The 144,179-nt window shown below is 40.3% G+C and overlaps 5 protein-coding genes, 1 long non-coding RNA gene and 1 other non-coding gene across 12 annotated transcripts; 3 read left to right on the top strand and 4 right to left on the bottom strand.

The window, feature by feature from the left end:
• The first annotated feature begins 1,778 nt into the window (after positions 1-1,778).
• Positions 1,779-14,894, top strand: PTGER4 (prostaglandin E receptor 4). The gene is made up of 3 exons (XM_052659137.1): positions 1,779-2,315; positions 2,774-3,701; positions 13,015-14,894. The coding sequence occupies exons 2-3, from the start codon at positions 2,817-2,819 to the stop codon at positions 13,606-13,608; spliced, it is 1,479 nt and encodes a 492-aa protein (XP_052515097.1). The 5' UTR covers positions 1,779-2,315; positions 2,774-2,816; the 3' UTR covers positions 13,609-14,894.
• A 15,801-nt stretch (positions 14,895-30,695) lies between these two features.
• Positions 30,696-55,188, bottom strand: TTC33 (tetratricopeptide repeat domain 33). Of its 4 annotated transcripts, none has more exons than XM_052659265.1 (5): positions 55,089-55,188; positions 51,710-51,940; positions 36,204-36,285; positions 34,417-34,548; positions 30,696-31,434 (listed from the first exon to the last, which is right to left on the bottom strand). In XM_052659265.1, the coding sequence occupies exons 2-5, from the start codon at positions 51,928-51,930 to the stop codon at positions 31,081-31,083; spliced, it is 789 nt and encodes a 262-aa protein (XP_052515225.1). In that variant the 5' UTR covers positions 51,931-51,940; positions 55,089-55,188; the 3' UTR covers positions 30,696-31,080. The 4 variants fall into 4 exon arrangements, with proteins under 4 accessions (XP_052515225.1, XP_052515228.1, XP_052515224.1 ...); XM_052659268.1 differs by lacking the exon at positions 55,089-55,188 and adding an exon at positions 54,995-55,020; XM_052659264.1 differs by lacking the exon at positions 55,089-55,188 and adding an exon at positions 54,868-54,998.
• Positions 55,189-55,368: 180 nt separating this feature from the next.
• Positions 55,369-62,237, top strand: LOC128065927 (uncharacterized). The gene is made up of 3 exons (XR_008201177.1): positions 55,369-55,442; positions 59,187-59,238; positions 62,188-62,237. It is a non-coding gene; the product is annotated as an uncharacterized LOC128065927 (long non-coding RNA).
• PRKAA1 (protein kinase AMP-activated catalytic subunit alpha 1) lies at positions 59,195-87,625 on the bottom strand. 3 transcript variants are annotated; one of them, XM_052658966.1, is made up of 10 exons: positions 87,499-87,596; positions 86,157-86,288; positions 76,811-76,952; positions 75,041-75,134; positions 71,080-71,224; positions 68,800-68,887; positions 66,546-66,770; positions 64,138-64,624; positions 63,901-64,027; positions 59,195-62,367 (listed from the first exon to the last, which is right to left on the bottom strand). In XM_052658966.1, the coding sequence occupies exons 4-10, from the start codon at positions 75,098-75,100 to the stop codon at positions 62,123-62,125; spliced, it is 1,377 nt and encodes a 458-aa protein (XP_052514926.1). In that variant the 5' UTR covers positions 75,101-75,134; positions 76,811-76,952; positions 86,157-86,288; positions 87,499-87,596; the 3' UTR covers positions 59,195-62,122. The 3 variants fall into 3 exon arrangements, with proteins under 3 accessions (XP_052514926.1, XP_052514925.1, XP_052514924.1); XM_052658965.1 differs by having other exon boundaries at positions 86,165-86,288; XM_052658964.1 differs by lacking the exon at positions 86,157-86,288 and having other exon boundaries at positions 87,499-87,625.
• A 17,675-nt stretch (positions 87,626-105,300) lies between these two features.
• RPL37 (ribosomal protein L37) lies at positions 105,301-107,956 on the bottom strand. The gene is made up of 4 exons (XM_052659182.1): positions 107,874-107,956; positions 107,114-107,249; positions 106,503-106,587; positions 105,301-105,418 (listed from the first exon to the last, which is right to left on the bottom strand). Exons 1-4 carry the CDS (start codon positions 107,874-107,876, stop codon positions 105,349-105,351), a joined length of 294 nt encoding a protein of 97 aa, XP_052515142.1. The 5' UTR covers positions 107,877-107,956; the 3' UTR covers positions 105,301-105,348.
• On the bottom strand, positions 105,501-105,580 carry LOC128066310 (small nucleolar RNA SNORD72). The gene has a single exon (XR_008201211.1). It is a non-coding gene; the product is annotated as a small nucleolar RNA SNORD72 (small nucleolar RNA).
• A 17,492-nt stretch (positions 107,957-125,448) lies between the features above and the next one.
• On the top strand, positions 125,449-138,438 carry CARD6 (caspase recruitment domain family member 6). Its single transcript, XM_052659317.1, has 3 exons — positions 125,449-125,731; positions 127,316-127,864; positions 136,163-138,438. The coding sequence occupies exons 1-3, from the start codon at positions 125,449-125,451 to the stop codon at positions 138,436-138,438; spliced, it is 3,108 nt and encodes a 1,035-aa protein (XP_052515277.1).
• Positions 138,439-144,179: the final 5,741 nt, after the last annotated feature.

Below are 144,179 nucleotides of genomic sequence, written 5' to 3'. Positions count from 1 at the left end.
GATTGGGGGTAGAACGTGCAGTTTCCTTTTTCAAAGCTGACACAATCCTAGAGCTTACTACTTAACAGGAAGCACAGACAACAGGAGTGGTTATAGTGGATTAGGGCTCCGAGAAACTGACAGATCTCCATCAGTTCTTTTTACATCTGCTACCAAATGTGTGTTTCTTTCCGAACCCCTGATATTCATGTGGAAACAATACAAACAACAGATTGATGTTATATCAATATATCCACATGGTGCCTTATACAATTATGTCCTGTAATTAGCTGAAAACTGGAATGCTTTGTTTCTCCTATTACTCGTTTGTTACTGTGTCACTTGAGAATAACTAGAGCACCAGATAAATTCTTAGGTTTGTACATTCACGAAATAATAAAGGCATGAGTGCCTGCTTTAGCATATAAAAGGATCAAGTTATTTATCTATCCTGTGAGGAGATGCATTATGTTAAAATGCATGTATCCGACCTCTGGAAAGAGATCCTAGGAACTGAAATTATGAAGGCTCACACAATCTCACTCTACGGTTTAAAAAAAAATGGTGAAGCGGTTATAATTATGCCATAAAGTTTTACAATCTTTTTTTTTCATTTTTCAGTTCTGACTCTAGCAAGTAGAATATTAATAGAACAGTTCTGACTGTAGCAAGTAAAAGAGAAAGGAATAACGAGAAGCCACATTGTAATTCAAAGATTAAAAGGTAGAGCAAATAGGCTTTTCCAAGAGTTGACTAGAGAGGTAGTGATTGGACAATTCCTTTACTTAAAAACAATCCCAGTCTCTCTGTATCAGCCTTTCCAAGAATGCATGGTGAAGGTGTCTGAATCTGACTGCTAACCGAGCCCAGACATGAAACTCAGTCTAGCCGTTCTCACGGGCCGGAGAAGTTCCCCGAAGGAGGACAAAGGTCTCCTCGGTTCGACAGACAGCCCTCCGCAGTCACTGTCGGTCCCCTGGAGGGCCGCGCGCCGGCTCTCCGCAGCCGCAGGTCTCTGCCACTTGCGACGGGAGAGGTTGCTGTCCCGGCTTCTCCCCACCCCCCTCACCTTTTTGTTGCCTCGGCACTGCCAACGAACTCCTTTCGTGGTGAGAGGATGGATTCCTCGTCGTTTCCCCGCCCAACCCTGGTGCCCACTCTCCCACCCAGCCACCACCACAGTCACGCGCATCCTTACTTCTGATCCGGGGCCACTCGCGCACGCACCCTATTTCTCCTCCCCGAGCCACGCGCGCGCGCACACACACACACCTCGACAGCTCCCAGGTAGAATCCTAAGCCGCTGACCTCCCTTCCCAGCACCCAGATGTTGCAACTCGGCTGAAGAAGGTGCGAGAAATAGCCCACTTGGAGAAGGAGGCAGCGAGGAAGATGCCGGTTTCAGAGCTGTCTGCCCTGGATACCGAGTTCAAAGTAGCTAAGAGGGTGCACAGGAGAATACCGGGACTCCCCCAGAGTCCCCGCGGACCGCGGCCTTTCCGCACCACCTGCCTGGAGCAGGGAGGCCAAGCCTCCACCATCCCAGCCCCGCGGTGGGCTGGAAAGCCGCAGGCAAGCAGCGGGCAGAGGCGCGGTGGGACCCGCGCCGCCCGGGGCCCCGCCCTCCGGCCCGCAGCGCTTCCTCTCTGCGCACAGGAGCGAGCGAGCGCCCCGCCCACTTCACATCTGGCCAATGGGCGCCCAGGCCGCGCGCTGTGTGGCCCCGCCCCCGCCAGGGAAACTTGAAGCTGCAGAAAAGTTTGTACAGAGGCTGGACTGGCAAGAGCGGAGCTGGAAACCCGGCAGCCTGAGAGGAAGATGAACCGCCCCAGGTCAGAGCCTCGGGCCGAGAGGACCTCAAGCCGCCCCCAGGGCGTCAGAAGCGCCCTCAGCTCTAGCCGCCAGCCCCGGTAGCCGCCCGCGCTGCCCTGGGCTGGGGAGGAGGGCGGCCCGAGCCGGGTACCCAGGCTCGGTGCCACCAGCGCGGTGCCGCCGCACACCTGAGAGCTGTCCGCCCACGGACGATCCCTGCGGGCTCCGCAAAACTTCGATCGTCTTTGAAGAAACGAAGAAAAAGACGAAGGAATAAAGCAATCCATGATCGGGCTTCACTGACCCATTTCGCTGCCCTTCTGTTTCTCCAAGTTTTTGAAAGCTGACCACTGACCCCAGTTCCGGAAAACTGGCAGCCACCGAGAGCAGGCTCTGAGAAGGCAGAGGCTTGGCAAGCTCCACACTGAGCAGGGCACGGCTGAGGGCAGGTTGAAGGCTTGTCCAGGACATCTGAGGCTTGACCCTGGGGGCTTACGTAACTGCAACCTCCGCGGCTGCCACAGGTGAGACAGGGTTGGGGGCACTGGGCAGAGAGCGGTGCGGGCGCCCCTTGAGCGTAGCCAGGAAATGAAGAATGCTCTCTTCAAATTATCTGCCATAACTTGTTTTCAGCGAGACTTTTATTGACTCAGAATCTGTCGGGAAAACGAGCAAGCCAGTTTTCCCTTGAGATAGGTCTTGTTCATCTTGGCAGTGGAGTGAGTTGGGTTGGGGAGAGGAGAGAAAGACAGTATCAACGTATAAATATTAATGCCCGTAGAGTGGTGCTGCCGGCAGGACTTATCCGGAGCGTGGAGATTTAGGTTGCTGCAGTTGGTAAGTGACTACAGTCCACAATGTTGGATCGAGTTGCTCCCCCGATCTCTCATCAGCATATTGTTTCTCGGGAGCGGGTCTGACACCTTTTTGCAGGTGGTAATTTCTGCTCATCGCTACTTCGTCTCTCTCCTATTCTCCACAGACCCAGCCTCGCACTCCAAGGCAGTGTACCGTCAGCCACCACCATGACCGCCCCTGGGACCAATGCATCATCCTCCCAGGGCTCCAACCCACTGAACAGCCCAGTGACCATCCCGGCGGTGATGTTCATCTTCGGGGTGGTGGGCAACCTGGTGGCCATCGTGGTGCTCTGTAAGTCGCGCAAAGAGCAGAAGGAGACCACTTTCTACACACTGGTATGCGGGCTGGCGGTCACCGACCTGCTGGGCACGTTGTTGGTGAGCCCGGTGACCATCGCCACCTACTTGAAGGGCCAGTGGCCCGGGGGCCACGCGCTGTGCGAGTACAGCACCTTCATCCTGCTCTTCTTTGGCCTGTCGGGGCTCAGCATCATCTGTGCGATGAGTATCGAGCGCTACCTGGCCATCAACCACGCCTACTTCTACAGCCACTACGTGGACAAGCGGCTGGCGGGGCTCACGCTCTTCGCGGTCTACGCGTCCAACGTGCTCTTCTGCGCGCTGCCCAGCATGGGCCTGGGCAGTTCGCGGCTGCAGTACCCGGCCACCTGGTGCTTCATCGACTGGACCACCAACGTGACAGCGCACGCCGCCTTCTCCTACATGTATGCGGGCTTCAGTTCCTTCCTCATCCTCGCCACCGTGCTCTGCAACGTGCTCGTGTGCGGCGCGCTGCTCCGCATGCACCGACAGTTCATGCGCCGCACCTCGCTGGGCACCGAGCAGCAGCACCACGCGGCCGCCGCCGCCGTTGCCTTGGCCCCGACCGCCTGCCGGGCTCCCCCGGCCGCCTCCTCCCCCGCCCTGCCGCGCCTCAGCGACTTTCGCCGCCGCCGGAGCTTCCGCCGCATCGCAGGCGCGGAGATCCAGATGGTCATCTTACTCATCGCCACCTCCCTGGTGGTGCTCATCTGCTCCATTCCACTTGTGGTGAGTGGCAGGGGTCAGGGCCCTACTCGGCCCTTTTCCTGCGTTCACCTCCCTCCTCCATCTCCCGCTCCCTGCTCTCCCTCTCCTCGGCCACCGGCCACCGACGTGTCTCCTCCAGGTCGGGACTGGGGTCCCCACGCCCAGGCTCTTTTTAGGCCCCATCGCTAGCGAGGTGCAGCAGGTGCTTTTCCCCTACATCGCCGAGTTTCTTTCCCCGAAAGCCTGGTTTCCTCTCCCTCCCGGGACAGCCCCTACCTCTGGCTGCCTGACAGTGGCCTTGAGCCTTCCGAGAACGCGCGCCGCTCTCGGTCAGATGTAGAGAGGAAACCGCTGTAGTAGTGTGACTGAGCCCCATCCTCAGGCGGAATCCGAACCGTCGGGGCCGGTGATTTCTTTGGTGTCCACTCCTTACAGTAGTAGCGTTTTTAGTGTTCTGATTTATGTCCTTTTAAAAAAAATTTTCTTTTGGTATCTTATGTCGAATTTTAGAGCTTGAAGGAATATTGGATGCATTTTGGTCTAACTCCTTCACTTTACACTGGGAATTACTTGCTTAAAATAATCCCGCAGAACTAGACTGTCAAGCTAAATTCCTTGCTCTTTGCCATGCAGTGAGTCCCCCGGGAAAACATCTCGGTGCACAGGTGGTCCTCCACGGGCAAGGCCCAGAGCTTCATTCTTTCTAGGGGCCAGGAAAGCAAGGTGTTTCAGGGGACCTGTTGAGGGTAGGCTGATGCATCTGGGGTATTGAATTCACATTCTCAACTGTGAGAGGTAGAGTGCCTTTCTAGAGAGATGGGGCTTTAGAGATGGTCACCTTATTTATTGCCAAGCCAAAGCTTTGCAACTTGAGATGAACCTCAGACCAATCTAACCCCAACGCTGCTTCTGTAATATGACGTCATGTCTCCCTCCTAGAACACTTCTAATTTTGGCCTTCGAAACAGTGTGTCTGAGTCTGGGTTTTGGTACCTTTAAGGACACCATCTTCTTTAAAATTGCCTGTGCATTAACTTTTAAAATGTTTTAAAATGTTACAAGCAGGAAGTTTGAAAGTCTGCCTAGCTCTCCTCTCTTTGCACTAGAAACCCATGGGCAGATGCACATAATAAATACTTCATCTAGAGTTTCTCATGAAAGCAACTAGTCCTGAGTTTTTCTATATCTCAAAACACCGCATTCCTGGAAATTCTAAACTATCAACTTGAAAAAGTTGGGTTTTTTTTGAACGCTGATTGGGAGCGTGAGAAAATAAATGTTATAGGGTATTATTCCATCTTTTCCCTTACTAATACTGTTCAGAGATTTTAAGATAAAAATATATCATAAAATTGATGTTATATCTAATAAAATATTTTAATATAAAATATTATATAAAATTACAGATGGATAAAATTCCTTCCATCTGTAAATGGAACTGCAAGGTGGCCAGTGATTGGCCAAAAGGGCCTTTAAACCGTCCCAGGGCCCAGGATAATTTACAGAGTTATTGAGGCACATAAACATATTTTACTGTCTGTAATGGCACCTTTAGAATAGAGGGAGATTTTAGAAGAAACAACTCTCTCGCTGGGGCCTCTTTCTGTGGCCTCTGCCTTATGTTTTACAGAACAGTAAATGCCAGAGTGAGTGGTTGTTATTTACAGAACATCCACTTTAAGGAACTGAGGAATCAGAGCTAGAGGTTTAGCAACACACACAGAACTTTTAAACTGTGTTTTGGTTGGAGGCAAGCATGCGAAGCTGTTGATGACCACACAGTCAAAGATGAACTGTTCTCTTCAAAGCCTCTTATGGGCTGAAATGGTAGACCTGATGGCAAAGCCACTTATCACAAAGACTTTGACATTATTTGAGGAATAAGAGGCAAGAAATTATAGGAGTTATATTTGTGGTTTGCAGACTGACCACATTTAAACTAACAAGGACTGTCTACTCTTTGTAAAGTCAGTGTTGTGTAGTGATATTAAGTCTTTTTACCCTGCAAATTGAAAATGGCTCAGCTGAGAAATAATCGCATAGACATACCTTTGGAAGTAATAAGAAATCATACAAGTAATGGTAGCTTCAGAATAGATTTAATTGTAAATTAATGATAAGAATGATGTCATTATATTACTCACCCACACACAGTTTAGCAATGACTGAAAGAATTAAAAGGGAAGCATCCACAACTGTAGCCTTTCTTGGATCACTTTTACAACTTTCTTGGCTTTTTTTTCACATTTCTCACATTCATGTTGTAATTTGAGTTGAAAAATTCTGAACTCTGACTTTTAAAAGTCAGATCTATCTTCAGTTTCAAGGAAACTAATGAAGAATCTCTTTTAACTTTATCAAATCAAGTTGGTTGGTAATCCTATTTGAGGCAAATCAAACCCTTCCAAACATTTAAAGTGCTTTGGAAATAATAGAGCAAATACAGTTTATGTGCAGTTTCACAAATCTTGACTTACAGTACATAAGGAAAACAAGCATCACTGAAAAGCGGCCACATTTGTGTCTTTCGGATACCAGAGAGAGAAAAACGACAGTGGCTCTTAGAAGGCAGTTGATATTGAATTTAGTATAAAAGTCAATTTTAATTTGTTCTCCAAAATATAAATATCTCATAAAATAGATTTTGGAATGGAAATTTGAGAAAGGTTAGAAAAATTAATTGCAGTTATATAAGGAACTGTGCTGAAGTTGCAAAATTTTCTAAAGTGAGTCACAAGCAATGAAGAGAAAAGATGTAAATACAGTCAACAGGGAACATTGCATGACAAGGTTTAGTGGGACAAGGTTAATGTCATTTTGTCTGTTCTGTTTATAAGCAGTCTCTGGTTTTTGAAATACAAGAGAAGCTAAAGAAGTGAAAGCGTTTATGCTCAAAATAAATAAAAGGGAATGAATTCTTTAGAAATATGCAAGTGAGACAGCCTAAGGTCCTGGTGTTAAATGCTGCAGCTGGATCAATGTCTGGTACCTAATTTTGTTACTAATGTTAGACATTATTGTAATCCAGTCTTTGGCCTAGGGCTAAATGGTTACACTACAGGATTTGAAAGGCATTCTCCCCCACGCACAGGCATGCTATGGCAGTATTTATTGCTTACTTGTTTCTTTTATTTTCTTTCTTCTTACTCTGAATTAGGAAGCCTTCACCTCTATTAAGAGTAGAAGGGCCAGTTTGATTCATCTTCTGCCTGGGAGGAGTGAAACTTAGAAAATAGCTTCCTTTAAGTGTTTATTTGGTTCCTTAGTATAGTTGTCTATATAAGCCTTCATCAGCATTTGATCGCCAAAGGTTTATTAGAGCAGAGGAAAACTGTGTAAATAGATACACTTTTGTTCACTGCAGGCAGACTGGAAGTGGAAACTAAAAGAAACTGATGGGGTCCCAGATGAGTTAAAAAATCACATCTAGAGGTACATGAAGAATGCCATAAATCCAGGCACTATTACAGCAGAACCTGAAGGATTTGATTATTTTTCAAATAAATTTGGCTAAATTTTTTTTAAAAAGTACCAATTCCCAAAAGCAGAATTTTAACCAGAACATAAAATTGCAGACCCAGGAGTAGTACCTTGAAGACTGTGGAGTAGCACATAAAAGTAAGGTTGTTTTCCCTGCTTTTCCTCTGAGTCTTTAAAAAAGCTCTTGGAAGACAGGAGGGCTGACCAACATTTTCACTGTCTCTGCACCTCAGATTCCTCAACTGCAGATAATGACTTTATTTCATGCTATTTCCTGGGTGAGTGAGTCCTAGTCTAAGGCTCTTTTCACCATGCTTTGCTCACCTGTCAAGGCTTGATTTTATGGAACATCTGCTAACAAGATCTCTTCCCCCCAGAGCTGAAGTAATTCTTGAAGGTTCTTGTTAGAATGTTGAAAATTAAGGGTTCAAAGAAACTAAACACTTCAGAAGTAAATTTTCAGTGTACACACTGACCTGTAGAGGGGAAGCAGTTGGTCTGCAGTTAAATGGCCGGTCAGTGATGCAGAGGGAAGGAGAACTGAGCTCTCGTTCCACCACCCACCCAAGAACTCTCTCCACTCTCCTTTACTTAGAGATTTTTGTCACTAAATTAAAAAAAAAAAAAAAAAAAGGAGGTGGGAAGAATTTCTAGTAACAGCTGTGTCAATTTTAGACCCTTCACAGGGCAGTTAGATAACTGATCACACATAGATCATTGCTTGCATGTTTTCGGAACAGAACAAGGAGCACATACAAATCCAATCACTGGTTATCGTCATTTATTGGAAAGCATTTCTGTTTCGACCGTCAACTACCAAATCAGTCTAATCAAAATTTCAACATTCCTCTTCAATTAGACATTCCCTGCCAACAGGTTAATTCATTAAACAGGAAGTATGTGTTTTAGATACCATGAGCGTCATTAACTATACCCCAAAGCGACTCTAAGCTGTGGTTTTCATATTATTGATGTACTCCACAGTAGCCAAGCTTCCACATATTTGTACTAAGCCCTTTCATGTTTTTGCTCATAAATTATATGGAGCAGAGAGCCAGGATTTGAACAGAACTGGGCATTTATCTTTACAACATGCAGCCTTCCTTATAACTTTCCCATCATCACATTTAATTTTGGGTTTATCATGTTTTTTCCAAGTTATGATCCTGAATCCTAATCTCTAGCCGTCCTCAACAAGTTTGGAATATTGTCATGTATGCCAGTTCTAACAATAAGCCACATGTGCAAATCTGCAGCTAATAGACTGCAGACTATAGCTGAAATGGACTAATTGCAAGAGACTACATACATTGTTTGTATTCAGTGAATTCTTTTAAGGTGTTCCCCCACCTGCCTCCCACTCAGAGGTTCGGTTTTCTCAGCAGCACACTCTTCCAACACTGAAAACTGCCTGAACGCGTTTATTTGTGTAACATACAGAGCCTGTTGGACAAGAATTGCAGAAAAGTGTTCTCTCCTCCCTTCGTGACGCTGGAGTCCTGCTGTGGATGGTCCCATCTTAATCTGGGGTCTACCCCTTTGGGGAAGCAAATCAAGTAAAGCCTTTAAAGTGAGGCAGAGATGGCTGTGGTTTTTTTGAAATCTAAGTGAAGTGCGTGGAGCTTTTGCTCACTTTTGTCTTCTTTCTCTCTATTCAAGTCAGTCTCCATTGAGATCACGCTGCAAAGGAAAGCTCCGTCTTCATTTTTTTCAAATCATTTTACCAGCTTTTGAGAGTGTTTTCATATAAATTTGGAATGTTGCTTTTCATACTCATCTTTGTTGCTACCCCATGAGCTCTGCTTTCCTGAGAAGACATGAAATGACCAGGTTCACTAGCTTATATTAATTGTAAGTCCCCTGCCCACCGCCCCCCCTCCCCCCGACACACACCATGGAACACTGAAATAAGGCTCCTTTTCATGCCCTTATAGTTTCAATTAATTACTACTGAGCATGAAGTGAGCCACAAAATAATTCTTTGCTTGCCTCTTGTCACCTTGATTATGAAAGTTCACTATTAATTTTTTTTACAACACTGACTTTTCTGAAGGGTCATAGGAATTTTAAAAAATAAATAGTAACTCCTAGTTTATTCCCTTAAATAGCTACAAATTTCATTCCTTCTATAGCCATTTCAGGTGTTAAAAAAATTTCCTCCTTTCAGTAGTAAATGTGTTTCCCTCAAGGAACCGGTGGGAGACACAACTACCAATGAAGTATTTCAATGTTAAAATTTTAAGAAATGCAAACTTTAGACCTAAAATTCTGTTCTGAAAGAGGGTCTTGAAGCAGCTGGGCAAACCTCTTAGGAATGGCTGTGGGACCAACTCCCAAGTAGAGCAACACTGCCACCTACTGGCTAAAAGTCTCAAATTCACCCAAATCCCGCCTCGGGTTTTTTCTAGGGGCTTCACTCAGAGGGGAGAAGGAAATGGCAACCCACTCCAGTGTTCTTGCCTGGAGAGTCCCAGGGACGGAGGAGCCTGGTGGGCTGCCGTCTGTGGGGTCGCACAGAGTCGGACACGACTGAAGCGACTTAGCAGCAGCAGCAGCACACTCAGAAGAGGGCCTGATACTAAATCCAGATTTAAATCCATCATTTCTTTTACCCTTAACAACCTACTGTGTGATGTGAGTAAAATATAGACCTCATGCTTTGTATTTTACCAATAATTCCATTGTCAGGAGATAATTCTTAAGCAGAAAGCTAGCTAGCCTGGTAAAACAGAAAAAGCAACATGAAAGTAATTTGGAGACCTGAGGCCCAGGCCAGAATCAGCCACCAACAGAGTGGGGGATCTAAGTAAGGTTCTCAAAACTTCCTGGTTTCAGTAACACTTCATCTGAGAAAAGGCCCATAGACCTGAGGGAATCTCTGTGCCCAGGCAGAGCTGAGAACCTCAATGAAGAGTATGGTAGGAAGAAACCAAGATGCTTTGTTCCGTTGGTTTTTGAAAGGACAGAAAGTCAGTCATCCTTTGTCTTGGTTGAATCATTTATACAAACATAGTTTCTAAAAATATTTTAAGAGTTGTCATCATAGGAACTTCACTGCAGGGGAGTATGAGTTCTTTCCCTAGTCAGGGAACTTAAGATCTCACATGCTGTGTAGTCATCATATACTGTTGTTCATTCTAGTACACTTTTTATTTGGCTGTCTTCCAGAGATCAAGGGAATAATTTCATCTTACAGCCATTTTACCATTTTATTCTATGAGAGTTACAGGGCTGTATGTAATTGCTTATCCAAAATATTTAGGACCAAGTGTGTTTTAAATTCAGAATTTCTTGGCTTTTAGAAAAGTAATTTAGTAATCTACATATATGTAATATCCCCATCAGAAACTGGAATGGGACCTCTGAAGCAAAACATGGGAATATTCACATCAAGTGGAATAAATAAAATTGTAAATAGCATCTTGGTCTAGTCAGTTCAGGTTTTGCAACTGAAAACAAAACAAATGAATATCAAAATAACAGCAACTTCTTGATAAAGGATTATAGACCTGTAGTTGATTGAGGTCTAAATTCCAATATAGGAAGAAGTAGAAAAATAGTTACACCCCACTGATCTAGTATCATTTAGAAATGTTTCATTTAAGTTGACTTTTGCAGATTAATGAGAATTATTTACATGTTTTAGGCTTCTTTTTATCCCGTTTGTTATAATTCTAAAATATCCCTATTCTTTCTTAGTGATTCATACACCATAAATATTATCATACTGTATGACCAAGTGGCAGTGTCATCAACTCTTCTTAATGGTAGACATATTTGCCCTTGGTTAAATGGCTCCAGCTATGCTTTTATAGTTCTTTCTTCTTTTTATGGTTTTTAATGCATCCTTCTTGGCTGTGAGACTCACCTCTTACTTCTCCCTGACCTAAAATAGTTACTAATGGCAAGTAATAATTATCAAATAATTATATTACCTTAAAAACCACTAATTTTATATGAATTAGTGTGAGATTTTTATATAATGATCCTGGTGGAATTAGAAGTAAGACTCAGATAGCATCATCATCCTTTAACAGTAAAATTTTGGGTTTTTTGGTGTGTGTCTTGTGTGTGTGTGTATTTATATACACATATTTATTTAGATATAATTGACATATAACATTATATCATTTCAAGTGTATAGCATAATGATTCGATATTTGTATATATTGCAAAATAATCACTATGATAAGTCTAATTAACATCCATCCCCACACTTAGTTACAAGATGTTTTTCTCATGATGAGAGCTTTTAAGATCTACTCTTTAGGAGTAAACATGGAAGTGTATATAGACAACAAACTAGTGGTTCCCAGTGGGGAGAGAGAGGGGGATACAATATAGAGGTAGGGAATTAAGAGGTAAAATTATTAGGTATTAAATAAGATACAAGGATATATTGTACAACACAGACAATATAGCCAGTACTGACTATATTTATATAATAGCCAGTACTCCATTTATATAATAACTATAAATGGAGTATTACCTTTAATAATTGTGAACCACTATACTGTACACCTGTCATTTACATAATATTGTACTTTAATTTTTAAAAAGAGAGAGAAAATAAGAAGTGCCTTTTCCACTAAGGAATAAAATGATAGTTTTCCTCAAATTTACAAATTTATACTCTCTTCATTGAGTCTGGTCTCTCCAGAGTGCTCCCGGCTATTTATTCTAAAATGCTCCAGAGATACAAAGGAGGGGTGGATTCCAGTGGAGGCTTCAGGATGGATTCAAGAGTGACAGATGTTGAACAGAAATATAGTTCCCAAGTAGCAGGGAGCCATTGAAGGTTTAGCAGCCGAGTAGCATAATCAAATCGGCATTTGAGAAATAATCTTCTGGTGGCAGTTTGGAGGATGGTTTGGAGAGAACAGGAAGTGGAGATGGGAAAGCCAGTTTGGTGGTTGATGCAATCATCTAGGTGAGGAATGCAGTTAGAGGAAGAAAAAAAAACCTAACTGGGAAAGATTTTTTTTCTTTTATTATTTATTGACACATAATTGGTTTATGGAAAAGGTTTTTGAAATAAGAGTTGATAACACGAGATTATTATTATAACTAGGGAACAGCTTCATAGAGAGAAAACAAAAACTATTCTCTGCCCATTCTAGATGATAACAGATTCAAATATTGGTTTAAAATTTCCAAGTTTAAAAGTTTCTCACTATTCTGTGAGAAAGCACAGAAATGAAGTTAATAAAATTCTTCTCCAGGAACCTTTATGCCTATGTTACCTGTACACACATTGCATTCTTTTATCCATCTTTGACCTAGAGAAGCTATTCATAAGGTAGTTACTGATATATTAAAGTTATACTAACTTGATAAATGGTAATCGGTGGTCTTCCTGGTTCTATATATGCTGCTCTTTTCTCGGCAATTTTTTTAAGTTAAAAAATTTTTTTTGACCATGCTCCAAGGCATGTGGGATCTTAGTTCCCCTATCCAAGGATTGAACCCAGGTTCACTCCATTGTAAGTACCAGTCTTAACCACTGAACCACCAGGGAAGTCCCTCTTGGCACTTATTAACAGAAAAGAGGGCAGCTAATGTTACTAATGGTTCAGTCGGTAAAGAACCCACCCGCAATGCGGGAGACCTGGGTTAGATCCCTGCGGCGGGAAGACCCCCCGGAGGAGGTCGTGGCAACCCACTCCAGTATTCCTGTCGGGAGAATCCCATGGACAGAGGAGCCTGGCGGGCTACCGTCCATGGGGTCGCAAAGAGTCGGACAGACTGAACAACTAAGCACTCTCAAGGCTACTAAGTTAGACGTTGCATGCAAATATTTTCGCAGTTGATGAATGAATGCTAAACACTAAACATGGGCATCTCCTTTCCGCAGGTGCGGGTGTTCGTCAACCAGTTATATCGGCCACACCTGGAGCCAGTCATCAGCAAAAACCCGGATTTGCAGGCTATCCGAATTGCTTCTGTGAACCCCATCCTGGACCCCTGGATATACATCCTCCTGCGGAAGACAGTGCTCAGTAAAGCCATAGAGAAGATCAAATGCCTCTTCTGCCGCATCGGCGGGTCGCGCAGGGAGCGTTCGGGGCCGCACTGCTCAGACAGCAGAAGGACGTCCTCCGCCGTGTCCGGCCACTCCCGCTCCTTCCTCTCCCGGGAGCTCAAGGAGATCAGCAGCACGTCGCAGACCCTCCTGTACACGCCAGAACTCAGTGAAAACGGCTTCGGGGGAGGTAGGAATCTGCTGCCAGGTGTGCCCGGCGTGGGCCTGACCCAAATAGACAGCACGTCGCTTAGGACTCTGCGGATATCGGAGACCTCAGACTCCTCACAGGGGCAGGACTCGGAGAGCTTCTTACTGGTGGACGAGGTTGGAGGGAGCTGCAGAGCTGGGCCTGCCCCCAAGGGGAGCTCCCTGCAAGTCACGTTTCCCAGTGAAACGCTGAACTTATCAGAAAAATGTATATAGTAGTGAAGGGAAGACATACAGCACTATTTCTGGAAGCTTCGAAGATCCCGTGCAATAGACACATCAGTGAGCTGTTTGGCCAGTGCTGAGAGGGCTCTTTTCATCCTATCACGCACATTAGAGAACACCCGGGCTTCTGAGCACTTTGCAGACAGACGAGTTGCTCCTTCTGGGTCCTGAGGTCCGAAGCCTTGGCTGCCACCTCGCTGTGATAATAGCGTTTCGGTGACAACTTGATGGCTGGGAAGATGTACCCTCGGTTTTTCTACTTGACAGGAGGACAGCATAAGTTTTGCTATTTTCATAAAATCAAGAGCTTTATATGTGGCACACAGCAGAAGTCCATGTACAGAAGGGCTCTATTCCAATAAACCATAAAGGACTGCTTGTGGATGATTTAAGAGTCTCACTAAAGCATGAAATGTGAATTTTATTGTTGTAAATATGATTTAAGGTATTTAAAGTATTTTCTTCTCTGTGAGAAGGTTTATTGTTAATACGAGGTATAATAAAGTTGTGGTAATCCCTCTCCCCATAGTATAACCAGCTGAAGTTGCAGATGTTAAGATATTTTTCATAACCAAGGTGAGGCCATGGTGTTGAAAATTCAGTGAGTCAGATCTATAAAATAAGTACAATTTTTTAAAAGAGTTTAGCACTATTAAAGAAATAAAGCAAAATGCTATTTAAGACATGGACATTACAGGCCAAAATATTAAAATTCTTTCCAAGCTATGTGTAATACATAGTGAAAAACGTTTAGTGATGCTGCATGTACCTATCCAGGAAACTGTGATTTCAGGAGAACCTAACATGCTGTTAAATATTTTTTACTTTTGTCTTCATTAGCTGGTACTTTTTAAAATGTAACAAAGCTTTTAAAAAGTGTTAGTAACCCATAATTGAAGTGTATAATATAAAAAGTAAGCAGCTTGTTTTCCCCCTTGGAAATGTGTATAGTTTTACTTTCCTAAGGAATGACTTAGAATATTCTTTAAAATTTAAGAGAAAGGCAGATTGCACCATGAAGGGTTTTATGGGAGGTGTGGAAGGATTAGTCTTTCACAGATGTCACAACAGAAGAGGTACCAAACTTGGGCATGTAAGAATCATCTTCTAAAAGTTTTGTGTAATGCCCAATCATGCTGTGCACATATCTGAAGCACCTTTCTCAAAGAAATATTGAGCATGTTTTGTTGCTTACAATGTCTTCGTGAATTGCTTGGTTGTAATTAAATTGAGCCTGATTGTAATGTGGTTTTAAGAAGCAGTTGTGCCAACTGAAATTATTTTGGAGATTATAATAAATAAATACACTCAATTGGAGTTCCATATCATCAGTTTTGGAAACTTGTGTGATTTTTGTGTGTTTGTTTCAGGTCATCTTCCATCTTTTTAAATTGAAATATTTTAACTTCTTTATTTTACAAATAATGTCCAATGTAAAGTTGCAAGAATAGCACAAAGCTTGGAGCCATTTAATAAAGAATGGCATTTAGAAACCAAGATCTGGGTGCAAAGTGTACTCAAAATTACCAGTTTGTATGGATGGTGGCGGAGACAATATTATTCTTAACCTGCTACATGTAAAGAATCTAAATATTTATTATTAAAACATTAGCATAGACTTGTGGCCTTTCCTACTTGTAAATTCTCTAGATCTCTGCTTTTCAAACTTTAGCATGCATACATCAGTCATGCTAAACAAAGTCTTATTCAGAAGTTAGCAATACTAGTCAAGGTATACCCTCGTCCCTTACTTCAGGTTCACCACCCAGAACGCTGATTCTAGCTGATTCTTTTTTTTTCTAATTCAAATAAATCTCAAATATAATAAAATTTTCCTTGTATTGTAGCATTTGCACAGAGTGCAACCATCATTCCTAATTCCAGAATAAGAGAAACCACATACCCATTTGCAGTCACTCCCAATGCATCTTTCCCCCTAGACCAGGGCAACCTGGTCTACATCTCTGGATTTGCCTATTCTGAACATACATGAAATCATACAATATGTGGCCTTTACTGTCTGCATAATATTTTCAAGTTTCACTCACATAGCATGAATCAGTACTTTCTGATTTATAGCTGTAAACTCTGGGAGTTGGTGACGGACAGGGAGGCCTGGCATGCTGTGGTTCATGGGGTCGCAAAGAGTCAGACATGACTGAGTGACTGAACTGAATATTTCATTTGTGTGAATATACCACATTTTGTTTATCCATGCATCAGCTGATGGGCATTTGAATTAATTCCCTAATTTGGCTACTATTAATAATGCTAATAGCCACAGTTGTGTACAATTTTTTTGCGGGCGGGAGATACTGCTTTATATCTGGGAGAGATATTTCTCTATATATCTGGGAGTGAAAGTGCTGAGTCATAAACTAACTACACATTTAATTTTTTGAGGAACTGCCACATGTTTTCCCAACTGCAACATTTTATATTCCCACCAGCAATGTCAAGTTCTCGACATCCTCAATACTTGTTATTGTCTTCTAAATCATAGTCATCCTAATGGGTATGAGGAGCACAGACGGTCCATCCTGATCAGGTCAGTACCCCAGAAGGGTTTCCTTTCCCCATGATCCTGATCCATTCACTTCCTCACTCTCTCGGATTAATGAAGTATGGCTCAGCTGGGCCCTCAAGAGTCACCCCGTGCTCACACTCAGAGTTTGTGATCCGTATACTTCTGTCAGATGCATTTGATGCAAGCAAATCCACCCACCTGAATGTCACTGTCCTAGGTGGCGCAATGGTAAACAACCTGCTTGCCGAGATAGGAGACCGGCCTCTATCCCTGCATCAGGGAGAATCCCCTGGAGGAGGAAATGGCAACCCACTCCAGTATTCTTGCCTGGAAAATCCCACGGAGAGAGGAGTCTAACGAGCTACAGTCTATGGGATCGCAAGAGTCAAACATGACGATGACTGAGCACACAGTGGGTATGAAGTGGTGTCTCCCTGAGGTTTTGATTTGCATTTACTAGTGACAAATAACTGGAGAAGGAAATGGCAACACACTCCAGTGTTCTTGCCTGGAGAATCCCAGGGACGGGGGAGCCTGGTGGGCTGCCGTCTATGGGGTCACACAGAGTTGGACATGACTGAAGCAACTTAGCAGCAGCAGCAGCAGTGACAAATAATGTTGAGAATCTTTTCATATGCATACTGGCCACTTGTAGATTTTCTCTGGACAAATGGCCATTCAAATCATCTATGCATTTTTAAATTGGTTTATACGTCTGTATTAGTTCGCTAGGGCTACCATAACAAAATACCATGAACTGACTGACTTCAACAACAGAAATTTATTTTCTCACAGTTGTGGAAGTTGAAGGTCCAAGATCAAGGCACTGGCAGATGTGGTTTCTCCCAGGCCTCTCCCCTTGGCTTGCCATGGCTGCCTTTCTCCTATCTTACCACATTGGGCTTCTCCGTACACACGCATCCCCAGTGTCTCTTAAGAGGACACTGGTCACACTGGATTAAGACCCACTCTTAGGACCTCATTCAACCTTAATTACCTCCTTAGAGGCCCACCTCTAAATACAGTCACATTGGGAGTTAGGGCTTTACCATGTGAATTTCAGAGGATACGATTCATTCCAAAACAATGTCTTTTTATTGTTGAGGCTGGCTTATTCTAAAAAGAACATTCAGCATTGTTCACCATCTAGTCCATTTTTATTTATAAGCTTTACCAACTATGCTATGCAAAGACAGTTGTTTGTGGTAGACTTGTTTCTGACCATTCAGAGCCCCTAACTTTCTCTGTAGGTCAGTTCTCATCTAAACGGTTAGTATTAAATCCTATCTGGTTCCAATAGGATATAACAGACAGGAAGATAACTGCAACACCACTGGCTTCCCTGGTGGCTCCAACAGTAAAGAATCCACCTGAAGTGCAGGAGACCCAGGTTCATTACCTGGGTCAGGAAGATCCCCTAGAGAAGGGAATGGCTACCTACTCTAGTATTCTTGCCTAGAGAATTCCATGAACTGAGAAACCTGGTAAGCGGTTTCTCAGAAGCCTGGAGAATTCCATGGATTGTACAGTCCATGGGGTCACAAAGAGTCGGACATGACTGCGCGACAACTAACACTCTCCCTTTTTTTTTTTTCTTTTACTTTCATAATCTTTAAGACAATCTCATAATCTAACCAACCAGGTCAAGTCAGAAAAAACTGTGCTACTGATACAGCAGTTCAAATGGTACTCTGACCAGAAAACCATGGAATGCAAGAATCATTTCCCAAATTACAGCCACTTCTCTCCACAAGTTCCTTATTGGAGCCACAGCCACAGAGGGCCATGGAAAACTCAAGGCACAGCAGTATTCCCTGTGAGCTATGCCATTGGCCTTAGACTGAGTGCAGAATACCTGCACTACACAAAACAGTGATTTTTCCCTAAAGTGCTTCTCAGCTTCAAAATAAAACAAGCCATGAACTTTGATGCTTTCATAGTCCCCCCTTCCCACCACCCTCATAACTTCCCCCACAGCTCAGCTGGTAAAGAATCTGCCTGCAATGCAGGAGACCTGGGTTTGATCCACTGGTTGGAAGATCTCCTGGAGAAGGAAAAGGTTATCCACTCCAGTATTCTGGCCTGGAGAATTCCATGGATTGTATAGTCCATGGGATCACAAAGAGTCTAACATGACTGAGTGACTTGCACTTTCACTTTCCCACTACCACTGAACCTGAATCTAGGATGCAGCAAGTATTATCTCAAGATTGCTCTCCAGGTACACCAAAAATGAAATCAGGAAAAAAAGACTCAGAGCAAGAGAGAACATTTGACCCTACTGTCTAACCTGGAGCTGCCCTGGGTCACACATGAGGCTTTAACTCTAAGCTGGAAGGACTTTGGAAGAAAAGAGAGAAAGATAGTTGGGCTTCTTGTCCTTCTATCCATATCAGTATCTCTAACATTCATTCATAACCTTGTATTTACCCTTTTAGGTCATCTACCCCATTTCACCACAGAAGAGGAGGACAGGGCACAGCAAACATACCTGCATCATAACAATTGCATCCCAGCAAGTCCCTACACTGAAATCTGAACAACTGGGTAAATATTTCTCTTTCTTGAGTTCAATACAAGGAGGAAGCAAAGAGAATTCCAAGAACAATGATGAAAGAGAACTCAAGGCAACAGATCCACAGAGGTACAAGTAAAGCTGTGTAAAAGGCACTAGGGGGGCTCCAGATGGCTCTAGATTAAAACCAAGAAAGAAAGAAAAGAAAATTAATGGATTGTTTTATATTTGGAATATTGAGGCGAGTATTCTATTTCTATTAGTCAGAGTGGATGTTTGTAATATATACTACATAGAAAACTAAGAAACATAACAACAAGGCAATTATTGACTCCATGAAAGACAAAGAGAAGTATTTGAAAAGTAAAATGAAAATAATAGACCCGGTGAGATCAACTATGTGTAATAATTACATAGTCATATTAATAATGAATATAGATTGAGGCCAAAATTACAATCAACTGTATTGGAAATGGGTGCAGGAGTTGTAAGTAAATATATCAAGGAAATGAAAGACAGCCAAATCATATTCCTCCATAATAAAAAATCAATACTTAATGTTGCAAATTTTAAAAATGAATTAAGCACTGAAATCACAATTACTGTAATTTCACTGAATGTATATATATATATATATATATTATATCCTTATATACAAATCATATTCATAAAAATTTTACAGCCTGAAAATACCAAGTATGCTTTAGAAACTCTGATACAAAATTAGAACCATTGAAAAAAATGAACTTGGCACGATCTACTGCAGTTCAGGATTATATTCATCAATATAAACAATAACTGCAACAACTGAAACATAGTATATATATACCTCAATGCATGACTTCATAATGATACAAAAATAAAACAGAATACTTACTAGTCACTTTTGGAGGATACTGGACACCCAACTTATTATTCTGAAAAGTGCTAAACAAAGGGGGAGAACAAAGCCTCCAATACATAAACTGCCTGTACTACATAAATCATTTCTATGGTATAAAATAATTGATGAGAAGTTTTCCTTTAAAGATGTTTTCTAGCACCAAAATTCTAACAATTATCACCATTTTGTGGCCTCTAATGAAACAATAAATCTAGGCAATGATAATCTGATATTACAAAGAGATAGCCAGAAGTATTTAACTTTCGGTCTAAGTATCCAAAACCACCTGTAATATATTCTTACCAGAAAACTGATGTTAAAGCTGAAGCTCCAATAGCTTGGCAACCTGATGCAAACAGCTGACTCATGGAAAAGACCCTAATGCTGGGAAAGATTGAAGGCAGGAGGAAAAAGGGACTACAGTGGGCAAGATGGTTGGATGGCATCACCGACTCAACGGACATGCGTTAGAGCAAGCTCTGGGGGAGATGATGAAGGACAGGGAAGCCTGGTGTGCTCTAGTCCATGGGGTTGTTGGACATGACTGAGTGACTGAACAACAACAAATCATTTTATAAGAAATGTAGGTCAAACTACCGCACAACTGCACTCATCTCAAGTTAGTAAAGCAATGCTCAAGATTCTCCAAGCCAGGCATCAGCAATACTTAAACCGTGAACTTCCAGATGTTCAAGCTGGTTTTAGAAAAGGCAGAGGAACCACAGATCAAATTGCCAACATCTGCTGGATCATCGAAAAAGCAAGAGAGTTCCAGAAAAAAAACATCTATTTCTGCTTTATTGACTATGCCAAAGCCTTTGACTGTGTGGATCACAATAAACTGTGGAAAATTCTGAAAGAGATGGAAATACCAGACCACCTGACCTGCCTCTTGAGAAACCTGTATGAAGGTCAGGAAGCAACAGTTAGAACTGGACACGGAACAACAGACTGGTTCCAAATAGGAAAAGGAGTACGTCAAGGCTGTATATTGTCACCCTGCTTATTTAACTTCTATGCAGAGTACATCATGAGAAACGTTGGGCTGGAAGCACAAGCTGGAATCAAGATTGTGGGAAGAAATAGCAATAACCTCAGATATGCAGATGACACCACCCTTATGGCAGAAAGTGAAGAGGGACTCAAAAGCCTCTTGATGAAATTGAAAGAGGAGAGTGAAAAAGCTGGCTTAAAACTCAGCATTCAGAAAATGAAGATCATGGCATCTGGTCCCATCACTTCATGGGAAATAGATGGGGAAACAGTGGAAACAGTGTCAGACTTTATATTTGGGGCTCCAAAATCACTGCAGATGGTGATTGCAGCCATGAAATTAAAAGATGCTTACTCCTTGGAAGGAAAGTTATGACCAACCTAGATAGCATATTGAAAAGCAGAGATATTACTTTCCCAACAAAGGTCCATCTAGTCAAGGCTATGGTTTTTCCAGTGGTCATGTATGGATGTGAGAGTTGGACTGTGAAGAAAGCTGAGCGTTGAAGAATTGATGCTTTTGAAATGTGCTGGAGAAGACTCTTGAGAGTCCCTTGGACTGCAAGGACATCCAACCAGTCCATCCTAAAGGAGATCAGTCCTGGTTGTTCATTGGAAGGACTGATGCTAAACCTGAAACTCCAACACTTTGGCCACCTCATGCGAAAAGCTGACTCACTGGAAAAGACCCTGATGCTGGGAGGGATTGGGGGCAGGAGGAGAAGGGGACGACAGAGGATGAAATGGCTGGATGGCATCACCAACTCGATGGACATGAGTTTGAGTGAACTCCAAGAGTTGGTGATGGACAGGGAGGCCTGGCGTGCTGTGATTCATGGCGTCGCAAAAAGTCAGACACGACTGAGCAACGGAACTGAACTGAACTGTAGATCAAGAGGAACATTAATGACATTAGGTGGGATGCAAGAGACAGAACACAAAAAGTAGAAAATTCTAAAGGACAGGCAACTCAGTTAAAAAATAAATAAATTGCAAAGAAAAAAATGAAAGGGAACCTATAGATTATAAAAGTCTAAGACATATCAACAACGCAACAAATGGACTTTTCTTGGGGATTCTAATTTAACCAAACGATACTATCACTCAATGTGACACAATGGACCAAAGTCTATGTTCTACCTACTTTTGAAACTTAATTTGTCATTTTAAACCTTCCCACAAAGGATACTGTTAGGTCTAAGTGACAACATTTGTTAGTTCTAATAAACACTATTGAACAAGATACCAAATCTGTAAGAATTCTTTGAGAAAAGAATAGGTGGAACACACAAAAATAAACTCAAAATGGATTAAAGATCTAAACGTAAGACCAGAAACTATAAAATTCCTAGAGGAGAACATAGGCAAAACCCTCTCCGACATAAATCACAGCAGGATCCTCTATGATCCACCTCCCAGAATACTGGAAATAAAAGCAAAAATAAACAAATGGGATCTAATTAAAATTCTGCACAACAAAGGAAACTATAAGTAAGGTGAAAAGACTGCCTTCTGAATGGAAGAAAATAACAGCAAATGAAGCAACTGACAAACAACTAATCTCAAAAATATACAAGCAACTCCTGCAGCTCAACTCCAGAAAAATTAATGACCCAATCAAAAAATGGGCCAAAGAACTAAATAGGCATTTCTCCAAAGAAGACATACGTATGGCTAACAAACACATGAAAAGATGCTCAACATCACTCATTATCAGAGAAATGCAAATCAAGACCACAATGAGGTACCATTTCACACCAGTCAGAATGGCTGTGATCTGAAAGTCTACAAGCAATAAATGCTGGAGAGGGTGTGGAGAAAACGGAACCCTCTTACACTATTGGTGGGAATGCAAACTAGTACAGCCACTATGGAGAACAGTGTGGAGATTCCTTAAAAAACTGGAAATAGAACTGCCTTATGACCCAGCAATCCCACTGCTGGGCATACACACCGAGGAAACCAGAATTGAAAGAGATACGTGTACCCCAATGTTCACTGCAGCACTGTTTATAATAGCCAGGACATGGAAACAACCTAGATGTCCATCAGCAGATGAATGGATAAGAAAGCTGGGGTACATATACACAAAGGAATATTACTCAGCTATTAAAAAGAACACATTTGAGTCAGTTATGAGGTGGATGAAACTGGAGCCGATTATACAGAGTGAAGCAAGCCAGAAAGAAAAACACCAATACAGTATACTGACACATATATATGGAATTTAGAAAGATGGTAATGATGACCCTGTATGCGAGACAGCAAAAGAGACACGATGTATAGAACGGAGTTTTGGACTGTGAGGGAGAGGGAGAGGGTGGGATGATTTGGGAGAAAGGCATTGAAACATGTATACTATCATGTAAGAAACGAATCGCCAGTCTATGTTCGATACAAGATACAGGATGCTTGGGGCTGGTGCACGGGGATGATCCAGAAAGATAATATGGGGTGGGAGGTGGGAGGGGGATTCAGGATTGGGAGCTTGTATACACCCATGGCGGATTCATGTCAATGTATGGCAAAACCAATACAGTACTCTAAAGTAAAATAAAGTAAAAATAAAATTAAAAAAAGAAAAAGAAAAAGAATAGGTGGAAATACTTTTCAGCCTCTATTTTTTTTTAATTATTTATTTATTTATTTATTTTTATTTTAAAATCTTTAACTCCCACATGCGTTCCCAAACATGAACCCCCCTCCCACCGCCCTCCCCACAACATCTCTGTGGGTCATCCCCATGCACCAGCCCCAAGCATGCTACATCCCGCGCCAGACATAGACTGGCGACTCAATTCCCACATGATAGCATACATGAGAGAATGCCATTCTCCCAAATCATCCCACCCTCTCCCCCTCCCTGAGTCCAAAAGTCCGCCACACACAGCTGTGTCTTCTTTCCTGTCCCGCACACAGGGTCGTCACCGCCATCTCTCCAAATTCCACATATATGTGCTAGTATACTGTATTGGTCTCTTTCCCCCTGGCTTACTTCACTCTGTATAATCGGCTCCAGTTTCATCCATCTCATCAGAACTGAATCAAATGAACTCCTTTTAACGGCTGAGCAATACTCCATTGTGTATATGTACCACAGCTTTCCCATCCATCCATCCGCTGATGGACATCTAGGTTGCTTCCACGTCCTGGCTATTACAAACAGTGCTGCGATGAACATTGGGGCACATGTGTCTCTCTCAATTCTGGCCTCCTCGGTGTGTATGCCCAGCAGTGGGACCGCTGGGTCATAAGGTAGTTCCACCTGCAATCCTTTAAGGAATCTCCACACTGCTCTCCACAGTTCAGCCTCTATTTTTAAAGAGGTCAGCATTACTCTGACTCAAGAGCTAAAAAAAATATATATTACAAGAAAACTACAGACCAATATTTTTCATGAGCACAGTCATAAAAATCCTTATTCCAAACTGAATAAAAAAACATCGAAAAAGGATATTCCATCATAACCAAATAGGGTTTATCCCCAAAATGCAATGATTTGACATTTGAAAAATACCATGTAATTCATCATATTAAGAGAATAAAAAATAAAAATCATATGATCTTCAGATAGATGCAGGAAACACATTTATCAAATAGTTAGTAGACTAGGGAGAGAACTTTCTCAATTTAATAAAAGATGTATACAAAAACTACAGATACCACCATACTTAACAGTGAAAGACCAAAAGATTATAAATAAGGCAAGAATGCCTTATTTTCCATTCTCACAGCTTCTATTTAACACTGTATTAGAGGCTCTAGCCAGTACCTAAGGTGAGAAATGGAAATAAAAAGCATTTAGTTTGAAAAGAAGGAAAACTGTCTTCATTCACAACTTGATAAGATATAAGAACAGCCTAAAGAATCTATAAAAAAGCTAATGCAACTAATAAATGAGTTATCAAGGTTGTAGGCTATGAGGTCAGTATACAAAAATACACATTTCTATGTAATAGTGTCAAACTGGAAAATGAAACTTTAAACATACTTACAGCATTAGAAAAATGTGAAATATCTAGGGATAAACAACAAAAATATAGGCAAGACTCATTCACAGAAAACTAAAAAACATACAAAGAAATTAAAGTTCTAAAACAATGACAATTATGCCGTGACCATGGATTCAAAGATGTGACATGGTTAAGATGGCTGCTGCTGCAGCTGCTAAGTCACTTCAGTTGTGTCCGACTCTGTGCGACCCCATAGACGGCAGCCCACCAGGCTCCCCCGTCCCTGCGATTCTCAAGGGAAGAACACTGGAGTGAGTGGTATGGCCGTTCTTCCCCAACTGATTTACAGACTCAATACAATTCCAATCAAAATTCCAGCAGACTTCCATGTAGATGAAGACAAATGATTCTAAAATGTATATGGAAGAAATCAGAACAGCTCAAGAATTCTTTGGGAAATAAAGAACAGAGTTGGAAAAATCATGTTGATTTTTAAGAACAGGGAAATTTCCTGGCAGTCCAGCGATTAGGACTTGAAACTTTTTCATTACTGAGGGCCCAGGATCAATCCTTGATTGGGGAACTTTTGTACTAGAGGTTCTAGCCAGTGTAATAAGGTGAGAAATGGAAATAAAGAGCATTCAGTTTGAAAAGGAAAACTGTCTTCATTCACAACTTGATAGTATATGTAGAACAGCATAACACAAGCTACAAGACACAGCCAAAAGAAAAAAAAGAACAGTAATAGACATATAGATCGGTGTAACAGAATACAGAACTCAGACCCTCATATACATGGTGAAGGTATTTTAATTGGAAAAGGCAGTTGTCTTTTTTAAATGAATAGTACCTGAATAACTGAAAATGAAAAAAGGAACCTAGCCCTTTACCACATACCTTTCATAAAAATTAACTTGAATCAGACCTAAGTATAAAAGCTAAAACTGTAAAACTTCTATGAGAAAAGAGAAATTCTTTCTGATCTTGTAAGTACACAAAAAATACAACCGTAAGGGAAATATAATGGACTTCATCAAAATTAGAAACTTCCACTCTTCAAAAGATGTCACTGAGAAGACAAAAAAGCAGAGACTTCCTTGGTCCAGTGGTTAAGAATCCACCTTCCAATGTAGGGCACACAGGTTCGATCCCTGTTCAGGGAACTAAGATCCCACGTGTGGAGGGGCAACTAAGGCTATGCACCACAGCTACCCAGCACATGCTCTCTGTAGCCCACATGCCACAGCTAGAGAAAGCCCTGGCACTGCAAGAGAGCCTGCATGCTGCAACTAAAACTCAACACAGTTAAAATAGATAATTTTTTTAAAAATGTAAAACAAAAAAGGAAGCCACACCATGGGAACAAAGTATTCACAACACATATATCTTAAGATTTTTATCCAGAATATAGAAAAACTTTCATTACTCAAAAATAAGATAACCCAAATAAAACACAAAATATTTTGAAAGGTATTTCCTGAAAGATATACAAATATCAAATATGCATATAAAAGATGCTTAACATCATCAAGAAAATACATATTAAAACCACAGTGAGATACCATTATACATCCACTAAAGTCACTAAAGTGAAAGTGGCTCAGTCATGTCCGACTCTTTGTGACTCCATGGACTATACAGTCCATGGAATTCTTCAGGCCAAGAAATTGGAGTGGGTAGCAGATCCCTTCTCCAGCGGATCTGGCTGACCCAGGAATCAAACGGGGTCTCCTGTATTGCAGGTGGAATCTTTACCAGCTGAGCTCCCAGAGAAGCCCTAAAGTCACTAAAATGAAAACCAACAGCAATGCCAAGCATTGACATGGATATGGGAAAACAGAAAATTAATACATGGCCGGTCAGAATGCAAAACAGTACAAATACTTTAGAAGATTCAGTTTCCTCTAAAGCTATACATATACTTACCATAAAACACAGCAATTCAATCCCCAGGTAAACATATATTCACAGACTTGTGACATATGCATACAGCAACTTTATTCACAGCAGATCAAAACTTAGATGTTCATCCACAACCTAGATGTCTGTCAACAGATATGAAGAGCAAATTGTGATATATCCATACAGCATAGTAGTGCTCAGCAACAAAAGGCAATACATTACACAACAGCATGGATGAATCTCAACATGGATGGATTTCAAAAGTATTATGCTAAGTGAAGAAGATCAGAAAGAGTATATATTGTATGATCTATTTATTTGAAATTCTAGAAAAGTCAAATCAGTGTGTAGTCACAGAAAGCAAATCACTAGTTGAACAATGTTTGTGGCGTGGAAGGGAACTGATTATAAATAAACTTTAGAGAACTTTCTGGGTGATAGAAATACTCTCCATCTTGATGGTAGTGTCAAAACTCTTCAAACTTAAACTTACCATAAGTGCATTTTATCATATGCAAAATTACACTCAAGAAAGTCGACAGGATGGGCAGAGATACTGCTTCATATCCTCTCCTTCAAATTAAATATAGAATCAATATTGTGGTCTAGCACAATGCTAAGACAGTAGACCTTTTAAATATGCCAAACAAATGTTTACATATTGCCTTGTAATTAAACATTGCCCATTTTCAATAGAATTTCCATGATTTAAATAAAATCTAAAATTAGAAAGAAGTTTGGTTTCTGTCTCATGCTTATGTTGAAATAATCTACAGTAATCTTTGTTATGAAGGACTCATAAAGTAACACTCATTTTCCCTTCCTGACACTTGAGAGACAAAATGTCATGCAGAGATTTAAAAGTCAGATTTATTGCTGAAAAAGTAGAGGTTAAAGGATATGATTTAGGTTTGTGCCAACAATGGCCACCTAGTGTCAAACCCAGAATCAGACAGACCTGCTCCAAGGCATGTGCAGTCCTGAACAACTACAGGTTTCCTCTCGCAGGACAGTCTTTGCTGCACAACATACATTTCCAGCAAGAGACCACAACATAGGCTGTCTGCAGGCACGACACATTCCAAAAAACAAAGGCAGAAAGAGGCTTGCATGCCCAGTTTTCTATCTTAAACTCCCTTTACTGGGGAGATGGCAGGGAGGAACAAAGGGAGAGACCGGAATTCCTTGGTTAATGGAGGTCAAAGCACTGCGGAAAAAAAGCCATCCCCCTTCCCCATCCTTCTGCCTTCTCAATCAAGTATAGACTATCATTTCTCACCCTTTCTTCCACTCTGGCACACACAGCAAGTAAGGTTCACACATAACACTCATTAAGGCACAGTTCATGGTACACTGGCTACAGGGCCATCCCCTCTTCCACTCAGGTAGGCATATTTAATTACACGTAGGTAAAGTGACATATTTCATTTTACTTTAGTAATGAGTGAATCATTTACAAACTTGTGTATTTTTATTATTGGCTTAAAAAGCACATTATTTTCTCAATCCTAAAATGTCATCAATTACAAAACACAACATCAGTTTCATAATAATCTCTAAGGAAAAACACACTAATATACCTATTGATTTGAAGATAATTATAGAACTATGGTTCTTGTGTCAATGTACAACTCATTAAGATATACGTATGTCATGAAATCAAAGTCCAAATCAATTTTAAAAGGCTTCTGACTCATGAAGTCTGAAATTAAAGACATTATTAACAATTTCCTGCTGCTGAGAAGCTGCTGAGAAAGGCAGGGAAACGAGCTTTTGACGTCATTACACAAAGCACAATTTTCAAACTGAAAAGGCTATATTGGTCAGTTATAATCATGAAAACAACAGCTTTCTGAGCCAAAGCTTTTTTAATTTAAACTCTTCTTTATAGTTTTGACATATAACATCAATTAAAAGCTAATTTCATACTGAAGTGTACCGTAAAACATAGGCTCCAATTAAAGTAGATCTTGGTTCAAGAGAGAGGAAACGTGTATACCTGTGGCTGATTCATGTTGATGTATGGCAGAAACCATCACAATATTTGAAGCAATTATTATCCAATTTAAAAAATGTAAAAAAAAATTTTTTTAAAGAAAAAAAGAATTACAAAAAAATAAAATAGATTCAGGTTTTGTGGTCTAAACCTTGCATGTGTTTATGTAGTATTTGTTAGCACATTTAAGATAAATACTTTATAATCTAAGAACCTGTTGTCTAGAGAATAATGATTCTCAAATTATCAGACATGGTCTGGATTGTATAGTGTTCTGACTAATGAGTACCTATGCCACACACATTTTCAGATAAGAATACTACAAATTATGTTGAATATAGTATTAGTGTTTAATGTTGTTTCAGAAAGTATATTAAATATCTTTAATTATATCATTATCATGAACATCAATTATTTCCCTCAGATTGAAAGAATTTGCTATTACAGTTACCAAGCTTAGTATAAATCTATCAGTATTCATATCCTTATAAAATAATGTATGCATTTTTCCCTTCATACACAAAAGAGTGCTAACTAAGCATTTTTGGGGGCCTGAAGAAATGAGATCCCTTTCTCCTCCATAATCCACTATTTCGTTTATCTCCTCCACCTTGCATCTAAACCATCTTATGTCTTATCTCTGTGTAAGAAAGAGACTAACCTGGCCTACTGATACCAGTACAGAGGCAACAGCAGGTTCATAAACAGAATCTAGTAGCTACATGCGCTCCCATCCTGGATCTTGTTTCTTTTGGGTTGAGGTATAAACCTATACCAAGAGCATTCCCCACCTGAAAGCCAGCTGTCTGTAGTATCAGGAGTGACTTCTCACTTCCAAGTATGGAAAAAATTACAAAGAAGTTTTCCTCTTTTCTTAAAATCAGAAGAAAGTGAGGTTAAATAAAACCAATTAAAGTGCTTCATAGAAACAGCTAGCATTTACTGAGTACTTCATACACAAGACACCATACAAGGTGCCTTACATATTTTATTTTCACATAAGAAATAAATTAATCAATCTAATTTTTTCAAAAGCTAACAACACAAAGTAATAGGCAAACCTTTAAAAGCAAAAAAACCTATTTATTCACAAACTATACAATCAACATCTATTACTCAAAACAACATATGAAACAGTAAGTGCACATTTCTCTACACACCCATCCACCTGCCCTTGAAGAATATGCATTATTAAACAAAATAAAATATAACTGATGTTTTTTTTGATCTTTCTAAAACAAAATTCTCTAACCAGAGCTAACTATCTGATATAACTTTGGAGGGGAAAAATAATACTTTTCAAGGCAAATGCTGGCTTCTCCAACTCTGAAAAAAAGAAGCAAGCATTCCACTAAAAAAGAAGTTTTTCAGCCATCTCAGACTGTTACATGTACATGCTCCCAGTGGGCAAGATAAAATTCCTTAAAATAAAAAGTAACTTACTTCCTCTCTAACAAGGATAAAATACCAATACTAGCTTCCTGAGTTTCAGAAGTAACAGTACCCAGCAGTTCTATATAACTGTACTAAAATAATAATAACATTAGCAATGTCAGTATTGATTTGTGGATGTGATGGTGACCTTTCAATGAAATATATCCTTCAATATATCCTTTCTACTCATGGGATTAAACTGTAAATCACACTTCAGTTTCTGTGTATGTTGTGCCAAAAGTTATTCACTCCTTTACTTCAATAACATATCTATTTTTCCTCCTCAATTTTTAGAAAAGTATAATCGAGTCATTTAAAATTGTGATTGTTTCTCATTTCACTGAGCAGTTCCATAAAAGTTAACTAGAAAAGGAATTCTAAACCATCAGCTAGGAAATTACAGCAAGAAATAAGTTGTTTTTAATCTTTTAAAAATAAGGAAAAGAAAATACTACTTTTGACGGGGAAAACAGTAGTGCAATTTGGTATGATGTATCTATAAGAGCCACTGATTTTTTTAAAATGCACATCTTTAAAATGACTCATTTGGTCCTAAGGACTACTCTATCTGCCTTAATAATTTAAAAAATAAACCATGATTCTGACATTTGTCAGCATCTCACACATCTAAAAAATACTGAAAGTGGCAACTATCATTGTTATATTAATTATAAAGTTAAAAGCACAAATCAAAATTAAGAGAAACTTCAGAAAATGTTCAGCGTACACATTTGCATGCATTTTCAAACTTTCAAGATCCTACATAGGACCAAATGACAACTCTGAATCAAAATGAGTATCAAAAAGATTCAAGCTTTGTGACAGACTTACTCTAATGAAACAAGAGAAAAAGAAGAGTGAATAGGAACAGCAGTATATTTCTAGCAGGGAAAGAAGCCTACTTCCTTTAAACAAAAATCAACAAGTCAATATTTTAATAACACCGGCCATCAAGTTATTCACTATTTGAGAACTTACTTTTCAAGTTGTATCTTGAAAATGCATTCACTTATATATTTGGATTAAATTAAGCTTCTTAATCAAAAAATCATGTACTCAGAATTTTAATCTTGAGCTGAAAGCACGCATCAAAGCACAGTCCAAAAACTATACAATAATTCTTTCACTTAAGTTTTATATGCTTCATCTGAAAAACTATTTAACAAGCAGGAGTTTTACCCTGTTTCTCCAGACTAAATGCCCCCACACCTAAAAGTTAAGTGGTAATCAAAGATGGGTTCAAATGACTCTTGCTAAGCTTCATCGGGCTTTGATAAAAACAGAGCCATCCGGTGGTACAGCACCGTCTTCCTTCTCGGTCACAGTCTCTACAGTCCCAGAAGCTGACACAATAACCATTGTTTTATTTGCTGCAACTGTCTTCTGTTTTTCAGCAATAGCTGCACAAACAGCAACAATCTCATCACTTTCAAAGTCATAGTCAGGAATTGACTTCGGTGAGAAATGTGTTACTTCTGCTGGTACTTCACTCTTTTTAATCCTCTCTGCTACTTTCTGCTGTTCCTGGAGTGTTCTTGCCCAAGAAAGGTCTTCTTTCCATATCTCAGGGTTCATTGGATAGATGTGAAGGGCTACTTGAAAACTTCGAATTGCCTACAGGGGAGAAAAGGTCAGACTTCTTTGCTTAGTTTTAACAAGGAATGTATTTAATATAATCCACAATATGTCTCTCTCTCCCTTTTTCTCACTGTATTACAATGTAAAGATGGAAGTTAGAGCTGTGCTGGATATCATGGTTATGGTTTTAAAAAACAGTAAATGTACTGGAATGATGGTTATGGTTAAAAAAAAAAAAAAGAGTCAAAAAGTATAAAAGAAAGTAGCTGACAAAACTGTTGGTAACGACCAAAAAGTCCACTAAAATAGAGGTATTGATATGATGGGTCAAAACAAGTCAAATGCATTGTTCAGCTTCTGGAAATCAACAAACATGTAAATCTGGGGATTTCTTGGGCCAGCTCATGATCAGAAAGGCATTAGGAATGCCTGTCTTTGAAGCCAAAAGTTTAGATCATAATAATGATAACATGTCTTAAGTGTCACAAGAGGATAAAGAAGAACATTATATATAATGATAAAAGAATCAATTCACCAGAAAAATATAATAATTATAAATATATACATACCCAACATCAGAACATTTAAGAATATAAAGTAAACACTGACAGAACTGAAGGGAGAAACATATAGCAATAAAGTATTAGCAGGAGACTTCAATGTCCTACTTTCAATAATGGATAGAACATTCCAACATAAGATCAATAAGGAAACAGAAGACCTGAACAACACTACAGACCAAAGGGATGTAACAGGCAAATATAAAAAGACTCATCCAACAGCAGCAGAATACACATTATTCTCAAGAACACACAGAACGTTTTCCAGGGAGATCACATCTCAGGTCACGAAACAAGTCTTAAATTTAAGAAGACATACCAAGTGTCTTTTCTGAACTACAAGAGAATGAAATAAAGCTAGAAATCAATAGAACTGGAAAAACTCACAAATACATGGAAATTAAGTAGCACACTCTTGAATAACCAGTGAGTCAAAGAAGAACTCAAAAGAGAAATTAAAATGTATCTTGAAATGAAAATGAAACTATAACATCCTGACACTATAGGATGGTATATCTGCAAAAGCAAAACTAACTTTAAGTTTATAGTGATAAATGTTATGCTTAAAACAGAAAAGATCTCAAGCAAAAACCTAACTTTACACCTCCAAGAATTAGAAAATGAAAAACAAAGTAAGCCTGTGACCATTTTCTAACATACACACTCAGCTCCACATAAAAATCTAAATATTACTCATAGATATATATCCAACTATTGACTTTTAACTTACTGTCTGTTTAATTTACTTACATATTTTCTTACGTTTTTGTCCATATGGATATATTAAGAACTGTTAGATGTTAAAATTTTTAGCTTGTTTTCAATATATTTTTTACAGTATTCCCTTCATTATGACAATGAATAAAGTTATTTTTTCTATTCCAGTGTTTCAATATAACAGCTCAAGTTTACCTAAAAATCAAAAATTTAGATTTTTTTCAAATAGAGACCTAAAATCATCCTAAATGGGGGGAAAAAAACAGTTTTGATTCCTCCAATAATTTCACAATATAAATAAGAAAGAAATTTACCAAGGGGAAAAAAGTAACAGTTAAACCACTGGTACTCTCATTTTGAAAACTTAAAATACTGAATAATTTTACTTTCATTAGCTGATTCAAAATGGCTCTGTTGTTTCATTTGCACTTTATTTTCTTTCTTTATAGGACAATCTTTACTATACGTCCTAGAGATTTTCTCCACTACCGTAAACACTTCTATGTAAAACAGATAATGATTTCTAAGATTTTATTAAAAGAGAAATGGGTAAAATGTATTATAAGCTAGACTTCTGTTTGTTTTGCAATTAACCTGTTAGAAAACTAAATTCCTTGAATTTCTTTTTCCAACTGTGATATGATTTACGTCTTCAGACAAAAGAGAGAAAAGATGACTATGTCAAATGGCAAGGAAAAAAAACAATCTCTGGTTAAACTTGTTTCCATCGCTATGAATCTTCCTTCAGACTATAATTCTGAAATTACTTCAATCCTTTTCTCATCAAGAGTCTATATGATCTTTGAGAATTTGATAAATACCCTATTTGGTAATTAGAAATAATCATATATTTACAAGAGTACTGGAAAAATTTAAGTTATCCACAACTTACTAAAACCATTACTAGTAATGTTAAACTCAAGATTTACCAAGAATTTTAGAAGTAACTTATCTGGGATTTTTTGCTTGTTTTGTTTTCAACTATAAAAGTCTAAAAAAAGTATGAAAAATTTTAATTTACTTGATGACACAGAGGAAATCTGGCACCACTATATTAGATTTGCAAACACCTGTTAGGGAATTAGCTGTTAGGTATATATAGTTCAGTCGAAACAAAAATGAAAAGAAGACAATGCTCACAGCCAACTCTGACCTACTGAGCCTTTGCTACATACAAGGTATAGTCCAGATAAGGTGAGAACATTAAGTACCAGTTTCTAGTAAACTTTACACAATGAATACTTCAATTTCAACCCTTTTCCATTTCTCTGTTCACCAAGCTTAGCAACTTTTCAGTGTGAAGTATTTATCATTATCACCATTATTCTTCTGTATTCTACCTTCTTCCTTCTTCAACACAATCTCTTAGTGGTTTTGTCTCCAAAGTGCTACTGATATCACTTTTTAATGGGGGTAAACTGAGTGATGCAATGAACTAATCTAAAAGTTATTTTATATTTAAATAAGGTTTACCAAATGCCAACATTTATTATTTTTTTTAATTCCCATGATGCCAAATACCTGAAAAATATTCTGATCCTGATATATTGTAATTGACGTTTATAATGGAAAAAAGATGTTCAGTAATAAGTGAGCAGTGTTTATGGGTTAATACCTTTAAAAGGTTATTTGCTATTTACCTTTTGTGTAGATTTGATAAATGACTATTTACTTTTTGGTTCAACTGATCAAAAGCATGTCAAAATAAAATGTCATCACTGTAATAATCTGACTTCCTTACCAAGACTATCTCTCCTAATCCAAGCTGAGCACGCCCCAAAGTCTGCCAAGATTCCCATGAATGTGGATTTCTCTGGACAGCCATTTCTGCAGCATGAACTGCTGGGAACATTTCATGAAGAGACATTAGGACCTATGGCCCAAAAAGAAGAAACCCATCAGTAACATTCATAAATCAGCAAACTAAAAACTAGCCAGAAAAAAAAAATGTAAACAATCATATGTAAACAACTCTCCATTTTTGAAAATATATTTTTAGTCTGGAAAATATAACATTTAAGTGGTTTTAACCCCCTCCTCTGTTACTCAGGGTTAAAAGTTATATTCTTCCTATTCCTGAAATAATTATGAAAAATATATTCTCTTTGCAACTGTTGAACCCTACTGCATGCATACATGTTAAGCTGCTTCAGTTATGTCCCACTCTTTGCAACCCTATGGACTACAGCCCACCAGGCTTCTCTGTCCATGAAATTCTCCAGGCAAGAATACTGGAGAGGGTTGCCACTTCCTCCTTGAGGGGTTCTTTCCAACCCAGGGATCAAACCCATGTCTCTTATGTCTCCTGCATTCGCAGGCATGTTCTTTAACAATAGTGCCACCTGGAAAGCCCCAACTAAACCAGAGAGCCATATTCTGGCCATGATGGCTCACAGCTATTTGAACTCCAACTCCCCATCTATTTACTCAACCTACAATGTGTTTTTTAGGGAACCCCAGGTCCTTCTGTCAAACTAGGTAAATATAAATTTTGGTTCAACCACCCATCTTGTCCCACAAGTACATCTTCCTGCTATAAAAATCATTTAAACACGCCACCAGCCTGACCATAATTAGGTTCTCCAAATCATACACACCAGAAAAATCAAGGCGTTCCAGAACCTCTACTTCAATTTATGGGGAAGTGCTCGCTTCTATCTATAAAATTTTGACCATCTGCATTTCACAAGATTTATGACACTACCATTATCAGGTTCCAAATAAAATGACTCATTTCATACAGCTTGCCACAAATCCTACCTTTAATATATACATATTTAAGATTAAAAACTAAAGGCTTATCCAAATGAAGGTCAGTATAAAATAACTTATTTGGGTTTTTCCTGGATAAATTAAACTCAGATCTGGAAAAGGATGTGCCCTATGTTTTGGATCATCATCTGAAAGATATGCTAGGTGGGCAGATCAGGCTGAAGTGCAGCTATTCCGTGCCAGAAGTATGTTAGTGCTCGGTCTGAGATTTTAAAAGTCTCCTGAATAATCTAATAGAAGTACTCCAGAGGTTTTCTTTATGAACTTTCCCACAAAATATTAAAAACGTATTTATAAGTACAAATGTTATTTTTACACTATTAATAAACTGAGTCTCTTCTGACCTTTTGCTATGGACCAGGCTGTTCTAAGAGAAATAACTTCATCCAGAATCCAATTCATCCTCATTCTGAAGAGACTGAGTTACTGTCAAGTCCACTACAATTAATTTCCAAGGAAAGCTAACACATTTCATCTATTTAAGAGATCACCATAACTTTTTAAAAGATACCCATCACTCATATCTTAAGCATAGTTATGTTGAAATAAAAATTAGTTTCACTATTAAGGTAAACAAATTTCCACTTTGATGCATGAGGAAAGAGCCATAAATAATAAGGTGACATATGTTTTCCCCAAATAAACAAATTGTATTTAACAAAAGCAAATGGGAGGAAATATTCTTTTGGCTCATCACTGCTCACATCACAAACAGTGCAATTTCACAATGAAAGGGAAATTCTTCATAACCATTACCTGTGATTTCATCTCATACAGGGTAGCATCATTTGGGGTTAACTGTAGTGCTTCATCCCACTTCTGAATGGCCTCTCGGTATCTATAGTTGTCAAAGTTACATTAGTATTCTATTTTCAGTAAGTCTTTGAGAATACAAGACCAAATTTAAAAGTCAGAAAATAAGAAATAACTGTTTACCATGAAATCTCTCTATTCAATAACTGATAATGATGATGTTACAAAAGCAGAAAAATTTGAGATGAAGGGAAAGGACAGCAAATGACAAAATATTTTTTTTTAAAAAGGGTAGCAAAAGCAAAATATAAATTTAAAAAGACTGGAAATTTTCCCTGAAAATATATTTTCTGGGCTAAGAAAGCACCACAGAATTTCTTTTTTTCTCCAATCTCAGTGTCTGCATATGCTGTCACTCATTTCAAATGGATTACAAAGGACTTCTCCCAATAATTTATAATCCAGTTGCAACCCCTGACCCTACTGCAGCAATCTAGCTGACAGAGATGACAATTTAAGATGCTGCCAGGTCATTTTGTAAACATTCTTCAGTATTTAGTTTCTCTGTCTATAAGCTCCATGAGTCCAGGGATCGTGTTTTATTTATCACTATCAATATACAGTAAGTTTATAAGATACGGGTCATATGAATGAAAACCAGTACGGAGACAGTGATTTCCACCACCGTCTTTTCACTGATGTTCTCCCAGTCATGACTCTCTTCTGAGTCAACATCTCCACCTAGATTTCCTACAGACACCTCAGACTCAACATGCCCCAAACTGATCTTAGCATACTCCACACTAAATCTGCAGAAGCATATGTATATACATATATCCTTATGGCTGATTTATACTGTTGTACAGCAGAAACCAATACAATACTGTAAAACAATTATCTTTGAATTTTATAAATCTGCAGAAATACAGCAGCACTTTCTTTTTTAAATAAAATTAAGGAAAGATAAGTCCTACACATTATCCAAAGCAGTCATCCTCACATCATTGTTCCCAAGCAGTTAACTCATGTATACTTTAATATTTCTAGGAGGACAAAGTTCAAATTACCAGAATATTCTTCATTATAACAAGCTGAAACTTTCTGTACCTTTCCATCAATGCTACTCATCCTTTCTTCTAGAGCTAAACAGAAAATATATAATCCACCAGTTTTGATGGTGGATGGTGGGTGATCTAGAGAGGTTTTAGAGGAGAAAAAAATGCACGCACGCGCACACACACACACACAAAAATGCACACACACACACAAAATGCGCACACACACACACAAAAAAATGCACACACATACACAAAATGCGCGCGCGCGCGCGCGCGCGCACACACACACACACACACACACACACACACACACACACACACGTCCCTGCCTCAGATCAATGAGAAGTTTCTGGAGTAGGGCCCAAGCATTTGTATTTTTAAAAAGTTCCCTAGGTTATACTAATAAAAACCACGATTGTGAACCACTGATAATCTCTCTCTTGGTATATTAAGCCCTATCACGTGCTGTCTTCTCCTGAATCACTTCCAGCTACCCTTCATTTCCTCTACGTATGCTTGCACATAATTTCCTACCTACTACGTGAAGATCCCGGCCAACCATAACAACCAAAAATGTGGGCTGACTTGCACTGATTTAAGCAGGGAGAAGGAAACTAAAGGCAGAATTAGGTAGAAAATACAAAGTTAAATAACATTTAAAAAGTACATTCTCTGTTTTCACCATGCTATAGCATCCCTTTACTAGTAAATAATACAAATGGCAATACCATTTCCAAGGTCTCATGCCAGTGTGGCAAATCCTAGACTACATCTGCCACACAGCCAGCTCCATGCTCAGCAGCAGGGGTGAGGGTGGACAGTGTGGCAGGGAACTTTAGAAAGTCTGCCTTAACTGCCATGTGGGTTGTTATCAATGGCTACTATTACTTTGTAGCAGCAGTCTACATACAAGGATAAGCTGAAGATTCACCCCACAATGGCTGGCAGTCTTTGTTTCCAGGCAAACCATATTTCTGAATATGCAGAAATGATGATCAGAACTACTATTAATATCTCCTATACTTATACGGTCCCCTGCTGAGCTCTGAGAAGCTATCTGTTTGAAGACTGTGTTTAACTCTGGGAGAAAGACCACTCGATTTTAGGAACTACTACTGATCTGAGGACAGACCACTGTTCACCTCATTTTTTTGATGAGCCTCCACAATGCTCTGTGCCCCCTGCCTCCGCCTGCATATTTTCTCTGTAAGGCACATCACAGCCTTCTTGGACTTAACAACAAACACTACAAAGCACCTCTGCACTACACTTGGGGGCCTTTTAAAACAGCAAAATCACCAAGAGAAAAGCAAAAAATGTGGAAAACATAACACGAAAGAGATCACAGAGAGGATGCATATTTTCACTGTGAGAGCTAAAACACAAAGGCAGAAGGAGTGTTTTGACTCAGCTGAGAACTCAGCTGGGAAAGCACCTGGAAACTGATTTCGGGCTTACAAATATATTTAAAATGATTAAGTGAGCTCACAAATACAGAATCTATGAATGAAGACTGTATTTAAGAAGCAATGTTACAGCATTTTGTCAATGTCAAATAAAATGTCACTAAAAACAAATGGTAATTACTTTTCACTAAAATTATGGTAGATTTCTATCATACAATTTTATGTGCTCATGTGGAAATACCAAAACAAATATAAAAGCTATTCCTATACAGCTCTGTGCTTCATGTGTTTAGTCATGTCTGACTCTTGGCAGCCCCATGGACCTCGCCCTCCAAGCTCCTCTGCCCACAGAATTTTCCAGGCAAGAATACTGGAGTGGGGTGCCATTTCCTTCTCCAGGGGATCTTCCCAACCAGGGGTCAAACCCACACCTCTTGTGACTCTTGCATTGGCAGGCGGATTCTTGACCACTAGCGCCACCTGGGAAGTCCCTCCTATACAGACACATTTTAGTAAATCAGTAGCTAATGCAGGATTCATCACTTTATTTCCTTATAAAAACTATATTATCGAGAACATCAAAGTTTTCACCTTATTTTATATTGTGTTCCTAATATTTATAATCATTGTTTTCCCCAAATGCTTAATGATAGAAGTAACTTCTCCAGCTTAGTTTATCAGAAGTGGCTTACCACTGTTAAGTATATAATTTTTGAAATTAAGAGTTTGCTTCCTTGATTTGGGGAGAGCTTTTACAGAGAAATTATAAAGATGTTAAAAGCAGCTTTAGACAGATTTGACTGAAACTTGTGTGATTTCCAATGCAGATAGATCAGGTTTCAAGCTTTAGATAATGCTCAATACACTAAACCAAAACAAAAAAATTCCATAAATTATTTTGAGTTTTTCTGTTTAGAATTTAGAGTAACATTCTGAAGAAACCAAGGAAAAAATAATGTGTAGTTCCATATAATGAGCACTCATAGTAAGGGAACCTAACTTCCCGAAACTTCAGGAAGGCTCAGAGAGAAAGAAAAAAAAGGAGTAAAAACAATGGAAGAGAAAAAGTATACTTCCTAACTGCATATTCTCTCAAGACAGTCATACTGAAGGAGAGGGGATTTGGAACAGGAAGCAGTACTGAGATGATGCTCAGACTATAGTATATTTATACTGTATAGAGATACAATATAAATGTACTTTAAAAAGAAATACTGAGGGACTTTCCTGGTGGTCCAGTGGTTGAGAATCCACCTGCCAATGCAGGCAACACAGATTTGAGCCCTGGTCCAGGAAGAGCCACAGCCTCAGAGAACTAAGCCCATGCACCACAGCTACTGGGCCTGCGCTCTAAGGCCTCGTGCTCTGAAGTGAGCTGCAGCTCCTGAGCCCACGCACCCTGGAGTCTATGCTCTGCAGGGAGAGAAGCCCCTGCAATGCAAAGCACACCACTCAAGAACCGCCTCTACTCACTGCAACTAGAGAAGGCCCGCTTGCAGCAACAAAGACCTAGCATGGCCAAAAATAAATAACAAAGTAAAATTAAATTAAGTTAAAAACAAATTTCAAAAATTAAAAAAATATTAGAAATGCTGGGTTGGCCAAAAAGTTCCTTCCTTTTTTCCCATAAAATCTCATGGGAAAACCCAAATGGGTTGGCCAATCCAATACTAAACTGCTCTGAATCTTAGTCACCATTCTTTATTGAACCTATGTGGACAAGAATTAAGTCATAAAGTCTACTTTCAGTAATAATTTAAACTATCTACTTACACAAAAGAAGAAAAAGGTCTTTAAAAGTTTCTAATCTATTATAGACAAGAACTAACAATTTATAAAGGATCAATTCACTCTGGAAACAGGAAAGAGCTGTGAAATTACTTGGAGGTGCAAACACACTGAATAAAGATCATTTTCAAAAGCATGTAACTTCTAATTAGTAAAGGACATTTCTTAGTTATTGAACACAGTTGCTCTATTCTACCCTTTGTGACATTAGACAATGATAATTTTCTGAAAAACTTCTAAAAAGTCATAATTTTAATATAAGACTATTTCTTTAATATAAATTTTTTACTTCAGATACAAAAATCACTTAAAATATTTTACTATCTCTATTATTCCATTCATTTAGCTTACACATACATGTCATAAAATAAGATTCACTGGCAATTAACTCCAGTACAATTTGGATCCAACAAAAACATTCACAAATAAATGGGCTGGACTATAGCAAGTTTCTATACTTAAATGATGGAGAAGGCAATGACAACCCACTCCAGTAATCTTGCCTGGAAAATTCCATGGGCAAAGGAGCCTGGTAGGCTGCAGTCTATGGGGTCGCTAAGAGTTGGACACGACTGAGCGACTTCACTTTCACTTTTCATGCATTGGAGAAGGAAATGGCAACCCACTCCAGTGTTCTTGCCTGGAGAATCCCAGGGATGGGGGAGTCTGGTGAGCTGCCGTCTCTGGGGTCGCACAGAGTTGGTCACAACTGAAGCGACTTAGCAGCAGTAGCATACTTAAATGATAAATATGATAGAATCATAATAAAGGCAAAACAATAAACAGTAACTCTTCACCTGGATGAACTCAATCATTTGTCTTCTTGCTTTCTTAGAGAAGCCTTATGCTGAATACTGGCTCACCGTGTCTTTGTAAAACTATTTGAGGGGTGCTTCCCTGATGCCTCATTAGTAAAGAATCCGCCTACCAAAGCAGGAGACAAGAGTTCGATCCCTGATCTGGAAGATCTCACTGCCTTGGAGCATTTAGGTCTGTGTGCCACAACTATCAAGGCGGTTCTCTAGAACCTGCCCGTGATCCGCAGTAACAGAAGCCACCTCAATGAGAAGTCCATGCACAGCAACTAGAGTAGCCTCTGCTTGATGCAACTAGAGAAAAGCTCATCCAGCCAAAATTAAATAAATAAATAACTTTTTAAAAAACCTATTTGAAACTTTACATTTATTTCTGTGTTTATTTAAACTAAAAGCTTTACATAGACAGTGTAATAGGTATTTTGCTCACCAAAGTATATGCAGCTGTAGCAGCTAACACAGGATGAACTGGAACTCTTATGGAAGGGGCCTGACCAGAAAATATCAGCCACTGCCTAATTCAAAACTGTAAATGGCATCCTTAAGAATGTTCTATCATTTTTCTCTTCAAAGTTAAATTATTCCTTCTTAATAATTCTTATACTCATAATTTTCTAATTTATAGTATAGTAGTAAATTCCATAGGATTTAACAGTAGCAAGTTGATCTCTCCCAGTCTTAGCCTATCTGTCCAATCTTTTTTCTCCTACTGGCCACCACACCTCTGTTTCCTTTAGTTGTGTCTTTTTTTTTTTAACTATTTGGCCATGCCATGTGGCATCTTCCCAGACCAGGGATCAAACCCACACCCCCTGCAGTGGAAGTGCAAAGTCTCAACCACTGGACCACCAGGGAAGTCCCTCAGCTGCATCTCTGCCTCGTCTCTACCCACCCATCTACCCTTAGTGTACAAATGTGAGCGCTGAGGTTCCCGCTCCTCCCCCTCCTCACCTAGTCAAAGGCTCTCTGTCCTCAGAGACCAAGTAAAAATCCTCTTTTCTCATGAAGACCATGAGTACCATTTAATTGACCACAAAGTCACACTTCTAAGTACTTTATGTTTTACCAAACACTTTCCATACAATTACTTAACACAGAATTATTTTCATACAAAGTTAATTCACTTAGTGCTCACCAAGTCCTATAAGACTGGCATTATTTGTTCTCATTTTACTGAGGCCACTGACCAGAGAGTAGTTACAGAAGCAGTCCAAAGACACATGAGAAAGCAGGACTTGAGGTGAGCTCTGAGAACTACATGACCAATGCTTGCTCCAATGACCCCAATGTTGCTTTCATTTAACTTTTCTGTAATTCTTCCATGTATTTTTATCTTCTCTTTACTAATGAATTCAAGGACCAAAGGGTGCATTTGCTTATATTCTCTACAACACCCAGAACATAGCTGGGCACAGAAAAGGTCCTAATATCACTGATTCTGCCTAATTTGTCCTTTCCTTCTCCAAGAGAAGTCTTGGAAAGCAGCAGAGAGAAGCATGGAAGATATAAAGAAGGAACAGGAGCTAGCATGTTTCCAAAACATTTTAAAAAAAAAAGGAAAGAAGTAAAAAAAAAAATTCTATCCTAAGACAAAAGTAGCAAACACCTTAATTCTTATTTTGTTTCATCTCACCATTCCAGGTAAAGAAATTACACGAAATTCCCAAGACCAGGTGAATGGAAATATGGGTAGAAAGAATCAAGAGATTAGAAGTAGGGTATCTTAAGACTCTGGGATATCTGAGGTTTCAAGAGCCGCTGTAGCTTTGGGGAAGGGTCTGGAGGCCAAGGTCAGCGTAGTAACGGTCCATACAGTGAATATTCCAGGCTCTGTGAGCCACAGTCTCTGACAACTACTCAGGCTGCTATAGCACAAAATCAGTCACAGGCAATACACAAAGAAAAGTACCTGCTTGTGTCCCAATAAAACCTTATTTATAAAAGCAGATTTGGTGTGCCAACCCCTACTCTAGTTGGCCCATGCGTGCCAAGTCACTTCAGTCATGTCCAACTCTTTGCAACCCTATGGACTGCAGCCTGACAGGCTCCTCTGTCCACTGGATTCTCTCAGCAAGAATACTGGAGAGGGTTGCCATGTCTTCCCTCCAGAGGATCTTCCCACCAGGGGAAAAACCCGTGTCTCTATGTCTCCTGCATTGGCAGGTGGGTCTTTACCACAAGTGCCACCTGGAAAGCCCCAACTTGATCCAACCACTGTTAAACTCTGTCACATGTCCTTTTTACTTTCAGTCCTATTTTCTTGCTAACTCAAGCAAGGGCATTATCACCCCATGGAGGGCATTTACGGAGGACTTTTTGGTTGTCACTAAGACTTGGAGACACTAGTGGCAAGAGGATCAAGGATTAGCAGCCTGCAAAGCAAAGGCCAATCATGCACAAGAGACTGTCCTGCCCAAAATGCCAACAGCATTATTCCTAAAAAATCAGGATGGCTCTTCCCATCCACCCCTGCAAAGATGCTTATGCACTAAAGTTTAAGTCGTCCCAAAGTACAAAATAAAACAAGAAGTTTAAGATGACACTGATCATCACTAGTTCTGTTTTCTCCTTTCATTAAGGCAGGCACGCAAACATGCCCACGCACACAAAAACACACACATGCAAACACAGGCACACAGATTTGAGGCAGAAAGAAAAATGTCCTCTTCCCCAGCTGCACTGCTTTGATTTGGAAAACAGCCACTACTGTTAGCTTCCCTGGTGGCTCAGATGGTAAAGCATCTGCCTGTAATGCGGGAGACTGGGTTCGATCCCTGGGTTGGGAAGATCTCCTGGAGAAGGAAATGGCAACCCACTCCAGTATTCTGGCCTGGGAGTACCACAGATGGAGGAGCATGGTAGGCTACAGTCCATGGGGTCGCAAAGAGTTGGGCACGACTGAGTGACTTCACTTTTTCACTTCACTACTGTTAGCAGAGGCACTGCCAAATGAAATGTGCACTGTTGCTAAAGGCACACATAGGTTTAAAGGAACAACTGAGCTGCTTTCCACTGGCTAAAGAGGGCCAAGAACCGGTGGGCATTTACTTCACTACCATCAGCTTGTCAAATTCCCTCCCCTCCCTCATTTCTCATTTCTCCTTTTGCTTTTTCTCATTTCTCCCCTTCCTCTTCTCCTGGCCTATGAATAAAAGGTGGTACCATCAAGCTTCTCCATTTTTGGATCACAGGAAACTTGGCACCTAATAAATCAATGGTCACTCATAAGCTCTATGGCATATCTCTTAATTCAACTTTGGTTTGGAACAGATTGAACAGACATGGCCCTACTGCAGCTGCTGGATAGGAAGCATTAAAAGATAAAAACTTGGTTTAAAGTCACTATGGTTAATAAGTGTCCAAAGTCTGATTCAGCCAGTTTAAGGACAACCTTAACAGTATGCCACTGAACTAGCACAAAGAAGGAAGCAGAGTGAATAGTTCCAGGGACTGCCCAAGGGCTGGGTAAGATAATACCTGACACTGAGGTATAAGAACAGCTGGTGACCAAGCCAAGTCAATCAGCACACTTATTACCAGATAGAAATGTCACAGGGTTTAGCTACTTTGCTCCCAATTAGATCTGTAATTTGCTATAGCATCAGGTTTAATGAGCTATATAGTTACCAGCTTATTCATTTAATAAACATTTATCGAGCACCAGAGCAGAAAACTACTGGGCCACGTAGTATTCTAAGTACTGAGGGTGCAGCATTCCACAAAATATAAAAAGACCATCCTTCTCACGTTTACATTCTAGAATGTACGTGTGTGGGAAGACGGCACAAAAGGACAACAAATATAAATTAAAACATGGTTAAGTACCATGATGACAGACACACGGAGGGCTATGACAGGGGTGAGGAAAAGTCTCTCTGGGAAGGCATCTGAGCTGAGAGCTGAGTGACAGAAAGCAGCCAGCCAATGGAAAATCTGGAGGAGTTCATTCCAGACAAAGCAAAAGGCCAAGCAAGGCTTAAACACTCTTTTTTTTTTTTTTTTTTTTGAGGCAAGAAAAGAAAACCAGCATGGCTACAGGAGGAGGAAGAAAGGGAACTGACAGGTAAGAGAGGTTCTCTGAAGCCATGATTATGAAACTAGTAGGCCAGTTATGAGTGTATACATTTTCTTGTATGAGTGATGGGGAATCCACACAGTTTCCAAGCAATACAGTCATGAATTGCTTTGCATTTTGAAAACATCAGTTGGGCCCAGCGGAGGAAAATGAACTATAAGGGGGCAAGAATGAGCACAGGGAGCCCTGTTAGGAGACTACCAGAGTAATCTAGGTAAGAGGACAATAAATTAGACTAGGATGACAGCAATGAAGACAGAAGGGGGGAGAAAAGTGATCCAGATACGTGAAAAAGTGAAATCATCGCAACATGGACTGGCTAAGAGGAGTGAAAAAAGAGAAAGGGATCCAGGATGATATGTCAGCCTGATGATATGAAGCCTAAGCTTACAGGCTAACTCTTTGTGGCAGATAGGATCCAAGGAAACAGTGAGGAAAAAAGAGAAAAGTGAGGCAGTTTGGGAGAATAAACACAAGGCATATGTTAAGCTGACAACAGCTTCAAAAACAAACACAGATGATTGTTAACTTTGGAGAACTTCTTCAGACACAGTGTGAAACCACTTTGTACTGGAAACAGTCCAGTGGGGAATGGAGGAAAAAGAACTTATTTGCAGTCTCCCTTCCATATCCTGCCTCCCATTGATCAAAGTCAGTCCCACAAGGCTTTAACCCTTTCACACTTCTGGGTATGTGACCCTGTCCTTCTAAAGCACCCATAAGGCCCAACCTAAGCCAGCATCAAGGTGTGATGGTCTTTTCATTATCAGCACCACACATGGCGGCTCTCTAGTCTGTGCTGACAGCAGCATCTGCTGGGACCTTATGGTAATAAGAAGAGTTGTAATAACCTATTATGAAAAATAATCTGAAATATATATATATATATATATATATAACTGAATCACTTTGCTGTACACCTAAAACTGACACAAAACTGTAAATCAACTACACATCAATTTAAAAAAAACTATCAAAAAAAAAAAAGAATATCGTGAGCTTTCTGCAGGGCAGGGATCTGAGGGTGAGTGGGGCTGATTAGTTCTGGAATGGCACATCAACCAGCAGAGACAACTTCACACTTCCAGTTTGTCTGTTGTAGTTGCTAAGTCGTGTCCAACTCTGTGACCCCATGGATGATAGCCCATCAGGCTCCTCTGTCCATAGAATTTTTCAGGCCAAGAATACTGGCATGCGTTTTCATTTCCTTCTCCACGGGACCTTCCCCACCCAGGGATCGAACCCACATCTCCCACATTGCAAGTGAATTCTTTACTGTCAAAAATTGTGAATCACTATATTGTACACCTATAACTCATATAATATTATACCTCAACTGTAGTTCAATTTTTAAAAGGGTAAAAAAGAGAGAGAGAACAGATGATATCAAAACAAAAGGAGGGGAGACTACCCTAGTAGTCTAGTGGCTAAGACTCCATGCTCCCAATGCAGGGCACCTGGGTTCAAACTCTAGTCAGGGAACTAAGATCCCATACGCCATAACTAAGACCTGGCGAAGCCAAAAATTCATTAAATAGATTTAAAAAAATAATAATAACCTTTTTAAAAAATGAGGGTGGTTTTAGGAACAAGATTCCTGATAAGGCAAAAAGGGATTAGATAGGCCTCTGATAAAAGCAGGAGCACTTCATTACAACACAGTAAAAGTAAGTGGCTTGGATGTAGACACACTCAGACTGGAAGAAGTGGGGTGAGAAAATAAAAGGCATTCTACACTGACTGCATCTATTTTCTTCCACAGAATAAGAGGCAAGATCACTGTCATTAAATACAGCCAGACTGGCACTCAACAGAATGCGTTTCACACAGCCAGGTCACCCTCAAGTTCACTTTGGTAGTACGCTTTTCTAGACAAGGGACAAAATTCATGGCAAATTATAAAATATTCCAGCTTTCCAAACATACACACTAATACGAGGAAAAATGAGACCACTTAGGTACACAATTAAATATCACCATCTAGTGGCTGAAACCTTAAAAGCCAGCATATAAAAGTCTGAACCCATACTGTGATTCTTAAAAAGGTATGCACATCCCGTGCACGCGTGTGTCCTGTGCAAGTGTGTGCATGCTAAGTCATTTCTGACTTTTGTAGCCCACCAGACTCCTCTGTCCATGGAATTTTCCAGGCAAGAATACTGGAGTGGGTCGCCGTGCCCTCCTCCAGGGGATCTTCCTGACCCAAGGATTGAATCATCTCCTGCACTGCAGGCAGATTCTTCACTGCTGAACCACCCTGGAAGTCTACAGTATGTCCTGGTTAATATTAATTCCAGAAAAAGATGCTTGAACAAAATAATTGTTAAAAAAAATTTTAATACGTCATGAAATGCATCAATCACATATAAAATCTTACACTATCTAAAGTATATTCACTAGTGAGTACTAGGTGCTATGTGGCATGCTAAGTATTTATACATGGACTTGCTCTTTAATCCCCCAACAGTTTATGAGATAAATGTCACCTTCATTTTATATATAAGGAAACTATAAATTGACACTTAAAAGATTAAGAATCTGCCCAAAATTTTTACAGTAAAAATGATAAAGCTAGAATCTGAATGGAATTAAAATGACTTCAAAATCCATGCTCATAACCACTAGACTTACTAAACTCTCTCTGTAAGGCACCGAGGGCTTCCCAGGTGGCACAGTGGTAAAGAATCTGCCTGCCAGTACAGGAGATACAAGAGACGCAGGTTCAATTCCTGAGTTGGAAAGATGCCCTGGAGTGGGAAATGGCAGCCCACTCCAGTATTCTTGTCTGGAAAACTCCATAGACAGAGGGGTTGCAAAGAGTCGGACCCGACTGAGGGACTGAGCACACACAAGCATAAGGCACTAACATTATTTAAGGCTTCAGCAGAAAAGTAACCCAGTTTTCTGTCAGAAGGAATCCTGAAGACTACAAGGTAGAACTTCAACATTTAAAAGCTATGCTGTTGCAAACCACATTTTCCTAAGAGCAGCTAATAGTTTGTTACTAATGAAGTAAACTAGACACGGTAGAGTCTGTGATGCTCAAGAGCTGTGCCTCCTTTGGAGGAAGAAAGACATTAACACACTTGATCATACATTTTCAATGTACTCAGACAACTGTCTAAGTGCTAAATAAAACTAAATGAGAAAACCTGCAGGGTAAAAAAAATCTCAAGGAGGCAAAACAATGTATCCCAGGAAACTGAAGGAGCTCCCTCCTTTCCACCAACCTTCCCTCCCTCCTTTCTCTAGCAATGCCTCCAGAGGCACCCCTACTTCTCTACACTCTTAGGATTATTACTCATTCCAAGTTCAAAGCTGTTCCATATTTTGTTACTTAATCCTTACCATCATAGCTTTTGGGGAAAGGAATTGGACTCAGCAAAGAACAATAATTCTCAAGTGTCATATTCTCAGGCAGGAGGAAGACAGGAAAATTCTATTCCCAAAGGTCCTCTGTGGTTGGAATATGAAATAAAACATGTTCTCAGAATGGTGTTCCAATCTGGAGTTTAAAAATATATATTTCTAAAGGTACTGAGTTAACTCCGGGAGTTGGTGATGGACAGGGAGGCCTGGCGTACTACGATTCATGGGGTCGCAAAGAGTCAGACACGACTGAGCTGAGCGACTGAACTGAACTGATAGGTACAATGTAATATATGGTAGTTAATCCACAAAAACCTATTTAGCCACAATATAACATAACACAGCAGCCTTACAAATACTCAGTAAATATCTACTGAGTGGCCTTGTAAATGACACAAATTGTTCCAAGAGTTAGAGTACAAAAGTCTGTTTAGACAAAGTCCCTACATTCCTGGAGCTGACATTTCTATAGAAGGCAAAGAAATATAAAACTAAATAAGTGAAAAATGTAACTTCAAAAAGGGAGAAATACTAAAAGAAAATTTAAAAAGCTGATGTGATTGTGGTTTTTCTTACTTTAAGTCATAAAATTACTCTCATCATTGTTAACAAAACAATGAAAAGGGTCTTATTGTTGCATACAAAGAGATCACAACCTAGTTTTTTCTCTTCAGGAGTGTTTACTGCAAGCTTTTTTGTATTTCTTTGCTCCAGAAATACCAACTTAGTAGAATTTTCCTAAACAGGTAAAACAATTTCATGACTCTTTCTACTTCCATGTTCTGTTCCCACTTTCTTGAAATACTTCCCACCACTATTGGTTTGGCAAATACTACTCCTTCTTTGAAACCCAACTGAAGATTGAATTTATCTGTGAGAGCTTCCTTGATATACACAGGTAGAACTGGCTCTGATTTCCTGTCATTCTAAAATATTTTCTATGGACCTGTCTTACTGCACACACTACTCTAATTATTTGTATTCCTGTGCAGAAGGCAATGGCACCCCACTCCAGTACTCTTGCCTGGAAAATCCCATGGACGGAGGAGCCTGGTAGGCTGCAGTTCATGGGGTCGCTAAGAGTCGGACACGACTGAGCGACTTCACTTACACTTTTCACTTTCACCCATTGGAGAAGGAAATAGCAACCTACCCCAGTGTTCTTGCCTGGAGAATCCCAGGGATGGGGGAGCCTGGTAGGCTGTCCTCTACGGGGTCGCACAGGTTGGACACGACTCAAGCGACTCAGCAGCAGCAGCAGCATCTTATCAAAAGCTGAGCTCCTTAAAGTTTATTAATATATCTTACCTCTCTTTGAATGTTTTTTTAAAAGAAGGATGAATGGATGAATGGCTATTTGATGTTAGATTTTAATGATGACGTTACACATTTCTTAAAACTTAACACATTTTAAAGAAATTGGTACATCGATAAATGTCTAACACTGTTCCTACACCTTGGTACATCAATAAGTCTTACAGCCCTTGAAATAACTGCCACCCTAACAACTAATTCACTTTGTGATCTCTCACCATTGTAGAGGTCAATTTAATGATTTTCTCTGAAACACAGATTTAGAAACATAAGTCATGAGTAAAGAAGTTTTTCAATCTTTTGTAAGGTTTATTTGATTAGCATTCCTTTCACCTAATCACAAAATAGACATTTAAAATTCTTTAAAAAAAAAAAGCTGATGTGATGGAAAACAAGGAAGTACAGGGTGCTGAGAAGAGGACTTATGAGCAGAGATCTGAAGGACAAGACGATAAACATCAGAACACAGGAACTAACAGGTTTTCAGATAAGTCATAAGACAAAGCTGCATCAAGAACTGTCTTCAAAAACACAAGGAAGGACATTGTGGCTTAAAATGTACCGAAAATGATAGTGAAGTTGATAGGAAAACAAGGATTGAGTTCTATTCTTTTAATTTAACTTTACTATTCTTCCTTATATTATTTACTACTCCTCATACTACTTTCAATAATGTTGAATATTCTCCTAGATATTTTTAAACCATTATTTCTATTTATTTTTGGCTTAGAGTAGCCAGATGACTCATAGAACTACAGATATCTTTAATTCTGTTTAGTGATCCTTCAAAGCTGTGTATATAGTAATCCAAAAACAAATGCTAAAGAGCTAAAATACTTAATGTTCTCCATTCAAAATAAAGCATCCTATCCAGCTGATTTCAGTGAAATGACTCAATGTTTTGAAAGAAAAAAAAAAAGCTATTTGTTTATCCACAAAGTTGATATCTCTCATCTACCACAGGAAATTCGGAGGGGATCCCATGGCAATAACTGAATAGCTCTTCCCTTCTACACACTAGTGTGGTCTAGAGAAACAGATAAAAACAACAAAATTAATGCACTTTTAACAGGCATTTACAGGAATTTCTAAAGATGTTTTATGGATGTTTTCAAAATGATTTCATAAATGTGGAAAATTTATAGTTGATTTTCTTCTAAGATAGAATAGCCAATCTTGTGAAGTCCTACCAGAGAAAAATCTTTGTGCCTGAACACTACAAATGAAAATTCACAATCTAACATTAGGACATGAAGCTGGTAGTTGTCATTGACTGACTGTCTTCCCTTCACTTCCAATTTGAGGTGCTAATATTTTATAGTTTAAGCATTACTTCATTAAAATTCAATAAGATTACTCCCAGAATCAAAATAACATTCCTAGAAACAAAAAGGCTGGTTCCTCAACTTTGACTCAATTAAGACAAAAATGATAAACAAGCAATCTTTTATAATCATCCTTACCAATAGTCAAAAAAAAAAAAGAAAAAGAAGAAACAGAAGAATTTTTAAAAAGTGCTTCTTGTTAGCACTACTACTTTTAATGTCTCAAACGCTTCAGCACCACAAAGGATATACCAGTCAATGCCACACAGGCCTGACTGTAGATCTCCGGATGATCTGAAGAGCATTCCATCCTACCAAAGACCAAATCCATCCTCTAAAAGAAAACTCTAAAAACATACCTTTTATTTTCAGCCAGAGTGGCTCCTTCATCCTTCAGCTGTTTGCTTTTCTCGGCACAGCCTTCAAGGAGACTCTCTTTCCTCCGTTTAACAGCGTGGAGCCAGCTGCCTTCATCTTTCCCGGCTGCATCTTTCTCATCAGCAGCTTCAGCTTCAAACTGCTGGGATGTGACCTTTGAGACCTTCTCACCGATCTTCCTTTTCCATCCAAAGGAAGCCATTCTGGAAAAACTACAAAGAGAGAGCTTTAAATTTCATACTTGGCCCTTTATAGAAGTATTCCAACAAACAGGTAAAGAAAGGATAAAAGGATAAGGCTGTCACCATTTTCTGGCCCCTAATTAAAACAGTGGATCTAGGCAATAATCATTTATGGCTGCTAACATCCTAAAGTGAAAGTGAAAGTGTTCCTCACTCATCGTGTCTGACTCTGTGACCCCATGGCCTACAGCCTGCCAGTTTCCTCTGTCCATGGGATTCTCCAGGCAAGAATACTGGGGTGGATAGCCATTTCCTTCTCCAGGGGATCTTCCTAACTCAGGGATTGAACCCAGGTCTCCTGCATTGCAGGCAGATGCTTTACTGCCTGAGCCACCAGGGAAGCCCAACACGGTAAAGAAAGACAAGTTCACAATATGTATCTCCTGATGGAAGTGACACAGCAGCCATGAAGTATTCCTGCCAAAATTAACACTACATCACCTTATATCTCTACCGGTTTATAAGAAATAAGGGATACAGAGGCGTATGCTAAATAACATGTCTGAGACAAGACAGCAAGGAACAGAAACTAAGGAAAAATAAAACTGGTTTCTTCAAGAAAAAAGGAAAGTTAGGAGGTACCCCCTAGATTAAGAGAGACTTAAGAAACAAAACCAAACACGTGTGGATCTTGTTTAGTTACAGAATCAAACAAGCCAATGCGTAGGAAAAATTTATGAAATAATAGGGGGGATCAGAACAATGCCTTCATATTTGATGATATTAAGAAATTCCTGCTTTTTCAGGTATAAGAGTATTATGTTGACAAAAAGTATGCTCATCTTTTGGGAATACATATTAATATATTTTACATGAAATTACACAGTATCTAGGAATTGTTTCAAAGTAATGATGAATATGATATAAGATACACATATTAAAAGATTGCTATGAGTTGCTAAGTGATCAAGTTAGGTGACGAGTATATGGAATCTCTGTACTTCTCTCTTAGCATATATGTTTGAAATTTTCCATCATAAAAAGTTTCTGAAAGATTCAAAATTGGTAAATGATTTAATTCACAGAACTATATGGTTAATCAGAATGATAACAAATGTTAAACTGCTTTGTAAAACTGCAATAATAATACAAAATATAAGGGCTGAGTGAGCAAGCATAATTGATGGAACAAAGTTAAAGAAAACCCTAGAAGAATTCAACAAGTATTTATTTCGAGAAGGGATTTACTAAGGGATCAAGAACTCTTGCTAGTTACATGGATAGGTTTATAGATACTGAGAAAACTTTGGAATTGTAAATGAATTTTTATGTTTGTACCCTGCACAAGAGTCTCTATGCTTTCATTCCATTCTTAAAGAAGCCTACAACCCCAAAGAGAGTATCAACTGACTGATCAACTATTGGGATAAGGAAAAGCAATGGACCAGAGGTCTACACACAACTATCAAAGAATGGGCATCGTGGGAGTAATAATGGAAAGTAATGAAATAGTAAGTTCCAGCAGCTACCAAGCTCTTCATCACCAATGCACACTGAAATAAAGTAAAAGTAACCGCTAGGATGAAAGAGACCAAAAGAAAGTGTGGGTGGCTATGAGGTCACTAACATGGAAAGGCCCAAGGCAATGGCAGATTTTGGAGAGGTAAGAAAATGGTGGGTCATGTGCCTAAGTTCTTAATGAAGTGTCAATAAACTACAGCAATCAAGAAATGTACTGTGTGGGACTTCCCTGGGGGTCCAGTGATTGGGAATGCATGCTTCCACTGCAGGGGGCATGGGATCTATCCCTAGTTGGGGAACTAGGACCTCACCTGCTGAGAAGGGAGGCCAAAAAAACACAACCCCAAAGCAAACCAAAAAAGAACGGATAGGCTGATAGGGGTAAACCACACGCTTTCCACAGGAGCAGAGATTTTTAGAAAAGCCTGCAGGAGTAATGGATTATAAACTATACTGGGGAATGAGGACAAAGACAAATCCTCTTCCCAGACCCATGGTAATAGGGGAGAATGAGTTTCCTATGTTTGAAGATTACTGCAAGTAACATAGGGAAAGAACAACAACAACAAAAAGCCTGAAAATGTAAGTGTGTTTACTATGGAACCTAAGTCCAGAAGTACAGAAAGAGAATACAAGAATGGATCGTTAGAAAGTTCTCACAAGATATTAGAATAAGTCATGTTAAGAAGCCTTGCATTTACCACTGTCCCTAAAGGTGACAAGAATGAGGATGATTAAGTTTTCTGGCTTCAAGTTTCCAAATAGGCAATGTGAGAGACGAAACAGTGTGTGTTAGCCATTCAGTCGTGTCCGACTCTTTGCGACCCCATAGGCTGCAGCCCGCCAGGCTCCTCTGTCCATGCGGATTCTCTAAGCAAAATACTGGAGTGGGTTGCCATTCCCTTCTCCAGGGGATCTTCCTGATCCTGGGATCGAACCCTGGTCTCCTGCATTGCAGACGGATTCTTTACCACTGAGCCACCAGGGAAACCAACATAGTGTGGGAACCAGAATAACACAGACAATTTACCCTGCCACAAGCTAGAGAATGTTTCTCTTCACTGCGTCGGAAAGTGAAGCAACGAAGGCGAGGAAACTGAAGAACACAAACAAGGAAGCAAAACAGCATCCTTCTGCGTATATGGATGTATTTGGAGATGAGGGATTCCGCAAGAACGATTTACCCGAAACACGTTACCGCAAGAAAGAAACCAGTACTAGCGACTTCCCCTCATTTTGAACACACAAACACATACACAAAAAAACTGTGAAGTTGTCAAGGGCTGCCCAGGACGTCACCCGCGAGCTCAGAGTCCCGCCCCAGACACGGGCCCCATCCCCGGGGTGCAAAGTCAGCTACCTTCCGCTCCTTCCGCCAGGGGCGCGAGCACCAGGAAGGGCCTGAACCCCAAAACTGCTGGTCCCTAGAGACCAACCTTAGCGTCCTGGCTCTGCCACACCCGCGGTGGGCCTCAACTCCGACTTCTGAAGCTTCTTACTCCCGTCACCCCAAGACCCACCAGCCTCGTTTTCCCCCAACTTCCGTCGACTTCCACCACTGACCCGTAGCCTGTGTTACCCGAAGGCCACTCCCCGGGTCCCCTGTTTACATTCCGCTTGCCCTTTACCCACCGGAAACGGAAACTATCGTGCCCACCTCCTTCCCGCTTGCCGTAGATGCCGGGTCTTCCAAGATAGGGGGTTGGTCGACCTAGGGCGTCCGAACCTTCCGGAGCAGCGAGCTGGGAAGAAGCGACTCAGTGCCTTTCATCCGCAATCCTTTCCCTGGGACTACAAGTCCCAGAAGTCACGGCGGCCGCCCCCACCCCATTATTACTCTCGGAGGCTGGTAGTCCGGGCCGCTCGGACCGGGCGCGCCCTCTAGCGGCAGACGAGAGCATCGGAGCGATGGTGCCCACAGCTCGGGAGCGAGGGAAACTGCGTCTGCGCAGGCTGAGTGCGCGCGGAGAGGACTTCGCTGGTGGTATCACGAGGCCAATCCAGTCAGCAGGTAGAGGGCGGAAAACGACTTTGGGGGAAATCGAGAGCATTGATATGCGGCCCTCCCTGAAGGAATTTACAACCTAGTTGAGATCAGCCAAGTGCTGAGGACAGAGGCAAACCCAACTATAAAAGTATATGAGGGCCGTAGCTCAACTGGGGGGGAGGGGTCGGCGGGGGAGGGCGGCCGAGGGGGGCCAAAAAGTTGGATGCAGCGTCTCTAAAGAAGAAAGAACGATGACCCGAAAGTAGCTGTTTTGAAAAATAACGTGGGAACGTGTAACACAGGGAAGTGTGTAGGAAACTGAAAAATTGAGATTGTTCTCCGTGTTGTGGTTTCAGTTTTGTAAACCAAGTTTTCTCAACCTCAAGGGTGTAACGTTTCCAACTGGATCATTCTTTGAGACGGCGGGAGCGTGGGGGTGGGGGGTGACTCTCCTGGGCGCAGTAGGGTGTTCAGCAGTATCCCTGGGCACTAGATGCCATTCGGAGAAGGCAATGGCACCCCACTCCAGTACTCTTGCCTGGAAAATCTCATGGACGGAGGAGCCTGGTAGGCTGCAGTCCATGGGGTCGCTAAGAGTCAGACACGACTGAGCGACTTCACTTTCACTTTTCACTTTCATGCATTGAAGGAAATGGCAGCCCACTCCAGTGTTCTTGCCTGGAGAATCCCAGGGACGGCGGAGCCTGGTGAGCTGCCGTCTCTGGGGTCGCACAGAGTCGGACACGGTTGAAGAGACTTAGCAGCAGCAGCAGCAGATGCCATTAGCATCCACTACCACCCCACCAGTGGTGACAACCAAAAATGTCTCCAGAAGTTGCCCAAAGTCCCTGGAAGAAAGATGGGTCCCCCTCTTCCCTCTGCCTCATTGAGAACCACTGATGGGAAACAATGATTCTCCAAAGATGAGCCTCAGACCCCTGAGGATCCTCAAGATCCTTTCAGAGTCAGAAATATTTGGGGGACTTCTCTATGGGTTAGAATACGCCTTGAAATGCAGGGGACACAGGTTCCATACCTGATTGGGAAGCTAAAAATCTGTCATGGCACAGAGCAACTAAACCCGCACACCGCAGAGTCTGTGCACTGCAATCACTGAAGGCTGCCTACTCTGGAGTGCGAGCGTGACAATGACAGATACCGCATGAGGAAATGAAGATCTTCCCTGCTGCAACAGAGACCCAATGCAGCCAAATAAGTAAATTTAAAAACAAAACTATATTTTCATACAATCATGACATCATTTACCTTTTTCATAATGTTGACATTTGCAGTAAGAATGGAAAAGCAATGGTGGCTGAAACCACTGGGACCTCAGTACAAATCAAGGTGGTGATACCAAGCTTTACTAGTAGTCATTGTATTCTCTCCTTAGTACACATTCATTGTAAGAAAAAGAAGATTCCAGTCACTGAGTGCCTTAAAGAAGCAGTAAAAATCAATTTATTAACCCTGAGTATAGACATTTCTTTTTAATATTCTGTGTGACAAAAATGGGAGGTACAAAGTGCTTTTACTCTATATTGAAGTATGATGTCTCAAGATAAAAGCACTTGTGAGATTACATTATTGGAAGACAACTTTTACTTAGAAGAACTGACACACCTGCTGATTATTCAGGCTTGGGTCTGACAAACATTTTGAAAATGAAGGAAAGTCGCCTGCTACATCAAGGAAAACAATTGACAGTGTTGCCAAAAATAAAATTGAAGAATTTAAGCAAGAGATAGCTGGAGTAACAGCCAAGTTTGGCCTTAGAGTACAAAATGAAGCAGGGCAAAGGCTAACCGTTTTTTCAAGAGAGCATACTGGTCATAGCACACACCCTTTTCCAGCAGCACAAGAGATAACTCTGTGTGGACAACACCAAATGGTCAATACCGAAATCAGATTGATTATATTCTTTGCGGTGGACAATGGAGAAGCTCTATACAGTCGGCAAAAAGACCTGGAGCGGACTGTGGCTCAGACTATGAGCTCGTTATTGCAAAATTTTATCATATCCATGGAATCACAGTCGGACACAACTTAGCGACTAAACAACAACAAACCATTTTGGAATACTTGTATTTACCATAATTATCTTGCCAGCTTCCTGGTACTTCCAGACTTTTTTTTTTTTTTGGCCACACTGCAGGGCATGTGGGATCTTAGTTCCCAACCAAGGAATGCACCCACCATCCCTGCAGTGGAAGCAGTTTTTCCACCAGACTGTCAGGGAAGTCCCCAGACTTTTCTGATGAGATCAGTGGTGGTATCAAACGTGATTTTCTTTTTTGTTGGATTAGATGTTTCCAACATTTATAAGAACTATGGAAGTGAACCAGTTTTTCAAAATAATCAGTACGCAGTTGTGGTAGCCAACCTCCAAGATAGCCACCTGAGCCGTCCCCTTGCATTCACACTCTTGTGTAGTTACTTCCCACATCATACCAGGATTGTTCTCTGTTGTCTCAAGGATATAGCAAAAGTGATAGTATATCACTTGATTTGAGATACTTGATTTGAGCACTTTTCTGCATATGTTAGACCTCTATTAAAATCTTTAAAATGTATGTATCTAGGGACTCAGAGCAGGATTTATGCTTTACGGTCACATTCATAGAGCTTGGTTCATAGTAGCTATACAAGAAGATATAGTTTGCAGAGTGAATAAGTCAATGGTGCTTGAAGCGGTACACCTTTCCAGGAGTCTGTACCAAACCTCTCAAATAACTATCTTGATCCACTCTACCCTGGTCAAGGCTACCCCCACCACTTCCCTACTTACTTTGCTTTATGATAATGTACCTATTGATATATTTAATAATTTCCCATGCTGCCTATATAGACAACATGATCATCTTCCAAGTTGTTAGAAATCCTCTAAATTTGTCAGTTAACATTTATTGTCATTCACAATAAATAGAACAATCTTTTTACAATAGAACAGTTCAATAAATATTGATTTTTCAGGCAAGAGAATTTCTTGTACAATTTTGTTCAGTCAGGATAAACATCTAGAGTAATTTATAAGTCCCCTAAAAGAACAACCCATGTGTTGTTCATAACACTCTTTAGTACTGTTTTCTGTTATCAAGTACTGTTTCAATTATCAAGTTATTTTAAAGATTTGGAATAGCGACAATCTAACAAGCCAACAATGCCATATGGGATATGATTTTTTACTGATTGAATTCTAACAGTAGTGGAATTCTAACCAAATCCAATGTTGGCAGCCAAAGGTAACTGCTCTTCTGTTATCATATATAACTTAATATTTTGTTCAGGTGTTTAATTTTTAGATGAAACAAAAGCTCACTAATTTAAATGAAACAAAAATCATAACATTCAAGTGCCAAAATCTGCTCAAGCACTATACTTTATATTTAGGCACACTGTTTAAAAGGTATACAGATGGTTGGCCGTAACAAGTAACATTTTTTTTCCACATAGTTTTCTCAGAAGTTAAAGTTAACTACATTGTAAACCAATGAAAAATCATATTTTTTATTATCCATTTTCCAAGTTAAAGTATTTGAAATTGTATCCTTAAGTATACCCTGGTCAAGACAAACGTGAACAAGACTCAAAAATCTTGTACCACAAAGATTGATTTCTACCATACTACCAATTTATGTTGTATGTAGGCTTTGATTCATCTAGTGAAGAAAACTCACAATAAAAATAAGATTTCTGTTATGGATGGGGGACTTGGAAGGAGTTAAAGGGAAAAGATTTAAAGCACATTTTTTTTCTTTCATTCCAAAGGTGCATGGAGTTCTACATCCACCCATAGTCCACCAATCATTCAGTGTGAATGGTATGTATCACTGAAAAACCAAAAGGGGTGGGGGGCGGCGGCAGGGTGAGAGGTCAGGATTTTCTGTATAAAATGATTTAAAACTCTGAAAACCTACAAAGCCGTCCAAAGAAAAAATATAATCAAAGTAAAAGCAATGGCGTTTATTTCAGTGAAATTACCTTAAATTAGATATATTAAGCTCCCCAGTCCCCCAACCTGATAGAAAAGTTCCTCTCAGTGAGAAATCATTTATTTTAATGGCAAAAATTTTACATATCAGTAAAATCTGTTATTTAAAACTGTGTACAGTACATTTCTGGCAAAAGCCTTATACATCTTTCAGTTGTCAAGACAAAGTAAAAATATTGTTGCATAAAATCACAAAAAATATAAATTGCTGAAAAGATAATAAAAAAAGATTAAAAATCATTTGCATTGACTCCCTTACATCTTCAATTAGTAAGAATTTGCAAACAACAGTAAATCTGTGGAAACTGTGATGAAACCTTGACATTCTCAACCAAAAGTTGTCATTTCAGATATCCCCTCTTAAAATGAACCTACTTGCAATAGTCTGTGTATTTATCATATTATTTGTACAAGTGCAATATTTAAGTATCCAAAATAAAACTCAGTAACTTAAAGGAATCACAATAACTTAAAAAGAAGCCGTTTACAAAATTAACAATTTTTAGAAGGTCCTATTTAATTGGTTCCTCTTTTTGTTCCCCACTCCCCACAACAGGTCAGAGACATTACAACAACGTCTTAGCTCTATATACAAATCTGTAGCTTTAAAAATACAGTCTTCTGTTCTTAACACTAGGAACATAATGCTGCACTTAGAGAGCCTACATGAAGTCAGTATCTCCAAAACAGAGGGCCACATACAAGTTATAAGTACAGCTTGAACTTATATTTAAATGGAACTCCTATAATTTTATACAGCTTTCCAATGCTAAGTTGAATAGAATAAGCCCTGGACAGAGGAAGCAAGGTTTTCTCTTGAATTCAGTGCATGTTGCTAGGGATGCTGGAGTTACATCTACAACTATACAAGCTATCATGACACTGGAGAGCATTATCACCCCGTTACATAGGTGCCAAAAACAATACTACAATACCAAGAGTCTTAAAAAGCGGGGGTGGGGGGAAGAGTTCTGTTGCAATGGGAAGAGAATGCCAAAAAGATTTTCTTGAAGTTAAAATATAAGGCAATTATGAATGACACAGTATTTTATTATTAGCATACACATACACAAATTTTATCTGAAGTGGCTAAATTTTTTCTTACACCTAGTATGTAATGCATTACACTAAGAGCAAGAAAAAGAAATTATAAATCTGAGTTCTTAGGAGGATTAAGCAACTTTGGGCAGTTCCCATAATGCTATTTTAAGTAATGAATATCCAAAGCAAATGTGACTAGTTTAGAAGAACTGATTTGTTCCATATTTTATCAAAACAATAAGGTAATAGCTAAGAGATAACCAAATGCAATGTGTAAACTTTAGTTGGAGCCTGGTTTGAAATAAATTTGTATGACAATGAGGGAAATCTAAATATGCATCATTAGATGGCATTAGAGAATGGTATTATGGCTTTTTAGGAGAATGTCATTATTTTTTAGGAGATGCTTTAAGTTTTGAAGAGTGATGAGTCTATCTGCAATGTCCAAATTGTTCAGGGGAAAAAAGCATATATACACACAAACATATACACATAGATATATATAACTGTATTTACATACAGATATATAGATAAATATGGCAAAATGTTAACAAGTATTGAATCTAAGTGGTAGATAACACATGTGATCACCTTACAGCCTTTCAGTTTTTCTTCTAAAACATGGCCATAATGAAATTTAGGAGAAAAAGTCCTGTTTAAGCAGTTAACAGTTTGTAAGACATGTCCTATGCACTGAATCAATTTAAAAGGTACATGATTGAATGACCAGACATTCCTGCATACAGTTAATACTGACTGACATGATTAGGAGAGAGGACTCTGTGATATTGGCAAATGTCAAACCAACCAATGATTTATTTACAGTATATGCAACGCAGCTCTTGTGACAAAAAGAGCAATTTATATACAGAAATATAGTGGGGCAAATTGTAGAACTAAAATTAGTGCCTGGAGTATCTGAATATATAAGTTCTGTATGTTTTTGCACTTACCAAACTAAAAGAAAAAAATTTAACTTGTGTCAGGTATCTTTAATGTGACTTACCATATACTATAGAATATTAAGGAGAGGATACGGAAGAATCATCCAGACTGTCCCTAATGTTGAAAATACTTGCTAAATTAAGGAGCCCAGAAAACAAAATCACCTCTAAAAGTCTCTGGGGATTCTAGTCAAATATTTATTTCTTTATTCCTTTTTTGGCCGTACCACGCGGCATGAGGGATCTGAGTTCCCCCACCAGGGATCGAACCTGCACCCCCCCTACATTGGAAGCACAGAGTCTTAACCACTGGACTGCCAGGGAAGTCTCTAGGCAAATATTTATTGAATAAATCTTTGAAGCAAATATATAACACATCAACATGTAATTAACATATGAAGGCCTTTATGGTAAATTAATATTCTACAAAGCCCTGTATACACTAAATATAAAATAGCCAAAAAATCAAGTGAGCCTGAGAGACCTATAATTCATTGCGCATAGTATATTATTCTATATGCCTATTGAACAATGAACAAAATTGTCTTAATTCATTTTTGCACATTATGCTTTTAACTACTAATCATGTTTCAACCTCTGTGCAAACTGCATTCCAAAAGGCCAACCCTCAGTTATAATTACATATAACTTGATTATACATGGAAGCATTTGGCTATGATTTATTATGCATGCTTATTGCTATCAAAGAAATAAGCAAAGTTTTAGGTTTACTGTGCAAGAATTTTAATTAGATTCGCGCACATCTCAAAAAATTCTATTGTGTGACTTCCAGGTCTTGGAGTTAATTCAACAGGAGAAGAGTCAAGTGAGGTTACAGATGAGGTAAGAGAAGCTTCTGAGGATTTTCCTTGAGCCTCAGCATCTGAATCATTCCTTTGGCAAGCTCGATAGTTGCTAACTGAGCCCGATCTCTGTGGCGTAGCAGTCCCTGATTTGGCTTCAGTAATTTCATCTGGGTAAAAAAAAAAATTCAATTTATTCTAATCCATGACACCCTTCCCAAAATTTTAACAGTATTTAATTTGCTTCTTTAAGTGAGACCAGCTATCAAGAGCATGTTTATTTTGAATACTCCCTATAACAGAGGCAATGAATTATGCCACTTGCCTCTTTTACACACAGTAATGTAGTCAGTCCTCTGATGACTTATTAAGATTGCATACATATTTGGCTACTCATCAGTCTTGCAATCCAGGATTAAGAGCTCAAAGAACTAATAATGAGGCTTAATAAACATCATTCACTAGCAACAGAAGTCAACCTTTCTATATTATAATAAAATAAATGCACTGAAAATTTGAATCTTGGAAATCATCTCATCTAACTCCTTGCTTTATTGATAAGAAAACATAAACCCCTAGCAGTTAAGTGACTTGCTTAACAAGTGACTTAAGGTAACAAGTGAACAGAGAGGTAAATCTTGAAACTAAGTCTACTAACGCTCATCTCAGTGCTCTTACTTTGTCTTCATATTTAAGATCTTATAAAAGAGCAGCAATTCCAATGAACAAAAACAAGGAAAAACTAAAATTAAGAACACAACATAAAAACAGTAAATGGTCATTCAGTTGGTAAACCCAGGTACTAATAAACCTAAGGTTACAAATTTAATCCAAATACAATGGAAAAAAAGTTAAACCCATTCTGTATCTCAAACTGCATTGTTAATACCATCTGGACATAAACAAAACAGGTTTGGCCAACATATCATAGCTTAAAGCTGTGTCTTTTGATACTGTGTAGGTACTATCTTTGAGTTTATAAAGAAGACAAAGCCATGGGTAAATCTCATAAGTGAACAAAAGTAGCAACATATCTTAATTGACTTGGCCAATGAAGAATAGCCATTAACGCATCTACTTAAAGATTCTGTTTGTGAGAGAACATTTATATATACACAGCTGTGTGCATGCATGCTTAGTCACATCCAACTCTTTGCGACCCCACTGACTGTACCCCGGCAGGCTTCTCTGTCCATGGGATTTCCCAGGCAAGAATGCTGGAGTGGGTCGCCATTTCCTTCTCCAGGGGATCTTCCTGACCCAGGGAAATAACCCTGCATTGGCAGGTGGATTCTTTACCTCTGAGCCACCAGGGAAGCACTGTACTCTACTTAATTTTATTAAATATCAGATATTTTTTAAGTTTAATGCTATTGACTTTAACAGCAAAGTCAACATTTATTCTAAATAAACCATTTCATCTTACCAAAATGAACTACAAGAAACAAAAACGTAACAAACTATCAGTTTAGGATAAAGCTGTATAACACTTTAAGGATTTTAGAAGATAGTCTTAAAAGGACAATAAACTATTTCCTAGATTCTCAAATATTCAAATCTAAAAGGTGCTTTTATGTTCTTTTGCTGTTGAATTACGAGGTACAATTCAAGAAGCTTCAAAAGACTCAAAAGATTTACTAAAATCCCAAACTAAGTAACAAGGTCTGACATGTCGTCTACATTGTTCTGTGTGATGTACATACCATCAATACTTCGGAAATCCAATAAATATGTTCTACTATCCACTTGGTATAACTGCAGACTCATTTTGGAGTATGTACTTGTCACAGGATTCTTCCTCCGAACACGCAAATAATATGGGTTTACAACCTAGTGCATGGTATGGACAAAAACAAAGTGAAAAGGAATTCTTCTATAAAACATGATAGACTACAGGTTTGTCAAATGTGCTAATATTCAGAATGCTCTTTCTTTCTTACCTTCCATTCATAATCCAGTTGTTTAATTGCTCTACAAACTTCTGCCATGATATCATTTGGCCGACTTTGACTTCTAATTCCCAAATGCCATTTTGCTTTCCTTACACCTTGGTGTTTGGATTTCTGTGGATTTAATTCATCGAGGGTATGGCGCGCCCTGGGAGTTTCAGCAACCAAGAATGGTACTCTTTCAGGATGGGGCCGGGTCAAGTGGTGATCATCGAGAAATGAATCTGGTGGGCTTGTTGCCAAGTAAAAATCTTTGGCCTCGTTCATTATCCTCCTGTTATCTATTATGAGGTGGTAGGCAACTGCCAAAGGGTCCTGGTGATTTCTGTTATAAAGGCAGCTGAGAACCTCCTCCTCTGAGCATTCAAATTTTTCACATACTTCTTTTAAGGCTTCATCATCAATCATGGTTGAGCTATATGATGGATCCTCAGGAAAGAGATATTTTGGAAGGTCCTGTTTAAACCATTCATGTTCCCTGAGAGAAAATGGTATGTGTCAGAAGGGTTTGGAGGAGAGAGGAGACTGAAAGTAACTATTTGGGGGAATTTATACTCGTACAGTATTATCATTCATACTGTGTTATCATTTTTTTAAAACAGATTTTTCTCTCTTGGCTCACATTTCATTGTATAACAGAAATGCTCAGCCTTCCTCTGATAGTAAGAGGGAGACAACACTGCTGGAGCAACCAGGAAGAAGTGTCTACACTTTAAATTTTTGGAACAAATGGGAATGGCATGCTAATGGTAAAGACCATCTTATTTCCAGCTCAGAAAAGAACAAAATTAGTCTGTGGCTTCCTCTTGGGATATAATGTTAGTGAAAAAAATATATAAACAAAAATAGACAGCTTTCACTCATTGAATGCTTACTATGTGGTAGATTTTAAGCTGAAACTTCATATCTGTTATCTCACCTCATTTTCAAACAACTCCAATAAGATAATAATAATGTCCCCTTATTTTAATGAAGGAACTGAGATTTCCTAATTTTATATATAAAGGGATATTTTTGGACTTGAATTATATAAAAATATGCTAAAATTTAAAATAGAGGAAACACCCCAAAGAACAAAGATTATCTTCTGGATAATGGAATTAAAGATCACTTAAATTCTCTAATGTTTTTGGTGTTTTCTAAGTCTTTTCCAATTGTCACATATTTCATTTAAATTGGAAAAAAATATGTAAAACACAAGAAAAACCACCTCTACGATATTCTGAAATATAAATTTTAGAGATGAATCAGTCCTTCTCTTCTAGTAGTAAAGTCATGACCTACCATTCCTTCTCTTTTTTAGTCTGCAGAATATGGAGTAAATGGAAAGGAATTAAGCTTTTTTTTTTTTACTGGAGTATAGTTGGTTTACAATGTTGTGTTACTTTCTGCTGTACAACACAGTGAATCAGTTACACATATATCCACTCTTTCTTAGACTCTTTCCCCATACAAGTCATTACATAGTATTGAATAGGGTCCCCTGTGCTTATAAAGTAGGTCCTTATTATTTATTTATTTTAGGAATCAAACTTTAAGTTCTACATATGCTCTTTCTTTTTCATTGCCCTAATACTTTCGTTTTTACTGGTCCCAGATAACACATCTGATTTCTTTCATCCTTCTCCCTCCATCTCAGAGAAATGTTCTATATAGCCATTAGAAGACCAAAAGAGTCTTTCCATTAACGAAAAAAGGAAAGAAAAACAATGGTAGAAGAAACAAAGTTTGCAGTATTATCTTCATCGGAAATGACCTCCTCAAATTTGAGATTTGTCGTCATCACTTTTGCCTTATTTAAACTGTTAGGTTGAACCACATGAAATTGGCAATACTGGTGGACTTTTTTTACTTACAAAACAATAATTTCATATGTAACTCAATGTATACTACTACAAAAACAACATGTCATTGACTGAATTAAAATGTTCTCATTCCTTGAGATGAACAAAAGGGAAAAATACAGTAACTTGTAAGATGAGAACTCAAAAAGCAATATACAAATTTACTATGAAAAAGTATGAGAATGTGTAAAAGTCAAACATGAAGCATATTACAGAAAATCTTAAAGAATCGCTACCAAATCTAATACCCGACTAGGGTCTTTTTTATTTTTCATTACATCTTTTTCTTTAATTTAAAAAGTAATGTTCATAGTTACAATTTCAAAACAAATAAAGAAGCATAAGCAAAAAGTGAAAGCCTTTCCTCCTCCTAATCTTACTTCCTAAGGTAGCCAGTTTAGTATTTTTAAATATCAAGATAAAATAAGTTTGAGTCTATACATTATTTTTAATATAAAAATGGGATTACATTGTACAAACTATTCTGCAAATTTCTCTTTCACTTGACTTATATCACGGATACTGTTAGATCTGACAATCAGATTGCTTTATCACCTGATATCTTTGATTGTGGCTCTCTTCATGGGATCCACCTGCAGCATATGTTTCAAAAGGCTAATCACAGAAGGATTTAAATATTGAGGGGTATAAAAGATCCCATCACATATCTTCTTAAAAAGAGTTGGCACGTGATCATCATCAAATGGAAGGGTTCCACATAATAAAGCGTACAGAATAACCCCACTGCTCCATATATCTACCTCTGGGCCAGCATACAGTCTGCAACAGGAAATACCAACTGGGTTAAACAGTCATTAGTAACTTAAGAGTCAATTAATGAATCATACATTTTAAATATGGATATTTTATAAAGAATTATTAGTCAGAATATGGTTTCTATAAGTCACTGCTATGTACTACACATAGAGATCCTACACTAATTCTATCAATATTATCTTAGGAAACAAAATTTAAGAATTTTTTTAAAGTTACAGACTATAGCTAAAATTATCTCCTCGGTACCTCACAATTGTCCTATCTTGAGACATCATACTTCAATATAGAGTAAAAGCACTTTGTACCTCCAACTAATAGGGCCAAACTTTGAACAAACATATCATTACTGTATTTAAAACCACTGTTTTTTGGTTACAGATTAAGCAATCTTTCCTCAACTGGGAATGTTCTGTAGTGATGGACTATAAACCCACTCTCCCCAATTACCCAAGACCTTATAGCAAGGTAAAAGGGGCCTGAAGCTGTGGAATGAAGCCCAGCTAACTGATTTGCAGAGGACTTTAAACTCTTCTTTGCATTGTACTGTAGCCTGCTGACTTAACTGTTGTTGTTATTTAGTTGCTAAGTCGTGTCCAACTCTTTTGCGACCCAATGGACTGTAGCCCGTCAGACTCCTCTGTCCATGGAATTCCCCAGGCAAGAATACTGGACTGGGTTACCATTTCCTACTCCAAGGGATCTTCCTGACCCAAAGATTGAACTCAGGTCTCCTGCATAGCAGGTGGATTCGTTACCGCTGAGCCACTGGAGAAGCCCTACTGAGATAACTAGCTGCAGACTAATTAGATAACCCATTCAAAGTCTGGCTTCAGGGAAAGGGTTTCTTTAAATTGGTCAAATAAATTACTGAACTGACTAATAAATAGTGTTTTGAAAGTAAAGGTTTCTATACATCTAGACCACACAGAAAGACCTTATCCAAACTGGGAAAACAGACTTCGGTAACGGCCCATTATATATATACACAATTACATATCTTTTTGTTTAGTTAATTAACAACACCCCCAGTATCCAGGTCCTGAACTGTCTTCTTCCCCAAATAATCTACACAGCCCACATGAAATAATTTTAACATTTACCTGCTAATATAAAAAGATAATGATGAACCTTGATAAATCTAAAATTAGATATTTTTGCCTTACTCATATCCATGCCTTAACACAAACATAATTTCTCTGAGTAGGCTAGGCTAGCTAGCTTATGAAAATAGAAAGAAAATACTACTACATTTCTGCATTCTAAATCAGGATGTAAGTCATTCAAACAAAGAAATAAGGTTTGAATGAAAAGTTATTAAAAGTTAATTATAAAAACTAGTAAACGAACTTTAGCTTCTCTGTTTTCTATTTCAGTAGTATAACAAAGAACAATTCTCTTCAAAAAAGTAAATTTTACTGTCATCTAAACTATTCAAAAAGCTGCCTTATACTAAGATCTCATGTTCTCAATGCTGGTAGTTAGTATAAATTAACTGAGAGACTAGAATTCTTATTTCAGTCTCTAGAAGATTTAAAGAATGAAAATTAAAAATAAATGAAATCTGAAGATTTTTATCAATACTTTAGTCCAATTCCCCAAAGTACCTTATCATAAAAGCTAAAGCTAATTTGAAAAATTAAAGCTACACATTACACTTTTAATTCTTCATCTAAGTGAATAGTAAACCATTTATTACTAGATATTTCTGCATTAGTCAAGTTTTTAATGTCTCACTTTTAAACTTGCTAGTTTTTAAGCCTTCAATTTCTTCCACCAGGGGAAAAAATGAAAGTACTCTCATGTAACTAATATTATATTAACTTGCAAACCAATATCCTCCTCTATAAATGGAGTTCTTAATCCTGATTCGCTTATAATATTTTATTCTTATAATAGAACACTTTTTGGATGAGAAAAGAATAAGCTTTAAGTTTCTTTCACTAGAATTGAGTATTATACCATAGACTAACGAAGTCTAGGAGAAAAATATGATTACAAATATACTGGGCTGGGAGGAGGTGTCAAACACTACCTTCCTGAAATTACTTCTGGTGCAGCATAGTTGGGTGAGCCACAACTTGTTCTTAAAAATTCACCATCTGACATCATGTTTGAAAGACCTGAAAATGCACAAAATTCACCGCTCAAGATTTCCCAAGGACAAAAGTAAAAACAATTCCATTAAACAATAAAACTGAGTTTGCATTAAAGTGATAAATCATCATTTTGTTCATTCTTTCAACAGAATCCTACATCCTTTATTGTTTCCAAATATTCTGCCTTTATGCCATAAAACTTGTAATCTGTTTCAACAGTTAAAGTTAGTGCAAGGTCGGGAGTTCACTGAATACATATTAAGCTATTAGTTATTTTGCTTATTAGAATAAACTGGGCAAGTTTAAGATTCACAGACTTAGAGAACAAACTTATGGCTGCCAGATGGGGAAGAACAGGGGGTAGAGACAGGGGGTTTGAGATCGACATGCATGCTCTTGGTATATTTACAATGGATAACCAACAGATCCTACTGTAGCACAGGGAACTCTGCTCAGTGTCATGTGGTAGCTGGATGAGAAGGGAGTTAGGGGTAGAATGGATACATGCATATGTATGGCTGAGTCCCTTTGCTGTCCACTTGAAACCATCACAACATTGTCAATTGGCTATACTCTAATATAAAATTAAAAACTTTTAAAAAAATGGGTATGTTTTTATTAATAAAGAAATTACTAGGGAAAAAATGTAGACTGGAATTAAAATTCAAAGTTTCTATTAACCCCTGATCTGATTCTTCAAAAAAAAAAATATATAGTAATTTTTAATATCCAAGTTCCTTCATAGTTCTACTACAAAAATAAAAAACTCAGGAATTCCCTAGCAGTCCAGTGGTTAGGACTCAGTGCTTTCACTGCTATGGCTCAGGTTCAATTCCTGGTCAGGGAACTAAGATCCCACAAATCATAGTTCAGTTCAGTTCAGTCCAGTCGCTCAGTCATGTCCGACTATTTGCAACCCCATGAACCGCAGCACACCAGGCCTTTCTGTCCCCTCACCAACTCCCGGAGTTTACCCAAACTCAAGTCCATTGAGTTGGTGATGCCATCTAACCATCTCATCCTCTATCATCCCCTTCTCCTCCCTTCAATCTTTCCCAACATCAGGGTCTTTTCAAATGAGTCAGCTCTTCACATCAGGTAGCCAAAATATTAAAGAGTTTCAGCTTCAACATCAGTCCTTCCAATGAATACCCAGGACTTATTTCCTTTAGGATGGACTGGTTGGATCTCCTTGCAATCCAAGGGACTCTCAGGAGTCTTCTCCAACACCACAGTTCAAAAGCATCAACTCTTCGGCACTCAGCTTTCTCTATAGTCCAACTCTCACATCCATACATGACCACTGGAAAAACCATAGCCTTGACTAGATGGACCTTTGTTGACAAAGTAATGTCTCTGCTTTTTAATATGCTGTCTAGGTTGGTCATAACTTTCCTTCCAAGGAGTAAGTGTCTTTTAATTTCATGGCTGCAGTCACCATCTGCAGTGATTTTGGAAATCACAGGTGCAGCCAAAAGAAGAAAACTCTGCTTCCTCAAAAATACAATGATTAAAAATAATGACAACTAAAGAATAAGGAAGTCAAATAATTTAGTCAGTTATTAAAAAAAATCTCAGTAGCTCAGAGCTGTTGGGAACTATTTAGTGAATCTCTAAAATAGATCATATATACAAAACTGAAGAAAATAAAATTTATAAGCATCTCCTCTGATCTGAACTGAAACAAAGCAAGAGAGAGTTGCAGAGATTCATTTTTATCTTAGGTTTAATAATGTCAATGGCAATTTATATAGGAAAACAAACTCATTACATTTTCCCCAAGCTGAAATTATGCTTTTCTATCATTTAAATACTTTACTTTCATTTTTTAAAAATAATTTTGTTCACATGGTTTGCCTTCTGACTTTCAAAGTCTGAGTAACTTCATCCCAGTCTCTTTCCTCTTGCTCCATAGTTGATCAAAAGAACACATGGAAATAGGTTGCTGACTTCTTCACAAATAATGGTCTCTTTTCAGATGATGTCGCTAATGCTGCCAATTTAAATTGTCTGCCTAATGTAATAAAAGTCAGTTTTAAAGACATAAAGCTATGAAAAGAGAATTCCTTATTTTTACTCCTTTTCGTATGCTCCTAGACTAATAGTGAGGATATACTACTTTGGGATATTCAGTTGATTATATGCAAGTTACCTGAAGAAATCTACTGATGTTTGTCAAACATAATGAATATATGAAACTATAAAAATCTCCTTACCAAAATCAGCTATCTTTGCATTCATGTGTGCATCAAGCAGGACGTTTTCAGGTTTCAAATCTCTGTGGACCACCATATGCCTGTGACAGTAATCCACACCAGAAAGGATTTGTTGGAACAGTCGTCGACTTTCTTTTTCATCCAGCTAAGAAAAAGCAGAGAGGCAACTTAAAGGTGTATCTTTCAAAAGAAAGTAGTCTATCTATAATTCTCTAGCCTATAAAACTGTGAAAATGCAAGAACCTTACAAATGAACCCCACTCATGAATGCTTTTCAAATGGGGAGGTGGTATAGGCCGCACAAAACAGAAATGCTAACAGGATCTTAGAACTCAGAATCAGTAACTCAGTTTTCTCATATTATCACTCTCATGACTATACTCTAATAGCTTGTTCTCATCTAAATATCATGTGCTATTTCAGATAATTTCAATTTTTACTTGAAACTAGGTGTGTTTTCTCCTATAAATTACAAATACTTACTCTTTGATTCCTTTAACAAATATTTATTGAATACCTTCTATGTGCCATGCACTGTTTTAGACACTCATGATATAGCGATGATAAAAAGAGGCCCTAATCTAGTTAATAGACACATAAATAAAAAGAATAAGAGTGTTCTGAAGAAAAACAAAGCAGGACAAGGGCACAGAGAATTATGTTGGGGTGGGGAATACTGGTTTGAACCATATGAGAAAGCAACATTTAAGCATTGTTAATGAATTAGCAAGCAACCATGTTATCCTAGCTTCTAAAAAGTGTTTTAATTAAAAAAAAAAAAACCTAATTCATTTGTTTTATAAAATAGAGTGAAAGTGAAGGTTGCTCAGTGTCTGACTCTTTGCAACCCCATGGACTATGTACAGTCCCTGGAATTCTCCAGGCCAGAATAGTGGAGCGGGTAGCTGTTCCCTCTCTAGGACATCCTCCCAACCCAGGGATCAAACCCAGGTCTCCTATATCACAGGCACATTCTTTACCAGCTGAGCCACCAGGGAAGCCTTTATAAAATAAAACAGCATTTATCTTTACTCCGCTTACTGAAAAAATTATCTTATGCTGTACTACATTTTTAAAAATATTTTTTTAAAAACTTCTCTTTCCATTTATCCACATTTTCTTATTTTATGATTTTTTTCCATAAGTGAAAACCATTACTTGGATATGCCTGCTCCTAAGAAGTCATATTTAATAAATAAGCTATTAATACTCTAGGCAAAGGACGCTAACATGCAGTTCTTTAACACAGGTCACAAATTAGCATTCTGAAACCAGGTTCCTATACCTTAAATGGTAATAGATAATCTGGAAGATGAACCAGTAAATTCTTTTGAAAGCAAAACCAAAACTATCAAAGAGATAAGAGATACCCTTGCTCAAGAGCAGGTAATAATGATTAGCAATCTAATTTACTTCTAGAAGAAATATAGGTTCATTTTGTAATACAACTTCATATGTAAATATACTAAATGAAAAGAACAATGTGTTCTAAATGTGAAAGAGAAGAAAATCAACTAAGTAAACAAAATACAAGAGGTAAAATACTAGTTAGGCTACAAAAATGAAAATTATATTCAATACTAGACAAGGAGGCGAAGCCTATAAAGAAAGACTAGAAAAGTCAAAGCATATTTCCATTTAAACATGGAAGATGGAACATCACTAAGATGACAGCATATAAAGACAAAAGAGCAAGAGAAGAGACGGCAGTAACTGAGGGGAGTCACTAAGTGAGAGGGCAGATGAACAGTGATAAAGACTTGGCTAACCACAGAAAGCTGAAACCTAAGCCTTTAGGGGTGGAACGCAATGATAAACTCATCTGCACACAGACTTCTTGAAGGGCTTAGATATTGGAAGTGTTGGGAATTTCTGATGGTAGAAGTGAGAAATGGACTGAAAACAGGACAGCTGATTGAAGAAAGAAGTTTTAAGCTCACCACCCTTACTAGGGAATAAGAGCCATGATTTACTCTTTAGTAAGGAAAGCTGAGTGCTGAAGAACTGATGCTTTTGAACTGCGGTGTTGGAGAAGACTCTTGAGAGTCCCTTGGACTACAAGGAGATCCAACCAGTCCATTCTAAAGGAGATCAGTCCTGGGTATTCTTTGGAAGGAATGATGCTAAAGCTGAAACTCCAATACTTTGGCTACCTCATGCGAAGAGTTTACTCATTGGAAAAGACTGATGCTTGGAGGGATTGGGGGCAGGAGGAGAAGGAGATGATAGAGGATGAGATGGCTGGATGGCATCACCGCCTCGATGGACATGAGTCTGAGTGAACTTCGGGAGTTGGTGATGGACAGGGAGGCCTGGTGTGCTGCAATTCATGGGGTCGCAAAGAGTCGGACACGACTGAGCGACTGAACTGAACTGAACTGAACTGAAGGCTAAACACAGCCCTGTTCCCCAAGGACACTAGAGGAAGAATGAGGCACCACATGGAGAACATGGGGCTTAAATGAAAGTCAGCATAGTAATCAGTGAGCCTTCTGGACCCTTCCCCATTTAGCTCACAGAGCACTGCCAGCTAAGCTCATACCCTCAAGGAAACTGGAAGGTTTCTTCTGGAGCAACTATCTCAGCAAGGAAAAAATATTGTTTATTATTGACATTTGGTGTTCCCTAGTAAAACAGACAGGTCCCTACTCATTCAACTGATGGGAAGGTCCATCAATTAATAAATTCCACCCTCCTGACCTTGGCATTTAGAATTTCACTCTCAAATATGAGTGGACAACCTACAATCACCAGATATCTAAGCAAGGGTCATGCACAAAAGACAAACACCAATAAAATGAACAGAAAAAGCAGGGAGCACAGAAGGTACAGAAGCAATGAAGGAAAGAAAACAAAAAAAATTTTAAAGAAATTGGCATCCTCAAACAGATGTTTATTATCTCTGTGCAACAAAAAAATAGGCTATCTAAAGAAAGACGACTTCAGAAAATAAGAAAGAAAGAAAAAATGACAGCTGGAATTTTAATATGCAATGGGTAAAATTGAGCACAATTCCCATAATGTAAAGCAAAATGATCAGGACATGAAAAATGGAAAAGATAAGAAGCATGACACCAGTTCAACTTGTGTCTTTTCCCATTTTTTAGGCAGAATATTGGTGCCAGGGATGGGGGCAGGGAGGTCAGTGGAGGAAGCAGGGGGTGAAAAGACAAGTGGAATACCCAAGATTGAAATGAATCATGTTAAGAAATGGTAAAATCAAAATTAACTTGGTTAATGATTTTGATTTTGATGAAAGTGAACAAATATGCTATGCAGAACAAATGAATGAATGATGTAAAGAACTTTAGATTGGGAGGGAAAACAGTTGGCTTCTCAGTGCTCGATGAGGCTCCTCCAGAAGAGGTTTTTGCATACCACATACTCTGGGTATGAGAAAAAGTATGGCAGGGGCAATGTTCTGTTTTTTTTAATCTGTAACTTAAGATACTGTTCAAAATGTCTTTTAAAGTTCCTTCCAACTCTAAATTCTTTACGTCTAATTCCTACCTCCTTCATGGAGCCTGTTCTTACTACTCCAGGTACATCAGATTTCTGAAACCAAAAAATGAATGCAATTTAAATGTGGCTAGGGTTCACCTGCAAGGCCCAGATTTCTAAGTATTAAATAATATGTTTTTTAAGGATTAAATACATACTTTAAGATATATATTACAAGTATTCGTATGCCCCAGAAGCTAAGTCTGAAGATCCTGAGTTCCAGGGTCTCAATCTAATCCTATCACTGATAAATCAAGTGACCTTGAGCAAAAAAAAATTCTGTAAGTCTCAGTTTCCACATCTGTGTAAGTAGCCTAGTCTATGATTCTAGGCAAATATGTGACTAAGGGGACTGGTTATTAAATAGAACTCTTAACAGAACTGCTTTCTAATATTCTGATGCTCATAAAGGATAAGGGGAGTTACAAAATATATACAGGATTAAATCAGAACTGCTTACCCTTCCATTTTTACAGATATAATCAAATAGCTCTCCTCCTGAGACATATTCCATCACCATGAAAATATCAGATGGTGTACTGATGACCTGGTACCTGGTGAGAGAAAACATTATCTACCAGTATTAAAACATGTATATTCATTCATTCAATAAATATCTACTAAGCGCCTATAATACACCAGGCACTGTGCTAGAAGCTGGGAAAACTGCAGTGAACAAAACAGATTCTCTGCTCTCACAGAGTTTATTTTCCAGGAGCCAGGAAACAGACACTAAGTAAAAAAGCAATATCTCAGGTGGTGGAACATGCTATGAAGATAAATAAAGCAAACTAAGGGAAGGAAATCTTTCATACAGGGTGTTCAAGGAAGGCCTCTCTGATAAAGTAACATGTAACAGACCCTAATGCAATCAGGGAACAAACTATGCCATTACCAAGAAGGTGAGCCGGGCAGAGGGAAGAGCAAGTGCAAAGGCCCGCAGGGGGAAGCCTGCCTGGCATCTCTGAGCAACAGTAGGAAGGCTAGAGCTGAGTAAGCTGGGAGAGAGAAAACAGGATGTGGGGTCAAAGAGGCAACTGGTACCAGAGGGCACAGAACCTTACAAAGCCATGATGAGGCTGTGGCTTTCATTCTCTGGCAGAGAGACAGCTAATGAAGGTTTTAAGCAAAACAGTCATGTGGCCTGGCTGATTAGAAGAGTAATAATTTTGACTGATGGCAGCAATGTGAAGAACTGACTGCGTACTAGGGTAGAAGCAGGTGGCTACTGCAGTAGTCCATGACAGAAATGAAGGGGGCCCACACCGGGGTGAGGACAATGACGGAACTGGAATCATATCCTAGATATACTTCTGCAGGAAGAGATGGAGTGGAGGTTGGGAAGTGAGAGAAACAGTAAAGTTAAGGATAGTTCCTAAGTTTCTGCCCTGAGGAACCAGATTATCACCTGAGATGGTAAAAACTGTGGAAGACCAGGTGTGGGAGGGTGATAAAGAGTTCAGGTTTACCCATACCGAGTTTCACGTGCCTCGTGGACACCCAAATGGAGAAGTAAGATAGGTAGCGGGCATAGGAGTCTGAAATCCAGGGAACGGGTTTCAAAGCAGGAGATGTATACTTAAGGGCTGTCGGCACAAAGATGGTATTTAAAACCATGGCACTTCAACAAATTAGAAGAGGTGAGAGTGAAACAAATTCTGAGTCAGCCAGTTCAATACAAAAGCCTAAACGGTTTTAATTTATAGTCTGCATAATAAAGCCGCGCAGTAAATAAGTTCTCTGTAGATCCTACAACCGGCAACTGTAAAACAACAGCAGTACTACTGCCTTTTGAAATCTGGATTTCTAAAATTCTATTTATTATTTGTTTTATCAGATAGAACCAGTGTAGGGGAGTGAGGGACACTTTCTACTGCGTTGTCGCTAGTGAGGCTAAGTGATACCACGTGGAAATTTGGAGGTCAGGAGTTTTTGTTTTGTGAATCATTGTTGGTTCTATAGCAGTAGGGGGGCACTGAAAGTTATCTATCAAAAGGGCATCAGCTCAGAAAGTAAGACATATAACAGCTGATAAACACAAGGGCAGAATGTGGACTCAGGCTTAAGTGACCATGAATGGGGTTAGATAAATACATGAACAGGAAGAACTTCTAAAACTCTCAGGAATAAACTGAAGAAATGTCACTCAGCTTTCTCACTTGTCGGATTAAGTGGTTAACAAAAATGATGAAAAAATGATATGACTATATTTAATATAATCAGATCTTACAGTTTAATTATATGAGGATGCCTGAAAAGCTTGAGGTTCTGAATTTCTCTTCGGATTTTTCCTACTACATCAAGGCTTCGAATCTTCTGCCGATTCAGTATCTTCACAGCAACTTTATGCCCAGTCAATTCATGTTTGCCAACTGCAGGAGAAATAATGTTAATAAATTAGTGCCAGGTTTGGTTAATAACATATTTAGAACTATTCTAAGAGTAGAAATCTTAGCCTTCTCCAAAAATACTTAAGCAAGTCCAAGTTCCCTCCAATTCTGCCTGATTTACCCCTGAGTGTTTTAGAGTGATTAAGTATGGGCTTCCCCTATGGCTCAGATAGTAAAGAACCGGCCCACAATGTAGGAGACTCAGGCTTAATCCCTGGTTTGGGACGATCCCCTGGAGAAGGGAATGGCTACCCACTCCAGTATTCTTGCCTGGAGAATCCCATGGACAGAGGAGCTTGGCAGATTAGAGTCCATGGGGCTGCAAAGAGTCAGACATGACTGAGTGACTAACACTTTCACTTTCAAGTGGGAAGACACATGAGAAACTACTGGCTGTCGTTTTTTCCGGAAAGGAAAGTTGGACGGCTAAGGCAGACAAAGCAACTTCTTTACTGTTCTCTACCTTTTTATACTTTTAAATTCTCTTAATTTACTTTTCACTTTTTAATCTGTCATACATACAAATTGAGCTTTTCTCTCTCGGTGTGCAGTTCTATGGATTTTAACACGTGGAAATTGGTGTCATCACTGTTACAATCGGTGTCATCACTGTTACAATCAGATACAGAACAGTTTCCACCTTCCAAAAACCTCCCTCATGTTAGACACACTTTTTCTATAAGCCCTTGAACCTTTTAAATTTTGGTTCATGAGCATGTAGTTTCTATTTTTAAAAATAAGAAAAAAATTTAAGTGATTACCTTTCCATTTTGAATGTTATACCCACATAATCAATGATTATAACAGAATTTAGACATTTTTTAATAGTGGCAAAGTCTTTTCTAAGGGTTTAGTGGAGAATTTATATTCCAACAAAATCAAGAAGTAAGCCAAGATGGTATTCAGTAAAGAAGGGGTCCAATATACGAGAAAAAGATGACTCCCAGTAAGTTAATGAAGCAAAGTCCGAAGCAACAGCTTTGCGGAAAGCTCTCTAGTTACTAAACTTTGACTTGAACAAGTTAAATTATTTCAACTTTGTATTCAAAGTAACAATACTACATACTCCATAGGGTGACAATGAAGTAAGGCTTGTAAAGCACTTTCCATCATGCCCAGCACAGTAACTTCTTTATGAAGAAAGGATGACTATTACTATTTAAGGTTATTTATTTTCCATTGCTCCCAAATGTCTCCCCCGTTCCTAGCTAATCAGTCCTAAAGTTTCTGATTAACCCTGTATAGCCAATTTTATCTCAGCTTTTTCATTTGTCCCTTTTATAGTTAGATTCAGTACAATGCCTTTGTCCAGGTCCACAATAAGTACTAAACAATAGCTTCCCTGGCGGCTCAGACATCTGCCTGCAATGCAGGAGACCGGGGTTCAATCCCTGAGTGGGATCAGGAAGATCCCCTGGAGAAGGGAATCGCTACCCACTCTAGTATTGTTGCCTGGAGAATTCCATGGACAGAGGAACCTGGCAGGCTACAGTCCATGGGGTCACAGAGTCAGACACAACTGAGCAACTAACACTTTCATTTATTTTTCAAATAGCTATAATTTCTATGCACCTGGCTTCTATCCCCATAAGCTTCAATCTCACTAACTTGCTCCATCCCCCCTTCCCATCAACACCAGAGATTCCTAGCTTCCAAAGTTCAACCCATTTCCTGACTTTGGTTAATTTTCAACATGATATTGCTAGATGTATATACACATAGTAAGATTTCACTTACTACCCAAAAACTATAGGAACACTTATTGAGTCACAGAAGAGCACAGAGGTAAAAATAGGTTTATCTGACTTAATTTGAAATCAGATTTTTTAAATGATTACTATTTTTAAAAAATATAAATCTAATTGATTTATAATACATAACATAATTAAGGTATACAACTCATTAGTTAATATTCATGACATACCCACTTTGTACCCAAACATACTGTCCCTAACTCTCCCAAGCCTGGAAGACTAACAATACTAGCAACAGTTTACAAGTAACTGAGGTACAGAAGATGAAATAACTTAACCAAGATGAAATAACTTGCCCAAAGTTACATAGCTAGTGACTGACAAAACAAAAATAGGAATCCATGTCTGTCTCAAAAACTTGTCCTTTTTCCAAAAACAGTAAATGAAATGTGAATATTTTTTTAAAAGATAATCTTCAAAAGAATAGCCACCAGGGAAGCTACTGTTTAGTACTTATATATAATAATACTAAATAAATATCCTTTTAATAAAAGATAAATAGGAGTTGAACATGTAAGTAGAACCCTTGGTTCACAGTCTTATAATTTTGAAAAGAATAACAGATTGAATTCTCCAAACTAGTAAGACTTACTCTAAAACTTCATTCATTTATTTAAGAAATAGTTATTGAGTACCTGCACCCACTATGTGCCAGGCACTTGCTACTATGACCTTTCTCCTGTATGGGAAAATAAATCCACTCTAATAGGCTTTCCAGGTGGCCAGAGGTTAAAAAAAAAATCTGTTAATGCAGGAGACGCAAGTTCAATCCCTGGGTTGGGAAGATCCCCTGAAGTAGAAAACCGGCAACCCACTCCAGTATTCTTGCCTGGAAAATCCCTTGGACAGAGGAGCCTGACAGGATACAGTCCATGGGGTCACAAAGAATTGGACACCACTGAGCAACTAAGAGTACATGCAGTAAAAACCTGCTTCTTAGCAATTTCAATGTTTTATAACAAGATGCCAAAAAAGACATTTTATTCATTCTATTAAATCTGTTTAAAAGTTACTCAAAAATCTACAACTGATCCTTGAACAACTCGGGTTTGAACCGAAAGAGTCCACTAATACTAGAATTTTTTTCAGCATATAAACATTTAACCCCCTTATCCCCAGATGTAGAACCCGAGGGTATGGAGGGCCCACTGTACTATGTCACTTAATAAAAGGGACTTGAGCATCTGGGCCTTTTGGTATCCTCTGGGGCTCCTAGAAACAACCCCTTAAGTATTCTGAGGGGTGACTGCATCATAAAACAGAAATGAAGAGCGTAAAACTAAGCACATAGGGAATTCCCCGATCCAGTTGCTAGGACTCAGGGCTTTCACTGCTGGGCCCAGGTTTGATCCCTGGTCGGGGAATTAAGATCCTGCAAGCAATGCACTGCAGCCAAATAAATAAATAAAAGCACATAAAACATAATGCAAGTGTACTGGGTTGAAGAGTGTCCCTTCTTCCCCACAAATTCACGTGTGCCATCACCACAGAATGGGATCTTATTTGAAACCAGGGTTTTGGGGGGTATAGTTAGTTAAGGATCTCAGGATAAAATCATCCTAGATTTAGGGTGGGCTCTATATCTAATGACTGGTGTCCTTATAAGAAAAGGAGAGAACACAGGCACGCACGCACAGAGGTGACCGCGTGAAGACAGGCAGAAACTGCAGTTTGCTTCTACAAGCCAAGGAACACCAGGAGTCCCCAGAGGCTGGAAGAGGAAGAAACAGATTCTCCCCTAAAGCCTCCAGAGGGACTCTACTAAACCCTTGCTTTCAGGACTTCTGGCCTCCAGAACTCCGAAATGACTTGTTGTTTTTAAGTCACCCAGCTTTGTGGTACTGTTACCGCAGCCCTAAGAAACTGACAGGCTTATGACGTGTGCTCTGCTGTATTTAGTCGCTCAGTCATGCCCGACTCTTTGCAACCCCAGGGACTGTAGCTCACCAGGCTCCTCTGTCCATGGGGATTCTCTAGGCAAGAACACTGGAGTGGGTTGCTATTTCCTCCTCTAAGGGATCTTCTCAACCCAGGGATCAAACCTGCATTCCCTCAGTCTCCTGCATTTCAGGCAGATTCTCTACCACTGAGCCACGTGGGAAGCCCTAGGTTTATGACAGTCACATCAAAATCAACAAGTTAACAAAAGTAATCTTTTTTGAAAACAGATTTTTCTGAACTGCACTACATGTGTCCAAGCATTCTTAAATGGAACACATGATGACAGGGAACCACAGGGACATCATGGAGTTACTTCTCTAGATAACACTTCTTGCTTCCAGGCTATTATGTGCCAGATCCTAGGGTTTTCTGCTTTTTGAAGTTGTGTTTCATCCTTCACGGTGTATCAGCAGTCAATTCACAGCCTCTTCTCCAATGTTCTAATTTCAGGAATTCTAATTTTCTTTTTTTTTTTTTTTTAATGTTTAAGGTGGAATTTTTATTAGAGATTTGCCATAGTTTTTGTTTTATTATCTTTTTTATTATTTATATTTTCTTTATTTTTACTTTATTTTACTTTACAATACTATATTGGTTTTGCCATACATTGACATGAATCCACCACGGGTATACATGAGTTTCCAAACATGAACCCCCCTCCCACCTCCCACCCTATATCATCTCTCTGGATCATCCCCATGCACCAGCCCCAAGCATCCTGTATCCTGCATCAAACATAGACTGGCAATTCATTTCTTACATGATAGTATACATGTTTCAAGAGAATTCTAATTTTCAATGGGCTAGAAAAATCATGAAACTAAAATTATTAGAATAAATTTTCTAAAGTATGCTTTACAAAACACTAGGACTGGAGACTCTTCATGGGAAAAGATTTCACCATCAAGTGGTCTTGGAAAGGATGTCTCCTCTCCTTTTTAGAAACTTATTATGCATATTAACACAGTAACACTGATAGAGCCCTACTGGAAAGAAAACCACCAAGTGTTTAATCTGGTATTTCCCAGTCTTAACTGGATACAGGTTTTTTCCTCCAAGGTTTGAAAACAATGTCCCAACACTGAGAAAGATAAGAGTGAAAAAGTTGGCTTAAAGTTCAACATTCAGAAAAGTAAGATCATGGCATCTGGTCCCATCACTACATGGCAAATAAATGGGGAAATAGTGGAAACAGTGTCAGATTTTATTTTGGGGGGGCTCCAAAATCACTGCAGATGGTGATTGCAGCCATGAAATTAAAAGATGCTTACTCCCTAGAAGGAAAGTTATGACCAACCTAGACAGCATATTAAAAAGCAGAGACATTACTTTGTCAACAAAGGTCCATCTAGTCAAGGCTATGGTTTTTCCTGTGGTCATGTATGGATGTGACAGTTGGACTGTAAAGAAAGCTGAGCACCGAAGAACTGATGCTTTCGAACTATGGTGTTGGAGAAGATCTTCAGAGTCCCTTGGACTGCAAGGAGATCCAACCAGTCCATTCTAAAGGAGATCAGTCCTGGGTGTTCATTGGAAGGACTGATGCTGAAGCTGAAACTCCAATACTTTGGCCATCTGATGCGAAGAGCTCACACACTGGAAAAGACCCTGATGCTGAAAAAGACTGAGGGCAGGAGGAGAAGGGGACAACAGAGGATAAGATGGTTGGATGACATCACCGACTCAATGGACATGAGTTTGGGTAAACTCTGGGAGTTGGTGATGGACAGGGAGGCCTGGCATGCTACAGTCCATGGGGTCACAAAGAGTCAGACACGACTAAGCAACTGAACTGAACTGAACATTGAGGACTCCAAATATTTTCTTTTTAAGAGAAGGCAGTATCTCCTTTTTTTTTTTTTCCCCTTTTCTTCCCAGCAAAATCTTGCTAATTTTCCAGCAGTCATATGATTAATATGTTATGTTTTCCTTACTTATAGGAACAACAATATATGCCTTGACCCCACTGCCAACATAGTTCAGTATTAGAATTTCAATAGCATAATACTTTTGAAAATATAGTTATTTTTTTATAGCTTAGGAAACACAAGATCACATTTGAGCCTCACAATAAACCTATGATGCAGGTAGTATGAGGCTCTGACAGATTAACTCACTGAAGTAAAGTTATTAAGTGATCAAGACAGAACAGTTCTTCTAGTTAGAAGAATTCCAAGTCTGGGACCTATCCACTATACACCACCATCAGTGTGCACTGTGAAGGGAAAGAAGCCTTGACAACAATATCAAAATCTGAACTGTTTCCTCAAAACTAGGCTAAAGATTCTCCAGTGACTAAACTCAGTTGCAGCCAAATTAACTGCAGCTCCATAAGTCAATCAGTGCAGTACATGGACTTTGTCAAGGATATGCACTACTGAAATATTTCTCCCTTGGTCCAAAGCTCAAAACTTTACTCTTCAGACGTCACTGTTTTACAGTAATACCAAGCTGTGGCTTTTGGGTGAAATGGAAGACAGGTATTTCTGCCATGGAAGACCTGAGTCACTCATAGCAAAGGTTACCACAATTCACAATATCTCCCTCACAACAACAGCAACAGATGAGTCAACTAAACATTAGCTAACAACCTGTTACTGCTTTCTAAAAGGAACTCTGTCTAACTGTAGAACTCTGTAACACATGTTCTTCTAATCAGATATGTAATCCTGAAGTAAAGGAAGATCATACTTTGAAAGAGAGAATTTTAAACACTGATAAAGAGTTGCCACAAAGATAGAAATGTTTACTAAAGATATTCTAATCACCCAACCATTTCATTTTCACTCTAAAATTGAAAAAACGAAACAAAAACAAACCAAAAAAAAAAACCTCACTGCTAAAAGTATCAGGGAAATAACTGAATTCTGGTTGGAGAGGGATGAATTTTAAAAGCTATAGGTGGAAATTTGAGAAAGGTACCTTTTCTTAACAAAACATTTCGGGTGTCCCAAAAGGCAAAGCAAATACCCATGTTCCACCCAATAGCCACTTAAGCAATAAAACCTTACAGATGCAACTGAAGCCCAGTCTGACTCCTCCCAGATTCCTTCCTCCTTTCCTTCTCCCTAGAGGTTACCACTATCTTGAATGTGGTTTGTCTTTCCCACATATATGTTGAATCCATAAATGATATAGTAACAATTTTCCATATGTTTATTTTCACAAACTTAATTTTATATATTCTTTTGAATTCATCATAATGAATTCATGCAGATTCAAAAACATAAAAAGATATACCGTGACATGTCCTCCTACAACCTAGTTCCCCTCCTCTGAACATGTGTAATGTTCAGTTTCTACTGTAACACAGTTTCATGTGTATCTTTAAAGAAACACTGTATACAGATGCACAGTTACACTTAGATATTTTAATCTGCCCCTGCTTTTTATACACAAATGGTAGGTATGCTATACACTTTGTTGATTATCTTTATTTTTTTCCTCTCTTAAAAATACACCTTGGAAATTGTTCCCTATATTATATAAAGTCTTGCTTTTTTTTTTTTCTCAATGTTTGCAAGGTATATACCACTGTATGGGTAAACCATAATTTAACTATTGTCCTACTAGCAAGGTTACTACTTCCAATCTTTTATATTGACAAACAATGTGGCAATGAATAACTCATTATTCCATATACCTATAGGATAAATTCCGGTTTAGTTTTATAAATACTGTCATATAGAGGTGGTACCAATTTGTACTCCAGTCAGCAATGTATGAGTCTTTTTTCATGTTTTAAAATTTCATATGAATAACAACTTCTTCTGTTTTTGTGGCCTAAACTTACATACTTGAGATTCACCCATGCTGGTATATATAGCTCTAATTCATATCTAGACTCTTTTACTTAAAAGTTTTTAAATAACTTATGTGATTCAGTCAAAGAGAAGTCACCTATTTACCTAAACTTTCAGTTTCATGTATAAAATACTCATCAACTTAATAAACAGATTATATGTATAAAAACTCATTTGGCAAAGATTACCCACCCTACTGAAGAAGTATCTTCTCTTAGAAAATGAGCAAAAACTTCCATTTATATTTACTGCAATAATAACTCTATTCATCCATGCTTTTATAAATGTTCTTGCTGAGAGGAGAGGGGAGTAGACCCACAAGGGAGTGGAGACCAACCCCTTGACAATCAAGGGGGTGGAAAAAAGGTATCTTGGAAACAATAATTCCAGCACAATTCCAAACTAACCCTAGTTGTCTAAAGTTTCGCCTCAAAATGTTCCCATTAAATTACCAAAGGATTTTTTAAACCTTAACAAGAACCAAAATAATGCCTATGAATCTGCAGTCCTCCCCATCCCCTCAATAAGTTTCCTATAAGATAGAAATATCATATTGGGAATGATATCACATCTTCTATTAGACTTTCTTTCTATGTTAAATTTACCAGTGTGTATGACTAAAAAGCTGTATCTCCTCCAAACTGCCTCCTTTGAAATATGTGGCTAATCATATAATTTTAAGAATTCCGGTCAAATTCTTGGCTTCCGTAAGTTAACATGTCACCACTATAGTGGCTATTTCTGCATGCCCACCAAGCGTCTAGGTCCCCCTTTCTCTCTTCCAAAAAAAAACCCGTTTCTGTGCAGGTGTCTACCCTATCTCCCCATACTATTCAAGTACTTCAGAAGATGCCCTCCCACCCATACATCGGAGAGGGGGCGCTCTTCCTTCAAGGGTAATGCCATCTGCCCTATAGGAACACAAGCCTAAGCCAATTAGCACATAATAAACCTGGCCAGACTGACGGACTAAGCCAGTAAGACTTGCGGGCGCTGCTGGGGCTTCCTCGCCCTGGACACAGAACCAGAAAAGACGTTCTTGGCTGGGCTGTGTTGAATTTTCTGTTACTTGGGGGCAGGAAGCATTTCAACTGTTTAACAGCTTTAAAAAGGCTGTGATTGAAGACTTTGACCACCATCAGTTAATGTATTTATGAACAAAGGAACCCGATCCCTGAAACCTATGATCCTCTGACTAACACTGGCCTTTCTATATTTGGAGAGATGGTTGACTCTGACAGCCTGTGTTATTTCAAGAGAGGCAGGTGTGGAGGAGTGAAGGTTAAGAAATAGCAGTCACTGGAGGGATTCATGTCACTGCCACATCACAGATCAAACCCAGGAAATGAGGAATATCCTCTGGCTTTCCTATCTACCATCTACCTTGCCAAAAGCCACCTAGCACATAAGAACGTGAGACCTGACTCTACTCAGGTCTGAATTAGGAGAACAAGGAGAACAACAGAACTCTGGGTGGAGTGAAGGCAACAAAGCTGTCATTACTATTTGGGGGGCAATAGTGAATATTTCAGTATTTATAAACTGAAAGCAGTCTGTAATGGCTAACAAGTAAAGAAACAACATCATCAAAAGTAAGTAACTTCAAAAGCACAGAAACATCTTACTGGCCCCCAAAACAAACCCACCCTAATAGCTGTAATTACCCTATTCTGGCATTTGCTTCTTACTTTCTTACATTGTTGGCCTTGCTGATTTTCTTAGGAAGGTTTAGGCAGTTGCTTCCCTGTGGGCTATACAGCAATTTTCCAGTTCTATGACTCAGAAAGAGCAAGAGAAGGAAGGGCTCTCCTCTTCCATCCCTAGATAAAATCAGAAAATGTTTATTTAGCTCTGATAGAGCAAGGCTCGGTTAGTTAATTCACTGTACAGACTTTCACAAACTATTTTCTCTTTCAAATATTTACCAAGAGCTTATTATATGCAAGTCACAGGCTATTCTTTATTCAAAGCCAATGCATAATAATTTTTATCAGTTCCATACTTCCTTCCTCTACATTCCTAATAGCAGAATCAACTATTTCAAAGAAAAAAATATTTATGCCTCACAAAATTTGCAATTAAACGCTTTGTGCCAGAATTGGTGACTTGAAGGGCAAGTTTGTTATTTCCAGAATACTGTACTGAAAAACAAGAAAAAGCGATTCCACTTTTCTTCAAAAAAGAAAAAAAAAATTCAAATGATGAACATTAAACTATTCATTAAAATATAAATATCTTGTGAAAATAAACGGAAGCAAATTGCATCAATGAATAAACACTATCCGGAGGAAAAATCTGCCTACTGGGTTTGGTAATTAAGAAACACTGAGGACACCGGGTGTGCATTCAGACCATAAACCATAGATCGCAAATACATATAGGACCAATTTATAATCATTAACCGCTCCGAAAAAAAAATCAGTGATCCTTTCCGACGAGACGGCCTTTTTTTTTTTTTTTTTCCAATAAATTTTGTAAACTACCTCCAAAGCAACCTTACTTCGGGGGGTACACATTTCACACCTGTCAGCCAGCTAGGGCAGCCAACAGTCTCCTAAAGAGGACGGAAAAACGGACAGTGCCGAGGACGGCCAGGGAAGCGATGGGCTGGCCCTGATCCGAGGGACCACAGCCGGGTCGAATAGGAGGCCGCCTTCTCCTGGGTTCCCGGCCGAGACCCCAGCGCCCGCACCCAGCAAAAGGAGCACTCAGCGCTGCCCGCCGACGGTCGGGCCTGGGAAAGTTAGCACCTCCGCATCCCCGCCCCTCTCACGTACAAGCCCCTCCAGCCGCCGCACCGTCGCCATGGCGACCAGTCCCCACCTCACCCCCACCCGCCGTGGGCAGGGGGCGGGGGGCTGAGCCGCAGTCCCGCGGCGGCCTCGGGTTCTGCTCGCGCCAGAGCAGGACAGGGGCTGCGGAGCCCGGGAGACCAGGAACGCAAGGGGCGGGGGAGGATGAAGAGGTGCGAAAGGCGGAAATCTCCTGGATCCTGGGCGGGGGGCCGAGCCTTGCCCCGGGGGTCCTCACCCTTCACTTTGCCGAAGGTCCCGACCCCCAGCGTATCCCCTAGGATGTAGTGACCGATCTTCACCCGCCCGTCGTGTTTCTGCTTCTCGGCTGTCGCCATCTTTCTCCAGGAACTGAGTCTGCGCATGGCGCCGCGGGAGGGGGCGGAGGGGGCGGGCAGGGCCGCGCCGGGGGCGGGCGGGGAGGGGGTGGGGACGCGGGAGGGGAGCCGCGCCGCCGAGCCGCCGCCCTGCACCGCCCGCCGGGTCCCAGCCGCCGGCCGTCGGGCGCAGACGCTCCCCCTGGCGGGACTGGCGGGGGTCGCTGGGAGGGCCACCGGTACCCCTCTCCTCGCTCTGCCTCCGCGTGGCCAGGGGCGCCCGCCCACCTGCGCGCGGGAGGGGGTTTCCTGGATTGCTGAGTAGGGCCGGAGCCCCTCGGCTCCTTTCCTCTGGCGAAGTCTACGCACACAGTAGGCTCCCCTAGTTATTACTCCGGACTCGTGGGGACCGCTCTCTCGACTCCAAGAGGGAAGATGGGCTTGCCTGGGTAAGGCAGATAATGTGGCTTGTTACTAGTACAGCGTGAATTTAAATATGGCTAGAGACACCACCTTGCCAGTATTTTCTAACCTTTTCATTTTTCCGCTTCGGATCGGAATCTAGCTAGACGCCATTGGGAGTTGTCACTTGTATCTTTGACGAAGTTTCCTTTTTCTCCACCCCCCTTCCCCACCCCCACCCCCCCAACACGCGCTGCTCTTTTCTGAGCCAGAAAGCTGCTATAGAGCACCTCGACAGCTCCTATAGCGCTGTCGGTCTTTCCTCCTGCTGAATACCCTCCTGAAACATCCCCACAACAAGCTCCGTTGCGAGGAGCGGGTTGGGGTAAAGGGTGAATGGGTGTGTGTTGGGGAAGCAGGACATTATCCAGACATTGGATGTACAGGAGTTGGTATTTTTAGATAGTCAGTAAAATGTAGACTTTGAACTGAAAACAAGGCTTACAGTTGCATCAACCAAATCAATCGACAAATATTTATTGTACTTTCAGTGAGTAAAAGTCTGTACAAATGGGTTCATGGCATATCACAGGGGGAGTAGAGAAAGTATGCTTATTTGCAGTAGGATTTTAAGGGTGTTACCCAATTATATTCCTGCATCATGGGCAAAATTAAATGGGCAAACAAACCAATTTATGTGATCTCAGTTTTGCAGTGTCATAGCATTTGGACAGGTATCCAATGGGCAAAGAGTTGGCCTCTTCATGAAAATCATGTAAAAAAAATAATAAAAATGGTATTTTTCCTTCCCAATGAAAGTTACTCAACTGTTCTGGTTTTTATATATTTGATGAAATCAAGGTAATGTGCATTAAGCAAAGCTTTGTTCCAAGCAAGGTACTGCAGAGGAGGCAAAAAAGCCTTTGAGCTTAGAATTACATCACATAATCAGAAGACATTAACAACTAATCTTGGATAAGTCAGTTCCTACTGTAGTATTGACTGCAGTATAATTTGAAGAGCCAAAAAGTTAAGAAATCTTTCATTACTGACATACTGGGAGGGAAGCATAGGTTATTGTTGTAATGTTTCCTCTCTCCTTTCTTCATCTTTATCTGTTTGAATTTTGAGTTTCTGCAGCTCTGGCTTTTGTGGTCTCTACAAAACAGAAATAGCACTCTGGATTCTCTTAGAAAAAAACTAAAACAAACAAAAAAAGCCCCTTTAACCCACCCCCAATAAATTACTTTAAATTTGAGTCTTGTCTAGAAGTTAGCCCAGCAAGGTTCTGTGATTTCTTTTAATCTGAAAGGAAAAAAAATTGCAAGGTACCTCAGCCCTGTACCAGGCCAGTTAAGCCACAGAGCATCATCCAGCAAGGGAGCAGTCTGAAGCTGCATTTTGCAAACCTGTTACTACTGTCTTCATAAAACTGTCAGTTCAATTTTTAGCAGAAACAGTTCATTTTTTTGAACTGTTCATTTTAAATGAACTGTTATTTTAGATTATGATTCTATTTAATACATATTCATTAAATGCCATTAATCACTTAAAGGTATTGTTAGGTAAATAAAACTTACAATCATAGATCAAAGAATTGAATAGGAACTTAGAACTCATCCACTCTCCCACAGTCTTTTTAAGCAGCTTTTCTTGATGGCTTTTTCCCCCCTTATCTAAGTTAAAAACCAAATTAAGTCAGCAGTTTCTAAGAAAGCAAATAATAAACTTCCTTTATTCCCTTGGTTTTTCTGTCTCCTTCAGTCCTTTTTAAAAGTTTTTGTCACATTTCCTTCCACCTAGACACTGGGTAGACACAAAATGAAAAGTCATGGTCCCTACTCTGGACTCTATCCTCCCAACCTCACAATAAATAATATTCACAAGCTCATCTTTCTTCCAGGGTGGAAGTAAAGATAAGGTAAACTGGGACTTATGCCCAGCTTCCAGACCCATCAATTGTACCCCTATCTCAACAAAGTATATTTTAATATAAGTGGGCAGGAGTGACTTTGTAGAAGAAACCTAGAATCCAGCCTAGTTTAAGAGGAGGGGAGAAGTAAATTGTTTTCAAACTTCAGTTCATCCACTTCTATTAATGCAAATAAATTACAGTAGATTTCAGCAATGATGAAGACAATCTGTGGTGAACAACTGTGGTGGAGAATCTTGGGTCTCATGGGAAAACTCACTAGTTGTCAGATGTTTCCTCTTTAGTCCTTCAGATTCTAAGGGAGCTGTGTATCCTCCTAGTCTTTTCTTCTTAAGGCCATTACAGTGTTCAGTTCAGTTCAGTCATTCAGTTGTATCTGACTCTTTGCCACCCCATTGACTGCAGCATGCCAGGCTTCCCTGTCCATCACCAAGTCCTGGAGCCTGCTCAAACTCATGTCTATCACGTTGGTGATGCCATCCAACCATCTCATCCTCTGTCATTCCCTTCTCCTCCCACCTTCAATCTTTACCAGCATCAGGGTCTTTTCAAATGAGTTGGTTCTTAACATAAGGTGGCCAAAGTATTGGAGTTTCAGCTTCAGCATCAGTCCTTCCAATGAATATTCAGGACTCATTTCCTTTAGGATGGATCTCCTTGCAGTCCAGGGGACTCTCAAGAGTCTTCTCCAACACCACAGTTCAAAAGCATTAATTCTTCGGCGCTCAGCTTTATAGTCCAACTCACATCCATACATGACCACTGGAAAAACCATAGCTTTGACTAGACAGACCTTTGTTGGCAAACTGATGTCTCTGCTTTTTAATATGCTATCTAGGTTTGTCATAGCTTTTCTTCCAAGGAGCAAGCATCTTTTAATTTCATGACTACAGTCACCATCTGCAGTGATTTTGGAGCCCCCCAAAATAAAGTCTGTCACTGTTTCCATTGTTTACCCATCTATTTGCCATGAAGTGATAGGACCAAATGCTATGCTCTTAGTTTTCTGAATGTTGAGTTTTAAGCCAACTTTTCCATTCTCCTCTTTCACTTTCATCAAGAGGCTCTTTACTTCTTCGCTTTCTGCCATAAGGGTGGTGTCATCTGCATATCTGAGGTTATTGATATTTCTCCCGGCAATCTTGATTCCAGCTTGTGCTTCATTCAGCCTGGCATTTAGCATGATGTAATCTGCGTATAAGTTAAATAAACAGGGTGACAATCTACAGCCTTGATGTACTCCTTTCCTGATTTGGAACCAGTCTGTTGTTCCATGTCCAGTTCTAACTGTTGCTTCTTGACCTACATACAGATTACTCAGGAGACAGGTATAATGGTCTGATATTCCCATCTCTAAGAATTTTCCACAATTTGTTGTGATCCATGCAAAAGCTTTGGCATAGTCAGAAATGCAAAAGTAGATGGTTTTCTGGAACTCTTTTGCTTTTTCGATGATCCAGCGGATGTTGGCAATTTGATCTCTGGTTCTTTTGCCTTTTCTAAAACCAGCTTGAACATCTGGAAGTTCATAGTTCACGTACTGTTGAAGCCTGACTTGGAGAATTTTTAGCATTACTTTGCTAGCATGTGAGATGAGTGCAATTGTGTGGTAGTTTGAACATTCCTTGGCATTGCCTTTCTTTGGAATTGGAATGAAAACTGACCTTTTCCAGTCCTGTGGCCACTGCTGAGTTTTCCAAATTTGCTGGCATACTGAATGCAGCACTTTCACAGCATCATCTTTTAGGATTTGAAATAGCTCAACTGGAATTCATCACCTCCACTAGCTTTGTTCATAGTGATGCTTCCTAAGGCCCACTTGACTTCTCATTCCAGGATGTCTGGCTCTAGGTGAGTGATCACACCATCATCGTTATCTGGGTCATGAAGATCTTTTTTGGATAGTTCTTCTGTGTATTCTTTCCACCTCTTCTTAATACATTTTACACTATACTGTCAGAGAGATAGTACTCTTCCTTAGTGTCTATCTGTATACATGGTGGCCAGAACTAAAAATTTTAAGTACTGTGCTAGTAATGCAGCCTAATATTTCCTTAGTTGCAGTTACATTGTAACTAATATTCATTATTTGTTAAACAACAACTATGTATTAGGCAAATTGACTCTGAGGACTCAGAAAACAAAGGAACCTACAGTACTGCTTTTAACATGGCCAAGCAGTGTGATAGGTGCTATAATTATATACGTGTGTATATATACACACACACACACACACACACACACACATACACACATATATATATACACACATATATATGGTCCTAAAATGGCTTCGTGAGAGGACATTATAACCTTTATCTGTGGAGGTTCAGTCTTTTGAACTTGAATATATTTAGAGAAGTAGTAAGAGGTGGTACTCTGTACTCAAAAAAAAGGATGGCATGGGGATGAAGGAACTTGGAGAAGGCAACCCTGGTGGGAGAAAGGATATGCAAAATCACAGAGGGAAGGAAACCTTAGACTTTTTAGAGAAGAAAAATGTTTACAGGGGACAAAATCTGGATTGATAGAGGGAATGGCTAAAAGGAATGAGAAACAGGACAGAATCCTGAGGGACTGTGCTTCTCAGTGTCACCATTTTCTTACAGACAGTGGTGAGCCAAGGGCAGATGTGACGCAGATGCATCTTATTTATTTTTGGCTGCACAGCGTGCCATTCAGGGTCTTAGTTCTCCTGCCGCCTGCAACGGAAGCAGAGTCCCAACCACTGGACCACCAGGAGTCTCAATGTAGGTGCATTTGAGAAATAAATACCTTCTTTACCAAAGGAATTGATAGCTTTGGGTGCCTTTGGGAAGGCAAACTGGGTGACTTAGAGTCAGGTGCAAACTTTGCCCTATGTACTCTTGTATAATGTTTTGGCTTTAAACTTCAAGCATGTATTAGAGTCAGAAAAAAAATCAACTGTTAGAAAAAAAAAACGTTTTTGACTCTGACATTAGTACGGAGGATAGATTGCAGAAGAGCAAGACGGAAGTGTGGTAGAACAAGAGACTTGCAATCATCTAGTGAAGAAATGATGACACAGGCACCACATATGTAAAGGAAAAACTCAAGACCTATTTAGATATGAAATCAGCAAGATACAGAGAGCCCACACTAACCTCCCAGGTTTCTGTAGAGGTTTGCAGGAGGGTGGGGACTGGAGGTTCAACAGAAATAATAAATTCTATGACATCAAGGCATCTGAGAGACAGTCACAAAAGGTATCCAGAAATACACTAGTAATACAGGTCCACTAGCCCAAAGAAAGGTCAGTCTAGAGATACAGATTGGATGTCCTCATCAAACAAACGGCATAGTAGGGCAGGGAATTTGGGTGCGATCTCTCCAAGCTGTGGAGTTAAGGGACCCAAGGACAGGACATTTACTTAGAAAACATGAATACTTAAGAAGATCCAGAAGCAATATGAGCCTATGAAAGAAATAGGGAAAAAATAGTCATAAAGTTAGACTTCTCCAGGAAATTACAGTGATTAAAATTTGTTTGTGGATAATTGTCCCCCTGTTTATCTAGGGTAGATAATTCCCAATTCCTGGTTTGAAATATTTTTAGGTTAAAATGTTTGCAACCCCCTCATGATGATGAATTTTAACCTTCAATCACCTGTGTTGAAATAGGCCCAGAGCTGTTTTCTAGAGAAAATTTTAGCACTGTTCACAAGGACCCCCCTCGGTCTGTCTCTAGGTAACTGTGCTTGCTTAGTCCTGGATGGGTTCCTTACTTTTAATAAGAAGCTGTCAACCCTGCCCACCGCTCAGTTGATTTACTGAGTATTAGGCATGTGGATCTGTCCATGATCAGTAGCACAAAGAATAGTCATTCACCAAAACAATGTAACTCCAAACTCTTTGCTGCCCTGTTCTTATCCTGTTAAGGGAAATAATGGCCTTGGATCATTGCACGAAGAGTAGGCTGATCATCTAAACTGTGCGCTTGCATCAGCCGAGACTATCAGAGAGAGAAATCACGGACTATTTCTGGTCACTGTTAAGATTTGTTTTTACTAAGTTTGGTAATAAAAGGGGTTGATGACATGTGGATGCCTTGAATAGGCTAATAATTGGGCTATTTGTACTAGTAATTTGGTCTCCTTCAAAACAGTATTCTTGAAAAATTGATTCAGAATTTAAGTGGAAAGGCAGAGAAAGAGGACAGCTGGATATCCCAGGAAACAAGGACCCTGTGGTTACCAGACCCTAACTTTTTAGGCAGCAGTTCACAGGCCAGCTAAGCATGCATTTAGTGGGGTGGGGAGGATGTGTCATTTGCTTATAGCAGTATGGACTCATGAATATTTATTTTTTATACACCAAGTTATAATCTGATACACCTTCACTTCATTGTTCAGATTGTTCCAGCTTTGGTCATTGGGTGCCCTTTCAGTTGGCTCCTGTATCCCTTTGATATGCCTCCATCAATGTAGTTTTTATTCTTTTTTTGTCACTTTCTGACACTACAAGCTGCTCAACTTGTCCTGTCCTGGTCCTAGGATCAGTCATTTCTCAAAGGTGTCCTTGTTACTTTTATTGGAGAGTGATATTAGAAACCAAAATTTGCTGTTTGGAATATAATTGTTTCTAGAGTTTGGGTAAATTCCGGGAGTAGGTGATGGACAGGGAGGCCTGGCGTGCTACAGTCCATGGGGTAGCAGAGTCGGACACGACTGAGTGACTGAACAGAACGGAGACTCTCTCAGCTGACAGAGCAAAGAAATATGTGTGTATTTTAACTAATAAATATACCGATATCTCTCTTTCTCTGGGTAGAATCATCCCTATCTATATTAAGCTAAACATGACTTCATACTGATCCATACAAACAACTCTTAATTGGTTGCTGCCTAGATTATTCTAGCCTTTCCCTTTGCTTATCTGTAAACTCCTGCTCCAACACTAAGAAACTTAGCTTTCATTTTCTAATATCCATTTACCTAATTGCTCAGTTTGAGTTTACATTTGTGGAAGAATCAGAATTATTAACCTTACCCCTGTGGATAACAATTTTATCAATTTGAATCCAGTGCTTATATGCAGTTCCTTTTGTCTTTAGTTTTATAGGCTTCACTCATTTTCAAGTCTTAGCCCCTGGAGCACCAGGGAAGTCCCTTCCAGATGGTAATTTTGACCTTTACCATTTCCTTAGATAATCACCTATTTCTCCACCCTCTTCAGTGAGGTGATTTCATATGTGTATAATACACATAGATTATGTTGTCACAATCTGCAGTCCATCCTCAGGTCCCCCTATTAATTGCCTCCTATTCACCCTGTTGGTGAGAAAGGAGTTCCCTCCCTAGGCTATAGGAGTAGGCAAGCAGCTCCTGACACAGGACAGATGATATCAACATCAGTCTGTGGTCACATATACTTGTAGCCATGGGCACCACAATACCACTCAGGGCCACAGGGAAGTCACACTCAAGAAGAGAAGAAACAGCCAGAGGCTATGGAAGGCAGATTTGTAGTACCAAGAGGGCATGGTGCCCCCGGTTCCTGTGAAGAATATGATTATTTGATTTGGATATTAAGAATATGGTTGAATAGTTCCACAAGTTGGCAGGGAACTGAAACCTACTTCTCAGGGACTAGCACTGACTGTGCCTGGTCCCTTCAATAAGGATAGCTAGAGATTTAGCTAGAGGAACTAATTTATGGGAAGACTGAGGAGAAGGACATACAGTTAAGCCATTCTAGGCCCTCCCAGTTTTACCAGGTAATAAACATGACTATTAAGGCAACACATAATATTGAGCCTTAATATTAGGCCATATACTACAACTTCCCAAATAAATATGCATACATTAAGATTCACTCTGGGACTTTCCGGGTGGTCCAGTGGTTAAGAAAATCTGCCTGCCAAGGCAGGAGACACAGGTTCCATCCTTGAACTGGGAAGAGCTCACATGCTGCAGGGCAACTAAGCCCATGTGCCGCAACTATTGAGCCCGTGCTCCAGAGCCCGGGAGCTGCAGCTACTGAAGCCCGTGTGCCTTACAGCCTGTGTTCTGCAATAGAAGCCACCATAAGCAGCAGCTCACGCACTGCAGAGTGGCCCCTGCTCTCCGCAACTAGAGAAAGCCTGTGCAGCAGCGAAGACCTTGCACAGCCGAAAAAGTAAGAGTCTGCCTGCCAATGCAGGGGACACGGGTTTGATCCCTGCTCCGGGAAGAACCCACATGCAGCAGGACAACTAAGCCTGCGCACCCTAGAGCCCATGCTCTGCAACGAGAGAAGCACCAGAATGAGAAGCCTGTGCATCTCAGTGAAGAGTAGCCCTGCTTTCTGCAGCTGGAGAACGTTGTGAGCAAGGAAGACCAGTGAAGTCCGTAAAATTTTTTTAAAAAAAGGTTCACTCTGTGCTATAAATTTTTGTGGGTTTTAACAGTGTCATGTGTCCACTTTTTTGTGTGTGTCCACTATTGCCATATCATACAGATAGTTTCAGTACCCTAAAAATTGTCCTGTTGCTTCACATATTCAACCATCCTTTTTCCTGTCTCTATAATTTCGTCTGTTTCAGAATATCATATAATTGGACTCATAGAGCATGTAGTATTTTCAAACTGGCTCTTTCCCTTAGCAATTTCCACTAAAGTTCATCTGTATCTTTTCTGTCACCCTTAAATGCTTTTGAAACGGGGAAATATAAACTATTTTTAAAATGTAAAGTATATTGGTCTCCATCTTAAAATATTTTTCTTCAAATATTTTGAGATACTTTTAAAATACTTAATTTGGCTGCATCAAGGTCTTAGTTGTGACACACGTGATCTTTCTTTGCAGCCCTTGGATTTCTCTCTAGTGTGTCCCGGGGGCCTAGTTGCTCCAACGCATGTGGGATCTTAGTTCCCAGACCAGGAATCAGTCCTTCGTCCCCTGCATTGGAAGGCAGATTCTTAACCACTGGACCACCAGGGAGGTCCCCAAATATTTTGAGATAATTTACACTTTCTAAAAGAATCTTAATATGGTAAGAGATTTACTAAGTTACATTAAATGTATTGAGGATATAAAGAACTGAGCTGTTATATGCTTTGGTGGATTCTTTAATAACTAATGAATTACATAAGAGTTAAAGACCTGATTACTTTTTAGTTAAGCAATATTATTTCTTACATATTATGTGAAATTACTAATTCTCATTATATTATTTCTCATATAATATGAAATACAATTAAATTCAAGTACATCATGAACTGTATAGTGTTTAATTTAAAAAATTAAGTTGATTTTATTTGGGATTGGGAGTTTTTTATATTAGGAATTTGTTCTAACTCTGTAACCCCATGGACTGTAGTCTGCCAGGCTCCGCTGTCCATGCAGTTCTCCAGACAAGAATACTGAGTGGGTAGCCATTCCTTTCTCAGGGAATCTTCCTGAACCAGGGATGGAACCCAGGTCTCCTGCATTGCAGATTCTTTACCATCTGAGCCATCAGAGAAGCCCTAACTCTAGTATATTTTATTGAAATGCTTCTAGATTACTTGACTCTGAAGTTTTAATATGGAGAATGCTCTAAGTGACTTATTGGATTATGTACATTATAGTTGACTTTTACAAAAGGCCTTCCAGAAGCTTTCCCTTCAGGCAGCTTCAAAACATTGTTAGGCAAGGCACATCCTCAGAAATGATTTCCCGAGTCATGCCTCTGGTGGCTTCCCATCAAGTCCCAGAAACAAGACATTTCAATATCCAGTGAACTATGCTGCACCTTCTCCAACATCTGGCTCTCAACTCTGGGGGTTGAGGAGGCCTCTTCCTTGGGTGCTTTATCTCAGCTCTAGGGGAAGTGACTGCTGCTGCTTTCTGCTCTTCCTATAGAGTTCACTTTAGTTTTTCCTTACCAGTCCCTTATTACCTTAATCCCTTAATCTTTTCCTGTTCAAGTCTACTATGTGACTTCTGTCTCCTCATTGACCCATCACTGATATACCAGCTATTTTAATTGGATGCTTGTATTTAATTCACTATGGGTTATTTCTGGTATTTATACATAATTATCATGTTTTGAGCAGTAGCTGGTTTTTATTTTGCAAATACTAAATTCCTGTCTATGCTTGCATCTACAACTAAATTTTATAATTGATCTAAATACCAAGTAATTGAAAAATACCAGAAGGCACAGTGTGATAAAATCTGCCTAGAGTTCACCTATGCAGGTTTGAAGAGCTGTCTCTGAAGAATATGAAATTTACTCAAAATTTAATACTGTTCAAAATTTTAAACTATTGAGGATTTTACTCCATAGTATATTCTCATAGGACTTCCTTGGGAGGAGAAGAGGAATCAGATAAGGGCAGATTTGCTCTAAGATGACCAGAAAATGGCTTGCTATTATCTTTAAAGAGAATCCAGAGCTAGTCATGTATGAGTGCTATCTTAGATCCCTGTACTATATGAGGTATGATTAGCACTGTTTCCACGTCTAGGCTATAGATGAATTAGGGTTCTATTTAATAAAGACAAATTTCCACAAAAGGAACCTTACATTGTAGCGCATTCCAACACTCGCTGTTGTCAGAATCCTTATTAGCAAAGAAATATATATCTACAATAAATCTCTGTGCCTTAGTTTGTTCCTCTCTAAAATAAGTAAATTTAATTACACCATCTCAAGCCTCCTGCAACTCTAAACGCAGAGCACCATGCTGTGCTCCCTCAGAGGCGTATTTTCCCAGAGGCTTCTCTCCAGAGTCATCCCTAATTGGACAGTACTTCCTTCTGAGGCTTCCTGCTTCCTGTCTCTCCTGCCCTGGGGAGCTACTTCTGAGGGCTGCTCCCCTGCAACACAGGGACCATGAACAGTTTCTGCTCTCTGCCCTTTCCACTCTGAGCTGGATGAACCATTTACTGACAAGCCTGCCCTCCTCCCATTTGCCCAAGACGGTGATGTTTCTGAAACAGTACCATTTGTCACCTGGTATCCATTTGCTTCCTCCTTGGTCACCTCTTCCACCTGCTCTAACTTACAGGAGCTAGACCTTTCTCCAACACCTTATCAGTTAAAAAAATTGTTTTTTGGTCACACTGGGTGTCTTTGTTGCGGTGCACAGGCTTATTGCAGTAGCTTCTCTCGTAGAGCAGAGGCTCTAGGGCTCACGGGCTTTCGTTGCCTGCAACATGTGTAATCTCCCCAAACTAGGGATCAAACCCATGTCCTCTGCATCGACAAGGGAATGCCTATTCACTGAATCACCAGGAGAGTCCTCAGGTTGTTTTTTTTTTAAAGATCTTTCCCCTAAAGGACTTAATTATCTCCACATAATAACTATATATAATAGAGTTCAGATCATTTTAAACATTTTCTGAGAGCAAATCACACACCTTGTACATGTGCTAGATGGATGTCTTTTCCAGAACTATACAAATTTAGCATTTAAGATTAGGGCTGTGAATACCCTGGCAGTCCAATGGTTAGGGCTCTCAGTGGGCTGGAAAGTGTCAAATCAGAGAAGATGCTTGCTCCTTGGAAGGAAAGCTACAACAAACCTAGACAGCACATTAAAAAGCAAACACATCAGTTTGCTAACAAAGGTCTGCATAGTCAAAAGCTATGGTTCTTCCAGTAGTATCGTAGGGATGCCTCTTCCCTCATAGCTTAGTCAGTAGAGAATCTGCCTGCAATGCAAGAGACTCAGGTCCAAACCCTTGGTTGGGAAGATCCCCTGGAGAAGGAACTGGCAACCCACTCTAGTATTCCTGCCTGGAGAATCCCATGGACCAGAGGAGCCTCACAGGTTGTAGTCTACAGGGTTGTAAGAGTCGGACGTGACTTAGCAACTGCACCACCACCATGTACGGATGTGAGCTAGACCATAAAGAAGGCTGAGCACTGAAGAACTGATGCTTTTGAATTGTGGTGCTGGAAGACTCCTGGACTTTAGACTGCAAGATCAAATCCTAAAGGAAATCAACCCTGTATATTCATTGGCAGGGCTGATGCTGAAGCTCAAAATATTCTGGCCACCTGACGTTAAGAGCCAACTCACTGGTAAAGACCCCGATGGTGGGCAAGATTGAGGGCAGAAGGGGATGACAGAGGATGAGACGATTGGATGACATCATCCACTCAGTGGGCATGAATTTGAGCAAACTGGGAGATGGTTAAGGACAGGGAAGCCTGGTGTGCTGCAATCCATGGGGCAAAGTTGTATAGGACTTAGTAACTCAACAACAGACACACTCAGTGGGTAAAGAATCCGCCTACAATGCAGGAGTCACAGGTAACCTAGGTTCGATCCCTGGGTTGGGAAGATGCCCTAGAGTAGGAAACCCACTTCAGTATTCTAGCCTGGAGAATCCCATGGACAGAGGAACCTGGAGGGTTACAGTCCAATGTGTTGCAACGAGTCAGACACAGTGGAGTAACTAAGCATGGAGGCAGACACACACACGCGCGCACACACACACACACACACACACACACAGTACACACACACAGTATTTATCCAAGAACCAGGTCACAGCTTTTTAAAATTGTAGTTGGAGGAGGAAATGGCAATCCATTCTGGTATTCTTGCCTAGAATATCCATGGACAGAAGAGCCTGGTGGGCTACAGTCCTTGGGATCTCAGAGTCAAACACGACTGAGCGACCAACACTATAGCTGTCCTACAATGTTAATTTCTGCTGTACAGCAAAGTGATTCAATTATACATATGTACCTTTTATATTCTTTTCCGTTACAGTTTACTAGAGGATATTGAATGCAGGTCCCCATCCTATACAGTAGGACCTTATTGTTTATCCATTCTCCCTCTCTCCTGAGTGGCTCACATCTGGTCACAGCTTTTAGAATCCTCAGCCAAATCAAAGATATAAAGAAGTCTAAGGAAAAAATTTTGTAAAGAAATTTGAGTTGTAAGTATTCAATACAACCTTCTTAGAATAGTTTTACTACTTTCTAGTTCTAAACCTCAGAGAAGGCAATGGCACCCCACTCCAGTACTCTTGCCTGGAAAATCCCATGGACGGAGGAGCCTGGTGGGCTGCAGTCCATGGGATTGCTAAGAGTTGGTCACGACTGGGCGACTTCACTTTCACTTTCATGCATTGGAGAAGGAAATGGCAACCCATTCCAGTGTTCTTGCCTGGTGAATCCCAGGGACAGGGGGAGCCTGGAGGGGCTGCCATCTGTGGGGTCGCACAGAGTCGGACACGACTGAAGCAACTTAGCAGCAGTAGCAGCAGTTCTAAACCTAGGAAACTTCAGGTTGTTGAGGCCAGGAATATGGGAATTTTCCTGTGGACCAGATGTGAGCCACTCAGGAGTGAGGGAAAGCAAGGGATCCTGTCTGTAGGGCCCTCAGAAGTAGAGGAAGCCTCAGGAGAAAGAGGAAACACCACTACCCGCTCTTGTCTACTCTTTAAACCCCACTGAGTGAAACTGCAGCTCACAAGCCGCTGATCTCAAGGAGAAAGCTGAGATCAGAGGGAGCATGCCCCCTTCTCCAATGGCTTCAGCCCAAAAGAGGCCCAAGCTGAAAGAAAAGCTTAAGTCAACTTTGAATTCTGACTATAACATAGAACCAAAAATTTCTGGAGAAATAAAAACCATTTTTACAAGTAATCATGTCTGGAGGATATTTTTTCTTATCTTTGAGTAATCTTAAAAAAGAGCAAAGTCTTCATCCTGGGGCATATCTCCATTGCAGAGACGAGCACACAAAAATAAAAACTCAAGCCACATACCATGCCTGTGGTAATCTACAGGCCACTCACATACGTGAGAACCATTTTTTCTCTGGTTATTTGACAAGACATCCCTTTACCTTACCATAGACAGAAGTTTTTGCTCCAGATTTCATTCTTAGTTTCTCAGTTTGATAAACTATGCTTCTCTTAGATTATGAACTACCTTTCGCTTTGAGAACAACATTTAACTTGACAAAGATTAGGGTTGGGATCTTAGTCCCCTGACCAGCAACTGAACTGGGGCCCTTCGCAGTCCTAACCACTGGACCACCAGGCAATTTCCATATTTATCTTAACCACCTTCCTAAGGGGTCCTCTACCCCCATCCTGTCATACTTTCTATATTTTTGTCTTCATAGGTCTTAACACTACCTGAAGTTACTTATCTGTTCTAGGTATGTCAACCCCAACACACCACATACATACACACACAAGTGCAGGCTGTCACATGCTCTAATGAAATCTCTGCCAAAGGAGTCTGTCTTATTCTCCACTTGTATCTCCTGGGCCCAGAACTGCTTCTGGCACAGAGGTCACTAGACAGATTTGGTTCATAAGGGGCACTGTTTCATCAACAGAAATGAAAGGTAACTGCAGAATAACTAGGTAACCTTCCGAAAGTGCTTTTTAAACCAAACTCTTTATTGCCCAATCACCCCTGAACCTCTGGCTTTATTCCTGATGCTCTATAGAAACAAGGTTGGTGAAAAATACACACTAACCTAAATTTTCCAAACCCATAAGTCATTAAATTTTTTTAATTTAAAAATCTTTTCCTCCTTGGCCTTAGTCCCACAGGACACTTAGTTTGTGGGACTCATTTCTGCCAATGACTGGAGTCAACTTCAACCAGGTTGGTTTTTGTTGCCACTCATCGCATGTATGCTTAACAAATGAATGAACCACTCTCATTCCTCTTGTCTCCTAAGGACATCTCCCCAAACCTTTCCTTGAGCCGCTCTACACTTTTTCAAATAGTTTCAACCATTACTGTGGCAAGAATCTGAATTTTTAAAGAGAGAAAAATAAACAATCCTTTCCTTCCATCTCCCATCACTTTTAAATGCCTAACAGGTTTCACCATCACCTTATACTTATACCTCTATTTAAATTATCTTTACCATTCTAATCCCTAAATCAGTTCCCATTCTCAACTCTTATGTTCATTATTTCCAAAAGCAAATCTCCAGCCTGGGCTTTTGGCTTTCCACTTCAGCTGCCCCTAGCTTTACTGAGTTCTTCCAAGATACTTCTAGTATCCCACAGGCATCAACATCACCTAACAATTTCTTCCTGTTCCTTCCATCCTATATTCCTCAGTGAATGCACCAACTCCTTGCCCCCTAGTCCAGAAAATCCAAGACCCCTACCTCTGATATTTTCTCCAACTGACAAAACCACAGTAGCTGTGACTGAAAGGTCAAATACATACACAAAACATGATACATTCCTGGGTGTTACCTCAGATACCCAACGGTGACACCTAACTGCTCCTGAGTTTCCCCTGCCCAAGAAACATAAATCCCTTAGTTGTGGCCTCAGGCATCTTCTGTTAGATGGAGATCCACTGTCCAAACCAACTTTGATCCTCAGGACATCGTGAGATACGTCAGGTATGAACTGTCTGCAAACTAGTATTGAATAAACTGAACCCACCTGTCTGTACTGAATGTGTTAACCAGCTCCATCTCTAGCCAACTGCTTCTCCCTGGGTCTTACGACTTCCATTTTATCAGAGAAATTTCCCACTGAAACTCAAACAGTCAAGGCCACAGGCACTGGCAAACAAGGACTAAGTCACCTTACACTCAATAAACACACAAGCCTTTTTTAAGGCATCACTGTCTACCTCTCATGCAACCCCCATTGTGCCAATTGTTTCCTGACCCAGGATTTAGAAATTTTTTGTCTTCAGGTCAGCACCTACTTACCTCAAGGCCTAATATTTATTCCACCCCAGGTATTACCTATCTTAATAGGCCTCTCCAACACCCAGGAATCAACCTTTAGTAACACTGCAAGATTTCAGAAAGATCTTAATACCACGTCAGATTATTCAGTACTCAAGCCAAAATAAAATTATATAGGTCAAAGCAATTTCAAATACTTGAACCCACTACAGTAACTAGGCTACAGCCACTGTAGAAGCACCTTCACTTATTTAAGTTGAAAGCCCATAGTTAGTTAGACTTCCAGCTTAAATAAGCACAGGTACACCAGTAAAAATCACATGGTCAAATGTCAACTGGATACAGGAACTTTATTATGCATCCCTGGAGTATCACTGGATAGCATCACCCACTCAATTAACGTCAGAGTGCAAATTCCATTGAGATAGTGAAGGACAGAGAAGCCTAGGGTGCTGCAGTCCTTGGGGTCACAGAGAATAGGACTAGACTTAGTAGACCAAACAACAACGAAGTAAACAGGGCCCCCAGGTGGCCCAGTGGTAAAGAATCTGCCTGCCAAAGGAGACACCGGAAATGGCAACCCACTCCAGTATTCTTGCCTGGGGAATCCCATGGACTGAGGAGCCTGGTGGGATACAGTCCATGGCGTTGCAGTCAGACACACTTAGCAACTCAACAGCAGCAAAAGTAGAACAGTCATTATCTTACATCACACATTATTATTGGGAGGAAACCCAATATAGATTCAGATCAGCTGGGGTTCCTGCAAAAGCAAGCTGAGACCTGAAAGAGGAGCTAAGGAAAAAAGCAAGGGAGCAATTGACTAATCTTGGAATGCATTCTAAGGCACCTTTTAAAGGTAAGGTTGCGGAGGCAGTGATGATCATGAAAACTCCTTCAAGGTCAGATTAAAGTTGTTAAATTCTTAAAAAAATGGGAAGCTACAAGTTGGGACAGCACAGCTTGGCCACACTGCTATTTTATAATTACTCCAACACTTGTGATGTTTAATTAATGTTCGATTCTCTCATCAGTCCAACAAAGTTCGTTTTGTCTTCACTTCAAAAAAACTAGCAGAAACACCAGAAAGCAAGGCAGAAAAATTCAGAGCCCTGAAAAGTCAATGATCACTTAGGTGAGGATTAAAAAAATTCTACTAGCCTACAAGTGAGTTTATACTTGGCCTTCCTTTACATTCTACTCAATCCACTGCACTTGCACATGGTTCTACAAACGTTACTGTTGACTCATACCTAGTTGTTCACTTAGCTGACCACCTTAAAAGGCAAACACAGCCTAGGAGCTGGGCACCAAGAGTTAGTATCACCTGAGAATCTGAAAAAGAAAAATGTATAGCTGAATCACTTTGCTGTAAAAAACTAACGCAACATTGTAAATCAAAAAAAAAAAAATCCAACAAAACCACCTTTCCAAAATGGAATTCCTTCAACTCCTGTCCTTCGTGTTCTCACCAGAAATCCAAAGCCTATCATACAGGACGACAACCACTCCACAAAGACCACAGAGGTAACACAGTTCTTACAGTAGCACGGATGTTACTTCTTAATGTCGTCTGCTTGAAGGAATCTTAGAATTCTGCTGGTAAAGGCCGGATCCTATTAAGCAGTATCACAACCCAGTTTAAAAGTTAGTGTTCCAGAACAGCCACTTAACAAATAAACCTGATTTTTAGTTATCACATTTGCAAACCTATGTAAATCACTGATACAAGCCTATTAAAAATACCTTAGCACACCAGATAATTTTAAAAGCCAGAACATTTATTGTGCGACTAATTGTTGAAATCCTTAAGATGAACTGGATGCTGCAACAGCCGCTCGCTTGGGTTTAGGTGTTGTTCCTTCACGGAATCCATGCCTGCATTGTGTTAAAAACAAGAATGGTTACTTCAGCAATGTCAGTGTATACATTTCAATCTTTGTTAAAATATATTTTTATGAGCTTATCTCAGTTAAATGATGAAATCAATATTGAATTCATAAGTTCAGACATTTATTTTTAGAACATCACTGATAAGCTGTGGTATTTTATTTATTTCCCTCTGCTTCAAAATAGCCAAGGCAACATATTTGGTTGCAGTGATCAGTATTTCCCCACCACTTATGATTCCTAAGGTTTTGGGAAAACGGATTCTTAAATTATGGGTCAGAGACCCTACCTTCCTTTAGCTAAGGAAAAATGTGATTAATGATAGACATTTTCTCAACTGCTTAACTATAGTTTATGTCTTAACTCACTTAACATCTACTTGAAATGTCTTCTGAGTAACACAGGTTAAAACTGGCTTCAACTCAAACTAGCAGACCACTGAACCCTATCCCATACTACTATATATTGGCCTTAAGTACAAAGGTCACTCCAACACACAAATACATATAAGTGTGTTGTGTTTACACCCCCCAAACTGTCTTGTGGTCTTGAAGATCTTTAATTGAGTAAGAGGTCACAAATTCTGCTAAATATCCTACAATGCACAGGACAACCCCAGTCCCCAACAAAGAAATCACCTCAGTTGAGGCCTTACACCCCTCAACCGCTACCATTAAAAATGCAGTTTCTCTGTAAGACTATGTTGGGGCTGAAATTAAAACTCTAAGGCCTCTCTTTAAGTACAACAGTGTTCTACAGCAAGCAGACTTGCCCAAAGCCACAAAACTGAAGGCCTCAATTACATACTATCATCTTGACAAATTTTGGCAGGAAAATGAAATGTAGGTATGCAAATAAATGCCATTATTTTCTGGAGTCTACCTCAAACTACACTCCAGCCTATTCAGTGCGTATTACTGTTCACTGATTCCTAAGTTTGAGACTGATCTGAAGGTTATGGTGGCAGAAGAAAAAGAATCCTAGCAACACCTCATCCCACGAACCAGGGTAGTTGAGACGACTGTTATGTAAGCTCATACACCCACCTATAACTGAAACATAAAAACTGTACCTGAATCTGCGGTATACAATTTTTAGGTGCCTCATTCGACCAGTCCCGGTGGTATTTCGTCTTTTAGCTTTAGCACTCCAATTATCTAAAAAAAAAAAAAAAAAAAAAATTATTCAGGTTAAGATCCAAATTGTTGTCCCTGAGCGACTTCACTTTCACACACCCAGTACACTGTCAATATAATTAAAAATGCCTGCCTTGGCTTTAAACTCACTTTATCGGCATACTTAAACAGTCCATGGAATTCTCCAGGCCAGAAGACTGGAATGGGTAGCCTTTCTCTTCTCCAGGGAATCTTCCCAACCCAAGGATCGAACCCAGGTCTGCACTGCAAGCTCAGCATACCAGCTGAGCCAGAATGGAAGACCATACGTGGAAGAGGAAATGGCAGCCCACTACAGTATTGTTGCCTGGGACAGCCACTGGACAGAGACGCCTACTAAGCTAAACATTATGGGGTTGCAAGAGTTGGACACAACTTAGCATCTAATCAACATAATGGTATATAGATGTACAATTTTGCTAGGAAACAACATTCAAAGTCATGCCCTACTGAGGTACATATGAAACAAGAGACTATTCTCAAAGTACATTTATAAATATTAACTTACACTTTCTCTTTCGCTTGGCAGGGTAGCCACACTTGCCACAGGTCGACTTCTGAAGGTGGTAGGCCTTAGAGCCACAGCGGCGGCACAGCGTGTGCGTCTTATTCCGACGCTTTCCAAACGATGACGTTCCCTTCGTCTGCAAGGGGATAAATGTTAGGGGGATAAATGTTTAAGTCTAGTCATTTCTATACACATGCTCAACATTTTCAGTTAAAGTAACTACTGATATAAATTAATGACAATCACAAGGGCTGACACTGTGCTAAATCAGTGACCACTATTAGAATTTCACGTTATCTAAAGCCCCTCCAAGAGCGGCCATGTTTTGAAACCTGATACATTATTAAAAAGGAAAATGGAAAACGTAAAAGGCAAAAGAGGTAACGTGGTTTTCCTACCTACTCTTACTCCAAAATCTAAGAGCTCCTGCCCAGGGACCGTCGCCAACTATTCTTTTGTTTCCAGAGCAAAATACCCCCAATCCATGCTTCTTCCATCAGTTCCCACTGGCGGGCAGGGCTGTGAGGGCTTCCCAAAAGTCAGACAGAAGAAAGGGGCCTGGAGCAGCTGCAGCTCCACGACGGCAGGCTCAGCATCCCCACATCAGATTATGAGCCATTCTCGTGCCTCTCGAAAGCTGCCTTCCCTACCCACCGGCTCTTCTTATCCGAAAGCTTCCACGGCCCCCACGGATTGCATGGGGCGCAGTTCAGGGGGTGAGGATGAAAGCCGATGACGAGAGCCCCTGGAAACCACTCACCATCTTGCTTCTGCCGCCGAGACCAAAGAGGCCGGAAGAGAAAGCACTTCCGCTATATTGCGCTCTGAGCTTCCGCCCAGGGAAGCACTTCCGGCGGGGCGCAGTGCACCGCTCTCAAGCGTCCGTCACCGCAGTGTGGGTGGGTTCGAGAGGAGGATCGCGGAGCTAGTTAGGGCCAATAGAGAATTCAGCGGAGCGGAACTCACAACTTTCTTGGGAAGAGATTGGGCGTATACCCTCCGGACCCGCCTTTCCCTGCGGCAAACCTTTAGACCGGAACTCGACTACCTACCCTCCTGTTGTTTCCCTCCGGTCTTTACGAATGTTCTGTCCCCGCTAAGGCCATATTGCGGATTCTGGTTTCCTAGGAGATGGGAAATGTGGGTAGAGAGGCTCCCCTGCTTGGGGTGCAGGCGCTAGCTCAGCCCTCCCGGCGTCTGTGTAGGGTTGGGGGTTGGGCTGGAGTACTTCTCCAGGTTCCTCTGTACTCCGGCCTGAAGCTTTTGATTGACTGATCCTCACAGGCTCTGCGGAAAACAATCTGCCTACCAGTGCAGGAGACGCGGGTTCCGTCCCTGGGTGGTGAAGCTCTCCTGGAGAATGAGGTGACAACCCGCTCCCAGAAAATCCGAAGGACAGAGGAGACTGGTGGGCTAGTCCATTGGATCGCAAAGAGTCGGTTGAGACTAAGCTACTGACCACAATCCTCACTTGCTAGGAGGACATAGCTGGGCTCAGAATTTGAAGAGAAAGGCAGAAAATGCTTTTTTAAACTGTAATAATAGGCATATGGTTTGATCTCCCATTTTACTATGCCAAGGAATCAGACGTGGAACTTGTTAAGAAGTTTCCTAAACTCTAACGTGAGGAAATATGCTTTGACAGCTTTGGGTAGGGCCTGGACATGTGCAGTCCAAAACACTTTAAAGTGTTAATATTGGCGGTTCCCAGACCTTGTTGATACAAACACTTTATTCAATTGCAACCTTCTTCCGAGGAAAGCCCCCACCCTTGCAAAAGGGTAAAATACACAAACATTTAAGAGTTAGTAGGGAAAAACAATCCTAAACGCATGCTGTCTAAAGGAAGCAATTAGTGATCTAACACTTGTGAAATATTGGCAAAAGTGATTAACTTCTAGGCTTCCCTAATAGCCCAACTGGTAAACAATCCTCCTGCAATGGCAGGAGACCCTGGTTGGATTCCTGGGTTGGGAGGATCCGCTGGAGAAGGGATAGGCTACCCATTCAAGTATTCTAGGGCTTCCCTGGTGGCTCCGAGGGCAAAGAATCTGCCCCCCATTGCGGGAGACCTGGGTTCTTTCCCTGGGTTAGAAAGATCCCGCTGGAGGAGGGACTCCAGTATTCTTGCCTGGAGAATTCCCACGGACGGAAGAAGAAGCCTGGCGGGCTACAGTCTATGGAGTCGCAAAGAGTGGGACACGACTGAGCGTCTTTCACACAGTTAAAAGAACAAGATGAGGTCTAGGGCTTAGGAGGTTATATTTTTGACAGGATGAGTTGATAAGTTCGTAGTAACCACTAAGCTCTTCTAGGAACTGGGAAGAGGACAGAGTCATTGTTCTTATGGAAATGGTAGGTGGGGAATGGGGCGTTCCGGGGGAGATCCCTCCAGCAGGGAGAGTGAAAAGATCAACATTTGAGTTTTTGAAACAAACTGCAGTTCAGGTTAGACTTAACTGGATTAGGTACTGTATTAGTTCCCTGTTGCCATTCTAACAATTTAGAACAAACTTAATGGTTTAAGACAAAACATTTAACCAGCTAGTATAAAGTTTCAGTTATGCAACATGCAAGAGATCAGTACAATATTATATCTACAGTTGAAAATACTGTATTGTATACTTAAGGACAACAATCAAACCACAAATTAGTCTTTAACCTACAGCCAATCAACTAATTTCTTTTTTTTGCTTCCACACTTTTATAAAGTCCCCTGGCTCCTAAAATGCTACTAACCACTTCCAGTTTGGTGCTGCCCTTTTTGGGTAGATTTTTGCTTAAACTTAAGTTTTGGATGCCTGTTTATCTTTTAATAATCCCTTGTGAGTGCTTTGGCTCTACCCAGATCATTCTTATCTCAAGGTCAGCTGATTTGCAACCTTAGTTGTCCTTTGGTGTAAACTAGTATTTTCACAGGTTGTGGAGATTAGAACATAGTCATCTTTCGGGGAGAGCATTATTTTGCTTAGCACAGGTATTAAATGAGATCGGTGAAGATACACTATTGAGCCCAAGTTAGTGTGCCTGAGGCATAGTGAGGCCAAAGAAACTGAAACTGGAGTTTAGGGCAGACAAAGGTTTTGCAAACACCAACCAAGGAGGTCAGCATAGCTCCTGCTCAGAAAACTGAACTGTCCAATGGTTTTCAGGGGAGAGGATTTGTTATGTTTTCATTTTTAATTAATTTTTTGGCTGTTCCGTGGGGCTTGCGGGATCTTAGTTTTGGACCAGGGATTGATTTGAACCTGGACCTTCAGCAGTGCAAGGACAAAGTCCCAGACACTGGACCCTCGAGGAATTCCCTTAGGGAAGTCTTTCAAGACCAAGTAAGGACTGCAGGGGCATGTGACTTCCTTCTAGTTGTAAGAGGGTGATGTTCCAAGAAACTTATGCTCAGCCATCCTCCACCTGAGTGGAGGTGGGGGTTGGGGGTGGCAGAGAGGGAGCTTAGTTCCTATCAGTTCAGTTCAGTTCAGTTGCTCAGTCCTGTCCAACTCTGCGACCCTTGCAGCATGCCAGGCCCCTCTGTCTATCACCGACTCCCAGAGTTCACCCAGTCTCCTGTGCATTGAGTCAGTGATGCCATCCAGGCATCTCATCCTCTGTTGTCGACCCCTTCTCCTCCTGCCCCCAACCCCTCCCAGCATCAGGGTCTTTTCCAATGAGTCAACTCTTCTCATGAGGTGACCAAAGTATTGGAGTTTCAGCCTCAGAATCAGTCCTTCCAATGAACACCCAGGACTGATCTCCTTTAGAATGAACTGGTTGGATCTCCTTGCAGTCCAAGGGACTCTCAAGAGTCTTCTCATATACCACAGTTCAAAAGCATCAATTCTTTGGCACTCAGCTTTCTTTATAGTCCAACTCTCACATCCATACATGACCACTGGAAAAACCATAGCCTTGACTAGACGGACCTTTGTTGGTAAAGTAATGTCTCTGCTTTTCAATATGCTATCTAGGTTGGTCATAACTTTCCTTCCAAAGAGTAAGTGTCTCTTAATTTCATGGCTGCAGTCGCCATCTGCTGTGATTTTGGAGCTACCCAAAAAAAAGTCTGACACTGTTTCCACTGTTTCCCCACCTATTTCCCATGAAGTAATAGGACCAGATGCCATGATCTTAGTTTTCTGAATGTTGAGCTTTAAGCCAACTTTTTCACTCTCCTCTTTCACTTTCATCAAGAGGCTCTTTAGTTCCTCTTCACTTTCTGCCATAAGGGTGGTGCCATCTGCATATCTGAGGTTATTGATATTTCTCCCAGCAATCTTGATTCCAACTTGTGCTTCTTCCAGTCCAGCGTTTCTCATGATGTACTCTGCATATAAGTTAAATAAGCAGGGTGACAATATACAGCCTTGACGTACTCCTTTTCCTATTTGGAACCAGTCTGTTGTTCCATGTCCAGTTCTAACTGTTGCTTCCTGACCTGCATATAGGTTTTTCAAGAGGCAGGTCAGGTGGTCTGGTATTCCCATCTCTTTCAGAATTTTCCACAGTTTATTTTGATCCACACAGTCAAAGGTTTTGGTATAGTCAATAAAGCAGAAATAGACATTTTTCTGGAACGCTCTTGCTTTTTCAATAGCCAAACTCAAAGATTTGTGTCAGATTATTATGTATACCCATTGGAAAGGACTGGGACTCTCCTTTATTGCTGTACTGTTGTTTCTTAACTGCTTTTCTTTTAAAGTAATTTTTAAAAATTATTTTTGGCTATGCTGGGTCTTTGTTGCTGTGTGGGCTTTTCTCCAGTTTTGGCTCGCAGAGACTACTCACTGGTTGCTGTGTGCAGGCTCCTTATTGCAGCGGCTTCTCTTGTTGCAGAGCACGGCACACGGACTTCAGTAGTTGCGGCCCTTGGGCTCTAGAGAACAGGCTCAATAGTTGTGGAGCATGGGCTTAGTTGCTCCTTGGCATGTGGGATCTTCCAGGACCAGGGGAAATCTGTGTCTTCTGCACTGGCAGGCGGATTCTTTACCACTGAGCCACCAGGGAAGTCCCTTTACTGCCTTTCTCTTATTTATGCATTCCCTCACTTCCTTAACAAATAACTGAACAGGTAACTGTTTCAATTGTCGGCCCTTTGGAACACAAGAAAGATCTTGAAAGCTGAAACCTTTTTCTTAAAAACAAGAGGGACGTGGATAGGCTTTTGTACCCGGGGGTCCCTACAGGGTCCTACTCAGTTTCAGAAAGAATAGGACAGGTAGCAACCAGGGAGGAGTCGAACTGCGCAACAGGCACTAGGTGACAGTCTCTTTTACCCCAGACATTCCCCAAATTGTCAGGGTGAACAATTTCTCCTCTCCCTTTTTGATATGCTTGAAATCACACCATTCTAACCCTGGTCAAGTAGGCCTTTGGCTCTACAGAGGTCTATCAAGCCAGTTTAGTACCCCCAGATTTTTATCCAGATGCCAAGTTTAGGTCAGGAGTAGACTGACTTCTGAAACAGATGACCTCTGCTCTTACCTGGGTATTTGCTATGCTAAGTCACTTCAGTCATGTCCGACTCTGTGAGATCCCATATATGGCAGCCCACCAGGCTCCCCCGTCCCTGGGATTCTCCAGGCAAGAACACTGGAGTGGGTTGCCATTTCCTTCTCCAATGCATGAAAGTGAAAGTGAAGTCGCTCAGTTGTGTCCAACCTTCAGGGACCCCATGGACTGCAGCCTACCAGGGTCCTCCGTCCATGGGATTTTCCAGGCAAGAGTACTGGAGTGGGGTGCCATTGCCTTCTCCAACCTGGGTATTTGCCCTATGGCATTTTGCCTTTTAGTAGAGAGTGATAGAGACATCTGAAGTCTTGCATCTGTTGTTCTTATACAATTCAATTCTCTTAATTTGACCTGCCTTTTCCCCCTACAATAGGTGAAATTACTTTTGACTTTTATCTTTAAGTGTTCCATGATGGCTCAGAAGGTAAAGAATCTGCCTACAAAGCAGGAGACCTAGGTTCAATCCCTGGGTCAGGAATATCCCCTGAAGGGGAAGGAAATCACAACCCACTCTAGTATTCTTGCCTAGAGAATTCCATGGACAGAGGAGCCAGGTGGGCTACAGTCCATGGGGTTGCAAAGAGGCAGATACAACTGAGCAACTAACTAACTTCATCTTCAAAAAATCACATAACTTAAACTTCTAGCTGCAAACAAAAATTTTACTCCTGTTTCATTGTATTTAATTTGATGGATGTATTTTCAGCTACATCAAATACATACCCTTGCCCCAGCTCACTTCCATTTGCATTCTAAGCTTGTGCAATGCACATTTCCTGTTACCAAGGAACTGAATTTAAACTGCCTTCCTTAAATTTAAATTTTACAGTAAAATATCCAGCTTCAAAGAAACACCTTTTTTCCCATCATCTTTGAGAACTGGAGCAGGTTATTGTGGGAGAGGATGGTATTGGGGGACACGTGGAGAGGAGATCTAGTTTGAGAAGCTGGTTATTAGAATACCTTACCAACCAACTTGAATTTTAAAAAAAAGGTGGCAAATTTACTAAAATGGACAATCAGATTGTTAATATTAAGTAGGGTACATCTCTTGAAACCCATACCTTTGTGACACATTGTAAAACTCTTAACCTAAAGTTAATTTTTAATGTCATATAAGGCCATGGAAAAGAAATGCAAAAAAGCAAAATGGCTGTCTGGGGAGGCCTTACAAATAGCTATGAAAAGAAGAGAGGTGAAAAGCAAAGGAGAAAAGGAAAGATATAAGCATCTGAATGCAGAGTTCCAAAGAATAGCAAAAAGAGATAAGAAAGCCTTCCTCAGCGATCAGTGCAAAGAAATAGAGGGAAAGAACAGAATGGGAAAGACTAGAGATCTCTTCAAGAAAATTAGAGATACCAAGGGAACGTTTCATGCAAAGATGGGCTTGATAAAGGACAGAAATGGTCTGGACCTAACAGAAGCAGAAGATATTAAGAAGAGGTGGCAAGAATACACGGAAGAACTGTACAGAAAAGATCTTCACGACACAGATAATCATGATGATGTGATCACTAATCTAGAGCCAGACATCTTGGCATGTGAAGTCAAGTGGGCCTTAGAAAGCATCACTATGAACAAAGCTAGTGGAGGTGATGGAATTCCAGTTGAGCTGTTTCAAATCCTGAAAGGTGATGCTGTGAAAGTGCTGCACTCAATATGCCAGCAAATTTGGGAAACTCAGCAGTGGCCACAGAACTGGAAAAGGTCAGTGTTCATTCCAATCCCAAAGAAAGGCAATGCCAAAGAATGCTCAAACTACCGCACAATTGCACTCATCTCACATGCTAGTAAAGTAATGCTCAAAATTCTCCAAGCCAGGCTTCAGCAATACGTGAACTCCCTGATGTTCAAGCTGGTTTTAGAAAAGGCAGAGAAAGCAGAGATCAAATTGCCAACATCTGCTGGATCATTGAAAAAGCAAGAGAGTTCCAGAAAAACATCTACTTCTGCTTTATTGACTGTGCCAAAGCCTTTGACTGTGTGGATCACAAGAAACTGTGGAAAATTCTGAAAGAGATGGGAATACCAGACCACCTGACCTGCCTCTTGAGAACTCTGTATGCAGGTCAGGAAGCAACAGATAGAACTGGACATGGAACAACAGACTGGTTCCAAATAGGAAAAGGAGTACGTCAAGGCTGTATATTGTCACCCTGCTTATTTAACTTATATGCATGAGAGTACATCATGAGAAATGCTGGGCTGGAAGAAGCACCAGCTGGAATCAAGATTGCCGGGAGAAATATCAATAACCTCAGATATGCAGATGACACCACCCTTATGGCAGAAAGTGAAGAGGAACTACGAAGCCTCTTGATGAAAGTGAAAGAGGAGAGTGAAAAAGTTGGCTTAAAGCTCAACATTCAGAAAACGAAGATCATGGCATCTGGTCCCATCACTTCATGGGAAATAGATGGGGAAACAGTGGAAACAGTGGCTGACTTTATTTTTGGGGGGCTCCAAAATCACTGCAGATGGTGACTGCAGCCATGAAATTAAAGGATGCTTGCTCCTTGGAAGAAAAGTTATGACCAACCTAGATAGCATTTTCAAAAGCAGAGACATTACATTGCCGACTAAGGTCCGTCTAGTCAAGGCTATGGTTTTTCCTGTGGTCATGTATGGATGTGAGAGTTGGACTGTGAAGAAGGCTGAGTGCCAAAGAATTGATGCTTTTGAAATGTGGTGTTGGAGAAGACTCTTGAGAGTCCCTTGGACTGCAAGGAGATCCAACCTGTCCATTCTGAAGGAGCTCAGCCCTGGGATTTCTTTGGAAGGAATGATGCTAAAGCTGAAACTCCCGTACTTTGGTCACCTCATGCGAAGAGTTGACTCATCGGAAAAGACTGATGCTGGGAGGGATTGGGGGCAGGAGGAGAAGGGGACGACAGAGGATGAGATGGCTGGATGGCATCACTGCCTTGATGAACATGAGTCTGAGTGAACTCCGGGAGTTGGTGATGGACAGGGAGGCCTGGCGTGCTGCAATTCATGGGGTCGCAAAGAGTCGGACACAACTGAGCGACTGAACTGAACTGAAGGCTTTTCTTATTCGTTTTCAACCTTTAGGGTCCCTAAAATTTAATGAATCATTATCCTTAGTTTCTAATACTGAAACGGAGTGGAGCCCTGTGGGACTTCCAAGCATGGGGTCTTTCTATCCCCCATTTCTTGTAGGCAAGACTCCAGCCATTATTTTCCCTGAGTTCCAAAGGGCAGATTTGAACAATTCTAATCACAGGCTTCTCTAGTGTCTCAGTTGGTAAAGAATCTGCCTACAATGCAGGAGACCTGGCTTTAATCCTTGGGTTGGAAAGATCCCCTGGAGAAGGAAATGGCAAGCCACTCCCACTTGCTTGCCTGGAAAATCAGATGGACAGAGGAGCCTGGTGGGCTACAGTCCATGGGTTCAGAAGGAGTGGGACACGACTTAGCTACTAAACCTCCACAATGAAGGGAGAGGCAGCCAAGAAACCACAGGAAGCAAGATTAAAGGGACCAGAGAAGCTCATCAAGATTAGGAGACTCACCACCTGAGATGAAATTAAGGTAGTGTAAATCCTGCTTACACCCTACTCTTGTCAGAGACCCCAGCTTTGAAACCCCCTCTTATAAAAACCCCTCATCAAGTTCCCTTGGGTAGAGACAGTTTTTTGATGCAGAAGTCCTCCTTTGCCTGGCAAAGTAATTCACCCAAATCTTTGTCTTGGGGATTTGAGGGATTTGATTTGGCACTGGTGTCCAGAGAGGTGGCACTTTCAGTAAAACTACACGCTCAGCATTAGTCCAAGTGTTTGGAAGGAAGAGCCAGTTCTGACTCCATGATAGATCTGTTTCTTTGATTTTAACCTTTGTCTTTTTGTTGCTTTTGTTATTATTGTTCAGTCCCTCAATCGTGTCCAACTCTTTGTGACCCCATGGACTACAGCACACCAGGCCTCCCTGTCCTTCACCATCTCCCGGAGTTTGCTCAAACTCATGTCTATTGATTCAACAATGCAATCCAATGATCTCGTCCTCTGTCATCCCCTTTTCCTCCTGCCCTCAATCTTTCCCAGCATCAGGGTCTTTTCCAATGAGTCAGTTCTTCGCATCAGGTGGCCAAAGTATTGGAGCTTCAGCTTCAGCATCAGTCCTTACAATGAATATTCAGGGTTGACTTCCTTTAGGATTGACTGGCTTGTTATTATAATTATACATAATGGTCTGCCTCAGGGAACCCTGCCCCTTGTTCAGCTCACCGGGAGATAATCTGACCCTGGTCACCTGTGAATGGCTGCAAGACTGAGGAGATGAACAGATCCCCTCCCTGAGATTGGCCATTCAAGGGAATTCAAGATAAAGGATTTTTTTACTTCCTCAACTCGTAACCGTCTCTGGTCTATAAAAGAACCTGGCATCCAGACTCCAACAAGATTGTTATTTTGAGATATTAGTCTGCCATCTTCTCTGTCAACTGGCTTTCCAAATAAAGTTGTATTCCTTGCCTCAACACTTCATCTCTCAGATTCATTGGCCTGTCATGTGGCGAGCAGGGCAAGCTTGGACTCAGTAACACAAACATGGTATACTTTCAGTTATATGTTTAACTATTTACCTTTAATAATATAATAAACACCTATAAACTCACCCCCAGATGATACCATATGTCTAACTCTATAATTTCCCTGTCTCCCAATCCCATCCCATCCCCAGCCTCCCCCAACTAAGGTAGCCATCCTTCTGAATTTCATTTCCTTCTCATTTCTTGTAATTATATCAATTCCAGTTCAGTTCAGTTGCTCAGTCATGTCCAACTCTTTGTGACCCCATGGACTGCAGCATGCCAGGCTTCCCTGTCCATCACCAATTCCCAGAACTTGCTCAAACTCATGTCCATTGAGTTGATGATGCCATCCAACCATCTCATCCTCTGTCATTCCCTTCTCTTCATGCCTTCAATCTTTCCCAGGATCAGGGTCTTTTCAAATGAGTCAGTTCTTTGCATCAGATGGCCAAAGTATTGGAGTTTCAGCTTCAGCATCAGTCCTTCCAATGAATATTCAGGATTGATTTCCTTTAGGATGGACTGGTTAGATCTCCTTGCAGTCCAAGGGACTCTCAAGAGTCTTCTCATATACCACAGTTCAAAAGCATCAATTCTTCTGCAGTCAGCTTTCTTTATAGTCCAACTCTCACATCCATACATGACTACTAGAAAAACCATAGCCTTGACTAGACAGACCTTTGTTGTCAAACTAATGTCTCTGCTTTTTAATATGCTCTCTAGGTTGGTCATAGCTTTTCTTCCAAGGAGCAAGCGTCTTATAATTTCATGGCTGCAGTTACCATCTGCAGTGATTTTGCTGCTGCTAAGTCGCTTCAGTCGTGTTCAACTCTGTGCGACCCCATAGACGGCAGCCCACCAGGCTCCCCCGTCCCTGGGATTCTCCAGGCAAGAACACTGGAGTGGGTTGCCATTTCTCTCTCCAATGAATGAAAGTGAAAAGTGAAAGTGAAGTTGCTCAGTCATGCCTGACTCTTAGCAACCCCATGGACTGCAGCCCACCAAGCTCCTCCATCCATGGGACTTTCCAGGCAACAGTACTGGTTTGGGGTGCAGTGATTTTGGAGCCCCCCAAATAAAGTCTGTCACTGTTTCCCCTGTTTCCCCATCTATTTGCCATGAAGTGATGGGACCGAATGCCATGATCTTAGTTTTATGAATGTTGAGTTTTAAGCCAACTTTTTCACTCTGTTCTTTCACTTTCATCAAGAGGCTTTTTAGTTCTTCACTTTCTGCCAGAAAGGTGGTATCATCTGCATATCTGAGGTTATTGATGTTTCTCCCACCAATCTTGATTTCCAAGGAGCAAGTGTCTTTTAATTTCAAGACTACAATCACCATCTGCAGTGATTTTGGAGCCGAAGAAAACAGTCTCTCACTGTTTCCATTGATTTCATGTGAATTTCTAAAATCTCTATGTGTCTGTATTTCCATTATTTTGAGCCTTTTAGGAGAGTGCTATGCTGCATATAATATTTGGGGACTTAAAATTTCCCCTTAATGCTATGATGATTTATCTATACTGTGGGTCACTGAAATTCATTCTTTTTGAATACTGTCTTTTACATTACGTGAAATACTACAGTTTGCTCATCCAGTATTCTGTTGATATTTATATTGTTTTCAGGTTCTTGTGAACTGTATATATTATATATATAAAATATTAGTCGCTCAGTTGTGTCTGACTTTTTGCAACCCCATGGACTGTAGCCCCCCAGGCTCCTCTGTCCATGGGATTCTCTAGGCAAAAATACTGGAGTGGGTTGCCATTTCCTCCTCCAGGGGACCTTCCCAACTGTACATAAAGGAGACTTCATTAATGTGCATTAGAGGATACCCCAGGTTAACTGCCATAGAAAACTGTCTCTTGAGCCTTTAAATTCTATACCAATTCTGCACCTCTGGTTGGCTGACTGTTTGTTTCTTTACTTAGGTTTTAAGGTGAATGACCTGGGACTATTTGTTTTCATCAACCTGATTGCGAATCTAAAGGCACAGTTGAAATGTCTATTTTTCTTGCCATCCTCAGAAGAAGATTGCTGCAGATCTACAACTGAAAATAAAAACCAACCACATAACTTTTTAGAAAATTAAATTCTGTTGATAACAAAAAAGTGTTAAAATAAATAGAAATGTTTAAAGTAGAAGTTTGAATACTGCTGTTATCATATCACCATGAGGCAGGAGACAGATAGGCCCCAGTCTAGGTATTTACAACTGGCCTCCTGTTTACATATCTCTGGGCAGGAAAACAGTGGGCTTCTGGCTAGACACTTGCAACTAGTCTCCTGTTTGCATTTCCTGAAACAGGACAGGTGGGCTCCAGGTTAGTTACTTACAGCCATCCTGCTGTGTGCCCTCCCAAAATGGAAGTAACAACAGATACAGGGTGAGCAGTCAGGCTTTGTGTCCAGTGGACACCTTAAGACAACGGTCATGGTAGCAACAGAGAAGGGCTAAACCTTGCTTAAGCAAAGAATCAGGAAGTCATATATTTCCCATCCTTGGGGCAAGGGAGACATTTCATGTGGCCAGAAAGGCTCCTTGGGGGTCAAAAAGGAGGGGATGCCACCCCATAATATGTGATGCTAACATGTGATCCCATAGGCCTCTGGACTGGAATCCATCTTGGAAACAAGTTGCACATGCATGTCTGGGAGGGTCCAAGGGTGGGTCAGGTGTGGAAAAAGAAAAAGAACAATTGGCCAAGGGTAAAAAAAAGATCTGGAAGAAATGTTCTATATAAATAACTTAACTGCTTCTTTACTGAGCTCCTCCTCACTAGTGGGGAAGCTCACAACCTTTCTCTCCAGGTGTATCTCTGCCTTGCTTCTGTCTTAACAAACTATTTCTCTGTGTGCTCTCCTGTGTGTTGTTGTGCTATGTATGTCTCTAATAATAAACTTTGTACCTGCATTTATAGTTTTTGCCTGCATGAGAAATGCTTTTTCACTGGGGTAAAACCAGGGAAAAATAGCTTCTACCCTCTAGTCCTTGCTGGTCTGGTGGCTAGGAATCCTGATTTTCATCCAGGCTACCCAGGTTCAATTCCTGGGTGGGGAATTTAGAGCTCCTTTTATACCACCACTCACTGCTGCCTCTCTGAGATCAATCAGAGATACCAGAGGTACATTTGTGTTATCTCTTTCCTGGCTGTCTTAAATATAATGTATATCTACATATACAAATAGTATATATACACTATACATATTAACTTTTTAAACAAAAATGGGATCTATAACTTGCTATTTTCCTTAATAATATATCATTTCTATCACTACTTGTCAATATGTGTAGATTTACTTCATCGTTTTTAACTTCATTTTGGTATTCCATTGGAACTGAGCAGAACTCAGCTTGCCCCATCCCATCCCAATCACCAAGGCCCCTCCATGTCTCCTGCCTCTTGTTTATAGGAAAACTGAAGTCTTCCAGGCTTCCCTGAGTCACAAAAGAGCAAACTCAAGCCATTAATGATTAGGACAGCAGAGTCACAGACTCGGTGTCTGATGCACATTCCTGAGTTGTTTTACAGATACTGTAACTGCCACCAGTGGGAAAAAGCCATCTGCATGATGAGCCAACTGTAGCCATAATAGAAACGGTTCCATCTTGAGCAATACTGAATCTATGGCCAGTACAATTCCAAGAACTGGCCTTAAGAGAATGGGATTAACTCTATGGCTCATAATGAGGTAGAAATTGTTAGGCAGTCAGTGTAGAGTCAGAGCCTTGTTTCTCTTTAAATTTCAGTTTTAATTCTCTCACATAAGCATTTTGCTCTGTTAGCTCCGAGCTATATTTACTGCTTCAGTTTCTAGGCATTCCAAGGAATGCCTCCCTCGTCTGGAGGGTCATAAAACATTCAGACCCAGGACAAGACAATCGTTAATTGCTGTCCAGTTTATCAAGGAGAAAAACTGCAGGTGGACCATTAGCTCCTAAACATACATTTGGTCTCTAAGTAATAGTCTGGGGTCTTGAGAAAGGGTCAAGGGATGGTGTCACAATGTCTAGAGAAACTGGAAACCAAAAAAAAAAAAAAAAAAACCCATAAAAATGGCAAATTGGACATTGCAACATTTAAACTGATTGGTCAGAAATTACATGCTTTTGGCCCAGAGCCAACCAAAAATGAATAGATCAATTCTAACAAAAATATAAAAACTGCTGTTGTTCCTGTCTTTGGGGTCTCTTCACCTCTTCCCAGTGTCTATGCTGAGGGCTTTGTATCTCTGTCCTTTAAAATAAACTTTGCCTGCATGAGTGTTTTCCAGTTTGTGAATTCCATTCTTTGGCTCTGTGAACAGAATTTGGTTCCCTGTTTCAATAATAATCTATATCTTGGTGGACATGAAATAATTGTAGGATGAAGTAAATCTACACATATTGACAAGTAGTGATATCCATGATACGTTATTATGGAAAACAGCAAGTTATAGATCCCAGTTTTGTTTAAAATGTTAATATATATAGTGCATGTATATAATATGTATATGTATACATTATATTTAAAAGAAAAATAATTGTAGCTTGTTCTGTCTGCATATGTAAGTGGGCAACTAAAACTGTAGGCAAAGAGATGCTACAAACCCATCTGACATCTTCCACTCCAAAAATACGGCACCCTCTGTCAGTATGAAGAAGTTACAAAAGACAGCCTTTGGCCCATAATCCCATAGAAACAGAATTGATACGGTCAGAGTTAATCCCACTAGAGGACTGTATGTAAAGAAAAAAGTATGCGAGACCCCCATAAGTTAATGATCACTTAAGAAAACAGATCAGCGTAACCACAAACCCAAGTGGATTGCTTAGCAATAAAATCATGCAGAAGCATGGGTCATGCCCTAAAACTATAAAACAATGCTGTTCTGCCCAGTGACGGCATGCTCTCTACACACATGAAGAACAATAATTTATGAAAAGGTGACATTTCAAAGTAAAGACCCTCATTGTACTGAGACCATTTCCATAGTGTCATGACAATTCTGGTTTGACCATGTAGGGGCAAGAAAACTGCCCAACCTGGAAGAGTTGATGATGCAAGCATAATGTCTACTCAAAAATGAGGAGGAAATTGGTCTTTCCCCCTCCCCACTTTTCCTTTGATTAGAAAACTGTAGGACTTCCCTGGTGGTATAGTGGGTAAGAATCCACCTACCAATGCAGGAGACATGGGTTCAATCCCTTGTCTGGAAAGATTCCACATGGCTTGGAGCAACGAAGCCCATATGCCACAGCTACTGAGCCCCCACTCTAGAGCCTGGGAGCCGCCACTGCTAAACTTGTGTGCTTGGAGCCTGTGCTCTGCAACAAGAGAAGCCACCACAATGAGAAGCCCATGCACAACAACTAGGGAGTTGTCCCCCGTTCCCACAACTAGAGAAAACCCGAATGCAGCAACAGAGACCCAAAAATAAATAAATAAATAAAACTATAGCCCACTAAGTTCTCAGAGCATGCCACGCTTTCCTTTCCACTTGTAAGCCTCATAGGCATCCTTACCTAATAAATCACTTGTTACCTATTGCCGGGGGCCAGCGTGAGGAATCCCACCCGTGACAAGGTCATGCGGAAGGAACCCTGACAAAATGCAAGGACGTGATCAGACTTCAGGGGTTCCCCCTGGAATTTCCTGAGCATCCACCCCCCAAGACCAGGGTCTGCCTCCTTTACTGTGTTATGCTTTCCACCTACTCTTCTGTCATTAACAGGGGGCTGTCCCCCCACCACATTTTTATGGAAAAAAAATTAATTTAGAGCTTTTAGATAACAAATCTCCTGGGCATAATACGAGTGTTTCAATCCAAAAACCCCTCTGATGGCTTTCTAGCCTGCCTGCAGGACTCGTACAGCTGCGCATGTGATTGTTTACAGTCTCCCATCCTCGAGAGGCACAGGAAGCTTAAAACATCCTAGGAATGCAGGGGCTTCCGAGGTGTCAAGATCATTAGAATAAAACTGATTAAGCATTTCATTGTTGAGCCAATAGTGGCTGCCAAATTTTCATATCCTTTATTTTTAGATATAGTTGGTATATAGAAAAACACGTAGTAGACCTGGTATTAGCAACATTAGGTCTTTGAGTTAAGTACCTTCTTTGTTATAACCCACTGCACCTTTGTTCTATAGAGATGCAACTTTAGTGCTTTAAGGAATGCAGATGAGAGAAAAACACTTCAGGGGAAACGAAATTAACATTCATTAAGGAAGAGAGCCAAAAAGTGTTAGCAAGCCTCTCGGCCAGAAATAATGTAAATCACCTGAGACCTTTTGTATACCAAAAGATATACAGAGTCTGGGCTGCTAATGCTACATAATTTTGTATTACCCATTGATCTGTATGTATAATCAAAAGTATAAAAGGCCTTGAAGGACAATGCGGGGGGCAGTCATTGGAAGAACTGGTTTCCCCCGTGTCTCCTCTTTACTCTAATTTCAGGCTGAATTCCCATCTGGGGCATGGAGGCTCACCACGTCTACTTACTTGTCCCGGCTTTTAAGATCCGTAAGAGAGAGAACCCAAGGCGGGGCACTCTCCGATATTCAAACGGGCGCCTGCGGCCTAACGTAGATGGTGCAAGCTCCTTGTCTGGAACTTTATTGGTTTTCCACGTAACCCAAGTTAATCAGCCTCTTCTCTCCACTTAATTTTCCTACTATACTATTTCTTCCTAATCTAATCTTATGGTAATAAATAAGTTTTTCCCTCACCAATGCCGTCCCCGCTTCGAATTCCCTGGATCCACCGGGGCTGGACCCCGGCAACCTATCACTTTGGTTCTTTCTGAATTCTTACTCTGCTGGGACACAAAGTACTCCAGTACTGGAGCTTGTCGGAGCCCTCCAAAATGGTACCAAACAGTTTCAGAATGATGTTCTGACAAGTGGAGATTTGTAAGCACCTTTTGGCAGGAAAGGGCTCTTTTTAGGAAAGAGCTCTCTGCAGGAGACCCCTTTTGCCTTGTCACTAGCCTTAAACCTGGCACTCCACACTCTACATGCCTCTGGCCCTAGCATGCCTTTCAAATCTTGATCACTCCATACCTTGCCTAATCTATTGGTTCTTTCCATACATCAAAGATGTTGAAATGAAGAATAAGTAGTTAACAGAAGACCAGATCTCTTGGCTAGCTTCCTGTTTAGTATAGTCTTGCAAATACACTGTGTGAACAAGATAACCTCTAAAGAAAAATCTAAGAAGTTGACTGGTCTGCCCACAAGTCTGCACACAGAGGGAGGTGGCAACAACTCTGACCCCCTATTTCAATGGTTAACTGAGATTACTTCCCCTCTTTCTTATAAAAATTTCGTGGCCAATCAGAATCCTCCGAGCAGTTTTTGGAGGACATTGAGTCCACCATCTCCCCAGACTGCTGGCATTCTGATTAAAACAACTTTCCTTTCTATCAATATTTGTCTTTCCAGTGCTCCCTTGGTGGCTCAGCTGGTAAAGAATCCTCCTTCAATGCTGGAGACCTGGGTTCAATCCCTGGGTTAAGATACCCTGGAGAAGGGAACGGATATCCCTGGAGAGGGATACCCACTCCAGTGTTCTGGCCTGGAAAATTCCATGGGCTGTATAGCCCATGGAGTCGCAAAGAGTCGGACACGACTGAGCGACTTTCACTTACTGGTTTTTGAGCGATGAGCAGCCAGACTTTACTTGGTAACACCATTGTTGATGTATCAACATCTGTTCCATAAATCCAATTCGTGGAAATTTGAGTTACTTTCATTTTTATACTATTATAAAAATATGAAAGTGCAGATTCTTGCACATCCATCTTTGGTCATTTGTCTCATTATTTTTAAAGATAATTTCCTAGAAGTGGAATTGCTGCATTGAATGGTTTAATTTTTATTTTTATCTGTCACATTTATTTATTTATTGCTGCATATTGACAGATTTCTCTCCAAAAGGGTTAATCAATTCACAATCTTGTTATTGCAGAGCAAGGAATCTGAAGTTTAAGAGGTGCTTCTCAGAGAAAGAGTTCTTGGAGGCTAAACCATATGAAACTGAGACAAGTCATTAAAAAAAAAAAAAGGTAAATAATCTATAGGGATCCAGGATCTGTGGGGGCTCATGGCTGGATTCCCCCGAACTGTTTGGCTTGTTTCTATCTGCTCTCTCCAACACTAAAGGTCACTGACATGGTTAATCTTTGCCAAAAAGCATTACTCTGCCTTTAAAAAAAAAAAGCAAAACCTAACTTGTGTTTCTGCATGGAAACAGTTTCGTAGTTCATTTCCTGGTCTGCAGAAAACAGGAACAATGGCTACCGGCAGTGTTCCTTCCCAGATCATAGAAAAAGAAAGAAAAAAGTTGCTAGAAATCCTACAACAGGATCCTGATTGTGTCTTAGATACGTTAACCTCTCGGAAGCTGATTTCTGAGGAAGAGTATGAGATTCTGGAGACTATTACAGATCCCCTGAAGAAAAGTCGGAAGCTGTTGATTTTGGTACAGAAAAAGGGAGAAGTGAGCTGTCAGCTTTTTCTCAACTGTTTGTTTAATACTTTTTCCCAGTCAGCTACCATTTGCAACTTAAATCACGGTAGGTTGAATTTCTACACTTTTTGGGCCAAGAGGGAGGAGGCAGTTTTCCTGAAAAAAAGAAAATGACTACTCTTTATTTTCATTTGTCATTCTCCTGGAGATAATTTTCAGTGAAATATGATAAAAGGGAAAAGTGTCCAAGATTTAAAAAGCAGGGAATGATGTATGTTATTGTTCTGGAGGATTTATAACTTTTTTATTCAAACACAATCCAAAACCAGCAGTTTTCTTGCTGGTGTAAATGTCTTACTGTTCTGACAGTGATATCCCGAAATACAGTGGAAAGAGACTACTGTTAGTGATACACTGGGATTTCTTCATCAAGTAAGTGAATTCATAGGTATTAACAACCTTAAGACCAAAAGATGCGTCTTTTCACTTAGTATGGCCATTTTGAAAATAGAGGGAAAATAACTTTTGACACACGTATGTGGTGTATTAGCAATTTCATTTTCTCTCTAAGTAGAATGCCAGCAGAATCCTCATTTTCTGGACCAAGTCAAATGCTAATTTCTCAATGTTCAATGATAATTAGTGGCAAATAGGGAGCATTTAGGGCTTCCCTGGTAGCTCAGCTGATAAAGAATCCACCTGCAATGCAGGAGACCCTGGTTGATTCCTGGGTTGGGAAGATCCCCTGGAGAATGGATAGGCTACCCACTCCAGTATTCTTGGGTTTCCCTGGTGACTCAGATGGTAAAGAATCTGCCTGCAAAGCAGGACACCTGTGTTCTATCCCTGGGTTGAAAAGATCCCCTGGAGGACGGCATGGCAACCCACTCCAGTATTCTTGCCTGGAGAACCTCCATGGACAGAGGAACCTGGTGGGCCCCTGGTGGTCCATGGAGTTGCAAAAAGTCAGACACAGCTGAACAACCAAGCACAGCACAGAGAGGCAGAGGCTAAGATACAAATATTAATGCTAATGGTTTCTAATGCAGTACAGGACCCATATGCTTAGAGATATAGGTCTTAGTATTTCCAGGATTTATTCTAAATAAGAGCTTTTCAATTCTTCATTAGAAATTATTGGTTCAAATTTCATTAGTAATGACCCTAGGAAGTCTGAGCTGGTGTTGAAAGTGTTAGTCACCCAGTCGTTTCTGACTCTTTGCAACCCCACGGACTGCAGCACACCAGGCTCCTCTGTCCATGGGACTTTCTAGGCAAGAATACTGGAGTGGATTGCTGTTTCCTTCTCTAAAGGAACCTCCCAACCCGGGGCTCGAACTCAAATCTCCTGCATTACCGGCAGATTCTTTACCATTTGAGCTACCAGGGAAGCCTGATTTTGGGTTACAGTAAATCCACAAGTAAACAAAGGATTCAAGTTTTCTATTTCATCCACTTACCCTTTGAGTTTGCTGTGAAACACTCAAACTTTTGAGCTGGGCAGGAGTGTGATCTGATATTTTTCAGTGGGAGAAAGAAAGTTCTGAGCTGATTTATTGCCATTTATGTAGGTATTCCTATCATCTAGTGAAATAGATGATGCTTTGAGGTCATGGAAACTCCCTAATATAACATCTGTTAATTTCGAGAGAGAAAATAAAAATCTCTCAAACTTTCTTATTCTTTCCAGAAGTTTTGAAACATGAGTATATAGAGCCACCTCTACCGATAGGCGCAAGCAAGGAAGCTGTTTTCCTTCCTGGAGAGAAACAGCCTGAGAACCCTGAGATCACCACGTCCTTCAAAGAGAAAGAATGCTTGGATTTAGAAACCTCTGAGTCTTTCACAGACAAGAAAACTAGTTATCAGGAAACTGCTTGGTCCTCAAAGGAAAATGAGAAGGAAGATAACACAGGAAAATTCACATCGCCACAGTCAGTTGAGATCATTGAGTATGAATTTCCAGCAACTATTCAGTATTTACAGGATGGACAGAGATATGAGGAGCCAGATGATTCTTTATACTTAGGACAAGAGGACTATCTAGAATCTGTGGGGTACTCTGAAGATGCAAACATCACCTTGGAAGAGGAGGCTTACAGTGACCCAGGAGGCCTCTATGATGGCAGAGAGGATTCTGTGTACCTTGAAACCACAGAGTTCTCTGATGAAGAACAGAATTATGAGGATCCAGAAACTGGCATGTCATTGGAGGAGGAAGTGGAGAAAAGTATGGAAGGTATGGGAATCATGTGTGTAGAGTTACTTAGGCAAAAACTTAAATCTTGATTGCAGTATCATAACAGCAAGGGGACTGAGGAAGGGCACCACATAGAAGCAGAAAAGCCGCTCCTCAGAAATTCCTTGAACTTCTCTAACTTGGAGTTTCCTCAGAGGTGGGTGTTGACAGGGAGGAAAACCCTGGACCTAGAAATAGTGGACAGTATGTGCGTGTGTGCAAAGTTCGTTCAGTCGTGTCCAACTCTTTGTGACCCTGTGAACTGTAGCCCACCAGGCTCCTCTGTCCATGGGGATTCTCCAGGTAAGAATACTGGAGTGGGTTGCCATGCCCTTCTCCAAGTGGACAGTATAAGATAAAGTAAGTATTAGGCTTCTGCAGTCACCTCCATCACACATATAACAAGTTGCTAACCACTAATTTTAGCTGTTGCCTTCTATACCTCAGATTAAGTCCGTTAAATCATTTTAGAACCTTTGTGACCAATAGAATATGGAGATTATAGACCTAACTACTGAAGCAGAAACAGGAGAGAAATTTGTTGTAAATGGATAAGGTTCCAAAATAATGCTTGGCTTGAGCTATCCAAATATGCCATTTCAGTGAGGAAGATTATACCAGTACCTTGAATTTGAATATTTCTTAATGAAAATTCAAAATATGAGAAATGCTTAATTTGGAGAGATATTGTCTGGGAAAATAAACACCACCAAGTTCTGAATATAGAAAGGGAAGGTAACTACCAACTCACATTCAGCCCAAATCCATAATCCAATTATGGGTCTGAAAAGAGTAATTTCCTCCTCTGCACACCTTGACCTGGTTACTAGGATGCTGTAACAGTGGTACCACAAACTTGGTAGCTTAAACAATCAGTTCAGTTCAATCGTTCAGTCATGTCTGACTCTTTGCAACCCCATGGACTGCTTCCCATCAAGCTTGCCTGTCCATCACCAACTCCTAGAGCTTGCTCAAACTCATGTCCATTGAGTCAGTGATGCCATCCAACCATCTCATCCTCTGTAGTCCCTTTCTCCTCTTGCATTTAATCTTTCCCAGCATCAGGGTTTTTTCCAGTGAGTCAGTTCTTCGCATCAGGTGGCCAAAGTATTGGAGCTTCAGCTTCAGCATCAGTCCTTCCAATGAATATTCAGGACTCATTTCCTTTAGAATGGACTGGTTGGATCTCCTTGCAGTCCAAGGGACTCTCAAGAGTCTTCTCCAACACCACAGTTCAAAAGCATCAGTTCTTCAGCTCTCATCTTTCTTTATGGTCCAACTCTCACATCCATACATGACTACTGGAAAAACCATAGCTTTGACTAGACGGACATTTGTTGGCAAAGTAATGTCTCTGCTTTTTAATATGCTGTCTAGGTTGGTCATAACTTATCTTTTAAGGAGCAAGCATCTTTTAATTTCACGGCTGCAAGACAAAAAACAATAGAAATACGTTGTCTCACAGTTTGCAGGCAGGAAGTCTGGAGGTGTATATAGGGTTGGTTCCTTCTGAAGATTGTAGAAGGTATCTGTTCCTAGCTTCTGGTACTTTGCTGGAAATCTTTAGAATTCTGTGGCTTGTGGAAGCACTCTGCCCCCCATCCCCTACAATCTGCCTTTATCTTCACATGGATGTCTTCCTGGGTTCATGTCTCTATGTTCACATTTCCCCTTTTTCTTTTGTTTTTTGGCCGCACCATGCAGTTTGCAGAGTCTTATTAATAGTTCCCTGTGCTGCAGTCACAATGCGTTGGACATGACTGAATGACTGAACTGAACTGAACTGACGAGGGATGGAACCCAAGCCCCCTGCAGGAGAAGCTCAGAATCCCAACCACTGGAACACCAAGGAATTCCCAATTTTCTTATTTTATTAGGATAACAGTCATAGTACCAGGGCTCACTGTAATGACCTCATCTTAACTAATTATACATCTACCATGACTCCATTTCTAAATACCATTACATTCTGAGATACTGGGTCTTAGACTTTCAACCTATGAATTTGAGGGGTACATAATTCAACCTATAACACAATTCTTGCCCTACTCCCTATACCTTCCCAATTCGTAGTTGCTTTTAGACCTCATTCTTAATTTTTAAAATATATTACAGTAGTTACATAGGGTTGCATTACTTTTTCATTGCATACCATCAGCATTATTCTGCAACCCCCTCCTTTTATTTACTCTATTTGACTTTTTTCTCCATTCCTTATTCACCATCTTCCATAGGTAACACTCTAATATTATGTGTTTCTTGCATGATATTGTTTTGTTTTTTGTTTTGCATGTTTTTTTCTGTGTTATTTATTTGCCATAATAAATTAATAGGCACCTCAAAATTAGGGTCACTTAAAACAATAAGAGTGTATAATTGTTTATGTGTCTATAGTTGGCAGGCATTCTTCTGGTCTTCTCTGGGTTTACTTCTGTATCAGTGGTCAGCTAGCTATTGGCTCATTTCTTATTTTCTAGCAAGCTGTGCATGCATGGTCAGTTGATTCAGTTGACTCTCTGCAACGCCGTGGACTGTAGACCACCAGGCTTCTCTACCCATGGGATTCTCCAGGCAAGAATATTGGAGTGGATTGCCATGCCCTCTAACAAGCTAGTTTGGCTAACTCTCAGACTATGTCAGGCATGTTCTTAGAGTGAGAGCAGAGGAGTCAGAGAGACAGAGACAGAGTCCTGAAGGCATTTTGAGGCTTAGACTCAGAACTATCATGCCATCTGTATGATAGGTTTCCTAGGGCCGCCACGGTAAGATACTACAAAAAGGTGGCTTAGAACAATGGGAAATATATTGTTTTACAGATATGGAGGTGGAGACTGAAACCAAGGTGTGAGCAGGGTTATACTCTTTCTGAAGACATTAGGGAAGGACCTGTTCCGGTTCTCTCTCCCAGCTTCCAGGAGCCTCTGGAATTCTTTGCCTTGAAGACCATCTTTCTTGTGTATTCAAGTCATTTCCTGTGGTGCATGTGTCTGTTTTCAAATTGCTTCTTTTAATTAGGACAGTGATCAAATTGCATTAGGGCCCACCCTAATAACCTCATTTTAAGTTGATGACCTCTGTAATGACCCTATTCACAAATAAGGCCACATTCTGAAGTACTGGGAGAATTAGCATCTTTTTGTAGGGGATACAATTCAATCCATAACACTGTTTGACTTCTGCCACATTCTGTTGGCAAAAGCAAGTCACAAAGCTTTAAGGGTTGGGGAAGAATAGGCTGCATCTCTTGCAAAGTAATATTACAAAAGGTGTGGATACCAGAAAGCCATTGTGTGTTAGTCTCTCAGTCGTGTCCGACTCTTTGCAACCCCATGGACTGTAGCCTGCCAGGCTCCTCCATCCATAGAATTCTCCAGGCAAGAATACTGGACTGGATTACCATGCCCTCCTCCAGGGGGTATTCCCAAACCAGGGATCAAACCTGGTTTTCCTGCTTTGCAGGCAGATTCTTTACCATCTGAGCCATCAGGGAAACCCAGGAAAGCCATTACTTGGGGCTAGTTTTGCAACCAGTCTGACACTTGTTGACTAAAAAAAGATGCACAACATGAGAGTTGCAAGTTAAGTTTTATTTGAGTTAAAATGAGGATGGCAGTCGGGTAGACAGCACTTTAGATAGCTCTGAGAAACTGCTCCAAAGGAGTAGTGGGGGAAGGTCAATATATGTGATTTTTGGTGAAGGAGGAGTTCACACAATCAAGCACTTATTTTACAAAAAGTTTTCTGCTAGCCACCAGGAGCTGATGTCACTATGAAGGGACTGAGTGCTTTTCTGGATATGAGAAAGTATAAGGATTAGGATCATGAAATCAGTTCCTGAAAATATCTAACCATCTAAAGGCCTGTTCCACCAGTTTTCCTGCAGCAGCAAAGTGCCTCATTCTCCACCCTGAACCCCCTTCAGGGCATGTTGAAGGTCAATACCTGCAGCAGCACAGGACTCAATCTCCAAAGAGGCGGATGGAAAAACGCCCTTGGCAAGTGCCAATTTGTATTTGACACAGCCTTAGGAAACCAGAAGAAAAGTTTCAATAATAATGCAGTTACGACTGTATATGATTCTAATGGTTTCCAATCCACTCTAGTTGACTGGAGGATAAAAAAATTTTTTAATAAAAATTTATGGCTATTCTCTGTCTCTTTTCTCTGTAATATTTGTCTATGCAGCTGAGAACTGGGGGAAAAAATCAAATACATCTGATTCAAAGCAGAAGGATCTTAATGCTTTTTGTCATGTTAAATGTTAGGCCACTCTATTCCCGCCTCTCCTCACCCCATCATTGCATCTCATATTGAAGTCTCAGGAAGACTTAAGGCATTGCCTGTCTGCTCTGCAATGTATAGAGTCAATTCGGATATAGGTTATGTAATCAGCTCTCTTCCTGGTAGGCTACAGTCCATGGGGTTTCAAAGAGTTGGACACGACTGAGCGACTGCACTTTCACTCTCCCTTCCAGTTTATACTATTTGGGATCAGTCAATGATCAAACCCAGGTCTCTTATGTCTCCTGCATTAGCAGTTGGGTGCTTTACCACTAGCGCCACCGGGGGAAGTCCAGGAACCCATAAATTGATCATTTTCTCTGCTCTGTCTTCTTCCCGAAGATTCAGGTTTTTGTTTGATATTATTCCCTGTTAGCCTGAAGAATTTTATTTATTTTTTGTTTATTGAAACATGTCTTCATTTTGTCTTCAATCCAGAAGAATATTTTTCCTGTAAAGAATTTTAGACTGTGCCTTTTTGCCTTCAGAAATGATGGATATCGTTTCTGTTATTCGGCTTCCATTCTTTCTGATGCTCAGTTCAGTTCAGTCCAGTTGCTCAGTCGTGTCCAACTCCCCGCGACCCCATGAACTGCGGCACGCCAGGACTCCCTGTCCATCACCAACTCCCGGAGTCCACCCAAACCCATGTCCATCGTGTCGGTGATGCCATCCAACCATCTCATCCTCTGTCATCCCCTTCTCCTCCTGCCCTCAATCTTTCCCAGCATCAGGGTCTTTAGGTGGCCAAAGTGTTGGAGTTTCAGCTTCAAAATCAGTCCCTCCAGTGAACACCCAGGACTGATTTCCTTTAGGATGGACTGGTTGGATCTCTTTGCAGTCCAAGGGACTCTGAAGAGTCTTCTCCAACACCACAGTTCAAAAGCATCAATTCTTCTGTGCTCAGCTTTCTTTATAGTCCAACTCTCACATCCATACATGACTACTGGGAAAACCATAGCCTTGACTAGACAGACCTTTGTTGGCAAAGTAATGGCTCTGCTTTTTAATATGCTGTCTAGATTGGTCATAACTTTCCTTCCACGGATCAAATGTCATTTAATTTTATGGCTGCTATCACCATCCACAGTGATTTTGGAGCCCAGAAAAATTAAGTCTGACACTGTTTCCATTGTTTCCTCATCTGTTTCCCATGAAGTGATGGAACCAGATGCCATGATCTTAGTTTTCTGGATGTTGAGCTGTAAGCCAACTTTTTCACTCTCCTCTTTCACTTTCATCAAGAGACTCTTTAGTTCTTCTTCACTTTCTGCCATAAGGGTGGTGTTATCTGCATATCTGAGGTTATTGATATTTCTCCCGGCAATCTTGATTCCAGCTTGTGCTTCCTCCACCCCAGCATTCCTCATGATGTACTCTGCAGATAAGTTAAACAAGCAGGGTGATAATATACAGCCTTGACATACTCCTTTTCCTATTTGGAACCAGTCTGTTGTTCCATGTCCAGGTCTGCCTCCTGACCTGCATACAGGCTTCTCAAGAAGCAGGTCAGGTGGTCTGGTATTCCCATCTCTTTCAGAATTTTCCACAGTTTCTTGTGATCCACACAGTCAAAGGCTTTGGCATAGTCAATAAAGCAGAAATAGATGTTTTTCTGGAACTCTCTTGCCTTTTCGATGATCCAGCGGATATTGGCAATTTAATCTCTGGTTCCTCTGCCTTTTCTAAAACCAGCCTGAACATCTAGAAGTTCACGATTCATATTGCTGAAGCCTGGCTTGGAGAATTTTGAGCATTACTTTACTAGCGTGTGAGATGAGTGCAATTCTTGTCATTTTATCATTGTTCCCTCTTATGTTGTGCTATTTTTCTTCTGGTTGATTTCAAGATGTTTTCCTTACAATGTTTTCTGTGATTAACTCTGGTGTGTCTAGGTGTGATTCTCTTGTCTTCATCTTACGTAGGGTTTATGAATCTCTAAATTTGGAATCTCCTCCCCCCTGCCAAATTTGGAAAATTTTCAGCTGTTATTTATCCAAATGTTTTTTATCCCACTTGCTTCCCCTTCTCTTTTTGAGACTCCAAGTTAGAGTTTCTGACGTTTTTCCCAAGGTCCCTGAGGCTCTGTTCATTTTCTTTTAAAGTATTTTTATTCTTATTCTTTAGATTGAATCATTTCTATTACTATATCTCTAAGTACACTGAATTTTTCTTCTGTCATTTCCAGTCTTTTTTAAAGTCCATCTACTGATTTTTGAAAAAATTCAGATATTATGCTTTTCAGTTCAAGAATTTACATTTTTAAATGCTTTCTTCTTTTTTCCTGATAATATCTATTAAATTATTCATTATGAGTTTATATTATTGTACATTCTTGAAAATAGTTAAGATAGCTACTTTAAAATTCTTATTTTCTATGTCCAACATCTGGGTCATCTTGGAGTGGGTCTCCATTGATCAACTGTGGGATTCAAATGAAAAACTCTGTCTTGTTTCAGTGGGTGGCAGCTAAAATCTCCAATCATTTCTTTTTGCCTTACCTGGACTATTTTCATGAATTTTTAATTTACAAAATGATACTGGGTTCTAGAAATTATTGCTTCTTAATTTTTCATTCATCTCTGTGCTTGTTAGACATATCACTGTATTATTCCACTGTAGCCTGATATTACCTTGTCAACATTTGGCATCTGGCTTGGGCTATGTGGGTACCAATTTCTGTGCTGAAGAAACAGAGGATCGTTGTCCTAAGGAAAAGCGGGGGATAGGCAGGAGAGAGGCCAGAGCAGAACTTATATGTTTTCTGCAATCCCTCTTCTCACTTCCTCACTTCTCTCTTCCTCCTTTGGGGATCTTTCATGCTGACCTCAACTCCTCCCTCACCTTCTTACCCATCAGATACCAGTTCAAGCAACTTTCAGACTGTCGAAGGATTTCTTAGAGTTCCTTTTGTTAATTCTTGAAACCTACACTTTCTCTCATGTCTACTGTTTCTTCTAGGCTATTTTTACAAGGGATCCAAGAAGCTTATGCTATGTTACTATCCATCGGGAGCAGAAAATGCTCTCTGATATTCTTTCTCTTCTTAGCACTATCTCTGTCTTCTCAATAAGTGGCTAGAAGATAAATTAGAAAATGACATCAGGAGAAATTATATACAACATGTAAATTCTGAGAAGACAAAATCTTTCATTTCTCCAAACTTTAGCAAGAGTTAACATTTAATAAGTAAATCAGTATCTACCTAGAGAGTTCCTTATACATATGTATAAAGAAGCATTAACAGGCTTTTTCATTACTGCATATGAACATAGCCAAAAAACTCAAAAACCTGAATGATCATCAGTAGACAATGGTTAAGTAAATAGTGGTTCTTCCAAACCATTAAGTACAATGGATTCATAAAATGAATTAAGTAGTTCTCTGTATGCACTTACTTGGAAGAATTTTCAAGGAATACCACTGAGTGAAAAGAAGTTGGAAAATCATTTGGTATAATATCATTTATCGAATAAAATAGCATCCATTATACCAAACTGTGTACTTCTACGTATGCAAGTACGTATACATATCTACTTCTACATATGTACTTCTACATAGGTATTGAAAAAGGAAGAGAAGGAAACGTACCATATACCATGTTGACATATCTCTTAGAAGGAAAGTAGGCTTGGCAGGGTGATGAAACAGTACTTTCACTTTACTTGTTTCATCTTTTGAAAAATTTATTTTAAGTTGGAGCATAATTGCTTTACCATATTGTGCTGGTTTCTACCATACATCTACAGGAATGAGCCACACGTACATATGTCCCCTCCCTTCTGAGCCACCCTCCCATCTCCTACACCATTCCATCCCTCCTCCATCCACAGATTAATGAGGAAAGAAGTTGTGGAACATATATACAATGGAATATTACTCAACCACAAAAAGAACAGACAGAAGGTGGATCATCTTTTTTCCGAAGAAAATATCAATTACTTAATTTTAAAAGGCAGTGAAGGAAGCTTAGATGCTGAGCATGACATTCACTGACTATATCTTTTTTTCCTACAGAAAGAAAAAATGTGTTTAAAGATGTCATGTCCTGTTTAAACCTGGACACAAGCAGAAAGCTTCTGCCAGACTTCGTGAAACAATTCTCCTTAGACCGAGGATGTACGTGGGTGCCTGAGACTCCGGGTGACTTGGCTTGGAACTTCCTGATGAAAGTTCAAGCACTGGATGCGACAGCCAGAGATTCAGTCCTCAGACCCAAGGTTCTGGGTGAAGAGAGCAAAGGGGAACTGCTGACTGGAGTAGAGAACTTGGAAATTAGAGAAACAGAAACCGTTCACCCCCTGGATGTCCTTTGCGCCTCCTTGCTGTCTTCACACAGCTCTTTGCAACGTGAAGTCATGTCAAACATGTATCATTGCCGGTTTGCTCTTCCCCTGCTACTGCCAGATGCAGAAAACAACAGAAGCATTTTAATGCTAGGGGCCATGAAGGACATTGTGAAGGAGCAGTCAACACAGTCTTCAGGAGGACCTACAGGGGATACAGAAAAGTTTTTGACTCTCATGAAGATGCCTGTCATCTCTTTTGTGCGTCTAGGATACTGTAGCTTTTCCAAGTCCAGAATCCTCAATGCCCTGCTCAGCCCTGCCCATCTGAAATCACACAAAATCTTTCTTCATCAGGACTTGCCTGTTCAGGTGCTTCCCCGGCAGATCTCTGATGGCCTGGTTGAGATAACATGGTGTTTTCCTGATGGCAGCAGTTTAAGTGAAAACCCCAGTTTCCCCCAGAAGCCTGTTGCTGTGGCCAACCTTCGTGGAGATCTAGAAAGTTTTTGGACACAGTTTGGTTTCTTGATGGAGGTTTCCTCGGCTGTGTTTTTTTTCACTGACTGCCTAGGTGAGAAGGAATGGCACTTGCTAATGTTTTTAGGAGAAGCTGCCATTGAAAGATGCTACTTTGTCCTCAGTCCCCAGGCCAGGGAGAGTGAAGAGGCTCAGGTTTTCCAGAGGGTCCTGAAGTTGAAGCCATCACAGCTACTGTTTTGGGAGGAGGAGGAAGTGGGGCAGAAAGGAAGGAACATGGAGGGTCTTCAAGCTGCCCTCCAAGAAGTGATGTCCTCTTCACTCAGATGTGTGTCTGTGGAAGACATGGCCCCCCTGGCCAGAGAGTTGGGGATACAGGTAGACCAAGACTTTGAGAACATTCAGGGGATTCAAGTTTCCCCTAGTGAAGACTTGGCTGGAACAGCTGAAGATGAGGGGTCACAAAGACACAGTCCACCAAAAAACTCATCTGAAAGTCCCGCTAAGATGTCTGAGATTAGTTGTCAGATCAGCCAAAATCATCAGAATTTCCATCTCACCCCAATATTCATGCCTCCTCTGAGAAACTTCCATCCTTCACCAGCCAGAATTGGAGGTAACTTTAACCGTGGTTCTTTGACAACCCCTTGGGCTATGGGCTCCCGCTTTTGGTTACAGCAGAGGCCTAAGAGATTCCATCCTTTGCCCTTTCAGAATACAAGGGCACATAGTCCAGGCAAACATTTTGGAATTCAATATTTCCAGCCCCAGAGATTTTATTCAGGTGAAACATTTATGAGATTTTCAGGAACTCCTTGGAGACATCACATGGGTAGAGCTTTTGGGAGACCACCAAGACCCATTTCTCAGCCTATACCGCCCTGGCCTCAGAGACCACAGACAATGGGAACCCTTGAAAGGTCTGGGAAAGAGGACCCTCAGGGAGGTCACCTCCATTCCCTGGGTTCACGGCCAAGAGGAGCAGTTGGAAAGCCTGGGCAAGTCAGTGCCTGGGGAACAAGGCCAACAGAGACAATTAGAACATTCATGAGAACGAAACCCCATATTGCAAATCCTCACCATCAGGCCTTTCAAGCAGCAGGAGCCACACAAAACTCACGAAGGACTGCCTCTCAGCGAGGAGCTAAGCTGAAGACACAAGGTGGGCCTTCAAATTCATCTTTCCAAACAGGATTCCATCCTATGTCCTACAGCATGTATTTGCCCAGCTCTCAATTCAAATCTAATCAGCCCAATTCACCCCAGGTCAAACAGTCCCAGCACAAACCCTCCCAACCTGTGCCCTTTCAACCCAAACCCACTCAAACCAAACCCACTCAGCACCAGACCCCCCAAGCTGAAAGTTCTCCATCCAAACCCACTCAGCCCAAGCCATGCCAGCCCCAGTCCTCCCAATCTAAAGCTTTTCAGCCCAAACCCACTCAACCCAAGTCATCTCATACTGCTCCTTCACAGGCTAAGGCATATCACCCAAGAGCAGGGCCCAAGAAGGGAGGGAAGCATTAAAATGTTTACTCTAGGGACTTATGACATGTATTCTTTGCCCAGGCCTTTGCTATCATATATAGGGTAACCTGGAGGAGAGTGGCAGTGATGGTAAAAATGTACTATCATTAGCATGACACAGGAAACAAGATATACACAGCATAACTGGATATTATAAAAATATCTATGAGAATTATGTCCTTAAAGAAAAGGGAAAAATATGAAAAGAATAAAAAATAGAATCAAGCAGTAAATAATAAATTGAATACAACCTTGAATATTTGGCAATATATAACTTGAACCCCTGGTAGCTTAGCTGGTAAAGAATTCAGACCCTGGTTCAATTTTTGGGTCGGGAAGAGCCCCTGGAGAAGGGATAGGCTACCTACTCCAGTATTCTTGGGCTTCCCTGGTGGCTCAGACGGTAAAGAATCTGCATGCAATGCAGGAGACCTGTGTTGACCCCTGGGTTGGGAGGACCCCCTGGAAGATGGCATGGCAACCGTAAAGAGTCAGACATGACTAAGCGATTAAGCATGCACAACTTGAACCTAGGGGATAGGGGCTATAAAACTCTTTCACTTGGAGGAAAGCAAGGATGAAGCCTTTAATTTCAAAGTGATCATAAAATAGGGCACAAATACCCTCAGTGTTGCAAGAAAAATTTTCCTAGATGTTGGCTGCTCTGGGGATGTTTTGGTCAAAAATTTTATGTTTGATATCAGTCACTAAGCAGATAACCCTGTTTGTTTGGAATTTTTAAATCAACTTGCTTGCAATAATAGCCCCAAATTGCTTAGATGATAAAGCTTATTTGCCCCGTACATATAGAAATAATGAACTAACAACCAATAAAGTTAATTATTTTGCCTAAACTTTTGGAGTGATTCTGTATGTTTCATATTTTAAATATTTTATATTTGTCATAGTTAAGATAATTTGACTAATTTGAGGATCTGATATATTAACCTCATGACTCCAACTTAGAACGTAAAATGAATTTTTAATTTTAGAGTTGTAATTTTATTAAATTGAAAAGCTTAAGATAGGTTTACAAAGTTTGTAAAAAGCACTGAAATGTATAAGAGAACTTAAGAGTTGCAGAATTTTCAATTTTAATTTATTAGATTCATCATTGTCTAAACATTAGGTTAAGTTCTACTCATTAGAAGCATTAAGTAGAAGGAATATTAAATTTAAAATATTTAATTGCAGTGCCATGGATTGACCTAGATATTGTCATACTGAGTGAAGTAAGGGCACAGAAAGACAAATATATGATTTCTGTTATATGTGAAACCTAAAAAAATGAGTACAAGTGAACTTAGTTACAAAACAGTAAGAGTCACAGATGTAGAAAACAAAGTTACAGTTATCAGGGGATAAGGGGGGAATAAATTGGGAAATTGGGATTGACATATACATATTACTATGTATAAAATAAATAAATAACAAGAACATGTTGTATAGTACAAGGAATTCTCAATACTCTGTAATAGCCTATATGGGAAAATAATTTAAAAAAAGAGTGAATAAATGTATATGTGTAACTGATTCACTTTGCTGCATGCCTGAAACTAACACAGCACTGTGGATTAACTATATAATTAAAAATAAAATCTAAGTGAAGTTTAATTAAGTTTATGAGTGACACTAAATATTAATAAAAGGCCACTTTAAAGGAAAATGTTAAAATTCAGTAGATTAATTTTAAATCTACTTAAATTTTAAATTGAGTATTTTAAAATCTACTTAAACTTAGAAATAAAATAATGAGTTTTATAAGTTGAACTAAGAGCCCTGATTTTTGAATTTGTACCTTTATAAAATTAATATTAGTTATAAGTATTAAAATAGCCTCTTGTCTTTTCTGGGAAAAAAAAAAAAATTGTCTTCAAAGACACCTACAAAGAAATCCTACTAACAAACAGATGAGAAATGATCTTTTAAAAGAAATAATCTCTGAGAATATTCTCATACTGCAGTAGGTATCCTTCATTTGTTTGTGCATGTATTAAATAATCAACATGGTGTATTTAGAGTGTGTTCAACCTCTCTCAAGATTTCCGCAAAAGTGAAGAAAGACATAGAGGACCGTGCATATGAATTTTTGTCTTTTGGCAGGCAAAAAAGCATAACTAATTCATAACTACAAAATATTTGGTGTAAAAGTGAAGTTTCTCACTGAAAATAAATTTTTTGTTGTTTAAACATCTAAAATGAGCAGAAAAGTACTGTTTTTAAAACCTTTTCTCCATATCCTTTTTCAAGATTAGTTCCTGTAGAATAGAACTTGTTGGGTAATTGTCACCAACAGACTGTGTATCTATCTGGGGTTAATGATACGTATAGGGTACATTCAAACTGGACAATCTGAGGAGAGTTTAATAAAGGGACTATTTATAAAGAGGTAGGCCAGATGTAAAAACAGCACAAAGGACTGGATCTAGTAAAAGAAAGACACGTCATTACTCCAAGGTCTGAAGGGGAATGGGAGGGTGTGCTTTCCACAGCAGAAGAGCTGTGTGGGAAGGGTCTTGGGTCTGGGGGGTTGCAGCGATCCATGGGGAGGTATCTGAGGTGATGAATATCTATTCCTACTTCTGATGTGCTAGTGTTCTCCCCCTTGACCAGCCTAAGCAGAAAACAGAACAAGGAGCTCGTCTAGGCTATTCATGTAGGTCAGTCTTTTAGGGTTCAGAGCAGGGTGGAGGATGGATACAGAGGGGCAAATAGAAGGTACTCAAAAGATACCTTTCCCATTCCGTTCTTCCTTTCTTTCTCTTGTTTACATTCTTCTCTGATATTTATTTATCAAGAATCTATGATCTGTGAGTCACTGGACTCAGAGCTGAGAAGACATGAAAACAGAATGAGACTTCTACTATAGTTGGGAAATCCTATAAATCTGTGTTTCCTCCCTATTGTGAAATAGTCAGCTCATTATACGTGATTTTGAAACTTCAAAAATAGACAAAGAAGAAAGGAACATAAAAGTAACCTGTAACCTCATGACTCAGAATAACTAGTAGAATAGTCCTCTAACTCACTAGTAATATTTTCATGTACTTTTCCTATGTCTGTGTATTTACAGGCAGCATTCTATTTCATTTTTGAGTCTGCACCAGGGTTGAGGTGGCAAAGTCAAACACAGTATTAGGGGCAGGCAATATAAACAGCATGAATTACTGGTTTACCAGATGTCTTAAGAAAGTCTGCATTCAGGACATATAATAGAGTTGAAGGGTATTATTGTATAATGCACAAGTCTGATTATTTTCAGTCAAATGCAAACATTCAGAACCATTTGTCAATATGTGTAAAGTCAAGGGCCAGCAGCCCTCTGTGGGGACCCACTGTAGTGGTCCAGAAACCCCACTCTGGACAGGCTGCTTGGAGCCAGGGACTCAGCACGCTAGGGGTTCAGAGCTGGGCCAGTCCTTCCCACGTGTGGGAGCCTCTGCCGGGCAATTGGCCTGGCTGAGACTTTCTCCCAGTTGCACTCTCATCTGATGCTCTTCCTCTTCAGTCCCCCTTTCTTCTCTCTTTCCTTGCAGTGAGAGGCTCTCCCCACCCCCTCCTGCTCCCTTCTCCCTTTCTGTGTCACAGACTTCTCATGGACTTGAGTTTCATCTTAGCATCTGCTTCCTGGACCTGAACTGACACAAGCTATGAAATGTTTGTAAAAATTTTCCTTTTTATTTTTTTTCAATGTTCAAGCTGTCTTGGACACCCCTACTTCCCCCGTCTCCTTTTGTGAGAGAGCAGACCCAGGGAAACTTCTCTACAGTGCTTGAGAGTCGGCTTCAAAAGGGAAAACTGTTTTGACTCTTTTACCTACTTTAGGACTTTAGCGGACATTAATTTTGGATATGGAGAGATTTTAAAATTTTTATTTATTTTTTTGAGAGATTTTTTTAAAACAAGAACTTTGCATGCATATATGTTTTATCTGTTGCTAGGTGTCAATAAACACTCTTCCTAGCTTGATGACAAAACAGAATGGTTCATAATTTACTATTCTAATTTGTAGTCAACAAGAAAGAAGAAAAAAAAATTAAAGATATGTTGCATGCTGGAAAATTGCTTTAGTTTCCCAAGACCTCTTGCAACATCTGTCAAAGATCAGTAAGGTAAGAACTGAGACATGGCCCCTTGCATCATGTGGTTATTGTCAGTACAACTTTAAGGAGAAAAAAAGCACAGAAGCCAGGCTGGGGAGGGTCAGATGTGAATGGAAAGCGAGGAAGTGGACTCTTCAAGAAATTTGATTGAAAAGGAAAGTGCTGTATCTACTAGGTCAAGAATATGTTTTCTTCCTCTATTCTTTCTCCCCTCCCCACTTTCTTCTCTTCTCCCTTCTTTTTCCTTTTCCTCTGCATTCTTCTTCTAATTCACTTTTTTTTTTTAAGTCCAAGGTAATATAATATTTGGGCTTCCCTGATGGCTCAAAATAAGCCTATCTGCCAATGTAGGAGATGTGAGTTTGATCCCTGGGTCGGGAAGATCCCCTAGAGAAGGAAGTGGCAGCCCATCCCAGTATTCTTGCCTGGGAAATCCCAAGAACAGAGGAGCCTGGCAGGCTACATACAGTCCATGGGGTTGCAAAAGACTTAGTTACTAAACAACAGCAACAATGTAATATTTGGCAAAAAGTTCAAACACTATAGAAATGTATGATGTAGAAAGTCCCTTGTAATTCCACCCCCTGGCTAGTAAGAGTTCTCAATATTGTTTGCACATTAGAATCACCAGGGAAGGTTTTAAAAAATTCTAATGCTGAGCCCATGTACATGTGTGTGCTTAGTTGCTCAGTCAAGTCTGACTGTTTGTGATCCCGTGGACTACAGCCCGCCAGGCTCCTTTTTCCATGCATTGCCAGGGGATTCTTTACCAATTGAGCCACCAGGGAAGCCCAGTGTTGAGCCCATATTCTGTGTCAAGGGTACCAAGATTTCTGGGAGTGGCACCCAGATACTAGCACTCTTTAAAGCTCTCTAGCTAACACACTGTTAAGGTTGAGAACCATTGCTACAGGTGTGGTCTGTGAACTTGTGGCATCAGCCTCAGCATTCAGGAGAACCTCAGCTCTGCAGCCTCTCTACCTACGGAATGCTGATCTACATGCTAGCAATATCCCTTTATATTTCACATGCACAGTATGGTTTTTTTTACATTTATGGTAAATGTAAAAAATATAGTTTATTTTAAAAAATTGAAGTATAGTTGATTTACAACGTTGTGTCAGTTTCTGGTATACAGCAAAGTGATTCATATATATATATAAAGTGAAGTCACTCAGTTGTGTCCGACTCTTTGCGACCCCGGGGACTGTAGCCCACCAGGCTCCTCCGACCATAGGATTCTCCAGGCAAGAATACTGGAGTGGGTTGCCATTTTCTTCCCCAGGGAATCTTCCTGACGCAGGGATTGAACCCAGTCTCCTGCATTGCGGGCAGAGGCTTTAACCTCTGAGCCACCAGGGAAGCCCCATATATATGTGTATATATATATATATATATATTCTTTTCCATTATAAATTATTACAGAATATTGAGTATAGTTCCCTGTACTATAAGAAGGTCCCTTATCTATTTTATATATAGCAGTGTGTGTGTGTGTTAATCCCAACCTAATTTATCCCTTCCTCCCCTTTCCCCTTTGGTAACCAAGTTTGTTTCTATGCCTGTGTATCTATTTCTGTTCTGTAAATACATTCGTTTGTATTTCATATGCACAATAAAAACTGAGCAGCACTTTTT

Source organism: Budorcas taxicolor, chromosome 20 (genome assembly GCF_023091745.1).
Source record: "Budorcas taxicolor isolate Tak-1 chromosome 20, Takin1.1, whole genome shotgun sequence".
Taxonomy (NCBI): domain Eukaryota; kingdom Metazoa; phylum Chordata; class Mammalia; order Artiodactyla; family Bovidae; genus Budorcas; species Budorcas taxicolor.
Note: the sequence above shows the minus strand (reverse complement) of the source record. Positions and strands in the feature narration are given on the sequence as shown.

Excerpts from the sequence above, each read along its gene's own strand:
- PTGER4 (XM_052659137.1), top strand. The coding sequence starts at position 2,817 with ATGACCGCCCCTGGGACCAATGCATCATCCTCCCAGGGCTCCAACCCA. Across the intron at positions 3,702-13,014 it reads TCTGCTCCATTCCACTTGTG|GTGCGGGTGTTCGTCAACCA; the intron begins GTGAGTGGCAGG and ends TCCTTTCCGCAG.
- TTC33 (XM_052659265.1), bottom strand. The coding sequence starts at position 51,930 with ATGGCTTCCTTTGGATGGAAAAGGAAGATCGGTGAGAAGGTCTCAAAG. Across the intron at positions 36,286-51,709 it reads ACTCTGGCTGAAAATAAAAG|ATACCGAGAGGCCATTCAGA; the intron begins GTATGTTTTTAG and ends TGACAACTATAG. Across the intron at positions 31,435-34,416 it reads GATTAGGAGAGATAGTCTTG|GCAATTCGAAGTTTTCAAGT; the intron begins GTAAGGAAGTCA and ends TCTCCCCTGTAG.
- PRKAA1 (XM_052658964.1), bottom strand. The coding sequence starts at position 87,625 with ATGCGCAGACTCAGTTCCTGGAGAAAGATGGCGACAGCCGAGAAGCAG. Across the intron at positions 68,888-71,079 it reads TGCAAAGATAGCTGATTTTG|GTCTTTCAAACATGATGTCA; the intron begins GTAAGGAGATTT and ends GTGCATTTTCAG. Across the intron at positions 64,625-66,545 it reads GCCACAATCAAAGATATCAG|GGAACATGAATGGTTTAAAC; the intron begins GTGATAAAGCAA and ends ATTTTCTCTCAG.
- RPL37 (XM_052659182.1), bottom strand. Across the intron at positions 106,588-107,113 it reads TGCCAAGCGAAAGAGAAAGT|ATAATTGGAGTGCTAAAGCT; the intron begins GTAAGTTAATAT and ends TTTTTTTTTTAG. Across the intron at positions 105,419-106,502 it reads ATTGTATACCGCAGATTCAG|GCATGGATTCCGTGAAGGAA; the intron begins GTACAGTTTTTA and ends AACACAATGCAG.
- CARD6 (XM_052659317.1), top strand. The coding sequence starts at position 125,449 with ATGGCTACCGGCAGTGTTCCTTCCCAGATCATAGAAAAAGAAAGAAAA. Across the intron at positions 125,732-127,315 it reads CATTTGCAACTTAAATCACG|AAGTTTTGAAACATGAGTAT; the intron begins GTAGGTTGAATT and ends TATTCTTTCCAG. Across the intron at positions 127,865-136,162 it reads AGTGGAGAAAAGTATGGAAG|AAAGAAAAAATGTGTTTAAA; the intron begins GTATGGGAATCA and ends TTTTTCCTACAG.